A 144,179-nucleotide genomic window follows, 5' to 3' on the forward strand; every position below is an offset into this window, starting at 1 on the left:
AAATACTGTTTAAATGAACTATTTTCATACTGTAAGGACATTCATTCTTAACCCCTTTACGCATTATGTTATTCACTGGGTTTTAGCTCACTGCTCATATATATATGTAGGTGTTCAGGCATCAAACCGCGGCTAGGAGCGTCAGGGTTACTCCAGTTTTGTCAAACCAGCCTATGTGCCTCACGGCGAGGTTCCGAGCCTATCATGTTAAGACTTAGGGGTGTTTTACAATTCCCCCTTCTGTACTGTCTTACTGTTTTGTATAGACCGAATGCTTACTGTATTGTGATGTAAAGGGTTAAGTCCTGTAATAACCCTCACCACTGCTTACCGATAAACACTGATTACCGTTAAACTGAACTGATTATGACTGATATAACTGAACTGATAATAATCTGCTTAACGTACTGAACTGACTGACTGAAAATCGGAACTGAATTGACTGAGTATGTATGTTAATTTTCATTCTATCTGTGGATTGATTATTTGATCTGTTTGTGTTTTATGTTTAAACCGTTAATGGAAGGCCTTATCAGCGGCCGAATCCGGAAGTGATTGAGGTTTTATGACCCTCATAATTAATGTGATTTTATGGTATAATTATCTTAAAACTGATTAGGTATGATTAAATTAGATTAAAATGAGTTAATTATATGAATTGGACTTATTTACAACCTTGCCCTTGAGTGGGCCACTACCTATACACCTTTGAGTTCATTAAATCAAATGTTTTCCTCAGCCTTCTTCCTTGCATTGCCGACCTTAGAGAGAGAGAGGAACTAGAGGAGTGAATTTCATCTCATTTGCTTGTAAATTGCTTGGTAATTGAAGGAATTGGAGTATAGGTTGCAAATTAAGCTTTCTCACCTTGTAATTGAAGCTCTAGGTAAGGATTTCAACCCCTCTTTGTTGTGTTTAAGCTTATTCATGCAAGATTCTTGAGCCTCTAGTGAATTAAGTCTAGAATTGGTTCATTGTTGTTGATATAGAGCATAACTCATGCATGCATGTTAGTGTTGTTGGAGTTTAAGTTGAGTTCATGGCAAACTATTGCATGCATGTTCACAATTATGTTCAAGTCCATGATTTCATCATGTTTTGGAAACACTTGGCTCCTTAGAGCATCAATTTGGAACTTCAAAATGATTTGAATTCATGCATGTGTGCATGTTCATATTGTTCTTGAAAAATGGTTTGAAATTGGGTTTCAATTAAACACCCTTGGGCTTTGATTTCTCAAATTGAGTTTTGAACTATGACATTCTATATGTTTACAACTGTTTTCTGAAAATTCAGCCCAAGAGGATTGGTTTTGATACATTTAAACTTGGTTTTTGGCTTGGAGGTGCAATCTGGAATTCCCAGATTTTGCACTTCCGCTCGAGCGGGGGAAAGTGGCGCTCGAGCGTGGAATCCGAGCATCCAGTCTCTCTGCACTGTTTTACAGTACGCTCGAGCGGAGGATTGGGCGCTCGAGCGGAGGATTGTGTCTCAAGCTCGAGCGGGCGTCGAGCGAAGATTTCACTCATCCAGTACTTTTACAGTACGCTCGAGCGGGAAAGTTGACGCTCGAGCGTGTACCTTTGTTGCATGACCGCTCGAGCGGGGAAACCTGCGCTCGAGCGGGACTCTGTTTTTCTGCTAAATTCTGAAACTACTTTTTGAGTACATCTTTGCATCCTCATCCCATTCTAGGCATTCCTAGGCCTAGTTTAAGACATCTTCTTGAGAATATAGATGTAGAACACACCGAGGCAAATTAGGGATTAAGTTGTTATCTTTCCCAACTGTGTAGCTTAGTATGTGTTCAACCTGTGAACTGTGTAGGGCTGGCGACTGGGGAGACACGCTCTAGCATACTGTAGCCCAAACTCTGTGAGTAACAATTTTGTAAAGATATGTTCAAATGATTATCTTCTGAATACTGAACTGAACTGTTTACTGAACTGATATTGTTTACTGAATGAATGTATGTCCTATCTTCTGAACTGTATTGTGGCATCCTTAGCACTTACTGTTTACTGTTACTGTTACAGAGATCTCTGTCGGTTCCCTCGTGGGACCACTACTGTTTACTGATTGATGGTCATCATTACTGTTCGGTCTTTAAGACCTACTGTTTACTGCTATGCTAATGGATGTTCCACATATAACTGAATAACTGTTCTGACTGAAAGACTGAAGTATTGTTTAATGAACTGATTTCAATACTGTAAGGACATTTCATTCTTAACCCCTTTACGCATTATGTTATTCACTGGGCTTTAGCTCACTGTTTATATACATATGTAGGTGCTCAGCCACCAGATCGGAGCTAGGAGCGTGGGTTAGACTCCAGTTTTGTCAAGCCAGCCTTTGTGCCTCACTGAGAGGTTCCGAGTTGCCATGCTATGGCTTTGGGGTGTCTTGTTTTTCCCCCGTCTGTCTCCATATTGTTTGGATTACTGTATAGACTGTTAACTGCTAACCGTACTGTTATCAAGGGATTAGGTCCCTGTACTGTGTGACTGTAAATTTTGTATAGACTGTACTGTTTGTATATGTGAATGCATGAAAAATCTTTTTGGCATACAGACTGACACAGCTCAATGGACATTATTCATTTACTGTATTGGCTTCCGCCAGGCCCTGTACTCTGTTTTACTGTACTACCGTTCTGCAGGCCTTCGGTAATCTCGGATTACTGGCCGGTTATGGTGCTAAACCCATAGGGCCGGGTTTGGGTCGTGACAAGTCCCTAGTCTGAATGATTGTGCATTTTGTGCATACTGTTCTGTAATGATTATGTTTATATGTATGAAAGTCCTTTTTGCATATAGACTGTCACAACTCATTGGACATTGTTTATTTACTGTTTTGGCTTCCGTCAGGCCCTGTACTCTGTTTTACTGTTCTACTGTTCTGCAGGCCTTCGGTAATCTCGGATTACTGGCTGGTTACGGTGCTAAACCCATAGGGTCGGGTTTGGGTCGTGACATGATCATATTATACCCACACAAAAAAAAAAATTTAATTGACAAAATCTCTCTTTTCCTGTTCTTTTTTTTTTTTTTTGTGGGCTTATTAAACAGTGAAAATGGCAGATTATCAATCATACTTTCCACTGTATAGGAAACACACATCATTGTTCAAGTTTTGAAATTGCGAAGAATTTGGGGGAAACAACTAGAAAATGGTTTGCAAACATGAAAAATCTTGATATAAATACTTAACTGAGCAGTGTAAATCAGTGCAAATCTTGACAAAAAAATCACTGAAACAAACATATTACCTTAAGTTTGATGAAGTGTAGATAAGGGCTCTGGTTCACTGTCACCGGAGCTCTAATTCACGACTAAAATCTTCAGAGTAAGGATGATGTGTTGAGGGAGAAAGAGACAAACAGAGGGAGAGAGGAAGAGACCGAGAAGGAGCTGTCGATGTTCGTTGCTGTCGATGTCACGGGATGGAGTCGTCAGTTCACCAAAACTCGAGAGGGAGGGAAAAAGTACATAAGAAGATATGAGAGGGAAACTCTGTTTGCTGTGGTGAATGGAATTCAAATTATTATTATTTTTTTTTGTTAGCTAATTCGAGTCGTAAATTTTGTTACAGGTGATGTGGCCAAATCCTCTCCGTTGACTGGAGGAAGGGCTGGAGAGGGACTCTGGATGATGGTCATGGATGTCGTCAGATCAGACTCGAAGTAGTAAACTTTGACATTGACATTTGCGCGCGTGATTTGTGAAGCCCACTTTCACCCTTGCCTACAACAGCTAGCGACACAATTAGGGTTCATTTGGGATGTGGGTTGAGTTTTTTGCTTTTTCACTTTTTGGCTATTTTAGCTTGGGGCTAAAAAGTCTCGTTTGCGATAGACTCTTTGACTTTTTTGACTTTTGTGAGAGAAAAAAATGAAATGATTATGATTTGGATATGACATTTTATCTCATTAACTTTTTAACTTATTTTATCTTTTTGTAATTAAAATAATCAAAATATTAAACTTTTTAACATGCCAAACAAAGGCTTATTTAGGGTTGGTTTAGCATGTTCTAAAAAAGTGTACTTTTTGACTTATTGGCTTATATGGGTTGGGTTTGATGTGATGTGTTAGAAAGGTAATATGTTTTAAATAAGATGATGTGACTTAAATAGGATAGTGACTTTTTGACTTTTTATATTAAGTTTGGCATGATTGAAAAAAGACAAAAAGTCAAAAAAGTCACTATCCTATTTAAGTCACATCATCTTATTTAAGTCATATCACCTCTCTAACACATCACTTCAAACCCAAGCCAAACCCAACTCATATTTCATAAAAAGTCAAAAAATACACTTATTTAGTCTTCCAAAACTAGGCCTTAGTGTACCCTAAACCAAGTCTAACTCTCATAGCGTACAAAAATCGCGAGTAGAGTAGGAAGCGCGTGGTGAGTCCAATCCTCATAATTGTAATTTAAGATGTCGTCATTCTACCTCCATTATTGTCCTTGTCCATAAAACCCAAAAAAAAAAATTACTGACTTCATTATTTTAAGCCCACGGTCTCACTCACCTCTCAATCCCCACATATTAGGAGTGATTTATAAATTTATCATATCCTTGAGATATTTTAAAGTAAATACAAGGATGAATTACACTTTATTATTATAATAATAATAATTATTATTATTATTATTTTGTTTGACTAGTTTTTAACTTTGATCTCACAATATTTTTATTTTTTTATTTTTCACTTTAATTCTTCATCTTTTAAGGATTTTTTTTTGTTTGAAAACTAATTTGACTAGGCCTAGTTTGGGAAGACTAAATAAGTGCACTTTTTGACTTTTTATGAAATATGGGTTGGGTTTGGGTTGGGTTTGAAGTGATGTGTTAGAGAGGTGATGTGACTTTAATAAGATGATGTGACTTAAATAGGATAGTGACTTTTTGACTTTTTGTCTTTTTTCAATCATGCCAAACTTGGCTTAAAATTATATAGAAAATAACAGACTGATAGGCACGTGACATAATTTTTTGAATAAATTATAAATATATCTCTTGAGATTTATTTAAATTATAAATTACTCTTGTGATTCTAAAAATTACATTATGCCCCTTAAGGTTTTCAATTTTATAACAAATAGGTCATTTAATTAATAAATTATCAAGTTAATTAATATTTTTTTAATAATATTAAAAGTTTATTTCAATTAATAATTCAGATAATTTTATTATTGTATAGGTGAACAGTTAGAAATTTCACATTTTCAATTAATTCTGTTAAATAAAAAATTTTGACAGGAAGGTATTTGTAATTTTCCAAACCACATGAGACAATTCGTATTTTAAGCAAATCTCAGGGGTGTATTTGTAATTTATCCTAATTTTTTTTATTATATAACTCACATCTCTAGCACAAACTAAAATTTTAACATAATAATATATTTTTATATTATGTGACAGTTAATGCGGTATTTTCTGTCTAATTTTAAATATAAATTAGTTTTAAGAGTAAATTGAAAAAAATTTAAAACGTGAAGGGCCAAAATGGAAAAACAATTCAAGGGCCCGAGTGAAAAAAAAAAGTTCAAACATAAAGGGGCAATGTGTAATTTATCCAAAATATAACTCAATAATTAATCTTTTTTACAATATATTTTAATACAAATTAATTAAAAAGAAATCAAATTCTTAAGCAAAATCGAAAACGTTCTAATTATTTATTATTTGACTAATTTATTAGTATCAGTATCATGTCATTATTCTACAAACACGAACACATTTAAATTTTTTAAAAATTATCTCATTGTCAAAACAAGAGAAAAAACATGTTTAAAAAAAAGAGTTATGTTAGAAATCCTAAAAATTCTATCAAATGTTTCATATGGGTATGGAGTTCACACAATGTGGGTCCTATGTGAGTCTTACATCCATGTGAAATATTTGATAAAATTTTTAATAGAATTTTTAAAATTTCTAACATTTTTATAAAAAAAATTACTCAGTACTTGTGAGTAAGTAAGTCCAATAAAAAAAACTTACTAGTAATCACTACAAAAAAACATAGCAAAAAACACGGATTTTTAGCGACGCCGCGCCCCCCGTCGCAAAAAACGGTTTTTTGCGACGGTAACTGCACCTGTCGCAAATAATACCCCTTTAGTGACGGTACTGACCCGTCGGTAATGAAACCAAGCGGAGGGGTCGGAAATGCGGAAGTATTAGCGACGGTAAATAAAACCGTCGCAAAAAATCTTTTTTTGGAGACGGCATATATCATTTGCGACGGAAATTTGCCGTCGCAAAAAATGATTAATTCAAACGGTGCCGTTTTGCCTTCTATTTGCGACGGTCTACATCATACCGTCGCAAAAAGTCCAAAAAAAAAAACCCCCTTCTTTTTCCTCTTGGCTACCGCTCGATCCTCCTCCCAAATCCCTAACTTCACCCCCAAATTCCCCAAACGGCCTACGAGGAAGACATCGGTGGTGCGGCGGCGACGGCTCCGGCGACAAGAGTGGTGCTCCGGCGACGACTCTCTCTCCCTCTGCGTATGCTCTCTCTCTCTCTCTCTCTCTCTCTCTCTCGGTCTGTGTATATATATATAAATCTGTGTATATATATATATATGCAATGTATATAAATCTATATATATATATATATAAATCTGAAATCTGTCTATATATATATATATAAATCTGTTTATCCGAAATCTATATATATAAATCTGTCTATATATATATATATATATAAATCTGTCTATATATATATATATATATAAATCTGTTTATTAATAACATACTTTAATTAAGAACATACTTTAATTAATAAATCTGTCTATATATATGTATATAAATCTGAAATCTGTCTATATATAACAGATTTGTCTCATGGTTATTAATAAATCTGTCTATATATATATATATATATATATATATAAATCTGTCTATATATATATATAAATCTGTTTATTAATAACATACTTTAATTAAGAACATACTTTAATTAATAAATCTGTCTATATATATGTATATAAATCTGAAATCTGTCTATATATAACAGATTTGTCTCATGGTTATTAATAAATCTGTCTATATATATGTATATATATATATAAATCTGTTTATTTTTTAATTATTATCAACATTTATCAATTATTATCAATTAGTGTTTTTAATTTTTTTAATTATTTTTATGGTTGTTTTCATTTATATCTCTTCAACCATTATCATTTTTTTTTTCTATTTCATCCATAAATTATCAATTTTACCATTCAATCCTTCAAGTTTTTTATTTTTTTATTTTTTCCAAATCATATGCTCTAATTAGAAATAGTTTGTCAAAATCAGTAACAGTAGCAACCTAACATAATGTGAAAAATTTTAATCTTATAATTTAGACAACCACATCATCCGGCCAAACAACTATTTTCTTATTCATATTATATTAGAGCATCTCTATCAAAATAGTTATTTTTATTTTTTTAATTAAAACAGTGATTAAATCACTAAATTTCAACTCCATTGAACTAATAACTATCAAGTTAGCTATTTTAGTTTTCGTAGTTTTGGCTCAGTAAATGCAGTTAGTAGTTTCAGCTAGTCAAACATTAAAAATATATTATTTTTGGTATTTTTTAGTTACTTGTGTTGAGTTTACGAACTTAAGAACGAAATAAATTAAACTAATACTTTAATTGTTTAAATCGTCTCAAATTATATTGGTGTGTAAGAAGATTCAATTACAAATAACCATGAGACAAACTCAATTATAAAGTTAATTTGAGACGATTAAAAAACCATGAGACAAACTCAATTACAAATAACCATGAGACAAACTCAATTATAAACTCAATTATAAAGTTAATTTAAGAAGGTTTAATTAATTTAAACCTTAAATAGGAATTTTAGACATTTCGTTAATTTGCCAAATAGGATGTCGAGTGAATATTTATGTGTAGGTATTATATTTAGAGTTACTTTGGTGAGATATTCTTGTGGATGTGTACAGATGATGGATAAGAGTTGGATTGATTTGCCAAATAGGATGTCGAGTGAATACATTAATGGGATTGATGAATTCCTTGTGTTTGCCTACACCAATAGGATTGAAGGTTCGATGATCAGTTGTCCGTGTAGGAAGTGTGAGAATCGATACTATTTTGTACGAGATGGTGTACGGGAGCATCTGATTTTGAATGGTTTTTTTAAAAAATACAAACATTGGATTAATCATGGGGAATTTTACATATCTCTGCATAGTAATCGAGAGAATAAAACATTAGCTAATTTAGACATTGGAGATGATATGATTGGAATGATACAAGGGGCTATGGGAAATCCACATGCCGGTACAAGTGTTGAGGGTGATGAACCACAGGGGCCTGATCCCCGTGCATCTGAACCCCAGCTCGGTCCAAATGCAGAGACTGCAAAGTATTTCAAACTTCTTCAAGATGCACAAAGTGAATTGTATCCGGGTTGTCAGAAGTTCACATCTTTGTCATTCATTGTTCGACTTCTACATTTGAAGGTGCTTAATCAGTGGACGGACAAGTCTGTTGACATGTTGCTTGAGTTATTGAATGAGGCGTTTCCGTTGGGTGTGAAACTCCCGGACTCATATTATAAAGCTCAAAAGGTCACAACAGATTTGGGCTTCACGTATGAGACGTGGGATGCATGTCCCAACAGTTGCATGTTGTTTCGAAACGAGGACGCCAATCTTGATAAATGTGTCATATGCAACAGTTCTAGATGGAAATCAAATGGTGATGGTGGTTCAAATGGTCCTAACACAGGTGGCAAACAAGTAGCTGCAAAACAGATGAGGTATTTTCCTTTAAAGTCAAGGTTGCAGAGGTTGTTTATGTCATCCAAGACGGCCAAGTTAATGAGATGGCATGCAGAGGAACGAACTGATGATGGTGTCTTCAGGCATCCTGCGGACTCCCTTGCATGGAAAGATTTTGACCGTCGGAATATTGACTTTAGTAATGATTGCCGAAGTGTAAGGCTTGGCTTAGCATCTGATGGTTTTAACCCATTCAGGACGATGAACATAGTTCATAGCACTTGGCCTGTTGTGCTCATTCCATACAACTTGCCGCCATGGATGTGCATGAAGCAACCATTTCTAATTTTATCGGTGCTTATTGACGGCCCGAAAGGACCTGGTGACAAGATTGATGTTTATATGCAACCGTTGATTGAGGAGTTGAAAGAACTATGGAATGAGGGTGTGTCAACATTTGATGCATCAACAAATCAAATGTTTCAAATGCATGCAGCTTTACTGTGGACAATTAGTGATTTTCCTGCATACGCAAACTTGTCAGGATGGAGCACTAAAGGAGAATATGCATGTCCTTGTTGCAATAAGGAAACTACATCGTGTTGGTTGAAGCATAGTAGGAAACAATCATACTTGGGTCATCGCAGATTTTTACCTACTGGCCATAAATTCCGGAAGGATAAAGTATCATTTGATAGTAGTCGGGAAGTCAGACTCAAATCAAAATTGTTGTCTGGAACTGAGATGTTGCTACAATTAGAATCTGAGGGTATTTTAACCCAATACAATAGGGATGACCTTAAGGAGAGGCATAGGAGACAGGTAGAGAAGGAGAAAGCTGGACATCGCACCCATAGTTGGAAGAAAAAGAGTATCTTTTATGAATTGCCATATTGGGAGCACAATCTAATAAGACACAACCTCGATGTGATGCATATAGAGAAGAATGTTTGTGACAATGTGTTGTGGACAATATTAGGGGTTGCAGGAAAATCGAAGGATGGTGTTAATGCTCGGCGTGATTTACAAGATATGAATATTAGAAAACCCCTACATTTGCAGTTAAGAGGGTCGAATAAAGCCTATTTACCACCAGCACAATTCACGATGACCAAGGATGAGAAAGATTTGTTCTTGAAAGTGTTGAAGGAAGTAAGAGTTCCCGACGGGTATTCATCCAATATATCACGTCGTGTGCGCTTACATGATAGAAGCATTGGGGGTCTTAAGAGCCACGATAGTCATATTCTGATGCAACAACTTATTCCATTGGCTATTCGCAGATCGTTACCGAAGAATGTAATTGAACCCTTGATTGAATTGAGCAATTTCTTTAGACAATTGTGTTCGAAAGTGAATCGTGCGACGGGTTTGCAATATATTAAAGATCGTATCGCTGTAACACTTTGTCATCTAGAGAAAATATTTCCTCCGAGTTTTTTTGATATAATGGAGCACTTGCCTATACATCTAGCTGATGAAGCGTTATTGGGTGGAGCGATTCAGTTTCGATGGATGTATCCAATTGAGAGGTATCTTCTTACTTTGAAGCAATACGTGCGTAATAGAGCTCGTCCTGAAGGATCAATTGCTAAAGGATATCTTATGGAAGAATGCATGAATTTTTGTGCACAATATCTCAGTGATGTGGAAACCAAATCTAGTCGACCCGTGAGGAACTATAGTGGTGCTGATAATTTGGGTCATGCTACTGGTGAAAACACAAGCTTTTATCTTGATAATACTTCTTGGGTACAAGCTCATCGGTACATCTTATGCAATACAAGCGCGGTTCAACCATTCATAAAGTAGGTTAAGTCACTCACTCAATATTTTATTATGTTTATTGAATTTTCAACTAAAATTTTTGTATGGCTAAAATTTCAATCTACACAGCAAACACCTTGAAGTACTTAAGCTCAAAATGCCTCGTGTCGACGATCATCAACTTCGACATGAACATTTTGAAACTTTTCACATTTGGTTCAAGGAACATGTATGTATTTAACTCTATAGATTCTAGTTACTTAAGTCGATGTACATTTTAAATTTTACATTTCGTGTTAAATAGGTCCAAACTTTGCGAAGGACTACTGATGTCATACTTTCTGAAGAGCTTATTCTATTGGCAAATGGTCCTCATAACCTGGCAAGGAGGTTCAACGGGTATATACTGAATGGGTTTCGGTATCGAGTAAAGGCCATGGATGATCGTCGAGCCACACAAAATTGTGGTGTAGCTTTGAAGGCAGATACCATAAGTTATGCTAGTCGAAAAGACAAGAATCCTCGTCTGGGGTCTGTGTACTATTATGGACAATTGACAGATATTGTTGAGATTCGATATTCCAATGAGAAGAAACATGTGTTGTTTAAGTGTGATTGGATTGACAACATTCACGGAAAGAAAGAAGATGTCTTCAATTTCACGTTGGTGAACTTCAATCATTTGTTGTACCGAGATGATCGAATTACCAATGAACCTTTCATCTTGGCGTCCCAAGCAGAGCAAGTTTGGTATGTTGCAGACCCGTTACAACCAGACTGGCAAGTTTGGTATGTTGCAGACCCGTTTCACCCGGGCATTTAGGGAATCTGCAGAAGACGAGAATCCATATACACCACCACCAGAAGATCAGGTATAAAATTTATCTTTGCATTCTAAGCTAAAATACATCTTTGTGTTTAAGAAACTTGAATTCGAGGCGTTAACGCCCCAAAATCAGCAAACGGCGTCGGTTTATGACAAAACTTGGCACACACGACCGCCTAGGCACGAGAGACTTGTGGGAGAAGACGGGGCTCGAATCGGGTTCCCGGTTTGGGAGTTAGAGTCGGATTTCACTTTAGGCAAACAACTTCCTTAAGAAACTTGAATTTGAGGAGTTAACGCCCCAAAATCACCAAACGGCGTCGGTTTAGCACGAAACTTGGCACACACGACCGCCTAGGCACGAGAGACTTGTGGGAGAAGACGGGGCTCGAATCGGGTTCCCGGTTTGGGAGTTAGAGTCGGATTTCACTTTAGGCAAACAACTTCCTTAAGAAACTTGAATTAGAGGAGTTAGCGCCCCAAAATCACCAAACGGCGTCGGTTTAGCACGAAACTTGGCACACACGACTGCCTAGGCACGAAAGACTTGTGGGAGAAGACGGGGCTCGAATCGGGTTCCCGGTTTGGGAGTTAGAGTTGGATTTCACTTTAGGCAAACAACTTCCTTAAGAAACTTGAATTGGAGGAGTTAGCGCCCCAAAATCACCAAACGGCGTCGGTTTAGCACGAAACTTGGCACACACGACCGCCTAGGCACGAGAGACTTGTGGGAGAAGACGGGGCTCGAATCGGGTTCCCGGTTTGGGAGTTAGAGTCGGATTTCACTTTAGACAAACAACTTCCTTAAGAAACTTGAATTTGAGGAGTTAACGCCCCAAAATCACCAAACGGCGTCGGTTTAGCACGAAACTTGGCACACACGACCGCCTAGGCACGAGAGACTTGTGGGAGAAGACGGGGCTCGAATCGGGTTCCCGGTTTGGGAGTTAGAGTCGGATTTCACTTTAGGCAAACAACTTCCTTAAGAAACTTGAATTTGAGGAGTTAACGCCCCAAAATCACCAAACGGCGTCGGTTTAGCACGAAACTTGGTACACACGACCGCCTAGGCACGAGAGACTTGTGGGAGAAGACGGGGCTCGAATCGGGTTCCCGGTTTGGGAGTTAGAGTCAGATTTCACTTTAGGCAAACTACTTCTTTAAGAAACTTGAATTCGAGGCGTTAACGCCCCAAAATCACCAAACGGCGTCGGTTTAGCACGAAACTTGGCACACACGACCGCCTAGGCACGAGAGACTTGTGGGAGAATACGGGGCTTGAATCGGGTTCCCGGTTTGGGAGTTAGAGTCGGATTTCACTTTAGGCAAACAACTTCCTTAAGAAACTTGAATTTGAGGAGTTAACGCCCCAAAATCACCAAACGGCGTCGGTTTAGCACGAAACTTGGCACACACGACCGCCTAGGCACGAGAGACTTGTGGGAGAAGACGGGGCTCGAATCGGGTTCCCGGTTTGGGAGTTAGAGTCGGATTTCACTTTAGGCAAACTACTTCTTTAAGAAACTTGAATTCGAGGCGTTAACGCCCCAAAATCACCAAACGGCGTCGATTTAGCACGAAACTTGGCACACACGACCGCCTAGGCACGAGAGACTTGTGGGAGAAGACGGGGCTCGAATCGGGTTCCCGGTTTGGGAGTTAGAGTCGGATTTCACTTTAGGCAAACAACTTCCTTAAGAAACTTGAATTGGAGGAGTTAACGCCCCAAAATCACCAAACGACGTCGGTTTAGCACGAAACTTGGCACACACGACCGCCTAGGCACGAGAGACTTGTGGGAGAAGACGGGGCTCGAATCGGGTTCCCGGTTTGGGAGTTAGAGTCGGATTTCACTTTAGGCAAACTACTTCCTTAAGAAACTTGAATTCGAGGCGTTAACGCCCCAAAATCACCAAACGGCGTCGGTTTAGCACGAAACTTGGCACACACGACCGCCTAGGCACGAGAGACTTGTGGGAGAAGACGGGGCTCGAATCGGGTTCCCGGTTTGGGAGTTAGAGTCGGATTTCACTTTAGGCAAACAACTTCCTTAAGAAACTTGAATTTGAGGAGTTAACGCCCCAAAATCACCAAACGGCGTCGGTTTAGCACGAAACTTGGCACACACGACCGCCTAGGCACGAGAGACTTGTGGGAGAAGACGGGGCTCGAATCGGGTTCCCGGTTTGGGAGTTAGAGTCGGATTTCACTTTAGGCAAACTACTTCTTTAAGAAACTTGAATTCGAGGCGTTAACGCCCCAAAATCACCAAACGGCGTCGGTTTAGCACGAAACTTGGCACACACGACCGCCTAGGCACGAGAGACTTGTGGGAGAAGACGGGGCTCGAATCGGGTTCCCGGTTTGGGAGTTAGAGTCGGATTTCACTTTAGGCAAACAACTTCCTTAAGAAACTTGAATTTGAGGAGTTAACGCCCCAAAATCACCAAACGGCGTCGGTTTAGCACGAAACTTGGCATACACGACCGCCTAGGCACGAGAGACTTGTGGGAGAAGACGGGGCTCGAATCGGGTTCCCGGTTTGGGAGTTAGAGTCGGATTTCACTTTAGGCAAACAACTTCCTTAAGAAACTTGAATTCGAGGCGTTAACGCCCCAAAATCACCAAACGGCGTCGGTTTAGCACGAAACTTGGCACACACGTCCGCCTAAGCACGAGAGACTTGTGGGAGAAGACGGGGCTCGAATCGGGTTCCCGGTTTTGGAGTTAGAGCCGGATTTCGGTCCAGTCAAAATTATTTACTAAACTATCTTTCTAATTATATAGTAGTCAATTTTTTTTATATTTTTCTATAATTAAAATATTAACACATTATATGGTTTTTAATTATTTTTATCTTGTTTTTTTCAGATATTTCCTGAGTAGTAGTTGGCTTTTTCTGGAATGCGGGCGTATCAAGATTATGACTAATTTTTGTTTTTGTAACCCACGAACGAATGAAGACGAAAACTTTTGATTTTGATTTTGATTTTGATTTATGTTATTTAAATTTGGGAGCAACATTATGTATGTATTATGCGACGTTATGTAGTGGCATAATTTTTATTGTTCTGAATTTTTATTTATGTATTGCTATGAATTGAACAATATTATTAATTTTCATTATTTGTCAATTTTAGTTTATGTACGTATTTATATTATTCTGTAATTTTTCAATTTTTTATACTTATTTTTTTATCTAATACAGGTTATTTTAATTTTTTTAATAATTTATCGGCAGGGTTTTTTTTTTTTTTTTTTATTTTTTGAGACGGGAGAAGAACCCGTCGCAAAAACCATTAATAGGCTTTTGCGACGGTACCAACACAGTCGCAAAAGATGGCTTATTGAATGTACAGGACACCTTTAGCGACGGTAAACCGTGCCGTCGCCAATACTTATAGATGCCAGAGCCTTTAACGACGGTAATGTTCCCGTCTCAAAAACTCACTTTTAGCGACGGAAATTACGTGCCGTCGCGAAAAGTGATTTTCCCACCATTATTTGCGACGGGAAAAATGCCGTCGCAAAAAACTTGGCTTACCGTCGCAGAAACTAATGGCGACTGTACTTACCGTCGCGAAAGGTCTTTTGCAACCCCGTCTGTCGCGACCCCCCCTTACCGTCGCAAAAAGCCACATGACCGTCGCAAAAGACATTAGCGACGACTTTCGGGGCATTTGCGACGGCCGTGTACCGTCGCAAAAAACAAATTTTTTTGTAGTGAATTATCCTCATTATTAGGGGGTGGAATATAATGAAATGGTCCACATACTCTGTTTGGATAGTGTGATTTGGTAAAAAATAATTAAAATAAAAATTATGTTAAGTTTGTAAATTATGTGAGAAAAGGTTAGAAATAAATTTTAGTTGAGAGGGTTATACAATCCAATCTATAATTAATGGGGTAAAATGTAATTTGTCCATAAATTGGAAAGTTTCTATTTGCATATCAACATTCCTTCATCACACACCATTGCTTAATTTATACTATACTAGAGGCAATTTTGATTATTTTTAATTTTTTCCTGATAAAGCCCTAAATCCTCACAATATCATCATCCTCTACATTCTTTCATTAACTTTAATCCTAAAGCCATTACTTACTATCACCATATTTACCGTTAGTGTTGCATTCTCTAATCTCCTCTCTATCACCATTTTACAACCCTTTTCCAAACTCCTTCCCTCATTGTATCCCAACATCGACTATCTTCCTAACTTTGTCGCTTTATTATCCCTAACTCCATTCCATTTTCTATTGCCCCTTCAAACCCTAACCCCATATATTACCCCCACCATTGTGACATAGCCACTTTGGACCACTACCCCAATCCTCTTGCTGCTGCAATACTATTCAGCCTTCTTTCATTACTAAGATATTTCACCCAATCTTTTCCCATTTAGATCAAGGATTCACAAAACGAAAAAAAAAAAATGAAAAAATTAAAGAAAAAAAAGGAGAAGAATGACGAGGAGGGAAATAGTAGTGATTGGGATAACCATGGTTTTAGGATTTGTAGTCATAAATGATGGTGATTGTGTATTCAAAAACAAAATCATAAATAAAAATAATTTAAAAACTTATGGGTATTTGAGGTTGTTTGGAGTGTCCTAAATAAGTGTATTTTTTGTTTTTTTAGACTAAAAAATTGAGAAAGAAAATATAGATGTTTGGGTTAACTTTTTGACTTTTTATGAAAAAAATGTGTAATAAAAAATTGTAAAAATTAGTTTGTAGGAGAAAATTAAGATTGGGAGATGTGCAGCCGTAATTGTTGACTTTTGTTGAATAGTGTTAATTTTTTAACTTTTTGACTTTTCTTGGACATGCCAAACTTGGCTTTGGTCTCGTTTGGAGATTTAAGTTTTTAGTCAAAAAAATTAAAAAATCACTGCAACTTTTTATATTATTCTTTCTATTTATATATGTATATATATTTTATAAAAAAGTTAAAAACTAAGGCACTATTTAGTACTCTTACAAAAATATATTTTTTTATTTTTTTTAAGTCACATAATCTCTCTATTTTTTACATATCTTTGTGTAAAAAACTAAAAAATATACTTTAAATTATTCCAAATACCTTTTAACTAAAATAATCAATTGATAAACAAAACGGAGGTCCCAATCCAACAATAAAATTTAAAAAATATTATAAATTTCAAATAATTTATTAAATTTTTTATCAGATCTCTACAAAAAAAATTTAATAAATTATTTAATATTCCTGACCTAACTAATAAAATTTTGCTTCAATTCCACTTCTTTCCCTTCACTCCCTAACCTAACTAATAAAATTTTGCTTCAATTCCACGTCTTTCCCTTCACTCTCACGTTTATCATATTTTTTCATTTAATAGTCAAACAGAGCACCCAAACCAATCTTACGATTCCGTGTCACCACCTACTGCTACCTTACCTCACCTGCTGTCTTTTTACTGGCGGTGGTCCTCCCTCCGCCTCCCTTTCCTTCTCTCTCTCTCTCTCTCTCTCTCTCGCTCTCCAACCACCGCTTCAACCACTCTCAGCCCCTAGGGTTTTCATCAATGGATACTCTTTCTCTTCCATCACCACCACCACCACCACAACCTAGCGTCTCGGACATGGAAAACCTTTTCTCTAACCCTCCACTCAACGACGATCCCTCGTCTTCTTCCCTATGGGACTGGTCCGACTTCCTCGATTTCAACCTCGAAGACCAATTGAACATTTCTTTCGACTCCTCCGAAAACACTCCGGTACTACCTCCTCCTGATTCCGATTCTGTTGACCGGATTCGAAAGCGGGATCCCAGGCTGATTTGCTCCAATTTTTTGGCGAGGATTCCTTGCGCCTGCCCGGAGCTCGACGAGAAGGAGGAGGAGGAGGAGGGCGTCCCGGTCAAGAAGAGGCCGAGGGCGGCGGCGGGGGCGGCGGCGAGGTGTCAGGTTCCGGGGTGCGAGGCGGATATCAGTGAGCTTAAAGGGTATCATCGGAGACACCGTGTTTGTCTTCGATGTGCGAATGCTAGTACTGTTGTTCTTGATGGGCTGAGTAAGAGATATTGTCAACAGTGTGGAAAGTAAGCTTCAATTTTTCATGTCTGTCATTTTTGGGATATAAAATTGAATTTGTACAACTTTTTAAATAAAATTGAATTTGTACAACTTTGTAAATGAAATTAGATAATACTAGATTTATAGCTGTTAATGGTTACTACGTCAAATTCACATGTAGACTAGGTATACATATATTTTTGATAATTCGGTAAGTTTGCATATCTCGACTAATCCAGGTCGTGAAGTTAACGGTCGGGAAAATCTCCAATGCCCCTTAGAGTGACTCGATCTTGAGACCTTGGATCTTATACCGCTTAGCCAAACATGTAGACTAGTATATTTTTTCATCCATTTGTAGTTGCGTACATCGACATATGTTAATATGGATCAGGTTGCGATGGATTTCTCTGAAATGGTAATTCAATGGTCTAGGTTTTAAGTTGAAACAAAACTATGTCAAAGTAAGATGCTTGGTTTGAAAAAATAATACATGGTGTTTTAAAGTCATTTTACTTCAATTTGTAACTCGAGTAGTTGGATTATGCATTTTGCTTTTATATATTTTGCTGATATGTCTTGCAGTAGTAAAAAAACACAAGAAGATTGTTGTTCGAAAACTATTGTAGAGGATCCTTATCAGTTATCCCTTCATATGCGTCTACATGGAAATAATCTATGGAATTCAATTATAACAGGCATGACACTCTTGTGACATGGTGATGATTATAATTTGTGAATCAGCCTTACATTGCCTGTAAAATTTTACTTTTCCATTATTTGGTGGAATGAAAATACAGTGGAAATGTTATGTGGGGTGATTCTTAAAGGGCAATAAGAGCGCATAGCTTGATTAAACCCAAAACACACACATAAACCTCTTGAAGTGGCTCTTATCTAACGTTGTATTGCACTGGGTGTTTTGTTTATTCATTTATTGTGCTCTTGGAACCTTAGAAATTCAATGAATCAGCAACCCCAATTTGCCTGTTGGTGCCTGTTGTCAATGCATTATTTTGGGATTTCCATTGATACACTTTATAAACATTTGCACTCGGGTCACAAACCTGTAGAGATTGAAGCACATAGAAAAATGGAGAATTTTTTTTTGCTGCTTTGATTAAGTTATGTTCGGAGTTGTGATGAGTTGGCAATGCATTTATTTTAGCGGTGAATGTATCATTCATGTCAATTAGTTATTTGTTTTTATGCAAGTTTTTGCTGGTTTGGTAATTTGTTGGCAGGTTTCACATCTTATCAGATTTTGATGAAGGTAAACGTAGTTGTCGGAGGAAATTAGAGCGTCACAATAATAGGCGTCGAAGAAAACCCAGCGAGTCCAAAGTTGCAGTTGAAAAGGATCCTCAAGAGCTTGTTTTAGCTGACGATGTAGCTCGTGATGATGAAAATGAAAAAGGTATTGCCAAAATTATTTGATACTTCAATTCTGATTTCACTTAACGAAGCCCCCTCACTTAGATATGTGGAACTGTTGAAGAGGATGTCATATTATTAGCTTTGCTTAAGTAACAATTCTGTACGAGTACCTTCAATACATTGTATGACTGGTATTGGATCAATTATTGGAACAATTTGCCATTCATGATAATTTAGATTCACCTTGTTATCCCCATTGAAATTCGCTTCCGTATACAATGAGATGTTGAACTAAATGAGTTTCTATGTGGCACAGATAGTACGTGCTTGAGCAGCCAATTAACAGAAAGGGAACCATTATTGGAGTCTGAAGAAGGACAAATTTCTACACTCTGCTCAAATCCTAGTTCCCAAAATATTCAGAGTGATAGTGTTGCATCTTTTGTGGTGTCTCGTGAGCCCCAAATCGATGGAGAAAAAGATGAGTCCAAACATGCTCATTCTTCATTCTATTGTGACAATAAGAGTGCTTACTCTTCACTGGTATGTCTGTGATGGATTCTTTGTCTGTGAGTTCACCTCTATTTCCATGTTTCTATGAGAAAATTACTTAAAATTAATGTTAATTGATTTTTCCCCCCTGTAGTGTCCCACTGGTCGGATCTCTTTCAAGCTTTATGATTGGAATCCTGCAGAGTTCCCCAGACGACTTCGGCACCAAGTATTTACAGGACTATTATTACAGTTTAGTATTTGAAGGAGAATAAACTTTTACTTCCAGGAGGGATACTGGGAGTTGATTAACGGGAGTTTAAATTTTTTTACAGATATTTCAATGGTTGTCCAGCATGCCCGTTGAGTTGGAGGGTTATATCCGTCCTGGTTGTACAATCTTGACTGCGTTCATTGCAATGCCAAATTCTATGTGGTTTAAGGTAATGTCTATTTTAATGCCCTGTAAGTTATTCTTACTTACATATATAAAGAGGCTGTAAGCTTATTCTCAGTGGCATTTGTTGACTAGCATAATTTGAAACTGCGCTTTGTAGACATTCGGTGAATGCCTAGTTGATGCATAAATTATAATTTTGTGTTCGAATTTGTGCCCATAATATTGCTTGGGTAGGCCTTCTTTGATTACGTTTGGACGTGACAGGGAAGCCAGAAGGTCCAGGGACATAGCCAACCGTATTTGCTTGTAGTATTTAGCATTATTATGGTTTTTAACCTGTGGTTTCTGAGTATGTTTCTTAGCAGGGTTTTCATGATTTAACTTCATTACTACATTCTGTTGAGCAGTTACTCCAAGAACCTGTTGTATATATACATGACTTTGTCGCTGCACCTGGAAAGATGTTATCTGGAAGAGGCACTTTCCTTGTTTATCTAGACAATGTAATTTTTCGTGTTATGAAAGGTAGGTTGATACCTGAATGTTTGACTCCATATGTATCACCATGTTGTTGCAAGTCTTGAAATATTGTTTGGCTTTTCTTGTCTTTCTGAACATGAGCTTCTCCTTGTTTATATTGTGTTATCTTTTGATATGTTGTACACTTTCCACTTGCGCCGACAACTTTTGGCTACTAAGGGTCCATTTGGTAATATTTTTGTTTTAATGAAGAAGAATTGAGGAGAAAAAGAAAGGGAGATCAACCAACCAATTGATTTAGACCAACATATTAGTTGGTTTTGTTGGATGATTTGAGAATATCTAATATATGTTGTTGAAAGAGTAATTTTTACTCGCTGCATGCTCCTCTTCTAATTTGAAGCACAAACTGGGAGGAATATTCTTGGATCAAAATAATCTGATGGAAAGTCAACTTTTTCTTGCAGACTAGATGCTCTTCCTCAGTTGTTGACATGTTGACAATAACTTTTTGTTCTTAGTTGTGGAATTTGCGTATTTTACTAGAAATGTTCTTGCATTATCGGAGCTTGTTCAAACTTTCTAACATGTACTTAGCATTCTAATGGATACAGATGGAACTTCTGTGATACAAATCAAGGCGGAGGAGCAGGCCCCAAAACTTCACTATGTTCATCCAACATGTTTTGAGGCTGGGAAGCCTATGGAGTTTGTGGCTTGTGGTAGTAATCTACTTCAACCCAAATTTCGGTATGTTAGTGTTGTGTTAATTAAATCCTTTTACTGAATATGACCTTCCGTATAGGTTGCATATATTACTGAATTTATTTTAATGTTCTTAATAATAAATCTTTCTCAACTACTATATAGCTATAAATAATGATTAATTTATGCTCTTTTAGTTTCAATTATCATTTTCCTTAGTTCTGTCAAATAAATATAGTTCAGTGCATAGTGATGTCAATAATTGCACCCCCCCCCCCCCCCCCCCTCAAAAAAAAAAAAAAGAGCCGGACAAAATAAATAAATGAACAATGAAAAGAATGTGGCATGCGGCCATGAGTTTAAGCTAGTTTATTTGATAAATAATTTATTTTATAAACGGATTTCATTTTTTAACAAGAAAGGAGTACAACTACAAACTGTAACCCAGGGCACCTAGAAACCCTTGAGAACACCAACTTAATATATTAGGAAGCTCTAAATACAAAACTTCTTCAACCTACAAAGAAGTGGAACTAAAAGAAAGGAGGAAATGGGCTGCTTTAGGAGATCTAAAATAAAATACATTTTTGAGATCCTTCTTTTTCTACTTTCTGTATGGACCAAATTAGTAAAGAAATTTCCTGAATCTTTGTTGTTCACAATCTTCTTGAAGTGACGTCAAACATTTTAAAAATGGTGGACATAGAGAAGTGAAATTGCACCAGTTAAATACATAGTTCTAGATGGGATCATATCCGTTACAGTAGGGGAGCCTACAGTCGTTGTACATTGGTATTGATGAGGCATGGACTAGAAAATGTGTAATTTTTTGTTGTTGTTGTAGAGCATGATATAGAAAGACCCGACTGCAGGAAATTTCATTGGAGGAAAATGATCCAAAGTTGAAGTATATCAAATAGCTACAAAAGCAGAAAAGAGGGCACCTGGTATTGAACCCAAATTGATGGAATATGAACTTTCTTGAGTGGAGTTGAGTCTTCTTAAGGTTGTGTTTAGTCATGTTTTATCAGATTATGTGGTGGATGTCTATGAACACCATGTTAATATATTGAGTGCAGAGGTTGACGAAAATGAGGGTGTTGATATGGGCAAATGGCTGGACAATGAAGAATAAGACATAGCTACGCCTAAGGTGGCAGAGTAGCACTGTCTGATATCCGGATCGGGGAAACCTGAAGATGTAGTTTATCTTTTGCAGCTGACCAATAATTTTGGAACTGAGGTTTGTACAAATGTTGACAGTGGCGTAGCCAGGAATTTCCTTTAGCGGGGTCATTTATCGAAGCATCATCAATGTCATATATATGTGTGTGTGTGTATATCCTACAGACTTCCAGTTCAAAATACAATGGACAAACACAAATTTATCATATGTAGTTCATAGATGGAATTCAAAATCATCAATATAGTTGACTAGTAAAATTAGAATTTGATGCAAGAGAGGTTAACAAAATGCTTGTTCAAAATCATCAGGAAGCCCCAAAATCTCAAAACTTAATAAGCCCCAAAAAAACCCTAGGCATAGTTGCTATATAATCCCAAATATTGACAAACCCATCAAACACAATTGAATCACACAGGGAAAAAATAAAAATAAAAATAAAAAATAAAATAAAATAAGAGTGAAGGTTTTAGAGTAAAAGAAAGCCAACCTTGGTGCCACAATCAAAGACCAAAGGGCCTAAACTAGATCAAAAGTCTCGGCAATCACAACTACCGCAGTGAATGAACGAAGACCCGAACAAGTGAACAAGTTTCTGCAACTGGAATGGAACATTGGAGAGAAAAAGAATGAAGGAAGAAGCAACATGAGAGTAAGAGACAACCAAAGCAATAGTCGAGGGAGAGAACCAAAAGTCGATGTCCAGTCTCCACGAGGAATAAACAAACGTTTGGTTTGTTTCTAGAAGCCTAAATTTCTGAATAAAGTTTGATTTTGTTTTTACCTACTGGGGTCAATTTGTAAAAGTTTAAAAATTAATTTATTTTATTTAGGCCCACTAGGTTCAATTTGTAAATACTCATAATTTTTTACATATACTTATCAAAAATTTGAAGTTCAGTGGTGTCAATTGACACCACTGTTCAATGCATAGCTCCACCCCTACATATTGAAGTTGCTACCAGGACAAGGTAAGGCTAGAAAATGTGTGAGTAGAGGCTAACATGGTACCTTTGGCAAAAATTTCTAGTGGCAGATGGAATATATAACTAATTGACTGATTCAATCAACCAGTTACTCGTGATGAGTCCTGAATCGAATTGTCTTGCATCTTTATTGTTAAATAAATAGGAGAGTGTGGCTCTTTGAGAATAATAATAGGGTAACATTAGAAAAGCGCAGTTTGTACTTTAAGGGGATTGAAGATATATGGCACAGATTATTGAATTTGTCTGTTGTTTTTTTAACTTCACTTTGCTGTAACTATTCTAGGTTCTCCAATGCCTTTCTTTTTAATTTTCTTTCTTGAGTACTTTGAAGTTTTGCATTCAGGCTATCTTATGCATACATTCTTTTTGGTTCATTCAGGCTATCTTATGCATATATTGTCATTCTTCCGACTGATAGTTGCATGTCTTTACTAGAATGTCATTTTGCGTTCAGATTATGCTGTGTATATTTTTCTTGGACCATTCGATGTATCTCTTTACTGGATCTTGATGACAGGTTTCTTGTATCTTTTGCTGGGAAGTACCTGGCATATGATTATTCTGTTCCACCTTCGTATGATGACTCTCAAGGGGTCACTGCTAATTTTAATCATCAGTTATTGAAGATATGTATCCGTCATACTGAACCGGATCTTTTTGGCCCTGCATTTATTGAGGTATTATTTTTTACGACTTCTTGTTTTCGTTATATTTTCTTTTATTTTTTCTTCCTTTTCTCATCTAAAATTAAATATATCATAATCCATACAAGATGCTTCCAGAATGGGTACATTTTATCTTGCCTCTTATTTAGTTTTAGTGTGTTAATGAACATTGTCAAGATTTTGATTTGTTTGACTTTACTTGCACTGGATTACTGCCCACCTATCTATCTGACACTTGCAACCAATTGTCAGACAAATCAACTTATATCTATGTTCATTCCGAGTGTTCATAGATATGTCTGTTCTCTTGGGCATGCTTGTGTTGAAAGAAACTGTGTGGATTCTATCTGCTATGTGTTTCTAAGAAATGATATGATGGCACTAAGTTTGTTTGTACTTTTTGTGATGATATTCTATATTTATATTCTGATGTATAACTTAGTTTTTCTGTCTAGTACTAAAGTTGTTTAGCCACTTACTATTGGTCATATCTGTTCATGTTTCCAATATACTGGTTAAGTCTGTTTGGCATCTGGATTTGCAGTTAAATTTGTTTGACTGTTTGTTTCATATTCGGTCACTGTTGATAAACAAGATTTACTTGTGGGATCTCAAGATTTTTAGACTAGATGTAGACAAGGGAATCAGTAATTCATATGCACTATCATCATTCACGTTCATCCCAACCCAAACTGAAGTGTTGGTTATGATTACATTTCGTTGCATGGAAAAAATTGTCATCAACTTTCAACTCTGAAATTCTCTGTTTTTCCTCTAAAATTTCTTTTGTAGGTTGAGAATGAGTCTGGCTTATCCAACTTCATTCCCATTTTAATTGGGAATAAAGAAATTTGTTCTGAAATGAAGATTATGGAGCAGAGATTTGAAGCATCTCTCTCTCTCTCTTTGAAAGAATCAAAGTTCATGGCTGCTAGTTCTGTGCATGATTCATGTGAAGTTTCTATTCTGAGACAAACAGCATTTTCTCAATTTATTTTGGATACTGCTTGGTTACTCAGGAATCCTGCACTGGAAGATATGAAGTACAGATTGTCTTCGTCTCAGATAGGAAGCTTCAATCGTTTATTGACCTTTCTAATACAGAATAAGTCCATCAGCATATTGGAGAGAGTTCTACATTATATGGAGACTATGATGGATGATAAGAAGTTACACTGTATGACTAATGGCATTGCTGATGCTGAAATGAAATTACTTCAGAGTAATGTTGATCATGCTAGAGGAATCGTTTCTGCGAGACTTCAGGAAAATGTGGATTCAGTACGGCATTCTAGAAATCTTGTTCCAAAAGGGAATTGCTTATATCAAAGTTCGCAAATTGACATGCGCTCTGTTGTTTCATTTATTGATCAGGTGAGAACATCAATTGTTGTGTGGGTGGATCCTTATTTGACTTAGAGTCTGTTGTTTATAACATTTGCTTAAAACCGATATTTTCTCTTCATGTATGTGCATATTTGTTTATCTGCTGCATGTGTAATTATTATATGCACCATACAATTAGGGTTTTTCTTGTCACGGTGAAAGTTTGAATATAAGAGGCTTCATAATCATATCATATATCCATGTAAAGTGTTAATGGCAGTTCATGTATATATCACTCTTGTTAATGTCGGACCATTGCTTAATTTTATTTATGTTTTTGGTGTGGGTTCTAACTAAGGTTGGGGATTTAAGATGCATTGGGCTTGAATGTCCAGTTTGTTTTTCTTTCAGCGTGTGCATTGAAAAACATAACCAAGGAAATTTCTGATTGTTACTTATATTTATTAAATTTCATTTGAACTTGAACTAGTATCTGCCTCTCATTTAGTGTATTGCCTTGGCCAAACCCAACCCCCCCCCCCCCCCCGCGCGGAAAAAAAAAAAGGAAAAGGGGAAGGTTGTGTTTCAATGACTTGTTTAGATTGCCAAAAAAGAAAAGAAAAGAAGACTTGTTTGAGTATTATTTTCAAACTCATTTATGTGGTTTTGCTTTTAATTTGTGAATAGAGACATTTTATATAATCATCTATTATTTTTGTCTTCTGTTAAACAACGCTGCCTTTTGAAGTTGCAGAATATGGAGGTGACAGAGAAAGGCAGTTTGGATGCTGTAGAGGGTTCAAATTCTCTAGACCACGGTGGTACTGTTCCACTCTTGAATAGAGACGTTGAAATGAGCATGAAGGAAAGGCCCAGGAAGTCCTGCAGTCTTCTATTTAGTAGCAGAATTTTGACCTCTCGGCCTCTTATCTTTGTGATCGTTGCTGCTGCTGTTTGTTGTGGTATATGTGTGGTCCTCCTCCACCCACAAAAGGTTGGCAAAATTGCAACAACTATCCGCAGGTGTCTGTTTGTCAACACTGCCTAGTTGTTAACAAAATTTATGATCCAAAAAGGGCTTATTTTCTTCATATGTACATGGGCACCATTGAGTATACACAATGTTAGTCGGTGAATCTCTGCCACATGAATATGTTTATTAAGCTTTTGATCTTCCCAACTGAATGCTGGTTGTCATTGCCACACTGGTCGAAGTTTTGCGTTGTTTTTTGCTTTCTCAAATGTGACAAGACTTTGACACTTGTGTTACTGCTGAGTCACCGACCATAAAGGGATGGTCCCTCTATCTAATGAGATGAAAAGTTGGAGGCGGCATGTCTTCCACCCCATGTAAGTTGTATGTTTACTTTTTTCTTCCTTTTTTTCTTATTCTTTATCTTTCCGGTGTAACTTGTGATTCCAACATTCTTGTAGCATTCCCTTTAATAATTACTGTCTCATCTATTTCCTGTGTACATGAAGTTTAATTAAGCTTTTAAATAAAAAAAACTAGAGCTGTGTTTTAATCACAACAGCACTTGTATGTTCACTGTTAATACCTTATGGTCCGTAGCAGACGAGATGACCTGAACTTTCAGGTGGCTCCATATCAACAGAATCAGGACACTGTTTGACATGGGTGTGAGCCGTTTTTGCATTTGCTTCGCATGGTTAGCACAGGATGATTGAGACATTCTAGTTCGACTCCTCTTTGTTGTCCAGTCTTGATTGATACACGTTTTTGGCAGGTATTAGGAGTTTATTCTAAGTCCAATAATGTGGAACCTTGAGAGGTTACATTAGGTTCTCTTAATGTTTTAATTCACATAATACTAGTCTTTTTTTTTTATCAGAATTTTGTTAGTCATAGATGGAAAAATGATTTTTCTATTTCACACTAAAATGTATATTTTACCTTTTATCTTCGTGTTTTCGTATCATTTGAATTAGTTTTGATCCCTTAACCTTACTAAAAGGAAGGTTAGTGTAACTATGATAAAATTCCGATACTTTTGTTTTTTGTCCAATATTTTTTTTTCCCTTTCCTCGTATCAATTCTTACTCAAATTCTTAATTCAAATAGAACCTTAAGATTTCATAATTCATAGCCTTATTGTGTTCTAAAAAATGTTGTGTCATCAAATCTCGTGGGGATGTTGATATCTTATTGGAATGTGATTCTATTCTAAGTTGCTTAAAGCGGCGTATCCTATTATTCCCTCTTATTGCTTTTAGATCTATATTGTGCTATTGTTAGGCAGTGATTTGAACGACTTTTTTAGTAGGCCTAATGGGCATCGTGAATATTTTTTGAAGTTATTGGCAATAATTTTCAACCAATTCTAGATGGTTAATGGTCCCAAAAGGGCAAGAAGCATTTTCTTTTCTATAGTGATTTTAGGTCATGTTTGATTCATAATATTAATAGTGAGGTATTAATAATCCTATCAAATTAATGTAGTATTAACTATCCCACCCCTACCCCATTACTAATAATCCTACAAATTTGTTGGATTAATTATCCATTGGATTAATAGTCCTAAACCAAAATGTCAAAACAAACATAGGATGATTGGGTCCACGGATTAATAATCCTAATCCCATGCTTTAATCATTCCAATCAAACATGCCCTAAGGTCATCAAAAAGTTAGGTTGGTTTGCTCCCAAGTTTTCAATAACAATTAGGATAAATTTCACTTTATCCCCATATGATTTGATCTATGTACAGATAATCTTCTTTTCATTTGAAAATAATTACATAATTCGTAATAGTTTGTAGATTAAAATGCACACTAACTTCTGTTAACATAATTTGTGAATTTACCTTCATACTCTCTTCCTCTTTCTTTTCTTCTTCTCTCGTTCATCCTCCCATGGCTGCACCCCCTGGCAACATACACACACCCCACCATCACCACACAGCTCCCCACCTCCACCCCCAGCAATCACCACTGCAGCCTTCTCATCCTTCATTGCTGACCCTATCCCAACGATCACCACTTCGCACAGAGGTGGTTTAGTTCACTCTGAGTTTTTATTTTATTTTATTTTATAGCATCTTAATTTTTTTCTTTCTTTTGAGGATTCACAGGAGTAACCAAAAAAAGAAGATTTTAAAAAAATAAAATAAAATATGAACTGAATTTGTTTTGTTTGGTAATTCAATTGTGTTAATGAATTAAAATTTGGTGCTCAATTGGAATCTGTTAATTGGTCTTCTTGGGTTTTGAATTCTTGACAGTGCTCATTAGTTGTTTAAAAGTTTTGTTTTGATTGTGTGTACTAGTTTCGCTTTACTTACGTCCGAGGCATGGTGGTGGGTATTGGTGAGTCCAAGTATGCCCATAGTCTATTCATTGTGTTGATGTGTCCAAGTTTACTCGTAGTCATGTGCATAGAGATGTAGCCATGAAAGGTTGTACCGGTCACAGGAAGATATTGGCGGGCCTCTCTCGATTTTGTGCCCAGCTGGTACAGTGGGGTGGAATTAAGGAATAGAAAGAAAAAATAGTAGAGGGAGGAGGAAGAAGAATGGCATGTTTTTATAAATTTAACAATGTGCAAGGGGTATTTTGGTCTTGAAAATAGCTTTCTCTCTTCATAGGTTGGAGTTTCTATTTGCACATACCATTTCCCCTCTTCCCACACACTTAATGATATTTGTTTTATTATACTTTTGTCCTAAAATAAAATTACCAAAATATCCCTTTCTTGTTCAACCAAAACCCTAACCCTAATCACTCCCTCCGTCGCCTCCCCCACCCCCTCTGTTGCTTCTCCCACCAGCCTACCTCTTCTCGAATCGAAGCCCCTCCCCACCCCCATCGCTCATAGCTCACACTCTCCAGTCCCTCTTTTCTCCCATCGCTCGTCGTCCACTTTTTGCTCTCTTCGAACCAAAAACATTGATTCAGAAGTACAGTGTCGAACCAATGTGTTTTGTTCGGATGTTGATGGTCAAGTCGATGTGTGATTTTCGACCCTAATTTAACGAACGGTGGGTGTGTCGCGATGGTGGGTCGCCGTTGCGATGGTGGTAGTAGCAGGGACGAGGGGTGGTCAGCAGAGGGGTTGGATGGGTGTGTGGGCCGCGATGGTGGGTGGAGGGATGACTGGAAGCGGTGACTGCGGCCATGGTGTCACTGATGGTGGCTGGTTTAGGGTTAGGGTTTGGAGAATGAAAAAAGTAAGGGAAGGTGGGCGGATTGAGTGTGTTGAAAAGTTGTGTGTATGGTTTAGATATGGGGGTATAATTGGAATAATAGTGTGTAATGAGTAAAATTTTTATTTTTATTTTTATTTTTATTTTTGAACTAAGAAGGATGTGTATGGAGAGGAAGTGGTGTGTGCAAGTAGAAGCTCCCTTCATAGGCGTGTGAACTTCACAGTCAACTTTGGATGAAAAAGTGGATGGTGCACTTTGGTCTACAAATCATATGAGGATTATGTGGTTATTTCTAATGATGTGTTTGGTTGGGGGATTTAAGGAGAGATTTGGAAAGGAAAATGGAAAAGGTTGGTGAAATGTGAATAAAACATACTTATATTTCACCTAATTTCACACACCTTTTCCTCTTCCCTTTCCAAATCCCTCCCTAAATTCCCTAATGAAACATAGAATAAATGATAATAGTTTATCTGCACATGGGTCAAACCATAAGAGGTAAAGTGAAGTTCGCCCAAAGAATCAAAATCACATTTTTTTTTTATATTTTTTTTTTTTACAATTCGGAGAATTAAGGAAAAACTGCATATGGTAGTAGTAAAACTCGAATTTAGGAATCAGTAGTTTATAGAGTCTTTACATTAAGTGGAAGTCAACATAAACTCACAAGAAAAGCTTCATGGCAACAATCTCCTTACTCACTTTGCATGTATGTAAATTGCCCTAATTAACCTTGAGACCACTCATTCCATCAGAGGAATTGACCCTCCGGTAGCCAAAATTACTTGCTCCAGCTACAAATAGAAAAAAGGGAAACTTTTAATTTTGAAAATTTAATAACAAATGTTGAAAAGAATACAGGACAATCTAGTACACGAGACTTATGCTACTGTAGGATTTGAAAATGGTCAAATATATGTAACCTTAACTAAGAAAAATTATTACGTTAGGTAAGTTTGGGACACAAGACTTGATTTGATTTTGTTTGGTACAAAAATCAATTATCAATATTTCAGAATAATTTCAATATTACTACAATAAAACTGTTGTAACATTCAAATTTATAAAACTCTTAACCAATAAGAAATGAAGATAAAAATGAAAAATAATAATAACATACAATGCTTTCTTAGATTCATTTGTGAAACAAATAAGAAGTGAAACTATATTCTTGTTCTAGTTAATGTTTTGTCGAGTTTGTTAGAAGAAGAATGGAAAAAATTTCAATAGGCTATATATATAATTTTAGAGGGAAAAAATAAAATAAATTTTTTTTTTTAAAATCTTAGGATAAAAAGTAAATATTTAAAAGTTGAGGGGTATGTGCATCTCCTGGTTACATAGTGGCTTCGCCACTGATCTTAACCCCACACGCGAAGAGGTTGTTTCAGTAAATGTAGAAGAGACAGTTCCAAAACATGTTTCAAGACAAAGGCTTTAATGTACTTACCCTGAATAAAGTTTCAAGCTTGTTTTTCACAAGCAAATACTCTTGTTTCACATGTTGTAGACATCTCCAACACCTAGTAAAAAAATTGAAAGTTTCCAAGCCTTAGTTCCTTTTTAAGTACTTCTCTAATTCCAATTTGTTAAATTGATTTAAACATGATAAATTTTGAAAAACAAGAACCCAAACAAAATCTTCAATATCGAGTTGAGTAAAAGAAAAAGAGAAGAATGATAACAATACTTACGCTTCGATGTTTTGTTCCTCACAAAAATTGCGAAAGGAAATGCAGGCATTTTTTACCCTCTGTGCACCTATGCTGTTGCACAAATCATATTATTCTCGTAAGAAAACATAATGAAGTAAAAGAACATCAACAAAACACAAATCTTTTTCCTCATTTTTTCACTGCAGTGCTGCTTAATGCAGCTTATTAGGGTTGGTTGTGTTTTTTTCAAAGAATTTTTTTTGGGTGCTCTGAGTGTTTTAGAAAGTTAACGTCACTATTAACAATGTTAGAGAATTTAGCAAGAGAAATGACATACAAACTGTACAAATTTTTTATACGAAATGATTCATTTCTAATCAAAACAGCTATCATTATCTTCAGAGTTATTATGCTAGGAACCCAAATAAATTACCAAATTTTTTTACCTGTCCCAAGAGATTTAGTAAAAAATTTAATAATTTATTTGGAGTCCATAGTATTTTCCTTATCCTCATAAATTGAAAACTGCCATTGATACAACATTCCAGAGGTATATTCTGTACAAACTATTTGCTTTAAAATTTTTTTTTTCTTTTAATAATGTTAGAGAAGAATGATATGTTTTGAGCTTATCTAAACAAATTGCAAATGCCTAAAAGAAGTTCTTGATTGAACTCATGTACTCAATAGTGTTGTGTGTATATGTATGTATGTATGTATGTATGTACCTGGAACTGCTGCCCTTGAACTGGTGAACATGGGTATCAACCTTTTTGAAGTCTACACACTTCTGTTCTCTGTGCAAAATAGGTAGAGAGAGGGTAATCCCAAGAACTTTGGAACAAGTCTTAGAGGAGAGAGGAGCGATATTTTGTGTAACGGATATAACATGGTGTATCCGACTCTCTCACAAAGAGATGGAATCCATGTTCGTTGATATATTTAAAGAGCATAGATCATCTGTCTCATATCCATCATATATTATCATGTTATCGAAATCACTGACTAAAATAGTATAAAACAGACAATGATGTAGAGAAAAGTATGAGACAGATAATGATATAAGGAGTCATGTAGAGACATTTTTATGTGACAATTTAAAACTTTTGAATTTTAAATTTTCATAATGTGTTGCAACATCATGTATTGAAATGAAGATTTTCATTTCAATGTCGTAAAGGAGAGGATCATAATCGGTGATTCTCAGGTCCCATTTCTTTGTGAGTCAGGTGTACCACTTTGATATACTTGTTGCACAAAACTTTAGAGGGGGGGTGTTTAGGGTCCTCACAGAGCTCTGGTGAGATCATTGAGAAACCTTTCAGAATCTTCAAAGAAGAGAGAGACAACTTCAACCACAAAATCAGGGTTACTCTCATCTTGCAGTTGTTGGAGCTGTGTGAACTGACTATCCAGGAACCCCTTCAAAAAACAGAACAAAAACAAAAACAACAACAAAAAGCAAAAAACCAAACATGAAACAAAAACAACCCAAAACAACAAAAACAAAACAAAACCCATATGCTATATATTCATTGATTTGCATGCTCTCTTTTTTCATTACCTCACCAAACAATGATGCTGTGTACTCAACAAACTGTCTCTGCAACTCACCCACCTCCATGCTTTGCTCTCTCTTTCTCTCTCTCTCTCTCTCTTGTGGAGTAATTGCACAGAATCAAAGGGTTACATATCAGTGATTGGAAGGGGATTGGGTGAATTTTAATGTGGAGAGTGAGAATAATAAAAGTCCAAAATTTTGCTGGCTTTTGGGTATTGTGTTTCACAAAAGTGAAAAGTGGAGTCTTTACTGTTACCCTTTTTAATGGTTTTATTATTTTTATTTATTTATTTATTTTCCTTCTCTGGATTTGTGCTATGTTTTGTCACAAAATCATAGCCTCCCTATGCCCATTCGCACTTTCACTTGAATCACTTTTGAGTCTAAATGGCAAGATACAAAAGGATATTTTGTGCGACTAATAAGGAGAATGAGTGATGGCACTAATTAGTGCTATTGTTAATGATGTGGTAGTGGGTTTCAGTATAAATGATTTGATATTTTGGTTTTAGTATTGTATTTTTTTTCTTTTTTTATTGAGTGGCATGTCCTTAGTGGTCTTTTTAGAGTTCCAAAATTAGTAGTCTCTATCATTATTGGACTAATAATTATTCAATAGTTTTGAAGTGTTATGTAATATTGTTTAAATGATATTCTAAGTTAATTATATAGTGAAACATTTTTAGGTGATATATGCGGACTTTACATTTGTTTGATAATTAGAAGGTAAAGCATGATTTTATCTCGTGTGTTGTAATTTTTTATTAGCTAAAAATATTTCTGTAAATAGTATTATATGGTTACTTCGAGAATATATAATAATTTGTACAAAAATATACTAATGTAGTGTATTGGATTCTCTCGTAGAGAAATGAGACTCGTAGATATGCCACACATAAATGATTCACTCTGAATCATTTATGAGAACTTCCTAAAAATGCTAGAATTCCAAACGGGTATATGTTGTATGTTGTGTAACGGGTACACGAGCCTAGTGTATTGAACCTCCTCATAGAGACATGAGATAGAACCCCCCCCCCAAAAAAAAAAAAAGGAAAAAGACAAAACACAAGAAAAAAAAAGGTGAATTAATACTGTTTTAGAGCTCTTCTTTTAGATTTTTAAAACATTTTTCTATATTTTTATGAGAGAGCTCAATAGACCATGATAGTGTATCATTTATATATTAAACATTTTAATCCTAAATTATTTAATCCCTCCATTTCAATGCATTTTCAGCCTCTATTTCAATGCATTTTTAGCTATAGAATCATATGATACTTTTGAGAGACAAGATTTCTTGCTTGAAAATATGTTAAGACAATGAACAAAGAAATTTGGAGACAAAAGATTATGTATTTAAAAAAGAAAGAAGTTATTTGATGATTTTAAGACATTGTAGATTAATGTGGAGCAATTGTCCAACAACCTTCAATAATTTTCTCCCAAAAGAACCCCCTGGTTCACCTTTCCACATCTCTCTCTCCACCAAATATATTTTTTTTTTCTCTCCCAAAATATTTTTTATTTTTTATTTTTTTGGGTAAGTAGTCCCAAAATAATTTATTCTACAAGCCCCTGGTTTACCTTCTACATCTTTTTCTCTCTTCACCTACCATTTTTTTTTCTCTCTCTCTCCCAAATTATTTTATTCTACATTATCTTTTACATGGTGACGATTGATTTCTTATTCCTTGCCCCCAAAATACCTCAAAATTTTGGTTTTGATGGCTGAAATTCGACAAACTGTTGACTAACTTGACTTGGAGGTGACTTTCGGCTCATGATTGTATTTTTTTCCCCATGATTGTAGGGGAAATTGGGTTTTGTTTGGTTGCCTTAAGTTCATTCCCAAAAAAAATGTAAGGTGAGAGGGAGATTTGCGCCGGACAAGTATGGCCGAGCTATGGTAACGCGGGTTATAGCGGGTGGCCGAGTCACATCGTTTGCTCGGTTGGAGTGGCTCCACGGGCCGTCGCACCTGTCACGACTCAAACCCACTTCTATGGGTTTAGCACCATAATCGGCCAGTAATCCGTGATTACCAAAGGCCTACTTAATAGTAATAACAATAATACAGAGTACAGGGACTGACAGAAGCCAAAACAGTAATTAAAAGATATCCAATGAGCTGTGACAGTCTGTATGCAAAAAACTTTTCAAACATATACACATTCAAACCATAACAGTATGTACATACATCATATACAGGTATTCAATTAGGGACCAAATCCCTACCAAACAGTACAGCAATAGTCTATACAGTCTATACAAAACAGAAATAGAAAGGGAGAAATCTAAAACACCCCAAAAAGGCCTAGTTTGAAAGACTTGGAACCTCTCAGTGAGGCACGTTGGTTGGCTTGACAAAACAAGAGCTAATCCGACGCTCCTAACTTCGGTTCGGTGCCTGAACACCTACATATATATATAAACAGTAAGCTAAAGCCCAGTGAATAACATATGCGTAAAGATGTTAAGAATGAATGTCCTTTCAGTATTGAAAACAGTCATTTATCAGTATATCAGTCATTCAATTTGTGGCTCATAATTCATGCCATAACAGTCATTCAGAAACTATAATAGTCATATGTGGTACATCCAATAGCAAAACAGTACAGTAGGTCTTAACAGACCGAGCAGTCAATGATGGCCATCATATCAGTAAACAGTAGTGGTTCTAAACATGGGAACCGACAGAGATCTCTGTAACAGTAACAGTAACAGTTCAGTAACAATAAATTGCTATGGATGCCACAAATACAGTTCACAAATAGGACAAACATTCATTTAGTAAACAGTGTCATTTCATAAAGCAGCACAATCATTTGTTCAGAAAATAATCTCAATTGAACATATCTTTACAACGTTGTTACTCACAGAGCACTGGGCTATAAGCAGCTAGAGCGTCCTCGGATGCCAACCCTACAGTTACAGAATGAACACACACTAAGCTACACAGTTGGAAAAATAATAACTTAATCCCTAATTTGCCTCGATGTGGTTCTACATCAATATCCTCATTAAGATGTCTTAAACTAGGCCTAAGAATGCCTAGGATGGAATGAGGATGCAAAGATGCACTTTTAAACACTTTTCAAAATTTTTAGAAAACAGGGATCTCGTTCGAGCGTGGCTTTCTACGCTTGAGCGGACATGCAGACAAAGGAGCTCCACTCGAGCGTAACTTTCGTCGCTTGAGCAGACTGTAAGCTACAGTAAAAATACTGGATGCACAAAAATCACGCTCGACGGGCGCTCGATCCACGCTCGAGCGTGAGACACAAGTCCTCTCTCAAGCGGATTGTAAACACATGCAAAGTACTGGATAGATGCATTTCACGCTCGAGCGTCACTTTCTACGCTCGAGCGGACTACATGTATTCAGAGTTTACGCTCGAGCGTGGAGTTCCTCGTTCGACCGTGGGTCCAAAATCTAGAATTTCCAGATTTGAATCTCAAGCTCAAAACTCAACTTTAAAGCATCAAATTCGATCATCTTGGGCTAATTTTCTGAAAAACACTTGCAAACTCATAATATGACATGTTTCAAAGATCAATTTGAGAAATCAAAGCCCAAAGGTAGTTCAATTAAACACAATTTTCAAATAAACTTCAAGAACATGAAGAACAATGCAAATTCAACACATGCATGGGTTCCTTGAAACTCCAATGTTCTAAAACAAGATCAAATGCAAGATTTAACTTCAAAACATGGTGAGTTCATGGACTATAACAAAAATGTGGACATGCATGCAAGAATTTCTATGAAAACAACCTCAAACTTCATGATATGCACATGCATGCAAGAATTCCTACTCAATTCAACATATTAAGCCAATTCTTGGCTTTAAAACTCTAATCTTCCAAGAACCATGCAAGAACTAACTTGATTTCACAATTAAAAGGATGAAATCCTTACCTAGGTTCCTAAATTTCAAGTCTAGAGGCTCAATCATGCAATTAACCTTCAATATCTTCAAGTCTCTACGCTAAATGCCTAGATGAACTCAATTTCTCCTATCTCTCTCTCTCTAGTCGGTTGTGCTCAAGAAATGGGCTGATGAAATGATATAAAATCAAGTCTCAAAGTGTTGTAGAGATAGGCCACTAAGTGGCAAAAGGGTAAATAAGTCTAACTTATGTGATTTAACACTATTTAATCCAATTTAATCATACCAAATCACATTTCAATTAAATATACCATAAAATCACATAAATTCTAACTAGCACAAAACACTAGTCAATTTCAGATTCGGCCGCCGATAAGGCCTTCAATTTGCAATTTAAACATAATACATGAACATATAATTTAGCAATCAAACAGATAGACATGCATTTAAACTAACACACTCAATCAATTAGCTCAGAATTTCAATCAATCAGTCAGTTAACATGCTTAATCGTAGATTAGCACTAATCAGTGGTGAGGGTTGTCACAGCGCCGGGCCGAGCTAGATTAGTCGATCGGAGCATGGGGTCATGCGTGTTCCCGACCGAGCTGTGATTCGGCTAGGCGTTCGGCTAGGCATTCGTGTTCCTGATCGGAACCGCGCCAAGCATAGCCCGGAATGAATTTAGACCGGGGCGAAGGCCGGTGCGCCTCACGGCCAGTCAATCTCGAAGAACCGACTTCTTACAACTCGGCCGTATTGATCGTAGTTGTGTTTCTCCAAAGGATAGGTCGGTCATGATATCCTGGTTGAGTGTGCCACCTGGACCAATGATGTGGTGGAGGGGAAACCCGCTCCAAGCACGCGTCAATACTGCTTGGCAATTCTGCATATATCGTTTGGAAGTTTTGGTCTTTACACGCGTATGGTGGTAAGAAGCGAGCACTGCCACCTGTCTAGGGAAGGACAACAGAGGTAGTGCGCGCATAATCCTTGAGGCTACATGGCCAGCCTAGAAAAATGAAGGAACGGGAAAGTTGGAGGTATGCCATCTGAATGACTCTCTCTCTAAAACAGTATTCTTCTTCCTCAAGTGATTTGACTTGATCGTCGGAGGGTTTATCCGGCGACACACCGTCGGGCAGCTCACCATTTCTCTGTTTCCAGGTCAGACGTCGTTACGTGAAGCTTGAGTTCTAGGAGTACGGAAAGCAAAGGATATTTCACCCCCGTATAATTGGCGCCATCTGTGGGAAGAGTTTGATACACAAACCTTGCTCTTTAAGCTTTTTCGACGGTTTCCATGGCTAACAACGACGAAACTCCACTGTCCGTCGTCGATGCTGTCCCACCAGAATCTGTTCGTCAGAGAGAAAGCCCCCCAAACATTCCAGCCATGGCGGGCCTAGAGACCTCTTCGAGATGTGCGCGAGACAAATGCGCAAGGAGTACTGATCGCTCGAAGAGTCCAGAGGGCCGTCGTCGGCGGGAGGATTTGCATGCACAGCACCTGGAGCACAAACTCAAAGATCAGGACGCCCTCATTCGCAAGATGGTGGCTGAAATGGAGGTGCTGAAGCGCCAGATCAAGGGAAAGGGTGTTGCTGGAGAGGACAACCTTAGTGAGCGCACCCCGTCTCCTCGTTTTAGCAGTCGCCGCCAAGAAAGGACGCATTCTCTCTCTATCACCAAGAGCTATAGGGTTGGGGACTCCAACCCACAAGAGGGCAAATCTCTTACTCGCGACAGCACCTACCGTCCCTCGCGCCCATCGTCGACGTCGCGATACTCTTTTTCCGCCCGTTCCAGAGACCTGAGGAATATGTTGGAGGAGAGGGCACGCCGTAAAGAGACTCAGAGATTATCGGCGTTGCAGAGGCTAAGTTCCCAAATCCGGTGTAGTGAGGAAGTGGCAATGCCAGCGCCCAGAATGGTGGCCCCAACGCTTGTAGACAAAGAGCTGGTGAGACTTACAGCTACGCCGCTGTCTCCAGAAATCGAGAGTACACCACTCCTTATCGGATTCCACCAGTCTAAGTTCACCTTGTACGATGGCAAGACGGATCCGTACATGCACGTGAGTCATTACCGGCAAGTAATGGCTGGACATCGGCTCAATGACGCCTTGATGTGCCTCATATTCCCGGCAAGCTTGGGAGAATTGGGCTTGAAATGGTTCGAAAGGCTCCCGAAGGGGAGTATCGAGGGGTGGCAGCAATTAGCGGAGGCCTTCGTCACCAGATTCAAAACCAACACTCGAACACCAAAGGAGGTCGACCATCTCCTGGGCGTCAAGATAGAGTCTGGAGGTTCATTGAAGGCGTATAATGCGAAGTACTGGAAAACTTACAATGAGATCCTCGACTGCCCCACCAATCTGGCGATTACTCAATACAAGCGAGGTTTCCTAGTCGGTCATAGGCTGCGAGATTCGCTTACAATGCACCAGCCCACAACTATGGAATCCTTGATGTAACGGATCAATGAACACATCTGTGTGGAGGATGATGCCGCCTCCGCGATCGAGAAGGCTAATCTGGTCGCGGCGGATAGAAGAGTGGCGGGGAAGGTTCACTCGGTCGGGCAGGAGGACAACCGCCCAAACGACCGGTCAAAAGATCAACATCGTAACTCAAACCGCGATGATAGAAACAAAGGCCGCAGAAACGACCGAGCTAATGCTCCCCGTGATGAAGAGGAAGACACCAAGAGGAAATTGAAAGCGTGAACTGGTATCACCACGGTCTTTAAGATCCCTATTTACCGCATCCTGAGTGAAATTCGAGATGAGCCCTTCGTCCGCTGGCCGGCAAAGTTGGGGAATGCACAGCGAGGCTTCAACTCAAGGTATCGCTGCACCTTTCATGAGGAATGGGGGCACCGAATGGAGGATTGCTTGCCGCTCAAACAACATTTGGAGGAGCTGGTGGCGGCGGGACATTTGGACCAGTACATAGATGGGGGTATGAAAGTCGCCCCGCCGGGGCAAACCGAGCCAAACGGCCTGGCCACCCTAGAGGTAGCGCCCCAAGGCGTAATCAATGTCATCCATAGCATCATTGAACCGGCAAGGGTCTGCGAGCTAAGAGGGATGATTAAGAAAGCCGAGCATATGAGGGAAACGCTTTTCGTTCAGCCCGCTGTGAAGAAAGGAAAGTCCGAAGAGAAAGATATCCTCACATTTTCCAGTAAAGACTTGGAGAGAATTCAGATGCCCCACAATGACGCCCTAGTAGTGACTCTTCGCGTCAAGGACTTTGACATCAAAAGGATCTTGATTGACCAGGGGAGTTCAGTCAAAATCATGTATTACGATGCGTTCAAGCAAATGAAGTTGGACGACAAGGACTTGGCCCCTGCGATGTCTCCTTTCGTTGGCTTTAAATCTCAGCCAGAGTGGCCGGTGGGAAAGATCATTTTGCCAGTCAAGGCGGGTTCGGTCATAAAGCAAGTAGAATTCTGGGTGCTCAAGGTCCCATCCACCTACAACTTAATCTTGGACAGGGGCTGGTTGCACGCCATGCAAGCCGTAGCATCAACCTACCATCAGGTTCTGCGCTTCCCGGTGCCAACCGGGTAAATAGAAGAGGTTCGGGGAGACCAGGTGATGGCGAAACAGTGTTTTGTTGCGGTGAACGGCAGCCGAGCCGCCAAAGGGCTTGTTCAAATGATAGAGGGACCGGAGGGAAATGAGGTCTTGGAAGACGTAGGGAGAAAGGCCGAAGAGAAATCAGTTGAAGATTTGGTGGAGGTGCGCATAGATGAGATGACCCTAACAAGTTCTTTCTTTTGGGCTCATCCTTGTCTAGCGCCGAGTGACATGAGTACGTTGACTTTCTGATTTCCAATATGGAAGCCTTTGCGTGGACGCCTTACGATATGCCTGGCGTCGACCCTAGCTTCATTTTCTATCAGTTGAATGTCTTCCCTAATACATGGCCGATCATCCAGAGGACACGTCGCTCGGCCTTGCACCACACCGAGGTGGTGGCAGAAGAAGTCAAGAACTTATTGGAAGCAGGGGCAATAGAAGAAGTGCAATAACCCCAATGGATATCCAACACGGTGGTGGTTCCAAAAAAGAATAGCAAGTGACGGGTGTGTGTCGATTATAAAACAGTCAACCGTGCGTGCCCAAAGGATAGCTTCCCTCTCCCACGGATCGACCAGCTGGTGGACTTGACCGCTGGCCATCAGAGGTTCAGCTTCCTGGATGCATACCGCAACTACCACCAGATAGCCATGTATGAACCAGACCGAGAGATCACTTCATTCACCACACCGAGGGGCCTGTATTGTTACAAAGTCATGCCGTTCGGACTAAAAAACGTCGGGGTAACTTTTCAAAGGATGGTAACCAAGATGTTCGCTCCCCTTCTGGGACGCACTATGGAGGCTTACATAGATGATATAGTGGTAAAGAGCAAGGAAAAGTCTCAACACCTCGCCGACCTAGCAGAGATGTTCGCTATACTAAAACATCACAAGCTTCGTTTGAATGCCTCCAAGTGCACCTTCGGAGTCGGCATTGGAAAGTTTTTGGGTTTTCTGGTCACGAACCGAGGGATTGAAGCCAACCCATCCTAAATCAAGGCAATACATGAGCTGGAGTGACCAAACTCCACGAAGGACGTGCAACATCTCGCTGGGATGGCAGTCATGTTGAATAGATTTATAAGCTGGTCCTCAGATCATTGCAAGCCCTTCTTCAAAACTTTGAAGGCCAAGTTCTTTTGGGACGACGAATGTGACCGTGCGCTGGCTGATCTAAAATTATACCTGTCCTCAGCCTCTATCCTGGTTACACCACAGCCGGGCGAAGAACTGTATCTCTACTTAGCGGTCTCTCAACATGCGGTGAGCGCGATTTTGGTCCATGTTGAAGGCACCCAGCACCTTCCCATCTTTTACGTAAGCAAGACCTTGCTCCCTGCTGAATCGAGATATCTGCCGCTAGAGAAATTAGCCCTGGCCCTGATGATGGCTTCTAGAAAACTAGCACACTATTTTCATGCCCACACGATAGTGGTGTTGACTGAGTTTCCACTCAAGGTGCTTTTTGAAAAGGCAGACTTTACAGGGAGAATTTTGAAATGGACCGTAGAATTGGGGTAGTACGACATCAAGTTCCAACCGCGTACCGCGATCAAGGCTCAGGCTCTTACAGACTTTATAGCGAAGTTTGCCCCTGGAATGCATCCGGTTTGCCCGGTTGATTTGGCTAGTGCAGATTTGGCACGGCCCATGGTACAGGCAATAGAGACAAGTGTTGGGTCACAAATGGAAGAAGGATAAATGGCAGCCGAATTAGAAAAGTCGGATAACTCATCGAAAGACAAGCCTAACCGAGGCATGGAGAAAGACTAGAATGAACCAACCGGAACCCTGGAGTTGAGGAGCTCCCAAAACCCATCCGATTGCTGGAAGTTGTTCATTGGCGAGATGTGGAAGCTCTTCGTTGATAAGGCCTCCAACAGACATGGCGCCGGGCTGGGTATTGTGCTAACTTCCCCGGACGGGCTTATTAACGAGCAGACAATTACGCTCGGCTTCTCGGCGTCCAACAACGAGGCGGAATACGAGGCCCTCCTTGCCGGACTGAGGAGTGCATTAAGAATGAAAGCATCGGCTCTTATGGTATTCAGTGACTCCAAGCTGGTGGTCAATCAGGTCTTTGGAGAGTATGAAGCCAGGGATGAAATAATGGCCAAGTATCAGGCGCTGGTGCGCGCAGAAATAAAGAAGTTTGCCGCAATAAGAGTAGAACAAATCAACCGTGAAGAAAATAACACAACTGACGAGTTGGCCGGTCTTGCATCCACGCAAACAGCTTTCCCCAATCCTTTGATGATAGAACTCCTACCTCGGCCAAGCATATAGGAACCAGAAGTGTCCGAGGTACTCTGCACCGACCTGGGACCATCCTGGATGGACCCCATCATCGCCTTCCTAAAAGATAGAATTTTTCCAGAAGAGAAGAACCGCCAACAAAATCCGGGCCAAATCAGAGCGGTTTTGGCTCTCTTCATCCGGAGCCTTGTACAAGAAGTCTTTTACCGAGCCGTATCTGAAGTGCGTCCACCTCGACAAGGTTGAAGCTTTCTTCTACGAGATTCATGAAGGCATCTGTGGGAGTCATACTGGGGGCAGGTCTCTGGTTTACCGAGCGATTTTCCAAGGTTACTGGTGGCCATGCATGCAGGCGGACAAACAGAAATACGTTCGTAGGTGTGAAAAATGCCAAAAATTTGCTCACCAGATCCACCAACCGGCCAGAGAACTGCTCCCCCTTACAAGTCCTTGGCCATTCGCACTTTGGGGTTTGGATATTGTAGGACCACTCCCAGCAGCCCCGGGCAACCGCAAGTTCTTCATTGCTGCCACCGACTACTTCACCAAGTGGGTTGAGGCCGAGCCATTGGCGACCATAAAGGAAAAAGACGTGAAGAAGTTCATTTGGCAAAATGTTGTCACTTGCTTTAGTATACTAAGGGCCCTCATCTCAGATAATGGCACCCAATTTGATGGTAAACTTTTTCGCGGATTTTGCGAGGAGTTAAAGATTGAGTTCTACAACTCCACATTGGCCTACCTTCAGTCAAATGGTCAAGCAGAAGACTCAAACAAGACCATCCTGGATAGGCTGAAGAAACGGCTAGAAAAAGCCAAAGGGAAGTGGGCTGAAGAACTCCCCAACGTGCTCTGGGCATACCGTACCACGCCCAGACGCTCTACCGGGAAAATATCGTTCGCCTTAGCCTATGGCATGGAGACCGTCATCCCACTGGAAATTGGTATGCCTACCATCCGGTCTGAAAGTTTTGAGCCAGACTTGAACAATGAAGCAGTGGCATTGGAACTTGACCTAGCCGAAGAAAGAAGGGAACAAGCTTTGATCCATATAGCAGCCTATCAGCAAGAGCTCTCCAGGAAATACAACAAGGCCGTGCATCCGAGGCTGTTCAAGGTTGGGGACTGGATCTTAAGAAAGGTGATGTGCAACACGGTAGTCCCTGGCAAAGGGAAACTTAGTGCGAATTAGGAGGGGCCATATAAGGTGACTGGCCTGGCAGGCAAAGGGGCATACCATTTGGAAGACTTAGATGGAAAAGCTATCCCCAGACCATGGAATGCAGCTAATTTTAGGATTTTTTACTTTTGAAATGTAATCGTTTTTGTTACTTAGCCTTTTGAATCTTTAGCCTTTTGGCATTTGATGTAAATCGTTGGTATATAATGAGAGATAGCCCCACTTTTTTTTATATTATGAGTTTCTGCATAATGACATCATAGAGATATTGGGCCACTGAAGACACTAGGGGCAAGAAGACCAACTTACACTAAGCCAACTTACACTGAGCCAAACTGACTTTTTCTCCTCGGTGTAGAGACAGGCCATACAAACAGTTGGTATTCTGTCCAAATTGCATGAAGGCCGAGCTGATTTTTGCTCGTCTACAATGAAATGTTGGCGCTTGTCCAACTTCCTTAAGGGCCGAGCTGACTTTGCTTGCCCGTGTAAAAAGTTGGGGCTTTGACCAACCTATAAGGGCCGAGCTGATTTTGCTTGCCCAAACGAAATGTTGGCCCTTGTCCAACTTCCTTAAGGGCCGAGCTGACTTTGCTCGCCTATGTAAAAAGTTGGTGCTTTGACCAACCTATAAGGGCCGAGCTGATTTTGCTCGCCCAAACGAAATGTTGGCGCTTTGTCCAACTTCCTTAAGGGCCGAGCTAACTTTGCTCGCCGTGTAAAAAGTTGGCATTCTGACCAACTTGTAAGGACCGAGCTGATTTTGCTCGCCCAAATAAAATGTTGGCACTTTGTCCATTTTCTTTCAGGGCCAAGCTAACTTTGCTCGTCCGTGTAAAAAGTTGGCATTCTAACCAACTTGTAATGGCCGAGCTGATTTTGCTCACCCAAATGAAATGAGCTAACTTTGCTCGTCGCGTGAAATGTTGGCGTTTTGCCAAACTTCCAACTGGCCGAGCTGATTTTGCTCGCCCAACGAATAGGTCAGTGTTTTGCCCAATTCATGTAAGGGCCAAGCTGATTTTGCTTGCCCGCAAACTTTGTAGCCGAGCTAAAAGTTGGCGTCTACATTTGAAATCGAAGAAAATTTGCACATTACGGGCGAAAAGTAGAATTTTCATTGATAAAGCAAGTTAGGTTACAAAAGTGGGGCCAAGCCCTACATATAGGCCGGGATGTAGGCAGCAGGCGGGTTTTGGAACATCTCGGCGTCTTGACCAAGGCTAACTTTTTCCACAGCAGCTTTTCAACCGCACTGGAAAAAGATGTCCTTGGTCGCTTGAACTTGCAGCTCATAAGTCCTTGCACCCTCTGCATACCCGCGGTCTTCAGCATCGTCTACCGTCTTGTCCCTCTCGGCTTTGTAGGCATCCCGAAGCTTTTGCAGCTCGGCGAGGTAGCGAGCCTTTGTCAGCTGAACGACCCTCTGTTTGTCTTCTTAAGCCCGGGCCAATTTCTGATTAGTGTATCGCACTCGGCCTCTGCCGCCTCCTGCGCGGCCTTCAGCTTAGTCAACTCAGCCATCTTGGCCTTGTTGTCAGAAATTGCATCCCGCAGACTTTGCTGCACGGCGATCATTCGCTCGTAGGCCAAGTAATTCTTTTGCGCGGCCTAAAAGCACGTGAAGATTGTCAGAATGGAAAAACTGAGCAAAAACTTGATGAACAAAGGAGACTGTCAACTTACCAGCACTATTAATTTCGCCGCCGAGCGGAGCACCTTCAGGTCGGACAGCTCGTCATGCTTCTTCATGTCGGCGGGAAGGAGTAGCCCCTTGGTCATGTTGAAACCGAGAGAGTAGTCTTTGTCCGCGTAAACTGAATATGCAGTGGAGACAGCCCGACCTTTGTATGATAACTCGGGCGACCAGATCGGGGGGGCACTTGACCTTTTGGATGGCCCGGTGATCAGTTGCTCGGTCTGGTCCCCCAAATCGGTGGAAGCGTGCTCGATTGAATCCTCATCCGCTAGGTGCTGTTCAGTCTTATCCTTTCTCGACCTCTTCTTCGACCGGCCAACAGCTTGTTCACTGGCCAGAGCCAATACAGCACCCTCCCCTTGTGCGGCTGGCGTGGAAGAAGTCCCCTCGGCTGCCTCCAGTGGCTAAGAGTTGCTCGCCTCGCCGGTGATCATCGATTTGATTGCTCGGATCTTGGCCATCTCTTGCTTGGCCGTCAATGGGACCAGTTTGATCAGTGGAAGGTTTGGATCTGGTTCTGGGGAAGGCGCACTCAAAAAGTCGGTTACCCTGCTCTTGCGCGGTGCTGTGTAGTGGTAGGTCGGTTCAAAGTCGAGCAGTTTTGGTGACTCTCGCTCCTCGGCCGGATGGCGCAACACGACCTTTATAGCTTCCTGGTTAGCGCGGGAGTAATCCTCTGCCAAGAGCTTATAATCTGCAAAAAGAAGACAACTGTTAGATCGGTAAAAGAAGACCAATGCAGAAAGAAAATAACACGGTTCACCGAGCCACTCACTGGCACTTCTAAAATATTTCCTAATGTACCAGCCCGGTATGGGCGCCTCGGTGTCCTCATAACGACCGAACACCCATAGGAAATCGTCGTCGTTGATTTCTTTGTCCGGATTACCTTCAATGAGCTTTGCTCGGCCTTTCCTGACTTTCAGATACCAGGAAAGCCCACCTTTATTTTTGCTAAGGGTATATTGGTGAAATATCTCGGCGAGGCCGAGATTCAGGCCAAGCAATCTATTTAGCTCGGCCACATCGTTTATTATTTTGTATGTATTGTTGGAAACCTGGGTCGGGCAAAGCCTGGTCTGCCTCAAAAACTCGCAGATCAGGGGCTGGACCGGGAAGCGTAGTCCTCCTTCCATTATGGACACGACCGTGAAGGGACACTTGTCTAGCTCGCCCCATGGGGTGTCTCCTTTGTTGGCGAGCTCCATATGGACATCGTTTGGAATGTTGTACTCTCTACGGAACTCAGTAAGGGCCCCGGGAGAACTCACCATGAACCGGTATTTCCCCATCTATCCCGATTTTATTTATTGAGGTGACTTAGGTCGTATCTCGGTGAAAAATTTTGTGTGTTTGCTCGGACTTTGAGCCTCACCGGAAGTAATGCAGAACAGGCCTGGTCGGTCCTAGTTTGTTCTGCATTGTTAAGAAATCAGTCCAAGGGTTAGCGCGGCATAAATTGCACGGCTTCTATGTGGAGTTCCTAGCTCGGTAAAAGGTTTCTGGAGCGTTTGACTGGCCCGACCCCTATCTCGGCTCGACTATCTGGCCGGTTTCGCCTTCCTAGTTCGGTTCTGATTCCCTATGTCCAGCACGGTTGCAGCCTCAACGAGAAGCCACAAACTAGTTTTTGCTCGGCTGAAGTTCTATCTATGGATCTAAATTATTTTTTTAGCTCGGTCTTACCCAGATTTCAGGCTGTTCATCCCGAATACGGAGTTAGTGCTTTAAAACTTGGGGAAGCAAGGGGCACAGGAGCCCCATCTGCTTCTTCGATTCCAGTTTTTCCTAGGGTGTACCAATATTGCCCCTAAGAGGGGGCACTGATAGGATTCTAACAGTGCCAGACAAAAACATGAAAAACAAGAACGAAGAACACGAAGAACAATGAGAGCAAAACGCAAAGAGGGACAGGGAAACTTACGAATGATAGATGCCTGGGCAAGATCAGCACACCTTGAGCTCGCCTACTGTTTCTGAAAGATCGAAGGTAGTCGAAAATAGCCTGAGGAATGGCGATGGCGGGTTTGAGAGCTAGGGTTTTGGGCTCGAAAACGAAGATGAACAGTGAGGGCACGAATGACCCCTCGTGTGTGTATAAACAGGGTGGGAAACCCAAACGGCAGCAGCCGTTTGAATTTTGCGCATGAGGGAGACAGCTGTGGGGCTGCACGGAGCCAATGGAGCGAAGCCACGTGGCAGCGAAGAGATGGTTCTGTTAGTACGGTTGTACGACCGGTGACAAGACTACTGGCGCAATTCAGAAGACCGACCAAATAGGATAGCTCGGTCATGGCGGTAATCCCAATTACGCTTAGCTCGGATGGGATTAAGGGGCAATTGAGAGGGAGATTTGCGCCGGACAAGTACGGCCGAGCTACGGTAACATGGGTTATAGCAGGTGGCCGAGTCACATCCTTTGCTCGGTTAGAGCGGCTCCACGGGCTATCGCACCTGGCCGAGCTAGATCAGTCGACCGAAGCATGGGGTCATGCGTGTTCCCGACCGAGCTGTGATTCAACTAGGCGTTCGGCTAGGCATTCGTGTTCCTGATCGGAACAACGCCAAGCATAGCCCAGAATGAATTTAGACCGGGGCGAAGGCCGATGCGCCTCACGGCCAGTCAATCCGGAAGAACCGACTTCTTATAGCTCGGCCGTATTGATCGTAGTTATGTTTCTTCAAGGGATAGGTTGGTCATGATATCTCGATTGAGTGTGTCACCTGGACCAATGATGTGGTGGAGGGGAAACCCGCTCCAAACACGCGTCAATACCGCTTGGCAGTTCTGCATATATTGTTTGGAGGTTTTGGCCTTTACAAGCATATGGTGGTGAGAGGCGAGCACTGCCACTTGTCTAGGGAAGGACAACAGAGGTAGTGCGCGCATAATCCCTGAGGCTGCATGGCCAGCCTAGAAAAAGGAAGGAAGGGGAACGTTGGAGGTATGCCATCTGAACGACTCTCTCTCTCTAAAACAATATTCTTCTTCCTCAAGTGATCTAACTTGATCGGCGGAGGGTCTATCCGGTAACACACCGCCGGGCAGCTCACTGTTTCTCTGTTTCCAGGTCAGACGTCGTTACGTGAAGCTTGAGTTCTAGGAGTACGGAAAGCAAATGATATTTTACCCCGTACATAAGGTTTGTTTGATTACAAAGAAATAGATAATAAAAAGTGAAATAACCACTTCTATGAACATACATAAATTTTCTTTTGTTTTTTTTTTTTTTTGTTTTGTTTTTTTTTTTTTTTTTGAGAGAAACTAAAAATTAGTTACCATCATATAATAGGAGTTGTATAAAAAATATTTTTAACATGAATAGATCCAAAAATGTTTTTTTTCCCCATTTTCCTTCACTTTCCACCACTCTTATCCTAACCAAACTTTATTCTTTTTATTTTTTATTTTTTGTAAAAACTTTTTTTGGAGAGACCTATTCTTGTGACCTAAACACAACTACAAGACTGATAAAACTTGCTATTGTGCCATCAAAAATGTTATGGAGCATAAAAATTTACCTCCAAAGTGAAAGTGTGAGTGTGTGGTATAAATTTAAAATTCATAATGAATTTTAATTTTCTTAAAATAATTTTATGAATTTATGGTATTTCTGATCGCACCATATCACCATCCCTGTTTATTGGGATTACACTAATATGTGGGGAAAATATGGATTTTATAGGTAAACTTGAAATCATCATATTCTACAAATTCATAACTGCCTTTTCATTGAACTTACCACTTCATGGCTATGTGTGGATCAAGCTTATATTTTATTCAATTGTTTCTTTTTTTTTTTTTTCCTCAAAAAAATCATTGATCCAAACACAGCTTATGTATCATAGTATTTTTCTTTTATCAAGGCAAGCTTGTTGTCATGTTTGTTTAATTTTTGGTTAGCTGGCTTTCAATGACGAAGAAGGAACTATTCAGAATGAGATATTATTATACCCTTCTAATCTTTTTTTTTTAATTATTATTTATTTTTATAGTACCGTATTTGGTTTGGACTTTTTTCTTTGAGAATCATATCATTGAGTTATGCTCTTTATATTATTATTATCATTTTGGCTATCCAATGAGTTGCAAGGCTCGAGTTTCCTCTGTTTTTTTAATGGTAGCCATTACAAGATTGTATTCCTCATGATAAATTAAAAAATAAAAAATAAAAAATAAAAGGTTTGAATATTCTTGGTTGTTAAAAGTTGTTTGGCTTTGAATTTTCAGCTGGCTACACCTTTTTGTGACTTAATAAAGTTTGAAAGTTCACATTGAGGCATAGAATTATATTTACCTTCAAATCTTGTCCTGCTTACTATCCTCAGCCTGAGGGAGTTAAATTCACAAACAAGTAACAAATCCCACCTTAAGTTGTTGATTTTGTTGAATTAATTCATCCTAAAGATTTAAGAAAAAAAGAAAAAGAAAAGGCATAGTATTGCATAAACACAAGAAACAGAATGGCACTAGTTCATAACACAAAATGCCCTCTATTTGAATTTTTTTTAAAAAAAAATAAATAAATAAATAAAAATATTATTAGAGTAAGCTGCTGTGTTGGTGATTGAGTGACAACAGGATTAACTAGCATTCGAAAACATTGGAGATGCCGCGGGCTTGTAGCCCAGTGGCACCACAACACTCTCATATGAGGTTGAGAGTTTAAACCTCATCAGATGGGGGTGAATGAGAATCATTACTAACGTCATGTTTGATTCACAATACTAATAGTGAGGTATTAATAATCCTATCAAATTAGTGTGGTATTAACTATCCTACCCCTACCCCATTACTAATAATCCTACAAATTTGTTGGATTAATTATCCATTGGATTAATAGTCCTAAACCAAAATGTCAAAACAAACATAGGATGATTGGCCCCACGGATTAATAATCCTAATCCCATGTTTTAATCCTTCCAATCAAACATGCCCAAATGTATGTACCGCGTGCTTCCTGTTGTGGGTTCACCCCCTCAATGGCTCCCCTTCCCTATATCCTTAAAGATTAGGCTAGATATAAACTATATTTCAAAAAATAAAAAAAAAAAAAAAAAACTTAGGAGATGGGCCATATAAACCCTAGTCAGCCAATAGTAAAAATTCAGCAACTCCGAGCAACAAAGAGCAAAACCATATCATATCCAAATTTCATTTTCACAAATCTCTGCACCATCTCAACAACAGTAGAACAGTTCAAAACCAAAAACCATAATTAACAGGAACAAACATGCTTGCTATAAAACAAAAAATGGCTTAGAATAGGTTACATTACAAAACGACTAAAAATGACTGTTCGCAGATTTAAAAAAAGAAAAGAAAAAGAGAGTGAGCGTGGAACGATACAACAGACAATAGAAAACTGTAAATCGAAAGCATGAATTAACACCCATCAGCATATCTTACAGCTCCTCCTGCAGTATCCTGGAAGTTCTGCAGTTCCCACCATGTACTCGGGATTATTGGTGCATTCCCCCAAGGCAGCCCATCTCGCACAACTCTCATTATCGTCTGTGCAATTCCCACCAGCTCCGACAATCTTGTCAAAAGAATCTACATGGATCCACTTTGTTGCCGACCACTTCTCACCTTCTAGTACCGGGCATCCTCCATGGAGACTGCTCGGATCTGGAATGGCGCCAGGGTGGAGACTGAAGAAAAGAAGAGCATCCCCTTTTCGTGGTTTTACTGGGTATTTCCAGGGCGGGGGAGCAAGGGAAAAAAAAAGTTGTCAATTTCTTGTTTTTAGTTTACAAAAACAGGAAACAAATTTATTTATTCTGGCAAAAAATAAAAAACTTGTTTGGTGAATGCAAATGTTCTGAAAACAAATGAAAATAAAAAAAAGAATAAACATGGTTGGTGAGTTGCCAGATGGCTAGCGGTGGAGGGTGGATAGATGTGGTGCCGGCAGTTGGGTTGGTTGAAAGTGGCTGCTGGATTTGATGGCTGGAGTAATCACTGGAGGTCACAGGGTGGCCGGAGCTCCTTTGAGCTCGCTGGTGGCTGACAATGGTTGGTGGTGGCGGGTGGGTGGGGAAGGAAGGAAAGATTGAAAACTTGTTTTGAAAACAAGTAACAGCACATTTTTCCGTCAAAAAAAAAAAAAATTGAAAAGTTTGAAATCAATTCCAGTTTTTTGAAAATAAAACAATATACCAAACCAGTTTCGTTTCCAATTTCCCAATAACATTAAAGCGAAAATATTACCAAAGGAGGCCTAAGTGGTTGAAATTGCAGCAGCAGAATTCGTAAAAGCAACTATGATGTTGAAGTGACTCACCTGCAATGCCTTTCTTTGCACACTCGGATAAATCATCATCTAATGTAGATGATTTTCTTTGACGAGAAGATTCCTGTTGAGAATTTTTAATTTATCATTGAAGTCACATTTAACAAAAATCACAAAGCAATAGGAGATAGCTGGATTTTGGTAATAGTTCTTTGCATGTCTTACATTAAGAACTAGAAAAATGAATTTAATAACATAAATATAGATCAATCAGAAATTGACAAGCAATGACACCAATAGGTTCGGAATACGACAATTATGCTCCCAAACCTTGACAGTTCAAATGTTCTCTCTTCTTGGTCATCAACAATGTTAGCACACTTCTTTTTATGCTTCCACAAAGAGCATCTAAGGTGGTGATGCACAAAGTACACAAAGATTGGAAGAAGGCGTTAAGTCTAAACCTAAACTTTTAAGTCAAAAAGGAGATTTTCAACCTAAAAGCCACAACAGCAAAACCTGAGGAGAAAACAACACAAGAAGAACCTAGCAGATGTAAATTAAGTAAAGCGACTGAAACAAGCTATGTAATACAATGCTTCGTACATAAATAAACTTTGATTTCACTCTTAACCGGGGAAAAAAGAATAAGCAAACAGAGTTTCAGGATACATGGATTACCGGACATTAAGAAGATGAGTTGGTTAGAGTTTCAATATATGGAATAATGCCAATGCTGTTCTACTGAACTTGAAAAGAATTCTGAACTAACCTCTGCTGATGGGAATACTGTTTCACCACCTTTTGCCACGTCACTGAGGTACATCAGTACAGTTGCCATGCGATGTCCACCCCGGGCAATATTATCCTTGTCAGCAAAATAATCGTAGTGTGGGTCATATTTTTGGCCATGCTCATATCTTAAAACTTGCATGTCTTCACCATTTTCTGATACAATAAACACAAATCAAACTTTGTGTGCACTCCTCACATTTTACAAATTATAAAGTTGGACATTTTTTTTTTAACCCTATCAACATTCAATTGGGACCTTAGATAAAAAGGCTGCACTATATATTAGATAAACATGTAGCACTGGAATCGTTAGATGTAAAAGGATTTCAAGGAAATGATTGCAAGAGATAAGGATCAAAGGTAGCCCTAGAAACTTGTTACACAACACATTGGAACTTCTTGTGACTATTACTCAAATAAATTAAATGAACTAATGAAAAATAACTTCTTACATAATTTCAGAGTTTGTTTTCCATCTCCCCGCTCGTGTATATTCTGATATTTACCATTTCTGATAGTAGAAGCTGACTTGGTCTCACAGATAAGAAGGCAAGGATTCTAACAGAATTCAATTTCAATCATTTTAGAGTTCTCATGCTGCATTAAAAAGGGTTTTGGTTGAACCGTTTCATCATGAGAGCCCAGGGTGACAATTAATCTGTGGATTTTTAATTGAATTGCTCTATGAAGGCCACATCTCTTTAATTTACTAGTCCAATGCTAATACTTGCTTCTTGGTTCTGAACTTCAGTTTCATTTAATTCTATGTTTTTTAGTAACGATAAAGAAGAGGGAACAAAGGAAAAAAGAAAGAGGATGTTGTGCAGAAGAAATAGCATTACACTACTGATTAAATAAGTAACACGTAATTTTCTATAAAGAATGGAATTTCAGTGGCCTTTAATACAAGAATAAATGAATACTTTTTGTAAAATTACTCAGCTTTCTTTGGTGAATAAGCCTTGCTTACCTACTACACAACAAAAAAAAGAAAGTATGTATTGAACAACAATTATTGCACATACGGTAAGTCCACAAATTAAGCATTGGTTTGTGACAGATTGGTTGAATCTTGCAAAATTATCCGCTAGTGATGGATTACAAAGAAAATTCTAATTGAACAAGTATTTCTCAGCACATGGTTTACCTTTCGGTAGGAAGGTCCACATCTCGATCTTGTCCTCTATACCAGCAACAATAGGATCCTGAATTCAAATAATGAACACAAACGGTGATTTTTGATCCCTTTAAAAAAATGCACACAAATGACTTGCAAAAGTATTTTTTACATATTCTCTAAGTAATTTTACTATATTTGTTCATAGATTTCAAGATTAAATAGTATTCATACAGCTGCAATAATTGTTTATTTCAACTTGTTTCCTGCAAATTCTTTTAGCTACTTCAATATATATATATATATATTTTTACTTTCTATTGATCAACCTAGACTTGTTAATGGTTTTTTTTTTTTTCAAATTTCTCGTTCATAATTACTGAGCACATCATGTTAGTTATCAGGCAAACTATTTCTTTTACATAATATTCAAAGTTAGCTTATTTGCAAAAATGAAAGCATAACATACAGAAATTAGGTACAAGGCTCACAGAAATAAAAATTCATGATGCAGTTTTTCAACATCAATTACCCATAAAAAGTGTTGTTAGGTGTGACTTTATATATAAGTGATACATATGTAGTTTTTATGTCAATAAATTTGACAAGAAAAAAGTTTGCTTCATTCACCTTCAGCTGCTCCACATTGCATCAGATATTATTCCACTTGAGCAGGGGTGGTTGGGTTGAAATCGAGAGAAAGGGCATGATTCTCTTGGACTTTAGTGAGGATCTCTACTTGTGTGAATACATTTGACAAGAAAAAGTTCATGTTCACCTTCAGTTGCTTCCCTTTACATCAAATCCCATCTTTGGCAGTAGAGAAGTGATCTTACCAAAGTTAATGGTGCCAGAAGGGAAACAGGAAGGACCAAAGAATATAGGTTGGGATAGTGAGAAAGGACATGATTGTCTTGGGCTTACTTGAGGATATTGCATTACATAAACAACTAGAGAAGATAAATCCAAATAACCTACCTCGAGTAATTGGGATTAATGAAATATTTCCCTAAAAAGATAGGTTTTTGTAGATCTCTCTCTCTCTCTCACTGTTAGTTATCCTAGAATGTGTAAGATGAGACATTCAAAGTTGCGACTTCATATATTAAAAACGCTATGTAATTTTTGTGTTATAAATTTGATAAGAAAAAGTTCACTTCATTCAGCTTCAGTTGTTCCCCCTTCGCTTTGAACCCCGGCTAAGAGGAATGGTCTTGTCCAAGTTGAAGGTGCCAAAACGGCAACAGGAAGGGAAAAGAACAAGGGTTAAGTTCTTGAGAAAGGACATGATTGTAGACTATATAACCAACTGAAAAAGAAAAATCTGACTAACCTAACTCATGCAATTAGGATTAATGCTTGTTTCATTCAACTTGTACTTCAAGTTTAGTGTCATTTGGGAGACTAATCAAAAGATTAGGATTTTACATCTCTCTCTCTCTCTCTCTCTCTTTCACACACGCACGCGCGCACATTCCTCTTTCAAGATGTGCACATTACGTTTCTAATGAGAACTTTTTCAATACAAGGAACCCAATGCTTGTAAAGAGCAGTAAAAATATTCACACATCAAGGCTTCTCAGCTTAAATTGCATGATCACATCAACTAATTCTCCATATTTAAAAGTTTTTACCCTAGGAGAGGCAAAGATTGTCAAGCAAAAACTTTGAACAAGCTCAAAAAAACGCCACAATAGGGATTATGCATATGATTTAATGACCAATAAAATATACGTGTGATTGTGTATATAACAATAGCAACAAAAAATTAGATCAAATTGCACAAAAAAATACCTTTCCCTTACTGATGAACATTCCGGAGCTAGTTCGAACCTCACTAAGCTTGCTCTTTCCAGATTCATTATCAGCAACAGCAGATCTTTTCAGCTCCGATTTCGCCTAATTACATTCCCAAACGTCCAAACACAATTCAAATTGCAGTCACGAATATCACACTGATCAACTCAAATATTCCTAAATGTTTCCAAATCAACACAAATCGAGAATTTCTTTTAGTAACACTCACAAGAGATATCAAATGATTGCACTCTTCGTCCGTGAGAAAACCCTCGTATACAAAAGCTCTGCAAATCATCAATTAAGCTCAGTTGGTGGAATTATACATATATATATAAACAGATTCAAATTGGAGTTTTGGTTTTGACTTTCCTATATTTTCTCAGCAACCAAACAGCGGGGATCAGAAAGAATGAGTACCTGGGTTTGGATGAAACTTGCTTGACTTTAGAGGGATTGATGATCGAGGAGCTTGAAGATTCATAGATGATCGACGAGATCGAGACTAAGAGGATGACCGAAAGAGGCGAAAATCGAATCATGAGTACAGAGACGAGTCGTTTGGAGCAGAAGAAAATACTATGACAATATGAAAACAGTTTTCTTGTGTCTCTTTTTTTTTTTTTCTCGGGAAAATTTTGCGAATGAGGTTGAATCGGATACTCGTCTTCCAAACTGTCACTGCGATGGATGAAAGAGTCTCAGTTTGACGCCGACGCTTACGTAAAAGTTAACTAATGAGGAAAAAAAAAAAAAAAAAAAGAAGTTAGAGAGATGTCACTTAAAAAAAAAAAAAAAAATTAGAAAGTTAGTTTTTAATTATAGTGACAAAATAGGCTTAAATAATCATACAAAGGCAAAATTGTTTAATTTAGTTAATAAGATAAAATGTTATATTTAAATCATAATTATCTTATTTTTTTGAGTAAATTATTGATAAATTATATTTAGAAGTGTTTTAACCCAAGAAATTTATAAAAGAATTTTTTAACCCATTTAACCCCATGTATGTATAGTTTTATTTCATAAAGTCATTTTTCTTAATTTATACTATTTTCTTGGACACTTATACCCTTCTATTTAATTTTGATACCCTTATAAATATTTTTTAAACGGTTAGCAATTTTATGATGTGAACATTTATATTTTAAAATTCACATTGGTAGGAATGTAAAATTGGTCCTTGGGCGGCCCGAAACCCGCTTGCGAGCCGAGGTAGGCCCGGCCTGTTGACAATGTAAATATTCACATTGACATGTTAATATTCACATTAATAGGAGTGTAAAATTGATCCGCGTCCCGTGGCGGCACGAAACCCGCCCGCGGCCTATGGGCGGCCCGGGGCGGGCCTGGTCCGGCCCGTTGACAATGTGAATATTCACATTGACATGTTAACATTTATATTGATAGGAGTGTAAAATTAGCCCGCGCCTCATGGCTGCCCGAAACCCGCCCACGGCCCATGGGCAGCCCGGGGCGGGCTGGCCCGACCTGTTGACAATGTGAATATTCACATTGATATGTTAACATTCACATTGATAAGAATATAAAATTGGCCAACGGCCCAGGGCTGGCCCGACCTGGCCCGTTGACAATGTGAATATTCACATTAACATGTTAACATTCACATTGATAAAAGTGTAAATTGGCCCGCAGCCCGTGGGCGACCCGAAGCCCGACCGCAGCCTGAGGCGGGCTTGGCCCGACCCGTGATAATGTGAATATTCACATTGGCATGTTAACATTAACATTGATAAAAGTGTAAAATTTGCCCGCTGCTCGAAACTTCCCCGCGGCCCGAGGTAGGCCTGGCTCGGCCCGTTGACAATGTGAATATTCACATTGACATGTTAAAATATACATTGATAGGAATGTAGAATTAGCCCGCGACCCGTGGGCTGCTCGGAGTCCGCTCACAGCCCGGGGCAAGCTCGTTTCGGTCCGGGCCCGAGCATGTCCGAGACTCTAGGTTAGGGCCTAGGTCATCACTTTGAAGCCCGGCTCGACCCGGCCCATCGGCTCACTTAAGGCCCATTCAAGGCTCGATCCGAGGTCTAGCTCGCCCGAGGCGCAATGTATTTTTTTGTGAAAAATTATAAAATTTTGGTAGAAAAAATTAAAAAGAATTAAAAAAAAATGGCCAGGCCCGCCTATGCCCGACCTAAGCTTGAGGCTAGGCCCAGGCCTACCCCTGCCCGAGATTCGATCCATCGGCCCGTCCAAAGCCCGAATACCCTTGTGTCAGGGCTAGAGCCTGGGCCTAATTTTTTGGCCCATGAACCGGCCCGACTAGGCTCGGGAAAGGCTTGTTTGGGCCCAAGTTCGAGCCTAGTCTGAGACCCTAGGCTAGGGCTTGGGCCATTACTTTGAAACCCGGCCTAGCCCGGCCCATCGGCTCGGTTAAGGCCCATACAAGGCTCGGTTCAAGGCCAGGCCTGCGCTGAGGCCTAGTGTCTTTTTTTGTGAAAAATAATAAAATTTAGGTAGAAAAAATTAAAAAGAATTAAAAAAAAAAGGCCAGGCCCGCCCCGAGCCGCCCACGGGGTGTGGCGCGGGTTTCGGGCAGTCACGAGGCATGGGCTAATTTTACACTCCTATCAATGTGAATGTTAACATGTCAATGTGAATATTCACATTGTCAAAGGGCCGGGCCGGGCCCGCCCTAGGCTGCTGGCCAATTTTATACTTTTATCAATGTGAATGTTAACATGTCAATGTGAATATTCACATTGTCAACAGGCCGGGCCGGGCCTGCCCCAGGCCGCCTACGGGCCGTGGGCAAGTTTCGGGCAACCACGAGGCGCGAGCTAATTTTACACTCCTATCAATGTGAATGTTAACATGTCAATGTGAATATTCACATTGTCAAAGGACTGGGCCGGGCACGCTCCGGGCCGTGGGCAGGCTTTTGGCTGCCCATAGGCCGCGGGCCAATTTTATACTCTTATCAATGTGAATGTTAACATGTCAATGTGAATATTCACATTGTCAACGGGCCGGATCGGGCCGCCCATGGGCCGCGGGCAGGTTTCGCGCCGCCACGGGACGCGGGCCAATTTTACACTCCTATTAATGTAAATATTAACATGTCAATGTGAATATTTACATTGTCAATGGCTCGGGCCCGCCTCGGCCCAACTCGAATTTTTCCGGGCACCCATGAGGATCGACATGGACCGGGCCCCTACACATTGACGATATGAACATTCACATTGACGGTGTAAACATTCACATTAGGGGTATTTTGGTAATTATGTCACCCATAGGACTTATTGAAACATAAGAAAATATTGTGAACTAAATGGAACATAAGTAGATGAAAATGGTATTTTGGTCTTCTTATCCCAAATAGGACCTAATGAAATAGTCAAAAAGAGTATGGGTTGGATGGAATAAAGCTCTTAAAAAGTGAATTTATCAAAAAAGCTTCCTATTTTTTTTTTTCCTTACAATTGTCATATCTAAACTAAAAAATTTCAGAAGTTCTTCCTAAACGGAGCTAATTTAGCTAGGTTAATTAGTCAAAAAATAAGACTAGGGGTTGTTTGAAGTGTCCTAAATAAGTGTACTTTTTGTCTTTTTGGACTAAAAAATTGAGAAAAAAAATATGGATGTTTGGGTTAACTTTTTGACTTTTTATGAAAAAAATATGTATTAAAAAATTGTATAAATTAGTGTATAAGGAAAAATTATGATTGGAAGTTGTGCAGCCGTAATTTTTGACTTGTGGTGAATAGTAATAACTTTTTAACTTTTTGAGTGACTTTTTAATTTTTTGACTTTTTTTTTAACTTGCCAAACTTGGCATAAATTAGCTTTTCCTAAACTTTTATTTTTTAAAAAATCACACCTTACCTATCACGGGTCTTTTTTCGATAATTTGAACTGTTTATTTTATAAGATGTTTAATGTATATCATCTATGTAAAAAATTATATTTGATCCGATATTGTAACATTTTCATTTTATTATGTTTTCCTTTAAAAAAAATAGATGGTCTATTTTCAAAAATATATTTATCCCTTATTTTTCAGAGACAAATGTAATAAAATAAAAATGTTACGATTATCAAATCGAACTAATCTTTTTTTATGAATGATATAAATTAAGACTATACAAAATGAACCAATTTAAATCATTAAAATAAGATACGTAATTAAACTCACAGATTTTTTAAATTTTTTCATTTTAAGATGTGAACATGGAAAAAAAATCAACCCCTTCAAAAATTATTTTAAAATGATTTTCATTTGTATGTTTGGTTTAATTTCAACCACCGTTTAATTCATATTTTGAATTCAACCCAATCTTGAGATTAATATATCATATGAGGATAATATTTGAGTAGACTATCTCAATTTTTATAGCCAAAAAAAAAAAAAAATTGTTTAAAAAAATCGAGTCATTTAAAAAATTAAGTTTATGAAAAGAAAAAAAAAAGGAAGTAATTTTATTATTTATGTTCCTAATACATATCCTTCTGTACAACCAAACTTTCTTTCATAAGTCGAACACATACAAATTTATTTGTAATTATTAAGTTACCATTGAGATTTAAATACAAAATTTATCCTTTTTTTTTGTTTATATCATGTTGAATTACTAATTATAATTTTATTCTAACCATTTAAACGGTTAGAAAGTTGAGTAACTTTATTACTTATATATTATTATTGAGTAACTTAATATATATTGTTAAATCTATTTTATAATAACTTAATTTTTGAGATAATTAGTGACTTAACGTGATATCAGAATTTAAGTTGAGATTCAAATATCTCTCTGTTGAAATTTAATATTTGATTCCCAATTGATTTCTTTTTCTCCGTCTCTTCAAAACTCATACATAAGAGATTCATAATCGAAAGTCTATAAAATTATTAGAAAGTAAAACTAAAAGTATTTTTCTCCTAATTTTTCAATATTCAATTTTTTTCAACTTATATAAATTGTTTTTACCCCACGAGTTACAAACAAAAACTACACAAAATAAACCGATATATATTCCCAAAATAAAATAAAAATATATAAACAATCCCAATAAACTGCACCAAGTTCGGATTCAACTTTCCACTTAGTCAGCTACACTCTTTTTGGTTTCACTGCCCATTTGCACACCATATCGTCCCTTCACGATCGTCAAGGATGTCACAGAGACACCACCCAACAACACCCCATATTTGAACAAGCTTTTTATGGAAGAATGCAAGCTCCAATTGGCCATGTAATCACTCATTTTTGACATCAAACTTTGGTTTTTGACAAAAGTCTTCATAGCTCAAGAGCAATCTGCAATGGCTGATTTTCATTGAAGCACATGGTCAAATTGTAATCTTCCGCATCGAAGTGCCCCGAATATGTCCTCTTGAGGACAGGCCTTCTTTGCAACTTCTTTGCCCTTTCCAAACCGCCTATTTCATCACCTTTTAGCATCCGAATAACCTGTAATACATGCACAAATCAACTCAACCGAAACTTATGCCAATAGAATTCATTCAGAAAGGCAATATAAGTTTTGGTGTATATATATAAATACATGTTTGTACCGCTCTCTGTGTGATTACTGAATTCATTAAAATCGCCTTGTTTGGGATTAGCTAAAAAAGCTAAAAATGTATTTGGAAAAGTCAACTTTTCCAGTAACAAAACAGTAACATTTCCAACAATTCCCAAACACATGAAAAAAGCAACTGAAAAATCCACGAAAAAAAACTCCCCAGAAATGAAAGTAAAGTTGCGTATATCTTGCCTCGTCTCCCTTTAGCTGGAGCCTCGTGGCTGACCCCTTCAACTAAACATAAACTGATTACGTTTCATCTAAACATCGAATATTCTAGTTCAGCAAGGAGCTTGAACTACAAAGAACTGGGCAAATTAGCTAACCAAAAGTTCAAAAAAATGCTTTTGAAGGTTGAATATTTCCCTTTTTCTAATAGCTTTTCACGTCCGGGGAAGATAATGCCCATTTCCTAACTACTTGTTCATAACTTATTGTTGGTCCAAACAATCTAATGAAGTCCACTAGAATATAAGGCTCTGTTTGGTTCTTGAAAACCATGTCAGGGAAGAAAAGAAAATTGAAAAATATGGTTAAAATGGTATCTATCTTTGGGGGATCTTTCTGTTATTTGTAATTGTCAAATGATATTCCAGTTCAGTGTGTGCAACAAAAAATCTTAGTTAGCATTCATGAAATCAAACACTCGCCTTGCTCATTTGAGGCCGTTCACTTGAAGATTCATGTAAACACAAAGCAGCAGTCAAGACCATAAAATTCAACTGCTCAGAATTGTAGACACCGTCAAGTGATGGATCAACAAGTTCGCTGATACTATTCTTAGCAATCAAAGGTTTAGCCTGCAACAAATAATTGAAATAGCTTGAGTGTCTTTGATTGAAGTCTCTGCCAATTAAATTTAATAATCTCCAACAACATAGAAAGAAACGAACATACCCACATCACAACACTTTTCTGTGACTTATCCAAAGCTAGGCGTCCAGTGATTAGCTCTAACAATAGTACCCCATAGGCATAGACATCAGTTTTCTCATCTACTATTCCGTGCATGAAAAACTCGGGAGGAAGGTAGCTGTTGTGATTTGGAAAAGAAAAAAAAAATTGGGTAAAAAAAAAAGCTACTTAAAAATATGAGGAATCAAAATAGGTTTTGCAATTACAAACCCGAATGTGCCCTCAAATTGTGATACTGTGAGATGAGTCCACTGCTCTGGGAGCCACTTTGCAAGCCCAAAATCAGAAACCTAGATTGAACTAAAAGTTAAAACTTAACCCAAAAAAAAAAAAAAAAAACTAATAAACAAAAGTACAGATCCCATTTCTGTTCTTGACACATCTTCATATTAAGTTTTAGTGAATAAAGATATAAATACATATATAATGAGACAGAAGTACAATTTGTTCCACAAACAGCAGTCCCACCGACACGTTTAGGTTGTGTCTGGATTGGAAAGAAAAAAGAAAGGTGTGAGAAAAATAAATAAAATAAAAGCTAATTTTTTTTCTCCATTTTCCTTTCCGAATCCCTATCCAAATTTATGAACCAAACACAGCCTTAGTGTCAAAAAGACTTCAGTACTTGTTTTCTGTTATTTGAAGTTCACTTTTCTATCCTTGCAGCAAGTACAGCAGCAATATAATTTAAGAAAAACAATTTGTTAAAAGCATATTTTGATCAGGTAGATACTTAAAAAGCTATAATATCTGAAGGAGTGTATCAGGTGAGCATCCTTGGGTTCAAAGAGATACCTGAGGCTCAAAATCCTCTCGAAGCAGAACGTTAGCAGCCTTGATGTCTCTATGGATAATTCTTCGCTGACACCCCTCATGAAGGTATGAAAGGCCCTCGGCTGTGCCTAGTGCAATCTTATACCTGATGCCCCATTCTAGTTTCTCCTTGGCACCTGAAAACACAGTTAAAAACAAAAAACAAAAATCCATAAATTTTCTTCTTTAGAAGTTTAGAAGATTTTAAAATTTAGAAGAATCAAAATGGTGTAGAAAACCTGTAAGCAATGATGCTAAGCTCCCGTGGGGAGACAAATGAAGAACGAGGTGCATTCCTCCTTCAACCCCATACCCAATAACATTAGCAATATTGGGATGGTTGACGTGGACTAAAATCCCAAGCTCGGATAAGAAGTCCGCAGTCATCTCTTCTGGGGATCCCCTGGTCAGTCTTTTTATTGCAACAAGTTGCCCATCTTCCAAATGTCCCTTGTAAACTTCAGAATAACCTCCCTCCCCAATCACATTCTCTTCAGAAAGAAGAAAAATAATTGGCAGAAAATGTTTATTAGCCTAGTATAGAACATAACAACTTTTAGAGACGCCATTAGTAAAGAAGTCATAATGAAGATCACTATGAAACATGGACACGTTGGAGGAAATGTCACATTTTTTTTTTCCAGCAGGACATTTTGGGGACACTCTGTGTCCTATATATTTTTTTTCCCCCACCAGAGTAACATACCCAAGGCTAATAAGTTTGATGAGAATAAATCTAAACCACGCATTGATGTTTTTGGGTAAAATTCTAGATATGTAGTATTACTGAAGTTAAGAAGAAGCGGAAATTTTTTCAAACTATAAAAATTAAAAATTATGAAGAAAATACACACCACGGCTGAAATTTTCGGTTGCAGTTTCAAGCTCTGGAAGTGAGAAATTCTTCCAGGTTGACTTGAAGCAATACAATTCAGGATCTAAAGTTGGTTCCTCCAGCACAGGCAAGCTCTGTCTTGCGTTTCTGCTTTTTTTAGTGGCAAGCATTCTGATGTTATGTATGCTAGGATGGAAGGTATGCAAGCCCACTGCTGGTCCTTTTTTCAATTTACGGAAGAACCCGCGCCATTGACCGGATTTTTGATTTTGTTGAGCGTCTGAATCTGAGGTGCTGGCCTTAGAAGAAGCTGTTTGGGATTCCCGGTCATCCTCAGAAACTCTTCTTAGGGAGGAGGACTCGTCTTCTTTCTCTTCCTCCATATCTAAAGATTTCAAGTCTAAAAAGATAGAGAGATTAGAATCTAAGTTAGCTGCAGGGGCAAAATGCTTTGTTTTATTGCTGAGAAGAGAAAACACATTTATTCTTCTATTATATAAAGCAGTAAAGCACACAATTCACTATGGTGAAGCTTTGTGCCTAGCAGTTAATGTACGGACCAAAAACTAAAATCAATAAATCAAAATGGGCTGCCCGCTACCCATGATCTGCCTGTATTGTCAATTTGACAATTTCAATTGCACACGGTAGTGTGCTTAATCTTCTAGTTATTTCATATGAAAATATGTTGGAAGCATATGTAGAAATTGAAAACTAGAAATCTTCCTACGAATTTTTGAAATAAAGAAGAGAGAATTTAAGAGACAAAACTATGAGCTATATTGAAGAGAAAATTAAGATTTTACCTTCCTCAGCAAGAGATAGAGAAGGAGCAGAATTTAGCCTTCTGTGTCCAATAGTGAGAAACTCCCCTTCTGAATTTTCATCAGCGTTGTCATGGGCATTGTTGCTGCCAACGCAAGACCAAACTTTAATAAAGAGTATCTGTTTTAATGTGGAAGTGCCTAAAACTAGAAAGAACTCAAAAAAAAAAAAAAAAAAAAAAACTCACAGAACAACTTAAACATATAATCTGAGAGAAATATGATGACCATTGAAAGACAAAAACCAAGAAAATCTAATTATTACTGCATATGCATGAACAAATAAAACCTGACAATGAGAACGGAGAAATCAAGAAATCCCAACTTAAAAAAAAAAAACTCACCGAACAACTTAAACATATAATCTGAGAGAAATATGAAGACCATTGAAAGACAAAAACCAAGAAAATCTAATTATTACTGCATATGCATGAACAAATAAAACCTGATAATGAGAAATGAGAAATCAAGAAATCCCAAAATCGGAAAGCGAATTCTGCATAGTTTGAACTGTGTGAATGCCAGCTTTGATATACATTGTTGGTCTGTTTCTTAATAACTTAGAGGTCCTAGACTCAATTGTATCACATGTTTTCTTTGTCATTGTGTATTTTATTCTACCTATCTTCGTGCACATAATTCTCTCAGTCTATTTGTCGTTAGACGTGCAAAATTAGGTCGCAAATGAAGGAGGAGTTAGCTTGATATATCAGCTTAAGTTTTTTGGGCAAATGGTGATCCAATTTAATCCTTTACGCTGTGTGTGATTCATGGATTTGGAGAGAGATTTGAAAAAAGAAAGGGAAAAATCCATGAACCAAACATAGCATTAAAGTTTTTAGTATGCCCCCTAAATGTTTATACCTCCTCTTTTCATTTCGACAAAATTCATGCAATTTGTCACTTTAAATGTTTAATTTTGCTAAAAAAACTTTTTGCAAATTTTTTATTATGCATCTCTTTTCTTATTTCCTCCATCTCTTTCGTCCTCATTTTTATGTAGGCATGTGATGTCTTTAAATGATGATAATCATCATGTTCAAAAACTAAAATATAAAATCTAATTATTAATTATTAATAGAAAACAACAAAATAATTAACAAGATAATGATTGGTGAAAATTGTAATATATATATATATATATATATATTATTGAATCACATTGATCTTTAGAGGCTTTTTGGGGAGTGGCTAATATATCAAAAAGCCAAAATACCACTACCAAAAAGCCAATTATTCTTTCTCTTTTTCTGCATGTCTTTTTTATAAAAAATCAAAAATTCATCTTACCACCAAATGAAAATTGGGTTCAATGGAATTGCGAGATTTTGCTAAGTTTCAACACAATGTTGCCCTTCCTAAGCCAAAATCCTAGATCCGCCATGGCCAACTTGTAACATTTTTCATACTTTTCCATTTCTTTTTCCCGTGTTTTCATAGCAACCAAACAATGCATTAAATTAAACAAAATTAAAAATGGCACAATAATCTAACCTACATCACAAGCATAACAAGCAATACAAATCAAAATTTTCCCCATATATATCAAACAATGTACATATGTATGTATTGAAATAATCTCTAATCAAAATATCCAATGGATACTGAGTATAAACACACAAAAAAAGATAAACCCAGAAATTGGTAGAGCTAGAAAAGCAAAATCATAGCATATATTATATATGTATTATGAATCAAATTGAAAGGTTGTTGAACAGCAATTCTAAGGCATACCCAACGGATGAAATGAAATGTGAGAAGGGTTGGACGAAAGAGTAGAAGTACCATGGATAAGTTGAAGGTTCTGAGCCATTTTCCATGAATTCGAATTCGAATTCTCAGGCAGCTGAACAGGGGTGGTGAAGAAATGCAGAGAGAGAGAGAGATTGAGTTTGAATAATAGAGCGGTTGATAATGGTTTGCATGTTTTTTTGAAGAAACAAGTGTTCATGTTTGGTCATTACCCGAAATTCTATGCTCAAAATTCGGATTCTCATTTCTGGGAAGTGTTGGGTGGCGTTGTGGTACTCGTGTTGCTGTCATCTCTTAATTTTTTTTCTTTTTTCTTTTTTTATATGTATTATGGTATCGTGTAATATCTAATTTTTGTAATGTGTTGCTTTAAAAATTTAAGATTTATTGGTAATAAATTTACGAGTAATGCTAGAGATCCCAAATATTCTACCAAAAGTTTTACCAAATGTCTCACATGGATGTGGGACCCACACAATGTGGGTCCCATGTGGGTCCCACACCCATGTGAGACATTTGATAAAACTTTTGGTAGAATTTTTGGGGCCTCTAGCATTTTTGTAAATTTACTATTGCAAATGTATGTAGTAGGGGTGTGCACAGTGCTGTTTAGACTATTTGAAAGTAAAATTGTAAATCAAATGCCCAATTAGCAAATTTGAGGTTTGGGTTGTTTGAAGCGGATTGACGAATTGAAAAATATTATTAACTAATTATCAAGCATATGTATAATATATAATACTAATTTATATAATATTTTTCATATATATAACACAAACTAATTTTATGGAATTTTTTTTTAAGGTCCCTAATAATAATAATTAAAGGATATAGGACACCAAAAAAAAGGATGATGCATCAGGTCCCTCAACTAGAATGTGCGTATTTTTAATTCTTTCTTGGACCAAAATACCCTTCACAAATCAACTAAGAACACTCCACTGGATTCCGACGACTCAGTTCCATTCCAAACATCCAACCATCCTCACGAGTAAGAAAATAGGATAATTAGGGTTTCACAATCATCTTCACTATTGACATTACGGTTTCATTATCTTCTGTCCAAATCTTTTTCATTCCTTCCTCACAAACTTCTCTGATCCGTTTTCATTGTTCATTGTCATCTCAGTTCATCTTCATCTTAGGGCATATTAGTTCGTAATTAGGGTTTCATCATCACTCTGGTAAGTTTTCTACAATCCAACGAGTTTTTATCTGGAAACATAGTTAATTGCATATTATATTAGCCTTCCATTAATTAGGGTTTCAATTTCGTAATAAAAAACTACATGAATTTGAAAAATGTTATTTCTCTAAGTTTTGAACTTATTCTTGAAGATGTTTGTGTGGTTTTGTCTGTAAATTTCTCTGATATTTGATTGATCTATGTTTTTTCTTTGAATTTTCTCTGACATGTTTATTCCCCTATTTGTTTCTGTTTATTCCCCCATTTTCTCTAGCATGGTTAATTTCTTTGTATTTCTCTGTGTAATTTTCAAATACAATTCATTCAAATTTCTCTACTCTATAAACTTCTTTAACTTGCCATGTTTAATTTTATTTGACATGTGTAATTTTCTCTATCATTTTCATTTTCTGTGCTTGCTAGATTTATATTTCTTTCTTGAATTTTCTCTGGCTATATTTTACATCTATATGTAATATTACTCTCTTGTTTGTGTCTATGTTTCTTTGACATTTATAATTTTCTTTGGCCACATCACTTTTCTCCCTTGTGTGTGTCTGTCATGCTTAATTTTCTTTGGTTGTCTGTAAATTTCTCTGGCATTTTCATATTATGGAATGGAAATTTTCTCTGGCTTGTCATGTTTAATTTTCTCTAGCATGTATAATTTTCTCTAGTATGTTTATTTTGTTCAATTCTTGGTTTCTTTGTTCTGTAAGTTTATGTGGCGTGTTTACAGTGCTTTGTTTATTTTATCTTGCTAATTGTGGAATGGAAATTTTCTCTGACTTGTCATGTTTATTAATACTCTGACACTTAATTTTTAGTGTCCAATTTTCTTTGACATTTATAATTTTCTCTGGTCACCTTAATTTCCTTCCTTAAGTGTAATTTTCTCTGACATGTTCAATTTTCTCTAACATGCTCAATTTTCTCTGGGATTTAATGTTGACATTTTTATGTTTTCATTATCTAGAAATGACGAAACGTAAAAGTAGCAAAACACCAGAAACATCAAGAAAGAAACAGAACTGTCTCAGTCTTCTTATGATCTTATATCAAAAAGTAACAAAACACCACAAATTCCTCACTAAAAAACAGAAGTAAACTCCAAAGAAAGAGAGCTCATTACAGCATTCAATACCGATCTAACCTTTTATTTGTTGTCTCATTTTTTCAAACACTTAAATTCAATTTAAAGTAACTTGAAGAGCTTCAAAAGACTCCATTATGGTATTGTGATGCCCCAAAAATCGGGAATATTAGAGGATATATTAACAAATAAATATAAGGTTTATCTAAGATTACGAGTTAGAGAATATCACCAATGAGTCCTTTGGTCAATAACCAAGTAAGATCCCAAGAAAGATTGGAGGAGTCAAACTAACCTCCCTTCAAGGTCCAATCTCCTTAGATAGCAAAGCTACCTTTTTGACAGATATTACCGAAGTATTAACACAAGGTCTACACGAGTTGACGGCAAATAAGGAATATGTAATATAAAATATATGTATAAATATATAATAATTACAAAATCAAGTCTTAAATACAACATGGGATCTATCACTTACAATCTCACAACACATTTACAAACTAGTTTCTAATCCTCCTAGGGTAGCCGTACATCCTCAAATGCTTTAGCTTTGCCTTCGACTGGTCCAATAGTCTTCAATACCTGGCATGAAACGCCATGAGCTTTGAATGCCTAGTAAACGCACACACACACCCCGTCCCTTTTTCCCAATCCAATACACCATCATATTTATAGCAAGCAAGTAGTGAAGCATGATATTCAAGTCAATAATAGCAATTTCAATAATAGAGGAAATGAACATGTCATTCAAATAGATAACAAAGGTTATAATATTAGTGGTTAGTATTCTAGAAATCTCCCAAAGAGATTTCATCCTCCTAACCACAAGAATTAGACACCGAAGTATTCAAAACTCCCCATTTTGCTACTTTGTTGCAGAACTTACCTCGGATGCCTACCAACGGTTATATACCGCGTAGCGCCAACCGCAGGGCCTCTAAAGGAACCGTGAAAAGAAAAAGGTTTTATCACCCTGAATCCAACCTTATCCTTCCAAAAAAAGTTTTATCTTCCTGAATGCCCTATGTGGGGCCAACCTTATCTCACTAATCAAACCATCGCAAAGAGTCCAAACACATCTGTTCCATTATAGGATTTACGCGATAACCACTTGCGCAAGATTTAACCTTCAATTAGGGATCACATCCCATCAATCCATACATAACACATTATCATATCTTCATTATTCAAGTGATCGAAACCTAATATCACCCTAATTAAGGTTTCTGTTGAGTTAGATATCTTAAATTAAAGTTAGAATAACTTAACAAGATAGTAATATCCACATAAGTATGAGCATCATCAATTGAAGAAGATAAGGAACATAACCATAACACATTCAATATCATACCAAGACATGATCATGTACTAATAAGCATATTTATGAACACAAGAACATAAAACATCCATGCAAAACAAAATTTCCAGATTAGTACTAATTAAAGATTAAAATCAAAAGGGCTATTTCAGATTTTTCCCGAACTCGGCCTTCCTATGGTTCGTAGAGAATTTAATCTAGTTTTCAGAACATGTTTTGGAAATGGAATAGCTTTTCTAGATTTTTAGTTATTTAAGAAACACTCTAGCGCTATCCAGATTCGTCAACCGTTACAAAAATCGGATTTTTTTTCAAACCGCTCACTCTTTTTCAATGAAACCAATTTTACTTGAAATATAAATCTTTAAGGAAGATTTTGACGTAAAATTAAGGTCCAAAAGATGTTTCTACATTTTCCTAGAATTTTTGAAAATTGGCTATAAAATAGATTTTTCATGCACAATACTCAAAATAAGAAGATTTGTGAGTAAAGAGGCCAACTAAGGGAAAATTTCCACTTCTTTTGTGATGAAAATATACTAAATAATGTATCAATAACTCAGATTTTTAGAGTGATGGTATGCTTTTAAAAAAATGTGAGACATGAAAAGAAAATGTAGTTTTGCATCTATTAAGAGGAAATATGAGCAGAAGAATGATTGTAGCCCAATTCATCCACTTTGAACACATGAACACCATTACAACACATCTGAAAAATATTATATAAAACCTCTAATAAGATGTATTTGAAAAAGGAAAATAAAAGAGAGAGTTGTGTTGTGGTTTACTTGAGGCTTGATTGAATTGCTAGCAAACTTTCTTTCTCTCCTATCCTCCACCAAGCTCACCCTCTTCTCTTCACTCCCTCTCAACTGAATGAAGTGTTTATGTGTGTGTTCTTGTATGTAAAATGCTAAGGGAGGGGTTGTTTTTATAGGAAAATTGGTGCAAAAGGTCCAAAATGCCCATTGGTTGGAAGGGAATGGAATTGAGATGTATTTAGTTGGAATGTAATGGAATAAGGGATCATTAGGGAGCCTAAGCATGTATTAAGGCATGATATAGTTAGGGTTAGGCTTAAGTAGGACCAATATAGTTACAAGTACAAGACAACTGTCCTTGATTTGGGGGTAGCAATGATACTTTTTCCATGATTTAAGAAATTTGTCTCTAGAGTATCTATGATTGTAGCCTAGAGAGGCTGGCCATGTGCAAGATTTGGGGAGATTTTTGTTGATTATATATATATATAAAGATATTTGTGTACAAAATTATTTATTTAAGAAAGGTACAAGTATATATTGATGTACATATTTATATCATTTCCATGTGGAGGGCAATTTTGTCATTTCACTTTGGATGGATAGATAGATAAATGGATGAGGATAATATGGTTTTTATTGTGGCATTCTTAGTAGGTGTTTGGCATGCACTAAAAAAATATACATTTTTTGCATACATATATTTATTTAGGTCACATCAATAAACAACTGCCAATATCTCCTCTCTATTTTTTTACCCACTTTCTCTACCTTTCTACACATTTTTTTTATTTATTTATAAAAAGTCAAAAAGTACATTTATTTAGAACATTCTAAACAATCCTTTATTATCTTTATGGACAAAAAAATTAGGGTTTTGGACAATTATCTCAAAAATTTCAAAGTTAAAACGTTGTTATGATTTTTGATTTTTATATATTTAAGATATTTATAATCAAATAATTATACATTGAAAAAATTTTCTCCTAATAGTATATTAAAATACCTAATTAATTATATTTTTTATTAATTAAATATACTTAATTATTGAGACAAACAAATTCTAGTTTTTTTAAAAAATATAAATATTTTTAGAAAAAATTACTAATAAATCCCATATGAGAGAATGTTAATCCATGTAATTCTGTGTTTTTTCCTTATGAACCATTCGATCCTTTTCAGTTGGTAAGCTATATTTTATTTTGTTTTGTTTGGTGATATTGGAGTTTACATCTTTACTCTTTTTGTGTGATTCATTTTAATTTTGTTGATGTGTGGTGTGTAAGGTTGCAAACGAGCCGAGCCTAGCTTTATTGAGCTCGAGCTTGGTTTGTTTGCTTATTGAGCTCGAGTTTGGCTTGATAAGTAATTGGGCTATAACTCGGTTCGGCTTGCCTCGGCTCGATAATTTTTTTTTAATATTATTTAAATAAAAAATATTATTTATATATATTTATATATTATTTAATATATTAATTATATAATTTAAATAAAAATAAACGAGCCGAGCCGAGTGTAAGAACCTGAATTTTTAGACAACTAATTAGTTTATTAATAATAATATTAAGTCAATCAATAGTGATTATTAAACTATTAAATTATAATGTTATAATATTAATAGCACCATAATTAATACCAATATTAAATTCTTTTAAATAAAATTATTTGTCTTGCTGTGATTAAATTTCTGTATCAAAATACAGTTGTGGAAACTAAATAAGTTAAATAAATAGTAACTGAATTAATCAGAGGATAGTAGGGAGCAAAATATCTAGTGACTAGGTTATATATGTTTATTCAATTGATTTTTTTTTTTGGTAAAAAAAATAAAAATAAAAATAAATCAAATCAAATCAAAATTTATTTTGGAAAGAGAAGTTCAGCCCAAGCATGCCAGGCAAGCCTTTACTTGCTGACACTCTATGCCTACATGCATAGATGGAAAATTTCAAGACCTTGCCAAGGCAGCCATGATATGCAGCAGCTGTAAGCTATCCTATTAGGTGGTATTTCCTAAGCCAAAAAGAGAAATAAAGTAAAACTAAAATGATAATAATAATAATAATAATAATAATAATAATTGAGAGGGTAATTTGTAAACAAATTAGGCCGAGCTAGGAAAAGTCTTCTTTGGAAGTTGGGCCGCGCAATGGGCCGAGATAAGGGCTGGTGTAGCTCGGTCTTATGCCAAGAAGACATCTCATATTCGGATTTGGACCGAACTATGGGCCGAGGTGTTTGGGCTTTGCAAGTTGGACCTCGTCCTTGTTAGTTCGGTCGGAGACTGCTGCAGTTAGCTCGGTCTAAACAGACAAAACCGAGGTACAAGTGAACAAGGGCCGAGCTAGGTGTTGCATATGAAGGCACCGGATTGAGTATGACAAAGGGCTAGTATTAGCTCGGTTATACTGTTATTCAACTGTGGTAGTCATCTCACTTGGCTTGCAGTGATGAAACTCCTAGGAAGACTCTGCTAAGGAGAGTAGAGGCCTACTAAGATTGTGCAAACCATCTCACTTGGTTGGTAGTGAGTAGGGTGTGTGATTCTTAGCAGGACTCTTATAAGGAGAGTTGGAATGCTACTAGGATTGGGCCAGGCAAAGTCTATAAAAGCTCATAGCAGGACCTATGGACATGTATCACAATCCCAATTCTTACTCTAGAATACATAGAACTTTTGTGTCTATTGTCTATTTGCTAACTTAGGCATCGGAGGGGTTTCCGGTACACACCCGCCGGCTAGTTCACGATTGTGTTTTCAGGAAGTAAAGCGGCGATGTTTGGAGGAGCGCAAACTTGATCAACAGGATCATACGAGAAGAATTATTTCGTGCTCGTACAGCTGGCGTCGTCTGTGGGAATTTTCACAAAGAGCAAAACCTCTTGATCAAGTTTTCTTCTCTAGTTGAAAGCAATGGCACACAATGAAGACTTGCCGCAATCTGCTATTGATGGGTAAACACCGGAAGGGGGTGGAGGCACAAAAGTTGAAACGCCCTCAAAATAATACATATAAACCAATCCTTCAAGACATCCACAGTCATAAAAGAATAAAACATTATTCCATTCATCAGAGTATTTAGTTCAAAAGTATTACATGTTGACAACAAAAGTAAATACCCTACGGGCTTACAACTTCCCAAGTCAACACTTGGGTCCAACGAAAGAGAGTTCTAGCTCTAAGCATATTAAGCCCTTGGCTTGAATTACATATAATACACAAAATAATCACAAAAGTAAGCCTTCAGCTTCTACAACCTCCCAAGCTACATCCTTGGAGGCGGCATATCACCTGTACCTGAAAATGATGTCCCATATAAGGTGAGCCAACGCCCAGTAGAGATATGCTAAACATAATATGAGCAATAACTAAAACATTAGCATTTGATAAATGTTTAACTCATATAAACAAACATACATCCCTTTCATAACCAATCCATAATCATAGATACATATACATATACATATATATATATGATTTCCATTCCTTTCCATTCCACAATCCAAACCAAATCATAATCATGATTCTCTGTTCATCCAGACAGTATATAATGAGACTACAACTCATATCAACAATACTTCAATTTCAAATGAGATTACAACTCATATCATTAACACTTCGATACGTCCATTTATCTACGTTATGCAAACGCAATAAGGATTTCGAGACTTTCACCCTGGACACTCCGACCAATTTAGTTATCACTGGAGTTCATCCCCTATCTCCTCCCATACATCCGGTTTGGGAGTATATCCCCTATCTCCTTCCAAACAACATACATATACAATGTATTAAACACTTATCATATAAAATGATCAAGCAAAGCACATATTCAATGTGTTATTCCATTCGTCATATTTAATGACATATTCAATTGATTAGTTTTAATTTGCCTAATTATCATGCAGTAACTACAACAATCAAGACTGTCCTCCACCGATAGCCCAAAGCAATTATTTCTAAACAGATAACAAATGCGTCAACAGATAAATTATCAACATATTCAAAGGTGAGTGATTAATCAATCCAACTCCACCATTCATCCTCATAATATCCCAATTTCGTTATTTCCAAACCAATTTCACCTTCCCATAATTAATTTCATTAATTACACAAATGACTTACTTATACCCAACTAAGGTATTTTTTCCTTTTTTCTCAATATTGACCCAAAGGTCTAAATATCATCAACAAACATCAATAAATTCATTTTAAGACCCAAATACACATGTATAGTTCAAAGGAACAAAAACCCCTCTTTTATAATTTCAAGTTTTAAAACCCTAACTCCCAAAATTTTCCAACTTCAACATCAAACCAAAAAGACTATATGTTTATGTCAATGACCATAAATATGAGTAGTTATCCCTACCTCAAGTTTAGAAGGGAAACAAAGAAGAAAAATCCAAAAGTTGACGGAGGAGAAACCAAGCTTTGCTCCGATCAAAAAAAAGCCCTTGACAAGCTCTACACTTTATCTTAAAGGAGCAAGGTGAGTAAAGGTCTTCAAACAAGTGGATCTAAGGATCTTTGAGTGAAAAGTATCTTAAGAGAGAGAGAGAAGGTGTTTCACGGTTTAGAAAGAGGAAAGGGAAGAAAAAGTGAGAGAAAAAGTCAAGTGAGGGCCTTTACATAGTACTAGGTCAAAAATAGATATAAGCTCCAAAGTCAACTCAAAATATCTAGTCAAAATATCCCCAAAAAGTAGGCCCAAACTGGTAGAAAAATCTGGGAAAAAGTCACAGGTGTCGACCCCTGAAACAGTGGTATCGACACCAAAGAGAAAAAAAAATCTGAGAAAGCTTTGACTGCACTGCAGGTGTTGACACCACCCTAGACTGGTGTCTACCCTATCTTCCGACAACCAACACACAGACAGAAGAGGGTCGACCCTCTCCCAGTCTGGTATCTACCCTATGTTCCAGCAACACTTCCAGAACTTCATCAACAAGTAAGGGTCGACCTTAGGAAGGCTGGTGTCGACCCTAGAATGAAATTTCTAAGTCTCCAAGGAACTTTTGACAAGAATAAGTGCGAACAACCAAACCCAACAAGTTTAAATCAATTTATACTCCTCAAAAACTAAAGTACAACAACACCAAAGGTTCCCAAAATAGAATAAAGGGTTTAAATACATTTACCAAAGGCTTTAAAAGGCACAAGTGCTACAGTTTACCTTCTATCCCACCCATGGCTGAATTAGATCCCCAGCGAAGGAATCCGTGGAGAGAAGCGAGAGAAAGGCAGGGCTCAAGTCCACACCACTTTCAAAGCCCTGATAGACAGAGGCGGAAGATGGATCCTCAGGTTCTCGAAGATCGCGTAAGGGAGCAAGACAAAGTAATAAGAAGAATGGCGGTTGACATAGAATCTATGAAGAGCCGGATAAAAGGCAAAGGGGTGGCAATAAAAGAGGGGCGCAAAGGCAACACACACTCTTGCCACTCAGAAGATCGTGATAGACAAGTCACACTATCACAAACTGAAAGTAGAAGCCTCAGGTCGGGCGATACACAATCAAAGACTTCCAGGACACGCTACTCCAGGCCTGAGAGAATGAGAACTGAAAGGGCTCGAAGGAGAGAAGACACTCAGGCTCGCGACCGCCGCAGAGTCTCTACACTACAACGATTGGCTCCTAGAACACATGGGAGTGTCGAGGTTGGAATTCCAGAGTCATGCCTTGCCTATGAACTAGTAGACAAAGCGTTAGCAAGGTTGCAAAGCTCACCGTTCATTTCGACAACAGAGAATGCACCATTATCCTCAGGCTTCCACCAATCCAAATTCACTACTTATGAGGGGAAGTCGGACCCCTACATACACTTGAGCCACTTTTACCAGGTTATGGCCGTGTATCGGCGAAATGAGGCTCTAATGTATATTCTGTTTCCTTCCAGCCTTGGTGACCTGGGTTTAACATGGTTTGAAAGGTGGCTAGAAGGTAGCATAGCTTCGTAGGCGCAACTAGCGGAGGCATTTCTGACCAGATTCAGAACGAACACCAAGACACCAGTGGAGATTGACTAGCGTCTCTCTATAGACATGGGCGAGAAAGAAACATTGAGGTCTTACAATAACCGGTATTGGGAGACTTTTAATCAGATTGGAGATTGCCCTACAAACTTAGCTATTGCACAGTACAAACGAGGTTTGCCGGCTGGCAATAAGTTGAGGGATTCAATGACAATGACGTCGCCCCTTACTATGGAAGCCCTAATGGAGAGAGTGCACCAACACATCCGGGGAGAGGAAGATGGGGCGCGCACCAAGGCAGAGTCCGGCGCAACAGTGATACCAGACAAAAAGCCTTTGGCGAGAGTTAACATGGTTGACAAGTAGGACCGACCGCGCAAAAATCTTTGCCCAATTAGGGGACAAAGTGGGCTGGCAAGATTGACTAACTCTATCTAACAAGTCTTTGCCTGACTGGGGGGCAATAAAAAAGGTTGGCAGGTTTGACCAACACTTTTTTACACCCTTTAGCCGAGATCAGGATCTAGACTAAAGGCGGTTGGCAGGTTTGACCAATACTTTTTTACACCCTTTAGCCGAGATCAGGATCTAGGCTAAAGGCGGTTGGCAGGTTTAACCAACACATTTTTTCTTCAGCCGAGATAAGGATCTAGGCTCAAGAAGGTTGGCAAGTTTGACCAACCCTTTTCATTCTTCAGTTGAGATAAGGATCACGGCTCAAGAAGGTTAGCAGGTTTGACCAACAAGATTTTTTGGCACTCTTTGACCGGGATGATAGTTACCTCGGCCAAAGTTGACAAGTTTGACCAACAAATTTTTGAACGATTTGACTAGGATGATAGTTAGCTCGGCCAATGAAGATTGGCAGGATAAAGTAAAAGCTGGTGAGCCCAACCAGACATGCAGTTAAAATAAAGCATTACAATGAAAGAAAAATAAGGGACTGAGCTCGTACTTTAGCTCGGTCAGATTAGGCATTTCTTAGCTCGGCTGAGGCCAAGGTACGTATCTCGGCCAAGCTAGTGAGTTCGACTGGACATGCAGTCAGAATGATGCAAAACATTGAAAAAGAAGCACAGTAACCGTACCAAGAGATCAAAATTTTTCATTAATTGGAAGATGATTACAAAAAGGTGGGACATATAGCCCAGTTACACAGAAAGAATGCCTTCTCGTACGATTCCAACCACGAAGGGTATAAAAGTTGAAGGCAAAAAGGCAGGGCTGTTCAAATTTTTGGAGGTACATAACGGTTGTAACAGGGGAACGAGGATAATAGGGGCACGTCATGTATCCTAGGAATGACGTCATACCAGATTAGTGGAAGGACATGTTGAGCAACTAACAAGGCTTGTTGGAGCCGAACGAGCTGTTAAACCGAACAACTTGTTTAGCTCGGCGGAGTGGGGTGTTCTTAGCTCGGCTAGAGGAAAAATAATCTCAATCATGCTACTCAAATGGAATTAAGGGGCAATTGAGAGGGTAATTTGTAAACAAATTGGGCCGAGCTAGGAAAAGTCTTCTTTAGAAGTTGGGCCACGCAATGGGCCGAGATAAGGGCTGGTGTAGCTCGGTCTTATGCCAACAAGACATCTCATATTTCAGATTTGGGTCGAACCATGGGCTGAGGTGTTTGGGCTTCGCAAGTTGGACCTCGTCCTTGTTAGTTCGGTCAGAAACTGCTGCAGTTAGCTCGGTCTAAACGGACAAAATCGAGGTACAAGTGAACAAGGGCCGAGCTAGGTGTTACATATGAAGGCACCGGATTGAGTATGACAAAGGGCTAGAATTAGCTCTATTATACTGTTATTCAACCGTGGTAGTCATCTCATTTGGCTTGCAGTGATGAAACTCCTAGGAGGACTCTGCTAAAGAGAGTAGAGTCCTACTAGGATTGTGCAAAACCATCTCACTTGGTAGGTAGTGAGTAGGAGTGTGACTCTTAGGAGGACTCTGCTAAGGAGAGTAGAGTCCTACTAGGATTGTGCAAAATCATCTCACTTGGTTGGTAGTGAGTAGGAGTGTGACTCCTAGGAGGACTCTGCTAAGAAGAGTAGAGTCCTACTAGGATTGTGCAAACCATCTCACTTGGTTGGTAGTGAGTAGGGTGTGTGATTCCTAGGAGGACTCTTATAAGGAGAGTTGAAATCCTACTAGGATTGGGCCAGGCCAAGTCTATAAAAGCTCATAGCAGGACCTATGGACAGGTATCACAATCCCAATTCTTACTCTAGAATACACAGAGCTTTTGTGTCTATTGTCTATTTGCTGACTTAGGCATCGGAGGGATTTCCGGCACACATCCACCGGCTAGCTCACGTTTGTGTTTTCAGGAAGTATAGTGACGGCGTTTGGAGGAGCGCAAACTTGATCAATAGGATTATACGAGAATAATTATTTCGTGCTCGTACAATAATAATAATAAATTAGGCCTCAAACTCCTACAATTAGGAGCATTCTTCAGCAGTCCCTTTGCATACACATACATAACTAAGCAAACATGAGCGAGAGAGGAAGAGAAAGCAAGAGAGGAAGGAGAGAAGAGAGGAGTAGAAGGGCTCAATACTTGAGAATTTTTTTTTACTTCATTGAGGTAAAAATACTCAACCCCTATCCTCCCTTAGATGTTTTCTTAAACTAAATCTATACATGAAGAATATGCAAGGGTGTGTATTGATAATACACTAATGCTCAATGCATGTTACATTTGGATAGAATTATAATCTTATGATTATGTGATTTCTGTCCTTCTTACAAGTATGGATTATGTGGTTTAGCTAATGATTTTGCTCTTTATGTGATCAAATATTCTCCATTGTTGAATCAATCTTGCATGTTTATGAATTTGTGTTTAATCTTCATAAATATTATTTTTTGTTATCATTAATGAAAGTAAATATGAAGGATTAGAGTTTCACATGGGAAAAATAGTAAGAAACATTTTTTTTGTCTTGCATGTGATTCATGGTGGATACAAAGTGTGTTTTTTTTCCGCAAACTAATGAACTTCCGGCAAAAATAGGTTTTAATCTGTTTTGAATAAACTCAAACAACTCATGAGAACCCTTTAAAAAATTCTGAAATTACTGGAGTTCGTTTACCATGTTCTCATGGTGCTAGAATATCGAAAGAAAAATTATTTGACAACGTTTCGTGGTCAAAACATGTTTTTAACCTCATTGCTGTCTGGAGGCAGCAGCAATGCTGACTTTACCAGGTCACCGTTTATTCTATAGAATGATTTTTCAAGTGATTTAAATTGTAAAAGTTAGATTTTTAAGTTACCTTTCAAATTCCACTAGTTTCATAATTTTTTATGAAGTATTGAGAGAGAAACATCAATTTTTCCAAAATGTGATAGAATCTGTCTAGTTTTCTTATAAAAATTATTTGACCACCTTACACTGGTTTTCAGTCTTCAAATCCTTCTGGAAATATGTTCTAAACTCAAAATTTTAGTAAACTGTTCTGACCATGCCTCTTTTCAACACCGTTTGAGGCCCCTTTTTATTTTTCGAACACAGAACACCTGTGCTGGAGGTTAATATAATCCACTGTCCCAAAAAACCAGTTTTCTTCCAAAAATTATTTCTCTATTTTAAAATCGTTTTTAGCCCTGGTATTCCTCTCGAAATATTTTTCTAACTCAATGAACTAGCACCAGCTAAAATATTATAATGGTTGAACTTCGTTCGGTATGGGTTTCATATTTTTGTTTTCTGACCATACAATGCTGAAAGAAGAAATGTGCTAATTCTTAAGAAATTTTGTGATGATTCCTAAGACATTCTATCACATTTATTTTTGTTGCCATATATGATTGTGTTGTGTTATATAAACATTATATCACTGTGGTTATCAAGCTAAAACTCGCACATGCATAAAAAAAATGTGAATTCGACGAAATAAAGAAACATGAAATTGAACCGATGATACATTAAAAATTTAAAAGTGATGGGGTGAGCCCGGTTTAGAATCTTGCGCAAGTGAGTTGCGAACTCTAACATGGCACAAGAAGGTATTCCGGCTCCTATCGGTGTAGGCGATATAAGGTTGGTGGTGCGGGTGTCACAACATAGACCGTTCCCTTGGGGCAGACCGTGATGTCACGACTCGAGTATGTAACCCTGGTGCGTGGGCATCATTGGTAGTTACAGCAAGTAACATTTGAATATTTGACCAAGGGGGAGTCAGAATTGCCCGTGGCCATTGCTTAGCGGTTGAGTGGAAATAGTGCTCCGCGGGGAGTTACTTAAATTTATCTGATAAACTAAATCTATGGAAAATTAAAAAGAAAAGCGTGCATTTTCCTTATGATGAGTCACTATTTCTGTTTTCTGTTTTATTTATTTATTTATCTATTGTTATTATTTTAACTGTTGGCATTCATGCTATGCTTATTAGATGCTACATGTTATTCTATTACTACGCATTATTCATTAATTGTGAGTACTATTATCGGGGTGGGTATTTTCAGGTTGTAGTATATTACTGAGCTCGTCGCTCATTGGCATTCTCGTTGCTCTGGCGTTTTATGCCAGGTACCGAAGGAAACGAAGGAAACACCGAGGCCTTGCAAGGCGACATTCAGCCTTGGTCAGCTTGAAGAATGCCCAAAATTCTATGAACCATTTCCCGAGTTTTTTTTTTTTATTCTAAGAATAAGTTTTAAGTTATTTGGAGTTGTAATTTAAGAACTTTTAGTTTCTGCGTTGTTAATTAATGGATGATGGTAAATTCGGTGGCAATATTGATGAGGATTCTTAATTAAGAAAATTGATTTTAAGTTTTACACTTTATTATGATGTCCTCAAATTTTGAGGCGTCACACCGAGTCTGTTCGTGAACAGCTCAGTTTATTTGTAGCCCTAGTGGCATGTGGGTTGCGAGATGGTAAAGTATGTAATATTTCCATTTAGTTTTTTGTGATTTGTGCAAAGTGATTTACGGTGAAAGGGTTTCAATTGATGATGTGGTTTTCGTATAATGTGGGAAACGTCATTTCTTTGAGAAATAGTGTTTCGTTTCTATTTTTTTTTTCCAGTGCAGGTGATGAGTTTGCATTGTGCTGCTCTATTCGATTTGTGATGAGGTGAGTGTGGTGTTTATTTTCATTTTTTTGTGAGGTCTTTTGTGTTGGGTTGTTTGTTTGATGATTCTGGAGTGTGTTTGGGACATAAATTTGTGAGTGTATGCACTATTTGTGACTAAATGTATACAGGTATGCATATAGAATCGTGTAATGGGTGTGGTTAATTTAAATTCTTATTTCCCATTTGAAGTTTTCGTGTGTTATATTATTGGAGTTTTACGTTTTGAGAAAGTACATTAAGAAAAATTTTAGTATTTTTGTGTGTGTTATATTAGACTGTTACGTTTGGGATTACATTTATTGGAGTGTTACGTTTAAGAAAAAGTACACCAAAGAATTTTTTAGTGTGTTACATTATAGTGTTAAATTTGGAAAAAATACACTAAAGAGTTTTTTAGAGTGTTACATTATTACATTTGAGAAAAATGTACACTGAGAAATTTTCTGTGTGTTACATTGGAGTGTTACGTTATTGGAGTGTTGCATTGGAATGTTATGTTGTTATTCGTAATGTGAGATTTGTTCCAAAATGAGAAAAAAATTCAAAACCTCTATAGTGCGAATTGTCCAAATGTGTAATTTTACATTTGGAAAAATCCACTTTTATCCCTCAAAAATCAAACTCAAACATATAAATAACTATCTTTTTGTGTAATTTCTACTTTAATGGGAACTTTGGGTTCATAAGAAAAAAATAAAGAACTAAAACAGTTTATAAGATCACATTTTAAAATTTATTGGTGCTTCACCCATATTTTTATAATGTAAAATTTCACTGAATGAGCTAATGTCTAGTGAAATTTCAAGTTTAACATCTGTCTAACATACATATTGTACGAGCACGAAATAATCTTCTTGAATAATCCTGTTGATCAAGTTTGCACCCCCTCCAAACGTTGTCGCTTTACTACATAAAAACACAAACGTGAACTAGCCGATGGGGGTGTGCCGAAAACCTCTTCGATGCCTAAGTCAGCAAAATAGACAATAGACACAAAAACTCTGTGTATTTGAGAGTAAGAAATGTGATACCTGTACATACGCCCTGTCATAAGCTTTTATAGATTCCACTTGGCACAATCCTAGTAAGACTCCAACTCTTCTTATAAGAGTCCTTCTAGGAATCACACTTCCACGAATAATACCTATCCTGATAACACTTTACTCACTACCAACCAAGTGAGATAGTTGGCACATTCCAGTAGGACTCTAACTCTCCTTAGCAGAGTCCTTCTAAGAGTCTCATGCCCAAGGATAATGCTTATCCTTAGAACACCCTCATCACTGCAAGCCAAGTGAGATGACCACACACTTATGCTCGGATATACATTCCTGACCGAGCTACCTTATCTCGGTCCCCTATCGTTCGGGCCGTGTGACCGGAAGCCGATCTACCGAATGGCACCCTGCCGAGCTACACATAGCTCAGCCCTCTCTATTGACAACATCTCAGTCCCATAAAGGGCTACCTTTAGATAGTTAGGTCTAGGCCCTAAGAACCCATCTCTGACCGGCCTAGTGTCTTCTTAGCCCAAGACCGAGCTATAATAGCTTTTATCTCAACCTATTATGCGGCTCAACTTCCAAAGAAAACTTTTTTTAACTCGGCCCAATTTATTCACAAATTACCCTCTCACATATGAAATAGTTTTTAAAAATTAAATCCACCGATATAAAAAATAAAAATTGAATCAGTGAGATTTCACTATCTAAACATAAAAATATTTCTGCTGACTTTCGACATCACGCTCGTCACTAACACTAACTAGCACGGCGATCACAATACTTATAATTTTTCAAATCAAATTTGTGTATTATTTTAAATATAAACAAATAAATAAACAAAACCCAAAATTTGAAGGGAAAAGGATGTGTAGCAATTTTTTTTTTTTTATAGATAAATGTGTAGCAAGTTAAGAGAAGTAGGTATGTCCTGTACTATAAATGAGTCTTTGTTTGGGATGTAGGTTAGTTTTTTAGCTATTTTAGATTAGAATTGGGATGAGTTTTTTTGTTTTTTTTTGACTTTTATGAGAGAAAAAATGAAATGATTATAATTTGAATATGATATTTTATCTTATTAACTTTTTAGTTAATTTTATCTTTTTATAACTAAAATAACTTAAAAAAATCTTATGACAAACGAAGCATACAAGTCATGGCCTGACTTGCACCACCACAACACCATCCACTCTTACCTCCATATTTTATTTATATTTTTTACTCCCACTAAAATGCAATTCCATTTTTATATAGAGAGCAATGATATATACACAAACCATTTTAAAATGCATACTTTATTTTTCCATCTTTCAACCTCTCACAAAGGAGTATGAAAAAAACTAAAAGAGAGGTGTAATTGCTTATTCATTCTACTTTATTGTAAAGCCATATAATATTAATTGAGAGGGAAAAAAAAAATTCTTCCCGTTGATGTGCCAAGAAAGCTAACATTAAACTTAAATCGTACTCCTTCTCAAAATAAATAAATAAATAAAAATACTAAAATTGGTCAAGAAACAGGCTACCGATGGTCTCTGTTCTTTGCTTGACCTGCCCTTCCCAACCACATGATAGTTATGGTCAAAAGAAAGCTATGGTGGTAAGAGTTTTTTTTTTTTTTAATATATATTGAAATGTGGGTTGGCTTTGAATTATTAAATTGAAGAGGTAAGTATGCCATGGCTTGCAAGTTGCAACTGAAACTCATCTTTACCCTCTGATGATGACTCATTTATACCCATAAAATATGAATAATTATTACAAAAAAATAAAAATAAAATAAATACACTTCGTTAGCTACACACTATAATTTTCAAGAATCTTTGGAAAAAAAAAAAAAAAAAAAACTTTAGCTTTATCTTTTTATTGTACAGTTTGTTGTTCCTTTTGAGGATGTTTCCACTAACCCTACCCAATGCAAAATTTTTATAAAGGTTGACAGGAGACAAGAGAGCATTATTGCTTCCTTGCAATACACTTCTTACAAAGAGATTCGTTTTTATAAATTTTTTTCATTCTTTGCTTAAATTTCCTCTCTTTTTTCAGTGGAGAATTATTGAGGAATTTGATGGGCCCAAAAATTGTGGTCCACCCAAGCTTTCTTATGGATGAATAATTGTAAATAAACTAAGGAAAATATATTTTCACATTCTTTTCTTTTCCAACAATTAAAATGTTAGATTTGTTATTATTCTTAAAGATATTAAATTTTAATTACACTTATTTATGATTGTTCAGTTTTTATGACCTACTGTACTATTGTGTTATTAGATGTACCCCGTATGACTGTTATAATTTCAATACGAAGTATAAAATTTTGATTCAAAAACTAATTTACTGTTGGAATTGACTGTTTTTATTATTGTACGGACATCATTCATAACCCCTTTACATAGTTGTTATTCACTGAGTTTTACCTCACCATTTCATATATATTTATATGTAGGTGACCAAGTTCAAGTTCGAACCTAGTGGCGTCGACCTAGCCTCTGTTTTGTCAAGCCTACTTTCGTGCCTTACCACGAGGTTCCTATCAGTCAAGCTTCAAGGCTTTATGGGTGGTTTAGAATTCACCCTTTTGTATTGTGACCAAGTGTTGTAAGTGATTTTGACTGTTGTTAAGATTGATTTTGTTAATGGGATTTAATCCCTAAGGTTTGTTTATGTTTTGTACAGACTTATGTGCATATGTGTATATATCAAAGTTGTTTTGTTTATTTAAATCTTCACAGTTTATTGGACGTTATATTATAATATTTATTGGCTTCTGCTAGCCCCTATTACTAGTTTACTGTTAAGCAGGCCTTGGGTAATCTCGGATTACTAGCCGGTCACCTTCCTAATCCCTTGGGGCGGGGTTTGGGTCGTGATAGTACTCGGCATGTATTCGGCGTACCTGGTACACGTACCGTCATACCGATATTCGTACCGCTATACTGGTACACGTACCTACATTTGATAAGTACCCAATACTCATACGACACTATTTTTAGAGTACCCATGCTTCATAGCTCATTTTCAGTCACCATTTACATTCTATTGCCACCACTACCTCTTGTAGTCACCTTAGCCCTTCCTCACCCCTCACCAACTCCCTTAGCCACCCATTTTGTTTGTCTCTCTCTCTCTCTGTCTCTCTCTTTCTCTCTCTTCATCTTTCTTTGTACTGGTGGTGTTAGGTGTAACTAGAGTAAAAGTAGGGTTAAAGTCTGAAAGGAAGGGAAATAAAGAGGTAGAGGCATCGAGAAAGGAAAGGGCAAGGGCTAGGGTGTTGGACAGAGATGGCATCGATGGCGGAGGTGATAGATGGTAGTTAGATATATAGCTGAGTGGATATAATAATGTTGAAATTAATTGGAGTGTCAAAAGAAAAAATATAGGTAACGTTTGGTAAAATTTTCTAAATATGATTTAAGAATAGAGTTGTATTTTGAGTTTGTGAGTTTTGGAATTATGATTTGAGTGTGAAAAATTTGTTTGGTTATGGGTTTTGAAAAGAGTTTTAAATTGAGTTTTGGAGGGAGTTTTGAGTTTTTGAAATTAGAAAAATTATTTGATTCAAAAATTTACAACTCATAACCAAACACACAATCCAAAATTCTATTCAAAGCTCATATAAAAATTAAAAAAAATACGAAAATATTTTTTTATTTACAATATAAAAATAACAGGTGCCCAAGAAAAAAAAAAAAAAAAAAACCTTGTTTTGGTCAACCGACCGGATGTCTAGGAGGACGACCAAGTTAGCCAAATTTTCCCGCGTGGAAAGAAGTTTTCAAAAGTAAGTGTAAAATTTTAATTTGAAAGTTCAAAATAAACACCACACTCAAATGAGTGGATGGAAATGTGTTTGAAACACACAACCAAACATAGCCTCTAAATTTTAAATTTAAGAATTAAATGTTCAAAGATATAGGGTATCTAAATATTTTTGGGGTTCAAAGAAGGTCAAGTATATTATTAATAAGGTAGCTAGGGGTGTAAATTTGGCATGCTGTCCTTGGGCAGCCCGAACTCGCCTGCGGCCCGGTTAGGCCCCGACCTGAACCTGGTCCGGGACCCTAGGCCTAGGCCTGGGCCTTCAGTTTGAAACTTGGTCCGGCCCATGGCCTAGCCTATCGGCCCGCTCAAAGTTTCGCTCTAGGCCTGGTGTCATTTTTAGTGGAAAAGAATAAAAATTTGATTAAAAAAAAGAAAAAAAATTTAAAAGAAAAAATGTTCAGGCCCAGGCCCATCGGCCTTGCCCGCCGGTTTGCCTGAGGCTCGAATACCCCTTGGGCTTAGGCCTGAGCCTGGGCCTGGGCCTAATTTTTTGACCTGTAGGCCGACCCAACTTGACTTGAATTTTGGAAAGAGCCTGGGGCAGCTCGACATAGGTTGCTCGAGCCTCGGCCCGAGTGGACCAGGCCAAGCCAAATTTACACCCCTAAAGGCAGTATGTTATTTCCAGTCCACTGGACTGTGCAATTTGGGCTTATGGGGTTCATTATGGGTTCCGTTTCGATAATTTGAATCGTTTATTTTTAGATTACAATGTGTAAATTATTCATAAAAAAATCAAGTTGATCCGATAACTATAGTTATGTTGGTTTATATCATTATTTGTAAAAAAATGAATGACGAATATTATTTAAAAATTAGGCCATTCATTTTTTGAGAGACATATGTAATAAACTGATGTGGCTACGATTATTGGATCGGCCCTTTTTTTTTTTCTTCGATATACCTAACATAAATACACTTAAAAAGTATAATATTTATGATTTTTTTTTTTTTAAAAAAAGTCACTAGATAGTAAAAATAAAAAATATATATATATATAAAAATTCAATACATTTTTCATATTCTTGTGTATTTATTGATTTTTTAAAATATTTTACTTTTACATCTAAATAATGTGCATCTAAAAAATTTTAAAAAATATTTAAAATTTTAAAAATATTCACTAAAAACAAAAAAAAAATACGAAAAATAAAAGACTTAATTTTCAGAAAATTGAAACCAAACACAGTGATTTTTTTTTTCTCTTACTAGATTAATGGTAAAATTTATAAATTTTAATTATTAAATTCATAATTTTTTTTATAAATATATAATTATTTTTTGAAGACTATACATGATTTGTAATTTTTCCAATTATATTCATGTGATATGCCGGGAGGATAAGACTTGTTTTCCTTGACCAAATCAATGGAATATGACATAGACAGAGAGAAAACTTGCATGATATATGTGACACGAAGAAATTACATTGTAATAAAAATTGAATAAAGATTAAGAGTTCTAATTTTAAAATTTTAAAGAAAGTTTTAATGATGTGGCAAAGAGTGAAACCTACATGTGATGTGATGTGTATGCCTATGCTTTTGTTTTTATTTTTTTTTTCTCTTGTCACACCACTAAAGTTTTCTTTAGAACTCTAAAATTAGAACTCTCTATCATTACTGTATAAAATTAGTTGAATGAATACCCTTTCATCAATAGAAATAATTAAAAAAAAAATCTATGATGTTATATCTTCAATTATTTATCACTTTTATATGCTAAGAGTTACCTTTAATTGTTGGCTTAGATAATTAGAATTAGAAAAATAAGTAGGTTTGATTATAGTTATTAATTAAATAAAGAGAAATGCTATGTATTCTAAATATTCTACTAAATATTTTATCAAACCTGTCACATGAGGTGAGACTCGTACAAATCCACATGTGTATAGGTCCTGTGTGAGTGATTTTCTGATCACACTGCCCGACTCAGTATTCAGCTAGAGAACACTTGGCAGAATAGATGACACCTGGCTAACCTGTAACAGAAAGAGAAGATTCTGACGGTGGTTCGTCCACCCGGGGGCACTCCGACGATCAAGTCGGTATATCTCTTAAAGATGATCAATAGTGCTCAACTCACTAGACAGAATATAAATTGCGTACCTTAGACCCACGGAGGTGTCTCTCTTTTATAGTTACCTCAATCCTAATTTCAATAGAAGCCTGACTTCTATGGATTCCTGTTCAGTACTTACTTTGGACTCTTTCAGAGATAAAGATAAACTCCCTAAGAGTTTTATCCTTATCTTGGCTAAGTCTCCTCTTTATTCTAGGACTCTTGTCCCTTATCCGTTTTTCTCGGACTCCGATATCTTCGGAGATAACCTTGGCTTAACCGAGATCACTTCGACGTCATGACCCTAACACGTGGCACCTCGGCTGACACGTCGGCGTCACCTTGCCACGTGTCGGTACTAAAAAATATATCCCCACAACTGCCCCCTAGGTTTTATTATCTCGGCATTCTGAGGTGATGGAACCTATATCATTCCTTTCTTTCAGTACGTTAGTTCACAGTATTTCAGCCGAGATTATTATGTTGGCCGACATGTCTTCGTTAAAGAACAAGAATTCGAAATGAGCGCCTTCATGCATATGAGCTGTCAAACATCACTTTTCAACCGTTTTATTCACGCATTTCATTCTTATTGGATCGTACTTATGACGTGCCAGAAAACCGTCCTGTCTGCGTGCGCCGTTTGACGCACTCGTTGCTCCAGGTGCATTTAATTTCCTTTTGCCGCTGTTTCAATTTTTTTGACAAAAACTTGTTTTTCCTTTTTCATCTTCTTCACTTTTACATCAATTCCTCTGCTTTTTCTCTCTCTAGCCTTCGAATACACCATTGTTCCAGACCTCAAGTCTCTGCAACTGCCTTCATTCTTCCTTCTGGTGAAGCTTTCTGCCGTTCTGCTACTTTTGTAACCATTGACTGACTTCAGCGATTTTTACACTGGCCTCTTTTTTTCGGTGAGTTTACTGTTCCTTTCGTTTTCAATTTCTTGATGCTTTCCATTACTTGTCACCACTACTGCATTTGTTTAGACTTTTTAATTTGTGAATCATATACTTGAATGTGTTTTTCCCACGATTTTATCCTTGCCCATATCTTGAAAACACGCACTGTTTCACAACTTCCCTGTATTTTTGCCACTGTTCATGGCCTTATACTTCTTGTATTCTTTATGTTCTTTATAAACCATCTCTGTTCTTGATTCTGAAACTCGTTCTTGTTTTTGTTTTCCAGATTCGTTCCTTCAATCTTCATCTTCATAGCTTTAGGTTTGGGATTTGTCTGTAGAACCCATAATTTCGGGCAAAACTGAAACATCCCTTACAAATTTCTGCACCAGCTCAAACCTAGGTTTGCCGAGGTCCCAATAACCCTATTTGGAACATCTTCTTACTGAAATCCAATACCTTTAGTTATCCCGATATCATGGGTATGTGGAAACATCGGGTAGACACCCCTTCTAAGCTAGAATTTTTTAAGTAAGAGTTTGAAATCCCAGCCGATGTCAATCTGAGGTTGGCTGGGGATGATGACTCCATCATGCCTACAGACAACTCTATGCCCTTCCTTGTGGTTGCCTTTATTGAGTGTGGACTTCGGTTTCCACTTGACCCTTTTTTTCGTCAAATCCTTCACTTCTATAAATTGAACCCAATGCAACTAGCCATCAATTCTTACCGAGTTATTACTGGTACCATAGCTTTAGTCAAACAAGAGAATGCCAGGATTACGCTTGTCGATTTCCAGTACTGTTATACCATGTGTCGCCTTAGAAAAGACACGGACTATGTCTATTACCTTAAGCCGAGATCCACTGAATATAAAATCATAGCCGACCTCCCAGACTCCAACAAGGGAGCTGGAGACGATTACTTCATTGTCTCAGGCAATTGGGAGTTTCAGCCAAACGACGACCTCCATCTTTATCCCATAAGCCGAACTGTTTTGGGAGAAGGAGCTGGTAAGGGCCACCCTTCATAAGTTTTCTTATCTTCTTGCATAAAGTTTTCAATATTCTGTTCTAATGTCTATGCTGTTCTATCTTTGCAGTTCTTCCTCAGCCTCCAAAGAACTTTCGCCAATCCTTCTTCCCCAGTAAGGATTTGAAGAAGCTACTGAACCTACCAGTTTACAAACGGAAGGCGCCTTTGCTTCTCAATTTTATCCCAACCTATAAGTCAGCCTTGCCCGACGTGCCTAAGAGGAAGAAGAAAAGCCTCTCTCCACCTTCTGCCACAACTCCACAGACTGCGTTCACATCTTGGACAGATCAAGGGTCAACTTCCGATCCAGTTGATCAGCCATCAACCTCGGCTCCATACTTGATTCCAATATCACAACGTCGCCACCGACGCCGAACAGTTTCTACTGCCGAGATGGGTTGCCTGAAACCAATTGCAAAAGATCTCTTGGCCAGTATCCCTTCTGATGTTGATGCACAACCAACACAAACCCTGCCTCCACCGAAGCTGAAAAGAATAAAAAAGGCTCAAGCTAAAGTTACTCAAATTGAGTCTGAGGATGCTCTGCCAATCTCTAAGTTGGCCGAGAGTGACAAATCTTAACCTTCTGCTGGGAAGAGGCGCTCTGAAGCCCAATCATTCGAATCGCCTAAATCAAAAAAGCCGAGGTCATCTTCTGCAACGACCTCGGGGTCTAAGAAGCTTGCTGCCTCCTGGGCCCCCGAAATTACTTTGGAGGATAAGCTAGTCATGGCAAATGATAGTGCCGAGGATATTAATGTTGGCATTGCGCTCAGTACCGCTCTGTTGCTACCAGGCGATCTGGAGCGAAACGCCGAGTTGAGCGAATACGAAAACTATGCGTTGATGCTTCAACGCTCTGTTCAAGTAAGTGTCTTTCATCTGGCACTTTTTTTCTTTCTTTTTTATAATTAGAAATTTTTGCAATAACTTTTACCTTGTGTTTTCTTCAGGCCATCCAGCATGCCCACTCTTTTTCTGTTCAATCTTTCGAAAATCGGCAGAAGCTGGTCGATATGAAGAGGGAGTTCTCTTCTCTTCAAAAAACTAACAAGAATTTGTAGTCAAAGATGAAAAAGTTGGAGGACCAAGCCGAGGCTGCAATCAAAGCCCAAACTGAAGCCGAAGAGAAGGCTAAATCTTCCGAAGCCATCAGAAAGGTTGCTGAGTCCCAAAGAAAAGAGGCTGATGAGAAGATGGCCCAAGTCGGAAAAGAGCTCCAAGAAGCCTTGGCCACCAAAGAGGCTGAAATCAAAGACGCCGATGAAAAGGCATACGCCCAGGGCATGGCCGATGTCACTGAGGCTTATGAAAAATAGGTGAAGGAGGCATGCAACAAGGGTTTCACCCCTGGTTGGATGTCCCTTCTGAAAAAGCTCAACGTTCCTGAGGACTTGCCCTTGAGAAAAGCTGACGCCATTCCTCTTCCATTCTCTCCATCTCCACCTCCAAGTTCAGCGAATCTGAGTCTGAGGATTGTGATGAGGATGAGGATGAGGCCTTGGTGAGAAAATCCAAGGATGCTGATGGGGCCAAGTCCCCTCTTCAGAAGGAGCAAGTCCTAGACTTGACTCAAGATAAGAAAGGTGATGAGGTTCCCAAAGACGCTGCTCATGAGAAGGTATCGGCCGACATCCCCTTCGCCGACAAGAGTATTGAAGAAACTTTGCAAGAAATTGATGCTGAACTAAGGGCGGAGAAGGCGGCCGAGGTTGCTTCTCAACAATCGTCCGAGGTCCCAACCCAGCTCACTGTCGACGCTGAGGAACCTTAGTTCTTTTCTTTTGTATTTTGTTTTTCTTTGTTTTTTTGGAACAATGTAAGCCCTCCATATGGCCGATGTGCCTCCTTTTTGTTGAATGCTAATACAACTCTCCTTTACTGATTGCTTGTACTTTTTTCCTTTCTTGACTGCTCTGGCGTGATTCTATACTTAGTATATTCTGCATGTCTTTCACATACTCTTCCTTCTTTGTACAATCTTCTCGAGGTGACACATCTCGGATAGACAAACTTCTTGGTTTTAATCTTAACTTGTAAACTTTTAACAAGTTTTTAACATCATACTAGTTTAACTCAACTTATAAATTGTTCACAAATTTCAACAAGTGTTAAACAATGACTTCGGCTTAACTTCAACTTGTAAATTGTCCACAAATTTCAACAAGTGTTAAACAATGATTTCAGTTTAACTTAACTTGTAAATTGTCCACAAATTTCAACAAGTGTTAAACAATGACTTCGGCTTAACTTCAACTTGTAAATTGTCTACAAATTTCAACAAGTGTTAAAGCAATGATTTCGGTTTAACTTAACTTGTAAATTGTTCACAAATTTCAACAAGTGTTAAACAATGATTTTCTTCTTTCTGCCCCTTAATGTGAACCTGAGTCCCACTTGGGTTCTCATTATGCATGTATTCTAGAGACAATGCCAAGTATCTTGAAAAGAGAACTGAATCTTTATTTATTTACTTCAGCAAATGGAAAAGGAACAAAGAAATTCTAATGATGGAAAAATTTCAAATTACAAGTGTTCCAAGGTCTTGGCAACTCTTTGCCCTCATCATCTTCAAGTAGATATGCCCCATTACCCAGTACCAAGATGATTTTGTAGGGTCATTCCCAATTTGGGCCAAGCTTGCCCTCTCTGGGATCCTTCTTATTGTCGACGACTTTCCTCAGGACTAGGTCGCCGACTTGAAACTCTTTTGGATTGACCTTCTTGTTATAAGTTTTTGCAAGTTGCTACTGGTATGCTGCAAGCTGGATTGCAGCTTTCTCTCTTCTTTCTTCTAAAAGATCCAGATCTCGAGCTAAGAGTACATCATTAGTCCCGTTTTTTACTTCCTGGGTTCTGATTCCTGGGATGCCGATCTCTAGCGGAATGACTGCTTCTGTGCCATAAGCCATGGCGAAGGGGGATTCTCCTGTTGATCTTCTCGGCGTAGTCCGATATGCCCAGAGTACATTAGGCAATTCGTCTACCCACTTGCCTTTTACTGCCTGCAGCCTCTTCTTTATTCCATCCAAAATTACTTTGTTGGATGCTTCTGCTTGTCCATTGCTTTGTGGAAAGCTTGGGACTGAAAAGTAGTTCTTGATCTTGAACTTTGCACAGAAGTTCTTGATTAGCTTGCTGTCAAATTGAGTTCCATTGTCTGCAATAATTGCTCTCGAAATTCCAAATCTGGTGATGATGTTTCTCCATATGAAGTTCTTGACATCCATATCTCGGATCTTGGCAAGAGGTTCTGCTTCTATCCATTTTGTGAAGTAATCTGTTGCTACCAGCAAGTACTTTCTTTGTCCAGTTGCTTGGGGTAGTTGCCCAACGAGATCCATGCGCCATTGGACAAATGGCCAAGGACTGGATACAGGGTTCAGATCAGTAACTGGCTGGTGTATCAAAGGTGCAAACCTTTGGCATTGTTCACACTTCTTTACGTAAGCTTCTGCATCTTTTTGCATGTAAGGCCACCAATACCCTTGGGTAATGGCCCTGTGAGCTAGTGATCTGCCCCCAGCATGGCTTCCACAAATTCCTTCATAAATTTCATATAAAAAATCTTCAACCTGCAAAGGGTGTACGCACCTTAAAAGGGGTCCAGTGAAGGACCTTCTGTAGAGATGTTCTTCTGCTGTCAGACTGAATCTTGACGATTTCAATATGATCTTGTGTGCCTCCTTGCGGTCAGCTGGTAGCTTTCCTTCCTTTAGGAACGCAACAATGGCGTCCATCTAGCTTGGTCCCATGTCTATGCACATTGCTTCATGCTCCGTGGTTACTGGTTCAATGCTTGGGTCTGACAGGTAATCAATCATTATTGTCTTTGCTTTTCCAGGTTGTACTGCGCTAGCTAGGTTGGCCAATGCATCAGCGTGGCTGTTATCATCTCGGCTTACCTGAAGTAGTCGACAGTTCTGAAACAAGACTGACAGTCTGATGACTTCCTTTACGTAGGCCGACATTCGTTCATCTCGGGCTGCAAACTCGCCTGTTGTCTGGTTAACTATTATTTGTGAATCACAAAAAACTATTACCTCATCTGCTTGCACTGTTGCTGCCAACTTCAGTCTTGCAATGAGTGCTTCATACTCTGCTTCATTGTTTGAGGCCTTGAACCCCAAACGAATTGACTGTTCTAGTACCTGCCCATCTGGGGATATTAACACTACTCCTGCCCCCGTTCTTTGTCGATTTGAACTCCCATCAACAAACAGTCGAAAGGAGTCGCTGATGTAAATGTTGCAGGGTCTGAGTTTGTCCTCTTTCCTTTGTTCTTTTGCCTTTGGCTGTGCTTCTCCTTGCTTGGTTGGACATCGCTCATCCTGGCTCAACGGAGCCCGATGTTCGATGGATTCTGGTGTGAACTCGGCCACGAAGTTGGCCAGAACCTGGCCTTTGATTGCTGTCTTTGGCCTGTACTCCAAGTCATACTGGCCTAGGGTGACTGCCCATATGGCTATTCTTCCCGTCAGGTCTCCTTGTTGCAGTAAGGACTTCAAGGCGTGTTCTGTTAGCACCACAGTTTTATGGGCCTAGAAGTAATAGTTCAACTTCTTTGAAGCCATTACTAAAGCTAGTGCCAATTTCTCTAAGGGTAGATACCTCGTTTCTGCATTGGCTAGGGTTTTGCTTACATAGTAAACAGTCCTTTGCTCCCCTTTTTCTTCTCAGATTAGTACTGCACTTATTACATGTTCTGAAACGGCTAAGTACAAAAACAGTTCCTCCCCAGGTTTTGGATTTAAAAGAACTGGAGCTGTGGTCAAGTACTTCTTCAGGTCGGCCAAAGCGGCTTCGCATTCTTCTGTCCACAAGAAGTCCGTGGCTTTCTTCACCAAGTTGAAGAAAGGTCTGCACTAATCTGAGCTTCTGCTGATGAATCTGTTTAGGGCTACAGCCCTTTCAGTTAGCATCTGCACCTGTTTTGCCGACGTCGGGCTCTTCAACTCTAGGATGGCCTTGATTTGATCTAGGCTGGCCTCGATGCCCTTTCTAGTCACCAGATCCAACTCCAAATGCACACTTCGATGCATTGAGTCAGAGCCAATATGTTTTAAGGATTTCAAAGACTGTTTTTAGATCAACAAGATGACCCTCAGGCTCCTTGGTCTTAACGACCATGTCGTCGATGTAGACTTCTACTGTTCGGCCAATTAGGTGTTTGAACATTTTGGTTACCAGCCTTTGGTAAGTTGCTCCTGCGTTTTTCAACCCGAAAGGCATTACTCTGTAACAGTACAAGCCTTTTGGGGTGATGAATGCAGTCTTTTCTTCGTCTGGGGGGTACATGACTATCTAGTGGTACCCCCTGTAGGTGTCTAGGAAGCTCATTCTTCCATGCCCTGAAGTGGCATCTACTAGCTGGTCAATCTTGGGTAGAGGAAAGCTGTCTTTGGGACAGGCTTTGTTGAGGCTGGTGAAGTTTACGCAGACCCTCCATTTATTGTTTTTCTTTTTTACCACCACTGTATTGGATAGCCATGTCGGGTAGTGTACTTCTCTAATGGCCCTGGCCTCCAGAAGTCTGTCGACTTCTTCCTCTACTACTTCGACGTGCATCAACGTCGGTCTTCTGGCTCGCTGAATTATAGGTTTGGCCGACCTGTCAACATTCAGTCTGTGGCATGTGACCTCGGGGTCAATTCCAGGCATTTTGTAAGGTGTCCAAGCAAACACCTCAATATTTGCTCTCAAAAAAGTTTCCAACTCTTTTTCCTCTTTTTCGGCTAAGCCCGAGCCGAGAAGAAAGAAGTGTTCTTCATCCCCATCCTGGACGAGGATTTTTTTCAGTGCCTCATCGCTCTTCTCGGTTGGCTCCTTGCCGACGTCTTCTAGGACTTCCACGTCCTCATCTTCAATTTCTGCCTTTTTTGGCTCTCATATGCTGCAGGTAGATTTCATTGCTGCCATGGAGCAATTCTTCGCCTGCAGCTAGTTGCCTCTGACTTCCTCTATCTCATGCTCTGTTGGGAATCATAATAGTTGATGCAATGTTGAGGGAACTGCCCCCATTGCATGCAACCATGGTCTTTCCAAGATGATGTTGTAAGGAGAGGGTGTGTCGATGATGGTGAATTATGTCTTGATCTTCCTGGTGCCTGCCTGTACCTCCAAGCTTACTGTTCCCAGTGGCCATGTCGGAGTTCCATTGAACCCAACCATTGGGCCACTGGATTGTTCCATATCATCTGGGTGAAGGCCGAGCTCTTTGTAACATCGGACGTACATGATGTCACAAGAGCTGCCTTGGTCAATCAAGATGCATTTCACTTGGCACTCCCCAACCTAGAGGGATACTACCAAGGCATCATTGTGCCGATGCTGGACCATCTCTAGGTCGGCTTTAGTAAAGGTTATCATTGGTCCCTGGCATTCTTCTGCCCGATGTCTTTTCTCCCCGACTTGGTAGACATGTTGTAAGTGTTTTACCTTCTGGGTCTCTCCTCGGATTTCATTTTCGATGACCTTTGAGTGGATTACGTTGATTACCCGAGGTCCTCCTGCCTGCGGCTGCTGTGCTGGGGGAAGTGGGGCTGCTGGTGCCTGAGGTAGCCTTGCCCGTTCTTCTCTTGTCCTGGTCTCATCGACAAGGTCTCTCAGATGTCCTTGTCTCACTAGGTCTTCCAAATATGTTTTCAGGGCTCTACAACCCTGAGTTGTATGCCTATTTTCATTGTGGTAGGCGCAATGTTGTAGATACCCCATTTTTGACCGTTCTCAAGACTTGGACGTCACCGCTTGAACACTCGGTGATCATCCATGTTCGTGTTTGTTTTGAGTTCCCGGAGGTCTTGGCTATGCGCCTTGCCTTAGGATCTCTCGACTTGCTTGTTCTATGCTTGGTTTTACACCAAGGACTTGTTTGTTTTTGCACCTGAGGGTAGAGAGTAGCTTGCTAGCTACCCCTGATACCCACCAGCCATGGCTTGACGCCACCGGTCGTGTTTTGAGGCTACCGGCCATTGGTGAAATAGTCCATTGGCCAGTCGGCATTTTGTGTGGCCGGCCGACCACCTGTTTGGCCGATGGCCTCCTTTTCTGGCCAGTACCACCTTTTTGCCTTTTTCAGGCGTGGTGCATGCCAGCTGTGCCACTGGAATGCACAAACCCTGCCCCCGTGCACATCTGTGACTGTTTAGCCCCTTTTGTACCCTTTTGGTCTAGCTTCTTGAGGAAGCTTGGACCTTTGTCTTAGCTTCCTCAAGAAGCTTGGACCCTGCCTCAGTTTCCTCAAGAAGCCTTGGCCCCTTTGCCTTGGCTTCTTGAAGAAGCCTTGATTCTTTTAATTAGCTTCTCTTGGAAGCTTAGCATCTTGGATGGTCTATATAAGGAGACAAACCCTCTCTTTTGTTTTGGTTCAGCAAAATCAGACCTAGAACATATATATTATGATACATACATCTTCTCTCTCTATATCTCCCTCTCTCTCTTCATTTGTGTGTGTTTGAGGGCCTAAAAGGGTGATTGTTCTTACTTTTGCACTAAGACACACACCATTACACCATACTTCGAATTTGGGAGGTGTTGAGGGTTTATTCTTGAGGTTTTGAGCTAGTTTTGATCAGAAGAAGGTGGCTGGACTTGCTGTTCTTGAGGTGTTCTTTAAGGGTAACATTTTTGCTTTAGATTCCCCAATCTTGCACTAGCTTTTGACCTGCTTTGCATACTAATTTGAGCTTCATGTATAACTAAAAAAAGTCTTGTATTTGCATGCTTGAGATACTTCATTAAGGTCATTTTGTTGTTTGGGGTCGATCTCCCCCTCTTAGGGCTTGTTTGGCCCCCATTTTGTGCCATTTTGGTGAGCTCCGGGACCACCTTGTTTTGACCTCCTCACCACTGAAATCTTGAGGGATTTCAGTGGTAAGGATGGTGGTTTAAAGTCCTAAGAAGGAGAGGGCCACCCCCTATCCTTGTTGTCCTTGAAAAGGGCCATTTTAGCCTCATGTGTGAGCACCATTTTTGAACTCATGTTGGCCATGTTTCAGTAGGTATCTGGTAGTATTTTGCCATGCTTTACCTCTGTTTTTACTTGGTTTAGACACACCATGCTTGCCTTGCATACATGTCTTGTAATGCCATATTTTTACCTTAACATGCTTTAGGTTTTAACCCTTGTTCTAGCATGATTTCGGCCTAGCTTTGTGAAGCTTTTATGCTTGTTTTAGTATGCTAAGGGACTGTTTTTGGTCATTTGGGTCATCCATGCTTCGCTTTGTATAGCTACCATGTAATCCCTCTTGTAGGTCTTAAGTATCGGACCCTCTAACATGCTATTCTTGCATCATTTCAGTGGCTTAGAACCACTTATAGCATCATTTTAGTCCTCATGGCATGCTTGTATGCTTGCATTTGATGTCCTTTTAATGCTTTATAAGGTTGTCATCTTATGCTCCATGTTTGGCCTCTTTTGTATGCTTGCATGTTTAAACCATTTAGACGCCATCTAGGTGTGTCTTTGGTCTTGTTTAGACCTGCATTGGAGCTGTTTGGAGTCCCCTTGGCCCTTTGAGACTTGGTTAGCATGGCCATGGTTTGAGCCCTTTAGTTGGCCTCAAGCTTTGGGCTTGTTAGCATGCTTTGATTGCTTGGTTTAGGTTGGTTTGGCACCATCCTCATGTGATTTTCAGAGCTTATATTGCTTGCCATATGCCCATGTTTAGCCTCTTTTAAGTGTGCTTAGAAGTTGCTCTTTGATGCCTAAGTGATGAACCATGTTTGCATGCATGCTTGTATGTGCATTTGGCCCCCATTTCCTTAGCATTGGCCACTGTTTTGGGCCTAGTATAGAGCTACCCAAATTAGTCTAAGTCCACTCTTCACATGTTGTTACATGTCTTACACTTTGCATGCTTTGATTGCATTATGTCTTGCACGTCCATTAGCCTTGCATGTTGTTGCATACTTGCCATCATGCTCATGTTGCATACTAGCTCACATGCCTAGGTTGCATTGCATTGGCATGCATTCTTTGCCTCTTGAATTGAGTATGATAGAGGTTGAGCTCATTGTTTGTTTATGTGCATCTCATTCTACATTGAAAATGCACAACTTGGTTTCTTGGGCCATCACGCATTGAAATGCGCGATTGGTGGTCCAAGAATCAAGGAACATACCCCTTTGAGTCACAAACATGATAAGGGATGTGTTGGTGCACACATTTGCTTGAAATACATTGCCATGCCTTGTTTTGCCCTCTGCTACTGTCAAAACAGGTTCTGTAGGAAGACTTGGCCGGTCGACTACATGGAGTGCCGACCGACCAATTATTGATGGCCGAGAGCTCAACAAATGGTCGATGACCATCCGGACATGGTCGGTGGGGTTTCCACTTGGTCGGTGGTGATCCACACTGTCCATGGAGCATACCTTGGGAGTTGTGCAATTTTTGGAGGAGCAGAGCAAGGGAAACAGAGGCAAACTTGTGCATGGTGGTGGGTTTCCGAGCAGAACCGAGCGCGCATACATTGGGCCCTCTTCCCGAGGCTACTTTTACTGCTTAATTAGCTTAATTAATTGGCTTAACTAGTTAATTGTCGGTAATATTTAATTAGCTTGATAGTTAGTTAAATTGTATTATTCTCTTGGTCCCTCTGAGCAAGGGCGAATTTGTAATAAGTGTGGGTGCGTGTGTGCATGTCTTCTAACCCCCACTTCTTTCTCCCTTTTACTTACCTACTTTCAATTGTTAGTATTAGGGCATATTTAAATTAGCATACCTTGTGCTATGCATGCGTGCATCCATACATTTGTCTTGCATGCACCGGGCTCGGCGCATCATACTAACTGCATTGTATTTCAATTCCAAGTTGAATACGTGTTAATTGTAGCATCTCACATGTCATTCTTGAATAGCCGAGCCTATTTCTAGTTTCATTTTGCATGTGTTGCATTAGCCATTTTAGCATTAACTAGGGTCGTGCATGATTACTAATTAGTTTCTTGTTTTGGCTCGGAGTACTCGATAAGCTTTTATGCTTTAGTATCTCGCATGAGTGTGAATGTTAACATGATAGCATGCTTACCATGTGGCTATATGCTTATGTGATGTAACTGCATGAATGCCTGTGGGTGAAAGTTGGATTACTTAAATTGGAACAATGCATTGAATGCAAGTTTTAAGCCCACTTGAGGGTGGCAAAATTCATGTCTTAAGCTTACTTGCGGATAGCACCATCAAACCATTTTCAAATAAACAAACATGACATGTTTTGTTCCAATTTAGGCGACTTAGTTTATACTTGTATGTTGTGCACATCACATAGTAAATCTAGGCTAATAACCAGAATAAGAACGCATAATGTTTTCAAAACTCGATATCATGGTTAGTAGAGGCCGATCTTTGATTGGGCGAGCGGGGGTGCTCACGAAGTGACCTTCCCCAATCGTACCCAAGTTCCCGAGCTGAGGCAACTTTGGTGATGACGGACACGTGGCCTTAGGCAAACGAGTCAGGGTTTCCTAAATTTTTCCGAAATAAAATATTTATGTGGCGACTTTGTATCTGGCAAAGCAGTCCATGTTTGGCACTTCTTTACAAAAAAATATGTTTTCAAAAATGATTTGCCGGATTTGGACTCTTTGGTTCAAGATTTAGAACCGCGACAATTTGAGAGTCCGAACTGTAGTGAGCCCAAAACGAACAGAACGGGACCCATCCTCCCGCGGCGTTCGGGGACGTCTACAGTTTCTGGCGACTTTGCTGGGGAGTATAGAGAACTTGACTGAACTCATGATATCTTGTTTTGACTACACTTATGTGTTTCTTTGCATTGCATGTGCATTGGTGCGCCTAGGACACCGTGTTGGCCATCTGCTATTCCTGAACGGTTTGCCGGAGGCTTGCCTTGTCAAGGCATGACCATAAGGTTGACCGGTTACGGGCTCTGCCAGCATGGGAGCACAAACCCCGGTTGTTACCGGGGCACCCTTTTTGACCATTCGACCTAGTGCATATTCGGAATCTATAGTGACCATTCCAAACTAGGACAGGTTGCTTACCCGATTGTAGGTTGTTCGAAACCGCTGTGTACGTAGTGAAACCCTAGCTCTTGATAAAATAGGACAAGGAAACCCTACCCGAACATAGGGGTGTTTTGGCTCTCACTTACATGCTATGTGTTTTTAGAGTGTATCTCTACAGGGAATACATGTATCAGTTTGTAAGTTTGGGCATCAGGCCTACGGGCACTGAGGGTATCAGTTTACAGGCAAAATTTTGGGACAGAATTCAGTAGAGGGCACAGTCATCCTAGTCTGCTCATATCTGTTTTGGTGAAATCAGGCTGAGGTGCTGTCTGTTTTCTCTTTTGCTAGGCAGTCCTGGAACCATAGCTTCAGAAGGCTCCGATATCCCCCGAGGTTCATCGGACTTGTGCTGATAGACTTTGTCAGGTCAAAGATTCAGTTCAAGGGCAATCAGTGTTCCTTTGCCAGAGGCAGGGTAAAAGGGCCAGTCAAGCACAGATCACCAGTTCAGCGGTTACCAGATCAGTGGCCCTTATCCACCCCACCAGTGAACAGTCAGGCTGAGGCCTCAGTTTTTATCACAGAGATAGATATACCAATCAGTCAGCCGGAACAGCAGAACATGGCAGGAATGGAGGAAATGATGCGTCAACTCCAAGAGAGCATGAAAACCATGCAGCAGGATGCTGCTCGTCAAGCAGAATTTGCCAAACAACAGGCTGAGATCATGGCTCAACAGGCAGACTTAATTGCCCGGCTGCAGCAGCAAACAGGACCATCTGCTTCACATCAGGCTCCTCTCCCACCCAGAGTTCCAACACTCGGGGAGACAGCTAATGTCCAGGAAAATACGGACATTCCGACAAGGGCACCTCCGCCCCCGATCTTACCCCAGCTATCTAAAACACCGATCAACCAGCCAGATTCACCCTTTGAGTTCGAGTTAGACCCTACAGCGCTGAAAGTGAGCAAGCTGGAAAATATGTTCAAGAAATCTCAAGGAGTAAAGTCCATTCCAGACATTGAGGACGGATACACCGACTCAGTCGTGACGCTGCCAGATCGGTTTAAGATGCCACAAATTGATTGTTTTGACGGATCTGGGGATCCCATGGTGCATCTACGGCTGTTCTCAGATATACTAAGGCCGATGGGCCTCACCAGGTTACAGAAGCTTTCTTTGTTTAGCCGGACCCTGTCAGGTATAGCGGCCATCTGGTACGCAAAATTGGAAGACTCCGTCAAAAGGAACTGGGAGGAGATGGCCGAGGCCTTCGTTACACAGTACTCTTATAACGCACAAATCGAGATTACAACCTGTGATCTCGAGACGACTAGGTAGGATTCAAAGGAGGGTTTCTCCGATTTTGTAACCCGGTGGAGGGCCAAGGCCTCAATGATGACAATTAGGCCAACTGACAAAGATCAAATTCGGATGGTTGTGCGCAACCTCCAACCCAAGCTCATGCAGAAGATGATCGTTCTCCCCTTCCCTACCTTTTCAGATTTGCATGAGATGGGAGTACAGATTGAGGATGCCTTGAAGTAGGGTTTGATTGATAATGATAGGGAGCAGCCCAAGAGGGCATTCAACCGCAGTTCGAATGCGACCACCAGTGGTGATGCAGCTACAAGATCTTCCGAAGTGGGCATGGTCGCTACCACCACATCAAGAACAGCCACCCCCTTTGTTGGTGCATCCAATCCAAACCCCCGAACTTCGGACTATCTACCCCGAGGCAAGAGGGTTTTCACCCCACTCTCTATGCCTTTGTCTAAAGCTCTGGGGGTCATACTCAGGAAAGGACATTTGAAACCGTTAGAATAACGGCCTCTACCCAATCCTCTCCCTCCAAAGCATGACCCGACTAAGTACTGTGCTTTTCATCAACAGGCCCGTTATGACACCGACAGTTGCGTCTGTCTCTGCCACGAGATACAAAATTTGATTGACAACAGGGTCATTCCCGCACCAGGTCCTGCAAAGTCTATCGACACTTGATCAGTGAACTTGTGGGGGATAATGTGATGTGATCGAGGGATGAACCACCTGCGGGCGGCGCTTAATTTACTCCAGATGTGGCGTATGGCACGCACTATTTTGAGCATTTTGCGAATGCTAGTTTTGTGCTTTCTGACTTGGGTATTGGGTCAGTCTTGTCGTTTTGTATTAAGTTAGTCTTTTCATATTGAGTCAGTTGGGTCCGTCTTGTTGTATCGAGTCAGTCCTGTTTTGTTAAGGTCGGGTGATTCCGGAGGTGTTACCTCGGACATCACTTGCTTATTTTGTGTTTGTCATTTCATTTTCTTTTGAGTCTGTTTCTGCCTTGGAGCCAGTTGTGTCAACAGATTTTGAATGAAACAGCAGTAATTTTCACACTCTTGTGTTTGCTTTTGCCTTGTGCCAGTTATGCCAGAAGTTCTGAATAAGATGGCAGTATTTGACCAGAACTGTGTCTTTTCTGTGCCTTGAAGTCATTGCATTTGACCTAAGTTTTTCAAAACTTTTTGAATAACGTATTGAAAACGAAGAGGAAGGAATTCCTCGGGATTTGCAAAATTTGACCAATCGAGAGAAAGAAAGGCATGCTAAGCCCTTAATGATCAAGATCATGCTTGTTAATGTGAGTACTGAGAAGGATCCTGACTTGATCCAGATTGGTTCTACATTGTCTTCAGCGCGAGTGATTTGTTGCTTTCTTAAAGGATTTCAAAAACTGTTTTGCGCGATCTTGCGAAGATCTGTGTGGAATCACTCTTGAGATTGTGCAGCCTAGGATCGCTCTCAGCCTCAAGACTCGACCCCTCATTGTCAAACCTTGGACTTAAATTCAAAATGTTCAATGGTCAACTACAACGTGAGGCCTGTGTGGCCAGATTCAAAGCAGCCTTCGAACAAGAGGCAAGAAAGTCAGATCAAGAAGATCAGATGTCATCAAAAGAAGCTTGTAAGGCTAGATCAGAAGCACCCCTGGAACTAGTGGCAAAGAATTTCAAATGTGCTCGAAGAGCCTGTAGACGTCCCCGAACGCCCCGAGAGGACGAGTCCCCCCCCCGGTTCTGTTCGTTTTGGGTTCACTACAGTTCAGGACTCTCAAATTGTCACGGTTCTTAATCTGAACCAAAGAGTCTAAATATGGCAAATCGTTTTGAGAAACATATTTTTGAAAAGAAGTGTCAAACATGGACTGCTTTGCCAGATACAGAGTCGCCACCTAAATATTTTATTTTTGGGAAATTTAGGAAATCCTGACTATGTGCCAAAGGCCACGTGTCTGTCATCACCAAAGTTGCCTCGGCTCGGGAGCTTGGGTACGATTGGGGAAGGTCAGCTATGAGCACCCCCTCTCGCCCGATCCGAAGATCGACCTCTACTAACCATGATATCCATTTTTGAAAACGTTATGCGTTCTTATTCCATTTATTAGCCTAGAATTACTATGTTATGCACGCAGTAAACAAGTATAGACCAAATCGCCTAAATTGGAACAAAACATTGCATGTTCGTTTTGAAGGTGGTTTGCTACTCGCAAGTAGGCTAAAATGCAAGTTTTGCCACCCTCGAGTGGGTTTTTAGAAAAGATGGTTTTGCCATTATCTAGTGGGCTTAAAACTCACAGTTTTAACGCATTATTTCAATTTAGGTAATTCAACCTCCATCCACAGGCATTCAAGCAGTTATATCACATAAGCAGCTAACCTCATGGTAATCATGTTGTTATGGCAACACTCACACGCATGCGGTATGCTAAAGCATAAATGCTTACCGAGTACTCCAAGCCAAAACAGGAACTAGTTAGTAATCATATGCATAATCCTAGTTTAAGATGGCTAATGCAACACATGCGAAATGCAACTAGAAATGGGCTCGGCTAATCTAAACATGGCATGCGAAATGCTACAACTAACACGTATTCAATTTGGAATTGAAACATAATGCAGTTAGTATGATGTGCCGAGCCTGGTGCATGCAAGACAAATGTATGAATGCACGCATGCATAGCATAAGGTATGCTAATTTAAATATGCCCTAGTCTACCATCATAAGCGGGTAAATAAAAGGAAAGAAAGACGTAGGATTGGAAGATATACACATACTTACGCACACTTATTACACAATTGCCCTCCCTCGGAGGGTCCAAATAAATATTACAATCCGAATAAATAATACTAAATTAATTATTACAGAATTTCTAATTAATTAACAAATTAAACGCAGAATTAAAGTGGCCACAGCCCCGCCTCGAAATACGTGAATGATGCATGCTTGACTCGTCTTGTCCGAAAATCCCTACCATGCCACTGTTGCCTCTGTTTACACTGTCTTGCCCCTCTGAGGACTGCCAAAGTCCAAGGGCATGCTCTCTGGATGTTGGGGATTACCACCGACCAAGTCGAAATACCACCGACCTAATAGGATGATCACCGACCGCCTTTTAACCTGTCGGCCACAGATTACTGGCCGGTCGGCACTATGTTTAGCCGACCGGCCAAAGCTTCCTACAGAACCTGCAATTGACAGCAGCAGAGGGCAAGCAGTGTATGGCATGGAATTTTCAGGCAAATGTATGCATGGCCACACCCCCTATCATGCAATGGACTCAAGGGAGCATGGCCCTTGACCCCCGGGCCACCAATTGCGTATTTCGATGCATGATGGCCGAAGAGTCAAGTATGCATTTCAATGTCAAATGCAATACACACAAAACATACAAGGGACCCAACCTCAATCATGGTTGATCAAGAGGCGAGGCAATGCACAACGATGCACATGCGACCTAATCATGCAAGCAAACATACAAACATGCAATGCAACTATATGGCACACACAATGCTAACAACATAACATGCACAACGCATTGAAACATGGCATACACAATGTAGGATGGACTTACACTAACATGAATGGACCTCAGCCACAGTCACATCAGTAGTCATTAAGTGAAAATGAGACTCTCGAAATGCATGCACGCATACACGCAAACCGAGGACCGAACCTAAGACATAACATGTAACTCTAACAAGACATGGCAAGGATGCAAGATGGCATGCAAACTCACAAATTCCAGCACTGAAATATGATGCTAAACAGCCCCAAAATATGGAAAATGGCACCCGATGCATGAGATGAAACCCGAAATTCGAAATTAGGCACATGGAATGACTTATAGCTATACAAAGCATGCATTATTTGATCATGAAGCATGAAGACAGAGCCAAGGCAGCCCCAAAACATGAACATTTTCAGTTCAAAACATGGCCAAAAGATGCTAGCGTGGTGGACAAAATAGCATGCAATCTTGACTAGCAATCATGGTTTACATGGCAAGTATATGAAGCAAATGTAATCTCACCAAACCAGAAAAAATCAGTGAATAAATCATGTGAAAATAGATCCAAATAACCACTGATATGCAACCATGGTATGCAAAAATGATGAGTTACTTTGGAGGGCCATGCAAGGAGTTATTAAGCACATGCAAGGTAGACATTTAGCATGGCATAAACAATTATGAAAATCAAATATGGTAGTCCTAAAACTCACCAAATTGACCCTGGAAAGTGACTTCGAAGCATGCAATGTAGGGTCTCTTTGGAAGGCCAAAAAGGCCACCAAACAAGAGAAGGAGAGAGGGGGTCACCCCCCTCTAATCTTGGCTCTCAAAATAGTGGCCAAACAAAGCATGCAATTGGGGCTTAGGTGTAAGGCTCAAAACAAGGGACAATCAAGCATACAAGGAAGCATGTGGCCTCAAATAAAATAATGCCCTTAATAAAACATGAATATGATGTCAAAACAAGCCTTTTTCCAGTTTATAACAAGCCTAAAAAATGAACATAAATAGGGCTAATCTATCATGCAAAAATGGCCCTAAAAGAGAGAATAGAGACAAGGGATAGAAGCTGGCCCCAAACAGTGAAGATCCCTTCAACAAAGTTGAAGAGGGGCTCAAAGTGAAGCACTTTACAGGTTACATCAAGTCTTGAAAATGAACAAAAGTGAGGCTAAATCAGCATGCAAGAAAAAGGCCTAAAAGAGGGATAAAGAGGCAAGTGGTAGAAGCTGACCTCAAATAGAGGAGAGCCCTTCAACAAAGTTGAAGAGGGGCTCAAAAAAAGACATTTCATAGTTTATGACCAAGTCCAAAACAGCTCACAAATAAGCCTAAAATATCATGCAAAAATAGGCCTAAAAGAGAGTTTAAACACAAAAGGGGAGGAGGAGACCTCAAACAGCAAGAGGTCCTTGATCAAACATGAAAAGGAGCTCAAAATATGACTATTTACAGTTCAGGTCGGAGCCCAAAAATGTAAGCAACAAAAGCTAAGATTGCATGCAAAATAGAGCAAAAAGATAGAGAAATGAGGCTCACCCTTGTAGTTCAAACTTCCAGCAGCTTTTGGTCCGAGAAATGGTGTTCCTAAGCTCTGAAAAATAGCCTCAAGTTGCTGGAATGGAGTATGGAGGTTGTAGGCTATGAGTGGTAGTGTAAAGGGGGTAAGAAACTTAGGGTTTGAAGGGTTTGGAAGAGAGAGATAGGGAGAGAGCTGAGAATTTTAGAGAGAGAGGAAATTTTTTTCTTCCAAGTTGTATCTCTCTTCCTCTCCTCTTGTAAGAGAGCATGATTGATATAGAAATATATCAATCTGCAGTTCCTCAGAACTCCCACGTCCAGGCATGGGCTGGGATATGGCCTGGAATGACAGCTGCCAGCTGTCTACAGAGATATCTGTTGAAAACCACACTTGGCCGGCCGGCTATCAAAGTGGTCGACCGACAGTCAAATTGGCCGGCCGGCCATCACATTTGGCCGATTGAAAATCAAGGTGGCCGGTGGGCAGGAGACTTGGTCGACAGGCGCCCTTTCCTCAGGAACACATCCATAAACTCTTGGTGCAACCAAGCACAAAACAGAGAAGTTAAGAGATTCTAAGGCAAGGCACGCAGCCAAGACTTTTCGAAACTCAAAACAAACACAAGCATGGATAATCATTGCGTGTTCAAACGATGACGTCCAAGCCTTAAGGACGGTCAAAAATTGGGTGTCTACAGAGCCGAAGATGGATCATTCCACAAATCAAAGAAGGTCGGCAAGAATGCGAAATCCCAGAAGGGAGGAAAGAAGACAGTTTCTACTGAAGAACAACTGAGTTCCTATCCGCAACACTAGGGGCAAAATCAGCCCCCCGTTGGATGGACTTCTACATCATCAGCGAACAGCAGCCATTCTCCTAGATTCAGATGACTTTAGGATCCTAAAACCATTTGACATGGACAAAGCTATACTTTTACCCTTAAGAGGCTCGCCAGGCCGAAAATCCAAAAGGGCGACCCAGGCAAAAGTTAGAGCAAGAAAAAAAAAAGAAAAAAAAAGAGAAAAAGGGAAAAAATGCAAAGAATGAAGAAAAGATGAAAAAATAAAAGGAAAAAAGAAAAGAAAAGATGAAAAAAAAATGAAAAGAATTGAAAAGAAAAGAAAAACAGAGCTCGCAAGGTTGAAAATCCGGAAGGGCGACCTTGGCAAAAGTTAGAGCGCAAAAGGAGAGGTTAAATACCCGAGTGTACCTTACCGGAATTACGTAAGGCTTGATTCCCATGTTTGGGATACGTAGGCAATTTTATCCTGAAGTCCAGCCACAAACACTTCCAAATCAATTGTGTCAATGTAATGGTTTTAATCATCTTTGCCTTCTCTGTATCCGAGAGTTTGGTTGTGACCTTCACTGTGAAGACTGATTACAACGCGCTGTGGTACTATCCAGACAAGGGACAACTTTCCGTTGCCAATGTGCTGCGGCGCTATTCAAACAAGGGGCAACTTTCCGTTGCCTTGCAGCTCTCCTCAAACAAAGGGAAATTTTTCTTGGGATCTGAGGTTGTGCATCTCAAGAGTAAGTTTCGTGCTCGTTGAGCAGTGGCTATTTGCAAAAATAATTTTTGAGATTTTTTACTGAGGTTGACTGATCTCTCAAAAATTATTCTATCTTTTCCAAAACTGGACCTTTTCTTGGACCCAAAAGGAAAAATTTTCAGTACTCATAATCTAACTTGCATGATTTTAAATCAGAAAATCAAACAAGCATGTTAATCTAACTCTCATATTGGTCAAAATTGTTTTAGTAGAAAACCAAAAACAAAAAAATGGTCGAAATGATGAACTAGGGGCACAGTTGAGTCAGGTGTTTTGTCTTTTCCCCTTTGTCAACATATTTGCCAGAAAGGGCACCACACTTACCGGAAAAGGCGCCGTATTCGCCAAAAAATGGCACCACTGAAGTTGACCGCAAAAGGGTTGAAAGCTTTCATATCCTCCGAGCAGCGAGGTATCAAGCCAAGTGCGAAGCACGAACGGGATTGGAGCAAGGTATTCCACTCCCTCATCCAGACAGATCTGATCACGTCCAAACTCCCCCGCAGAGCATCATCAACCGATCTCAATTGCAGATCTGCTGCGTTTCTGGTCGCATTGCAACCCCTCTGTGGGAGAAACTCACTGTTGTGAACAAGAATGAGAATCTGGTAGAATGCCAGAGGCAAGAGCCCACAATTTCTAGCTTATCCATCAACCACCCATGGGAGGGATAAAAATGAGAGATTGAAGAATAGGGAGATGTGCGCTGAGCGAAAAAGGGAGAAAAAAGGTTTTTTCAGAAAAACAGAGCCTGAGGACCGAGTGATGTGAGAATCACAAATGAGAAAGGGTGGGAAACAATACCCGAAGAAATAGGCTCCCTGTGCACGTCTGTATGTCGTGTCTTTTGTTTTGTTTGTCTCAAATCTTGTTTTGAGTCGTTCCGAGCGTGTCTCGTTGTGTTTAGGTTATTTTACCTCTGTTTTTCATTTTTGAGTCGTTTTGACTATGGTCAATTGTAGGCTCAACACCCGGTCAAGAACTCATTCTCAATTTCAAAAAAATTGTTTTGTTCTTAGAGTGCAGTTGCATTCTCCACATTTGTGCAAAATAAGATTCTTTCTGTCATAAACCGCAGGGTTCAACCCAGGTCATGTGAGAACAGTAGAACAAGGACCTATCTGAAGCTATATAGGTTCCAGACTGCAAAGCAGAAAAAAAGAAGGGGAAAATTTGGAACATCTTAGTGTGTTTCAACTTCGGCAAATTCCGAGACTGCATTCCAGGTGCACCTTCTCAGGCCTCACCATTTCTCTGGAGTATGAGCGTATCTCGACCCCAAGTGTAAGCCTGCTTCAAGTCAAAATGGAAATCCAAGCAACACTCGAGGGTTTCACATGCAGATGTTTTCTCTCGCCAATATAGACAGGGTGTCCCCTTTTGAGCTGAGCGGGTTGCCGAGTCTTCCAAGAGGTAAATCAGAGGCACCAGAGTACATATTTGATGCTCCTCTATTGCATAGAATGTGAACTTTCATATACACTTCTGTTGCATGCGTGCCGCGCATCATTATGATTTATGCATAGAATATGCTTGCTTTCGATTCCGCATAGAATATGTTTCCTTTCGATTCCGCATAGAATATGCTTTGCTTTCAATGTTGCATAGAATATGCTTGTCTCATGCACAGAATATGTCTTCAATATTGCATAGAATATGCTTTCCATGTTGCATAGAAAATGCCCCCATACTTGCATAGAAAATGCATCTTATCGTACTTCTTTTGTGCACCTCACTCGCACTGTCTTGTGTACCTGTATTGCATTGTTTTGCACATCTCTAACATGCGCTGTCACGCACTTTCCACTTGCATTGTTACGCACATTTCACTTGCATTGTTATGCACGTCCTTTTCTGCCTTTCTGAAACACCGGGATACGTCCATATGTTTCTCTACCTCTCTGAAACACCGGGATACGTCCCTATGCTTCTCCCCTTTGGTTAAGAGCATTTGGAATACGTTCCAATGCTTATATCTTTTCGAAACACCGGGATACGTCCCTACGTTTCTCTTCTTTCCGAAACACCGGGATACGTCCCTATGTTTCTCCTACCTTCCAACACCGGGATACGTCCCTATGTTTCTCCTTCCTTCCGAAACATTGGGATACGTCCCTAAACATCGGGATACGTCCCTAAACACCGGGATACGTCTCTATGTTTCTCCCTCTCTGGTTAAGAGCATTTGGAACACGTTCCAATGCTTGAACCATTCCGAAACACCGGGATACGTCCCTATGTTTCTTCCTCTTTGGTTAAGAGCATTTGGAACACGTTCCAATGCTTGAATCACTCCGAAACACCGGGATATGTCTCTATGTTTCTCCTTGCCCCCTTTCCTCACACGATTTTAGCTTGTTTAGACTTCACCTTAGGTTGCATTGTCAAGCACACATCACACACGTTGTCATGCACTTTTCACTTGCATTGTTTTGTATTTTAAATCATATGGTCTGGCGAGACCTTAAACCTGCTCGGTCTGGTGAGACCTTAAGCACGCTCGGTCTAGGAGACCTTAAATCCTCTAAAGATGCAAGACCTTTTGTTTTTGCATGCATACACACGTCGTAACAAGCACAACTTGCATTGATGTGCACTGCTCACATGCATTATCATGCATCTCAAGTGACACGCGTTGTCGCGCATTCGAGTCCACATGCATTACCATGCATTTCAAGTGACGCGTGTCGTCGCATATTCGAGTTCACATGCATTTCAAAAGCCGTGCGTTGTCGTGCATTCCAAGATCATTTGCATTGTCATGCATCTCAAAAGCTGCGCATTGTCGCGCGTTTCAAAATCATGCATTATCATGCATTTGCATTTCAAAAAAAAGAAAACAACAAAACAACATGCATCATTTGCATTTCAAAAACAAAAACAAAAACACAAAAAAAAACATGCATTATCATGCATTTTCCCTTCATCATGCATTGTCATGCATTCAAAAAAACAAAACAAAAACAAACATGCATATGTCGTGCATCATTGTAAATAGTGCATATGCCATGCATTTCATTATATATAATGCATATGTCATGCATTTCACTGTAAATAATGCTTATGTCATGCATTTTACTGTAAATATTCCATCCATTGCATATTTGTTAATATTGCATTGTAGCTTGCATGCATTCACTGCATCACCCCCATCTATGGCTTACGCCTTTCCATGTTGAGCTTGGTCTGGTATGTGCCCACACTTTTCACGTCGAAGCATTGTTCTGCATGTGTACGCGCCTATTCCACTGCTAGTATTGTGGTTTGAGGGTTGCGGCACCTTTTCTGTGTTAGACGTGGCTTGTTTGTGTCCATGCTTTTCCTAAGCAAGATACGGTTTGGGCCGCAGGCCTTTTCTATTGTAAATATTCCATTCCATTGCATATTTGTATATGTTGCATTGTAGCTTGCATGCATTTGCCGCATCACATCCAGCTATGGCTTGCGCCTTTCCATGTTGAGCTTGGTCTGGTATGTGCTCATACTTTTCACGTCGAAGCACGGATCTGAGACTTTTGTGTACGCGCCTATTCCACTGCTGGTATTGTGGTTTGAGGGTTACGGCACCGTTTCTGTGTTAGACGCGGTTTGCATGTGTACATGCCTTTCCTAGGTGAGATATGTTTTGGTCGCGCGCCATATCCACTATATATACTGCATTGTAATGTAGTTCGATTGCATCTAGCATTAGGATCATAATCTTTTCGGAACAGAGCATACCTCACTTATGTCATTCCACCTAATTACTTGTTCCTGTGTCCGTCTACATCACTCATAGTTCTGCATGTGTACGCGCCTATTCCACTGCTGGTGTTGTGGTTTGAGGGTTGCGGCACCTTTTCTATGGTAGACGGACTTTGCATCTCCATCAATCTATTTGACATTTGTGTGGTTTTGAACCGCTCATGATTGGATCATGATTCAATTGCATTGCATATCGTTTGCATTGTTTATACATAGTTTTGTATGTTTTGCATATTATTTGCATTATTTTTACATTTGTTTTATAATTTTGCATATCATTTACATTACATTAGATTCAATTGCATATCATCGCACTGTTTGTGCACCCCTTGGTCTAAGGAGACCTTAAATCCTACATTCGCGTTGTCGCGCAGCTTTCGATTGCATTGTTATGCATGTTGCTAACGATATTGCACCTGTTGAGTTTTCTTTCTCTTTTAGGCATGATATTGTATGTACGGTTCATTTGAAGCTGGTGCAACCAGACGAGCCGCACAGGTATTGTATCCTCCGAGTGAGACGTATCGAGAATTGCATAATTCTCTTGCACCCTCTCTGCATTGTAGTATAGTTTGGTTTGTGCTAACTTAAAACTATTGCATTGTATATGTTTCGTTACAGCTTTCTTTGTATGATCATAAGTTATGCTCGGCTTCTTGCATTTTCAGTTGCATTTCGCCCCTACCTTCGAGCGCATATCTTTATTGTCTTGCATGTTTGCCTAAGTCTTCGGCCTTGTCGAAAATGGGTTGTCTCTGGGTTTTGACACCCACTCTCGTCATTCTTATGACTTTCGAGTTCTGTCAAAGAGGGACAACTGTAGACACCCCATTTTTGACCGTTCTCAAGACTTGGACGTCACCGCTTGAACACTCGGTGATCTTCTATGTTCGTGTTTGTTTTGAGTTCCCAGAGGTCTTGGCTATGCGCCTTGCCTCAGGATCTCTCGACTTGCTTGTTTTGTGCTTGGTTTTACACCAAGGACTTGTTTGTTTTTGCACCTGAGGGTAGAGAGTAGCTTGCTAGCTACCCCTGATACCCACCGGCCATGGCTTGAGGCCACCGGCCGTGTTTTGAGGCTACCGGCCATTAGTGAAATAGTCCATTGGCCGGTCAGCATTTTGTGTGGCCAGCCAACCACCTGTTTGGCCGATGGTCTCCTTTTCTAGCTGGTACCACCTTTTTGCCTTTTTCAGGCATGGTGCATGCCAGCTGTGCCAGCTGGAATGCACAAACCATGCCCCCGTGCACATCTGTGGCTGTTTAGCCCCTTTTGCACCCTTTTAGTCTAGCTTCTTGAGGAAGCTTGGACCTTTGTCTTAGCTTCCTCAAGAAGCTTGGACCCCGCCTCAGCTTCCTCAGGAAGCCTTGGCCCCTTTGCCTTGGCTTCTTGAAGAAGCCTTGATCCTTTTAATTAGCTTCTCTTGGAAGCTTAGCATCTTGGATGGTCTATATAAGGAGACAAACCCTCTCTTTTGTTTTGGTTCAACAAAATCAGACCTAAAACATATATATTCTGATACATACATCTTCTCTCTCTATATCTCCCTCTCTCTTTTTATTTGTGTGTGTTTGAGGGCCTAAAAGGGTGATTTGTTCTTACTTTTGCACTAAGACACACACCATTACACCATATTTTGACTTTGGGAGGTGTTGAGGGTTTATTCTTGAGGTTTTGAGCTGGTTTTGATCAGAAGAAGGTGGCTGGACTTGCTGTTCTTGAGGTGTTGTTCAAGGGTAACACTTTTGCTTTAGATTTCCCAATCTTGCACTAGCTTTTGACCTACTTTGCATACTGATTTGAGCTTCGTGTATAACTAAAAAAAGTCTTGTATTTGCATGCTTGAGATACTTCATTAAGGTCATTTTGTTTTTTGGGGTCGATCTCCCCCTCTTAGGGCTTGTTTGGCCCCCATTTTGTGCCATTTTGGTGAGCTCCGGGACCACCTTATTTGGACCTCCTCACCACTGAAATCTTGAGGGATTTTAGTGGTGAGGATGGTGGTTTAAGGTCCTAAGAAGGAGAGGGCCACCCCCTCTCCTTGTTGTCCTTGAAAAGGGCCATTTTAGCCTCATGTGTAAGCACCATTTTTGAACTCATGTTGGCCATGTTTCAGTAGGTATCTGGTAGTATTTTGCCATGCTTTACCTCTGATTTTACTTGGTTTAGACACACCATGCTTGCCTTGCATACATGTCTTGTAATGCCATATTTTTACCTTAACATGCTTTAGGTTTTAACCCTTGTTCTAGCATGATTTCGGCCTAGCTTTGTGAAGCTTTTATACTTGTTTTAGTATGCTAAGGGACTGTTTTTGGTCATTTGGGTCATCCATGCTTCGCTTTGTATAGCTACCATATAATCCCTTTTGTAGGTCTTACGTATCGGACCCTCTAACATGCTATTCTTGCATCATTTCAGTGGCTTAGAACCACTTATAGCATCATTTTAGTCCTCATGGCATGCTTGTATGCTTGCATTTGATGTCCCTTTAATGCTTTATAAGGTTGTCATCTTATGTTCCATGTTTGGCCTCTTTTGTATGCTTGCATGTTTAAACCATTTAGACGCTATCTAGGTGTGTCTTTGGTCTTGTTTAGATCTGCATTGGGGCTATTTGAAGTCCCCTTGGCCCTTTGAGGCTTGGTTAGCATGGCCATGGTTTGAGCCCTTTAGTTGGCCTCAAGCTTTGGGCTTGTTAGCATGCTTTGATTGCTTGGTTTAGGTTGGTTTGGCCCCATCCTCATGTGATTTTCAGAGCTTATATTGCTTGCCATATGCCCATGTTTAGCCTCTTTTAAGTGTGCTTAGAAGTTGCTCTTTGATGCCTAAGTGATGGACCATATTTGCATGCATGCTTGTATGTGCATTTGGCCCCTATTTCCTTAGCATTGGCCACTGTTTTGGGCCTAGTATAGAGTTGCCCAAATTAGTCTAAGTCCACTCTTCACATGTTGTTACATGTCTTACACTTTGCATGCTTTGATTGCATCATGTCTTGCACGTCCATTAGCCTTGCATGTTGTTGCATACTTGCCATCATGCTCATGTTGCATACTAGCTCACATGCCTAGGTTGCATTGCATTGGCATGCATGCTTTGCCTCTTGAATTGAGTATGATAGAGGTTGAGCTCATTGTTTGTTTATGTGCACTTCATTCTACATTGAAAATGCACAACTTGATTTCTTGGGCCATCACGTATTGAAATGCGCGATTGGTGGTCCAAGAATCAAGGAACATACCCCTTTGAGTCACAAACATGATAAGGGATGTGTTGGTGCACACATTTGCTTAAAATACATTGCCATGCCTTGTTTTGCCTTCTGCTGCTGTCAAAACAGGTTCTGCAGGAAAACTTGGCCAGTCGACTACATGGAGTGCCAACCGACCAATTATTGATGGCCGAGAGCTCAACAAATGGTCGATGACCATCCGGACATGGTCGGTGGGGTTTCCACTTGGTCGGTGGTGATCCACAGTGTCCATGGAGCATACCTTAGGAGTTGTGCAATTTTCAGAGGAGCAGAGCAGGGGAAACAGAGGCAAACTTGTGTATGGTGGTGGGTTTCCAAGCGGAACCGAGCGCGCATACATTGGGCCCTCTTCCCGAGGCTACTTTTACTGCTTAATTAGCTTAGTTAATTGGCTTAACTAGTTAATTGTCGGTAATATTTAATTAGCTTGATAGTTAGTTAAATTGTATTATTCTTTTGGTCCCTCTGAGCAAGGGCGAATTTGTAATAAGTGTGGGTGCGTGTGTGCATGTCTTCCAACCCCCACTTCTTTCTCCCTTTTACTTACCTGCTTTCAATAGTTAGTATTATGGCATATTTAAATTAGCATACCTTATGCTATGCATGCGTGCATCCATACATTTGTCGTGCATGCACCAGGCTCGGCGCATCATACTAACTGCATTATATTTCAATTCCAAGTTAAATGCGTGTTAATTGTTGCATCTCACATGTCATTCTTGAATAGCCGAGCCTATTTCTAGTTGCATTTTGCATGTGTTGCATTAGCCATTTTAGCATTAACTAGGGTCGTGCATGATTACTAATTAGTTTCTTGTTTTGGCTCGGAGTACTCGGTAAGCTTTTATGCTTTAGCATCTCGCATGAGTATGAATGTTAACATGATAGCATGCTTACCATATGGCTATATGCTTATGTGATATAACTGCATGAATGCTTGTGGGTGAAGGTTGGGTTACTTAAATTGGAACAATGCATTGAATACAAGTTTTAAGCCCACTTGAGGGTGGCAAAATTCATGTCTTAAGCCTACTTGCGGGTAGCACCATCAAACCATTTTCAAATAAATAAACATGACATGTTTCGTTCCAATTTAGGTGACTTAGTCTATACTTGTATGCTGTGCGCATCACATAGTAAATCTTGGCTAATAACTGGAATAAGAACGCATAATGTTTTCAAAACTCGATATCATGGTTAGTAGGGGCCGATCTTTGATCGGGCGAGCGGGGGTGCTCACGAAGTGACCTTCCCCAATCGTACCCAAGTTCTCGAGCTGAGGCAACTTTGGTGATGACGGACACGTGGCCTTAGGCAAATGAGTCAGGGTTTTCTAAATTTTTCCAAAATAAAATAATTAGGTGGCGACTCTGTATCTGGAAAAACAGTCCATGTTTGGTACTTCTTTACAAAAAAATATGTTTTCAAAAACGATTTTCCGGATTTGGACTCTTTGGTTCAAGATTTAGAACCGTGACAATTTGAGAGTCCGAACTGTAGTGAGCCCAAAACGAACAGAACGGGACCCATCCTCCCAGGGCGTTCGAGGACGTCTACAAATGTCTGCCAATGTTTCTTCCCATGAACTCTCCTGGAGTCCTCTCTGGCGTTCTGAAATAGGGCTGGTTTCGAATTTGATCCAGGACTTTGGGAATTGGGATTTGGAACACAATTGTTACTGCTTGTGTGGCCCTCAGTTCTGCCTCTTGCCTGCTCGTTCCATTGTTACCTCGGCCTCGCTTCGGCGAGCCGTTTCTTTTCTCTTGTTTTATCTCCCTGGTTCCCGACATGTCTTCTTCGGCTCTGGCGTACTTCTCGATTCTCGCCATGCGCTCCTCCATACTTTTTGGCAATGTCTTTGCCAAAGACTTTCGTAGTGAACAGTTGTCTTTCAAGCTGTTCTTGAAAGATACGACTGCCACTTCTTGAAAGTCGTTCTTTTTGCATAGGCCCTAAGGCCTTCTTCATTGCTGATCTTTGGATCCATTAATGCGTCCACCCTTAATGGCTGCAGCTTGTTTGTCACAAACCTGGCCACAAACATCTCGGCCAGGCCTTCCCAAGTCTTCACGCTTCCCTTCGGTAGTTTGTGGAACCAATCTGATGCAATCTCCCCGAAGGATGAGGGGAACACTTTGCAGAGCAACGGCTCGTTCTCACTATACAATGCCATTGAATTCAAATATAGTCCAACGTGAAATTTGGGGTCTGACTTACCATTGTATATTTGAAACCTCGGCATACTGAATCGCTTTGGTGCCTCAAATCTGTCTAATTCCACTGAGAATGGTGTCCTCGGCTTATCTGGAGAGGTTACCTCGGCTTCGGCATTCTGTTGCTTCCTCTTGAGGTAATCTCTTAAGTCTTCTTTGCTCCGTCCAGGAGCTCAGCTATCTTTCGACTTCAGTCTTTTCTGTATACTACTCTCGGTCTCGTGGTGAGCCCTTTTCGATCCTTCTCCATGAGTTGTGTCGAAGCACAGTGCTTGCCCCTAAACATGCCGATGTCCTTTGGGGTCTACCTCCTTTGTGCGATGCGTCCTCTGTGATCCTTCTCTTCTTGATTCTCTTCATCCGTCCTCCCTAGAAGGTCGGTAAGAGTATCTCTCGTTTCTGTTGTGCTGAGAGGCTACGGTGATTGTTTTCTGTCCTCCCTTCTGGGTATTGGCCGCTGGAATCGGCGTGTCCTGCAGCGGGAATGGTAGCTGCATGATGTTATTTTGCATCATGAAATTGACGACCGACTGCAGGTTTGCCATCTCTTTTACCTCTTCGTCCCTCCGTAGGCACCTATCCTTCCAAATTTGGAGGTCGTCCTCGTTGTAATACCTGTTTTGATCAGGTTTCTTTGGCTCGTTGCCAGTCTGGCCGACATCTTTTACTCCATCAGTTTGTTCATGAGTTTCTGCGTTCGACCTTTCTCCTTCGCCGTCAAGGTCAATAGGCCTCCCACTCCCAGTAGGAGTGTCGTCCCCAATCTTTTCCTTCTGTCCGTTACTGGCCATATATTCTACTTTCATTCCCACAGATGGCGCCAAATTGTGTGAGTGATTTTCTGATCACACTACCCGACTCAGTATTCAGCTGGAGAACACTTGGCAGAATAGATGACACCTGGCTAACCTGTAACAGAAAGAGAAGATTCCGGCGGTGGTTCGTCCGCCCAGGGGCACTCCGACGATCAAGTCAGTATATCTCTTAAAGATGATCAATAGTGCTCAACTCACTAGACAGAATATAAATTGCGTACCTTAGACCCACGGTGGTGTCTCTCTTTTATAGTTACCTCAATCCTAATTTCAATAGAAGCCTGACTTCTATGGATTCCTGTTCAGTACTTACTTTGGACTCTTTCAGAGATAAAGATAAACTCCCTAAGAGCTTTATCCTTATTTTGGCTAAGTCTCGTCTTTATTCTAGGACTCTTGTCCCTTATCCGCTTTTCTCGGACTCCGATATCTTCGGAGATAACCTCGGCTTAACCGAGATCACCTCGGCGTCACGACCCTGACACGTGGCACCTCGGCTGACACGTTGGAGTCACCTTGCCACGTGTCGGTACTAAAAAATATATCCCCACAGGTCCTATAAAAGGTTTGGTAAAATATTTTATAGAATATTAGAGATCCCTAACATAACTCTTAAATAAATGGAAAGCAAATAGCCATCGTGTTATCATCTACTTGAACGCCAAATAGAAGAAGATACATATAAATAGATAATAACAAACATAGGTAAAGTAAAATAATGTTTCCATTAAAAAAACTACTGAGAACACATATGTTATGTTTGTGTAATATTAAAAAATAAAAAATTTGAGTTTTGTTCATATAAATAGATCTTTCTTAACCAAAAAAATAAAAATAAAAAAAAACAATAAGCAAAAAACAAAATAATATTATTTTTCCATAGTTAATACCACGGGAAGTTATTATTAATTTGGTAAATAAAACGTAGATAAAAGTGTAGTAGTCATAAAAATTTGACCTTTGTGCTTAAATATTTGATTGTTAAAGAAATTTGTAAATAAAAAAGAAAAAGTAAATAAAACATAAATTTAATTTTTTAATATTTATTTTGCATTCACAAATTTATTTATAAATACTATATTCAAATACAATAATTCTGATCAATTTGTGCACATCTCAATAAATTCCAAAATCTTAAACTTGGCACTTTAAAATTTATTCCTAAATTTTTACTGATTAGCCAAGGGTTTTGAAATTAATATTAACATCTTAATAATGGCACAAAGCCAACTAAACTGAGGTCTGGTTTTGGAATAAATTATTTTAATTGGCTTTTTATTTTTTATTTCTTTTATAAAAAATCGTATTAAAAAGTAAAAAGAGTAATGTGACAATTTCAAATTATTTTAGGTATGACTTATAAGCTATCTTCTTTAGTTATTATAAAAAGGTGTACAAAAAAAGTAAAGAGATAATGTGATCCAAATAAGCCTGTGGGAAAGTGGTTTTAGGAAATATTCTTCTGATCCTGTGGGACGCTCGTGATCCACCGATAGGCACCTGAAAGGAAGTAAACACTCCGGTCGGAGGTGTCGGAATTAGCACTCCGATGGACAAGTCAGTCTCTCGTTCTAGATTGCTTGTATTCTAAGTTAAATACCACAATTATCACATACCTCTTTCTGGCTGATGTCTCTTCTATTTATATCTTTTCTTCTTTGGGCCTCGGGATTAGTTCCAAATCCAACCTCCTATTCGGCATATTTTGTAATAAACCGATCTTCACTTGGCCCCTTGCTCAATCGACTATCTAGCCGAATAAGGTTGGGTCCGAGTCTCCGTGGCAATGGCCGAATGTTTCGAATCTTGATTCTTCAATGTTCGATTCTCCGGAATCTCTACGACTTCCAATATTCGGCTCCCACAATTGCCCCCCAAACACTCCACTAGCGGTAGTTGGCTGGAGTGCTTGGCTTTGAACTCGAAGAGTCAGAGTTAAAATTCGGCGGCTGATCACATTCCAACGCGAATGTCTGCCCACACGCTTCTCGGTTATCATTTCAACTTCCCGCCTCTTCGTACACTTTCATTTATTGTGATTCAAAATTTCGACGTCTTTTCAAATAGATACACGCTTTTAGACGCCCATCGCTGGATCGCCTTCCGAATCACCTCTGCGACCTCCTACTCTTCTCTACCTCCTTCGCCACTTGTAAGTTCTCTTCTTCTTTGCTTTGTTTTTTGGCTTAGCATAATCATATTGGTTGGGGAGAATGGCGAAACATTTAAAAATCTCCTCTCACCGGATCGAATTTCTGGCTTCCGACGCCATTTTTCCATCCCTGATGACGTCCGTCTGTCTTTTGTAGCAGACAACACCCTTGATATGGAGAGGGTTGATGAAAACACCATCGTCTTCCCTCTTCTATCAATCGCAGAGGACGGGGTCCGTTTCCCCCTTCATTCACTCCTTAGGGTTGTGCTTTGCCATTGGGAGTTAATCCCTTCGCAGCCCAACGTTAATATCTTTAGGATTGTGATGGGGATTGTCGCACTAAACCACCGCCTTAGGCATAACCTTGGCATCCCCGCTATTCGGCATTGCTAGGCCTTGGCCAAGTCTTCTGGTTGGCATGGTCGTTATTTCCTTAGAGCCAAAGACATCGACCATCAACTAGTGACTATGCTTTCCAGCTCTAGGAAGCGAGTCGATGATGTTATGGTCGTCGTCCAAGGAAACTGGGAATTTGGTGAAGGTGAGGATCGCCTTGATTGTATTCCTAGACGGAGGGGCGAACCAGGTGGCCGAGTATCATCTTTTATTCATTTGTTAAATTTATAAAGCTTCATTTATGGGACCTTATGGTTTTGCTTTTGCAGGGAACGATTTGAAGAAAATCTTGACCTCAACTGACGACGCCGTCCTTTCAGAAATCAAGACTGCGCTCAAATACTTCGGTCGACGGAGTCTTCAGAAGCAGGGAAGGGCGGTCCATGTTCTGCTCGGCTACGATCCGACTTATACGACCTTTTCGGCGGCGGAAAATATCCCAATTTCGATCGGTGAGGAGTTTCTTGTCGCCCGTATCTTGACTGACTTCAAAAATTTGAGGCATGTCGGCTGCGAAGAATCAGATTTAGAGCGACCGGAAGTAGCTGAGGCCACCGAATCAGACGAAGTCGAAACAGAGGTTGACGAGGCTTTGAAATTAGCATTTGAGGAAGCCGGCCTCAATTCGGTTGATAATTCGTCCACTTCGGGTCGAGAGGACCATCCACTTGACGATATTTTTCAGGGTCTGGAGAATCTTCCCGGCGCGTACCCAGAAGATATGGCTGGGTTAAGCCTCACTAAGCTTGCCAAGAAAGCGAACGCGGAAAGGCTAGCTTCGCGGTGAAGGGCGGAGGAGATTCGGGCTGCCGAATCTCAGCCTCAATCTCAGTCCTCCCTGCTCGTTATTGAGGAAGTGACGGCAAAAGGAGGAAGCATCGAAACGGAACCCTTGGTGCAGGCCAGTGTAGAAGTTGAGCAAAGGGTGGAGAAGCGCCCTGCCGATGTCGAGGCTGGCTCAGAAGAAGATCGCGCCGACAAACGACCTCGTTTGGAGGAATCGGATGTGATTGTACCTTTTGTTATTCAGCCGAAGATGAAAAATACGCCGATCTTCTCCGGTGCTTCGATAATCAAAGATCCAGCGGTTGCACTTAGTTTGGTGACGTCCGTTTCACTGTCTGCTGATAAGGCGACTTTTCAGGCAGAGCCGGATCTGGTTACAATCGCGTTGGCTGCGCAATCGGCTCTTTTGGTACATATCTTGACTCTGTCTTTTCTCCTTACACAATATTTTGGTTTTAATTTCCTGTTTTGCAGACCGTCGGAAGGATAGCCGACATGGGTCGTCGCTATCATGATGCCGTGGAGTAGATTGGCCATTTACAAGCAGAGGTTGAGGGCCAAAGAAGTGGGGCGTAGATCGAGGGCGCTCGTGCCGAGGTCGAGTTGGAGGGAGCCCGTAATGCTGAAGATTTGAGATCGGTCGCCGAGGAGAGGGCGAATGCGAGCGACGCCGCGCTTAAATTGGCCCAGGAGGCGAATTCTAAATTGAAGGCTGTGTTGGAAGAGATGAAGACGGTGAAGGAAACAGCTGACCTGAAGGCTTCCAGTGCATTTGATGCCGAGAAAATATCTGCTTGTGATGAATACGTAGACGAAGTCCCCAAGTTTGAGAATCGGGGCTTTAAACACGGCTGGCTCAAAGCCCTTGCTGCCGCTAATGTGTCTTTGGCTGCGCCAATTCCATATGAACAAGTGGATATTGAGCTGCTGGAGACTGATTCCGATGGTTGATTTCAAAGGCGCTTGTTTTTTGTTTTAGGATTTGCGTGTATTTTTTAGCTTTTTACAGTTTTTTGCTTAGTAATTTTCATATGTAAATGGTTACAATTTGTGCCCAATTTACTTAATGAAAATTCATTTTGTACCTCGCTGTTACTGATGGATGGAATTGCTTTGGGTCAAATGTTGTATAATTGCCGACTAAATGATTAGGACGTTTTAAAAGCCAAAAATTGGTGAATGAACTGGCTGCGTCACATATCGATCAGCATGAGGTCAGGGTACGCGACCAGCTAGATTAATAAATCTGCCCTTGCCCCAGCCAGTGCATGAACTTCAAAGGCATTGATCAAAAATTACCGTTTAGATAGTTAGGCCGTTTTAAAAGCCAAAAATTGGTTAATGAACTGACTGTGGCACATATCGATCGTCATGAGGCCAGGGTACGCGGCCGGCTAGATTAATAAATCTGCCCTTACCCCAGCCAGTGGATGAACTTTGAAGGCATTGATCAAAAATTGCCGTTTATATAGTTAGGCCGTTTTAAAAGCCAAAATTTGGTGAATGAACTGGCTACGGCACATATTGATCGGCATGAGGCCAGGGTACGCGGCCGGCTAGATTAATAAATCTGCCCTTGCCCCAGTCAGTGCATGAACTTCAAAGGCATTGATCAAAAATTGCCGTCTAATTGCGTTAATGAAATTGCCTCGGGAGCACTGCAAGTATTAGAAATAAATGGGGGGTGGCTATTTGCACCAGTAACTTCGCTTACTGTGTTTTCAAGGCAACTTATCGCGAATGGCAAATAGAGTTTTCTTCAACAGCAAAGGTGAAGGTCGAACTTTGGCTGAGCTTGATACTGCGATGAATCACGGCATAGAAGCCACCCATGCGGGAAGTGGGGCGTCCAAAGAACGAGAAAAACATCAGCCTCCAAGTCTTCGAAGCAGATCACCCCGAAAGGAGAAATAGCAACGGGGAAGCTCTCCAGGACCGCGACTGTTAAGTTTCGCAGTTTTCGTGGGGAACAGACCAATAACGGAGGCGGACTCCATTATCAGGGACCCAGTGGTGGCGGTCGAATTTGCTCGACAGATTTTTCCACCGGAGGTACAGCAGTCGATAGTTGGATCACGGCACTTCAGGCCGCAGAGGCTCTTCAAGCGAAGGGTGTCGATTTGGCGTTGCCGCGGTACCGACGCAATCATTTTCCCCTTTCCGCCTTTGAGGTCGAAAAGAGCGATGATGAGGGAGAGGCTGCATAAAAATATTCATTGTAATGTTCAGGCGCGGATTGCGTCAAAAATTATGTAATTACTTGTCAGATGAATAAGATGCTATGTTGTTAATATTCCTGTTACCTTATAATTACTTGTCAAATTGCGTAATTATGTAATTCTTTGGCGTATATATGTTTGCATGTTTTGTGCTTTGTTGGACAGAGATTGTTCGAATAAACGGTTTTAGTCGACTCGTCCTAATGGAGCACGTGACTAAATATTTATTCAGTATGCTCGTTACATTGCCCAAAAACGGTGTTGATAAGACTCCGAATCTGGCATTTTCTTTAGGCATTTATTCGGCTCCAGGCTCAGTCTTGGACGACGTCATGCGCTGAAGGGGCTCCGAATCTGGAGACTTTGAGTGGCCGATCGTGATATCCACGAAGGGCGCTCCGAATCCGGAGACTGTGATTGGCCGATCGTGATATCCACGAAGGGCACTCCGAATCCGGAGGCTTTTTCGGTCCAACGGCGTCATGCGTCGAAGGTGCTCCGAATCCGGAGACTTTGAGTGGCCGCTCGTGATATCCATGAAGGGTGCTCCGAATCCAGAGACTTTGATTGGCCGATCGTGATATCCACGAAGGGTGCTCCGAATCCGGAGGATTTTCTGGCCCAACAGTGTCATGCGCCGAAGGGGCTTCGAATCCAGAGACTTTGATTGGCCGATCGTGATATCCATGAAGGGCGCTCCGAATCCGGAGGCTTTTCCGGCCCAACGGCGTCATGCATTGAAGGGGCTCCGAATTCGGAGACTTTAATTGGCCGATCGTGATATCCACGACGGGCGCTCCGAATCCGGAGGCTTTTCTGGCCCAACGGCGTCATGCGCCGAAGGGGCTCTGAATTCGGAGACTTTAATTGCCCGATTGTGATATCCACGAAGGGCGCTCCGAATCCGGAGGCTTTTCCGGAACACTTTTAGAACAATTTTCGACTAGAATCCTCGTATTACAAAAGTGGAATTTGTACATGGCAAATCGTTTAACACTAAAATCATTCCCCACAAGTCGAGTTTAATGATAAAACTTTCGCAAGTGGGTCGAGTTCCAAGGCCTTGGAAGACTCCTTCCTGTCATATCTTTCAGCCGATATGCCCTTGTTCCTGCGATGGAATCTATTTGATAGGGGCCGTCCCAATTTGGACAAAGTTTTTCATCAGCCGACTTCCTGTCGGCTGGAAGCACCTTCGTCAGGACCAATTCTCCTGGTGTGTAGCGGCGCAGCTGAACACGTTGATTGTATGATTTTGCTAACTATTGTTGGTACCGTGCCATGGACGCAAAGGCGCGGTCTTTTCGTTCCTCGATTAGAATCAGATCCAAAGCTAGCATCATGTCGTTTCGGCCTGTATCAAAAACTTGCGACTTGAGGGTCGGGAGGCCGATCTCCAGGGGTAAGATCGTCTGGTTGCCAAAGTATAGGACAAACGGAGTTTCTCCAGTTGATCTCCTCAGCGTTGTTCGATGAGCCCACAATACACTCGGCAATTATTCGACCCATTTGCCTTTGGCTTTCTCCAACCTTTTCTTGATGCCGTCCAGGATGGATTTGTTCGAAGCTTCGGCCTGACCATTGCTTTGGGGATAAACCGGTGTAGAAAAATACAGTCGAATACCATATTTGTCGCATAGTTCTCGGTAAACACTATAATCAAATTGAGTGCCGTTGTCTGAAATAAGGGCTCTTGGAATGCCGAATCGTGTTATGATGTTCCTCCACACAAAGCGTTTAACATCAACGTCTTGAATGTGTGTTAATGCCTCCGCTTCGACCCATTTTGTGAAGTAATCTGTTGCGACGATCAAGTATCGCTTATTCCCTGGGGCCCTCGGCAATGGTCCTACGATATCAAGCCCCCACTGGGCGAATGGCCAGGGACTGGTAATAGAGTTCAGCTCTTCTGCGGGCAAATGGGTTAGTGGGGAGAACTTCTGGTACTGTTCACACTTTTTCGCATAACACTCGGCGTTCGCTCTCATTGTCGGCCAATAATACCCCTGCGTTATAGCTCGATGGGCCAAAGAACGCCCGCTAGAATGGGCACCACAACTGCCCTCATGTATCTCAGTCAGAAGCTCCTCAACTTTGTCTGGGTGTACGCATTCCAAATATGGACTAGAGAGGGATTTTTTATAGAGCCCTCATTGCAGATCTAAGTAGTATCTCATGGCTTTGTTTCGCAACTTGTGTGCTTCTTTCTTCTCCTCTAGGAGTTGGTTAGAAGACAGGAAAGCAGCAATGAGATCCATCCAGCTTTGGGCAGATTCTATAATGTTAATCTGGACTTCCTCCGAAGGGTCAATGCTTGGCTCCGGGATGAAACCTACTTCGATAGTCCGTTTAATCTCTGAGTTGATGGCGGAGGCTAGGCAAGCCAAGGCGTCTGCATAGGTGTTCTGATCACGTGTTATCTGGTTCAACTCATGATAGTCGAATTTTGCCAACAAGGAATTGGCCGTTTTCATGTAGGCCGCCATGCGGTCGTTCCTTGCCGCGTACTCCCTCTTTAGCTGGTTGATCACCAGTTTTGAATCACAAAACACAAGCAAACATCGAGCGCCAAGAACGTGCGCATTCCGTAAACCGGCTAGGAGGGCTTCGTATTCGGCTTCGTTATTTGATGCTTCGAAGCCAAGCTTGACGGCCTGTTTAATTATTACGCCGTCAGGAGATATGATGACAACTCCGGCCCCACTGCCCCGCTGATTGGACGACCTATCGCAATACAACTGCCAAATATCGCCAACATAAATCCTCTAGTTCGGCTTCGGTCGAATTTTGTCAAGCTTGAAGTTAGTCAGGACACCAGTGAATTCGGTGACAAAGTCGGCAAGCACCTGCCCTTTGATTGAGGTTCTAGGTAGAAATTGAATATCGTATTGGCTGAGTTCCAAAGCCTACTTTGAAACACGTTCGGAAGCTTCTGCACTGTATAGTACAGACCGGAGGGGATAGTCTGTTAGCACCCCAATGCTATGACCCTAGAAGTAATGCATCAGTTTTCTCGCCGCCATGACTAGGGCTAGGATGAGCTTTTCCAGCGAAAGGTAGCGTGTTTCGGCATCAACCATTGCCTTGCTCACATAATACACCGGTCGTTACTCTCCTAGCTTTTCCTTTATCAGCACGACGCTGACGGCCCAGTCGGAAACTGCCAGATACATAATGAGCGGGTCACCAAGAGAGGGCGTTGCCAAGAGTGGTACTGAGCGGAGGTATGTCTTAAGGCCGTTGAAAGCGGCTTCGCATTCGGAGGACCATTCAAAAGCCTTGCCCTGTCGTAGTGTATGAAAGAATTGTCGACAGCGATCTGTGGAAAGGCTGATGAACCTGTTGAGCGCGGCGGCCATCCCCATTAACTTTTGCACCTCTTTTACTGATCGGGGGGAGCTGAGCTCCAGGATTGCTGTGATCTGCCTTGGGTTATCTTCGATTCCTCGGTGATTGACGAAATATCCCAAGAATTTGGCAGAGTCGATTCCAAAGGCACATTTGGAAGCATTCAGCTTCATTCCATATTTGCGTAGGATGCCGAATGTTTCTTCAAGATCGGCTATATGATTCTGCTTTACCTTTGACTTGACCACCATATCGTCAATGTACACTTTCATTGTGCGACCAAGTTACTTTTTGAACATGGTGGTGACTAGTCTCTGGTAGGTTGCTCCAGCGTTCTTCAGCCCAAAAGGCATAACCTTATAGCAGTAGGTTCCTCTTGGGGTGAGGAATGCAGTTTTCTCCTGGTCCTCCGGATGCATGGTAATTTGATGGTAGCCTCTGTAAGCATCGAGGAAACTCATGCGCTGATGGCGTGCTGTAGCATTTACCAGTTGGTCTATCCTTGGGAGGGGAAAACAGTCTTTGGAGCAGGCTTTGTTTAGGTCCGTGAAATCAACACAGACTCGCCATGTACTGTTCTTCTTCTTCACAACTACAGTATTAGAGAGCCATGTGGGGTAGGTAACTTCCCTGATTGCCCCTCCATCAAGCAGCCGGTTAACCTCTTCAATCACGGCGGTAGTGTGCTCTGCGGCAGATCGCCGGCTTTTCTGAACGATCGGCTTGCACTTAGGGTCAACATTCAAACGATGCTTGGAAACAGTTGGGTCAACGCCCAATATTTCATATGGAGTCCATGCAAATACATCAAGATTATCGAGCAGGAAGGATACTAGCTGCTGTCTGTCGACTTGATTTAGGGAGGCGCCGACCATGAAGAATCTCTTTAGATTGCCATCAGTCTCAATTCGGTCTAAGTCTTCCGTGGTTTTCTCATTTGGGAGCCGCCCGACATCGTCGAGGCTTACACGATCCGGCACCTCGATGGAATAAACTTGCAAATCCTTTGGCGTCTTTCCGGAGAGGAGATATCATACTTGTGCCGATTGTTGGGAACCATGGATCTGCTCGATGTCGTATTCTGTCGAGAAGCGCAGAAGTTGATGATAGGTGCTCGGGACAGCCCGCATAGTATGCAACCAAGTTCGCCCCATGATGAGATTGTACGACGAAGGTAGCCTGATGACCAAGAATTCTACATCCACTGTTCGGGAGCCTGCTCAGACGGGTAGTATGATTTTCCCCAACGGACATTCTGGATTTGCGTTGAAGCTGAATAATGGATAAGGAGCCGGAGACAAGTCTGATTCGTTTAAGCCAAGTTTGATGAAGGTCTTGTAATACATAACCTCATAAGTACTTCCCTGGTCTATGAGAACGCGCTCGATAATAAATCGGTTGACATGTAGTTCAATGACAAGTGGATCAATGTGGGGGACTGTTATGCCGATAAGATCAGAATCGTCGAAGGTGATAATCGGAGCTTCATACGGCCGTTTCGTCGGCGTGAGTTGCTTCTGGGATGCAGGGTGTGCTTAAATTGTATGCACGGATGAAGGCGTTGGCAAGCTGTACATCATATGGATGACTGCAAGCGGAGGTGATTCCCGCCGAAGTACAATTGGTCTGGTTGCGCACGTTTGGGCATGGTACTGGGGTTGAACATCTCGGACCAACTCCTGAAGGTCTTTCATGGCACAGCTACTGTTACGATCGTGATCTTCACGATATTCACACCACCTATCCCTTCTTGTCGAGTCAGGAGGTGCCACCGCTTCTGATGGCCTGGTGTAGAACAAGGGGGCCCACTTTATATGCGGACTTTCTCTGGAGGAACTGGAAACTTCAGATCGTCCATTCTTCTTAGGATCCGGGGATAATAAGTCGGAGCTGCGATCGGAGTCTTGAAGCCGGGCTCAAGGTCGTCGATCACCTGCTTTCAGAGGTCGCTCGGGATTTTAGGGCACGACTTGTTTGGATTTTGCTACCTCTAAAGCCAAATCCTGACGGAGGCGCTCGTTCTCATCGATCAAGTTTTCCAACCTCTGCTCATTTTGCTTTGCCTGCTCTATGATCGCTTGTATTGCCTCATGTTCTGGAGTCGAAGGTGAGGCGAAGTTCAAAACGCATCTTGCTGGGAGAAGCTCCGGTCCGTGCGTGTTTGTTAGAGTGAAAACGTCTACCTGCGTGTTTTCATCAGTGACTATTAGAGGATCCTCCATGGATGTGCTTGAGTATTCCCACAGACGGCGCCAGTTATGGGGAAGTGGTTTTTGAAAATACTCTTCTGATCTTGGAGGACGCTCGTGATCCACCGATAGACACCTGAAAGGAAGTAAACACTCCGGTTGGGGGTGCCGGAATTAGCACTCCGACGGACAAGTCAGTCTCTCGTTCTAGATTACTTATATTCTAAGTTAAATACCACAATTATCACATACCTCTTTCTGGCTGATGTCTCTTCTATTTATATATTTTCTTCTTTGGATCTCGGGATTAGTTCCAAATCCAACCTCCTATTCGGCATATTTTGTAATCAACCGATCTTCACTCGGCCCTTTGCTCAATCGACTATCTAGCCGAATAAGGTTGGGTCTGAGTCTCCGTGGTAATGGCCGAATGTTTCGAATCTTGATTCTTCAATGTTCGATTCTCTGGAATCTCTACAACTTCCAATATTCGGCCCCCACAAAGCCAATAGTCAATAAGCATTATGGTGTTACTAACATAAAATACAAAGTCCTCAAACTCAGCCTAAAATTGCAATTAATCAAGAACCTCAATAAATATTCAAAAAGTTACAAAAAAAAAATTCAACAAATAAATATGACTCATTTCACTAATTTTTTAATATCAACTACACAATTAGTGTTCGATTAATGATATAAATAACTAACTAAATAAAATCTTTAATTTCAAAATAAAATAGGGTGATGCACCAATAAATCTCAAATCATTAACTTTTGATCCATTTAGTCTTGACTTTTGTCTTATGAACCAATAAGTCTCATTCTAGTGTTAATGACAAATTGGTCCATTTTATAGAGCGTGTTGCACCAGCTACTAAGGGTAAATGTGAGTTTTGGTGATGTGTAATTTACGTCTTTGCCCAAAAGCTTACTGTAGAGATTTTTGGTTTACCTCCTAACTGATCGGAACGGAAGAGACGGATATGGAAATTTCTGAGTTTCCAATGTTAGTGGAAGGATGATATGTTGATGCTTGATTCTGTATCTTTGGTTTTCTATGTTGTGTAATGCTTGATTTGTGAACCTAATATGGTATGTTTCTATTTGATTACAGTTTCGTAATGTTAGAAATTCTCGTGTAATGTTGTCGGACGTTAATGGTAGGGGTGGGTGTTAAGATTTCTATAAAGGTTATGGTTGTGTAATGCCTATTTTCTTTGTGATTCCTGTTGTTGGCAATTGGTGGGTTGGAATACGTTTGCGGTTTTGGACCATATGAAGTTGTTATGGTGTGTTTGGTATAACTGTAATGTTAGCGGTAGTTGTGGTGTTGATTCTGGTATTGTGTCATGGCAGGGTGTCATTTCCCCTATTTTTTTAGTTGTATATTAGTTGGTGGTGATGTGGATTGTGAATGGGTTATTCGATAGTTGGGTTGTGATGCTAGTAACATACATGTTAACAAATTCAACTGCCATGGTTAAATTTTATACGTTGGGGTCTATCGTGTTGTGTTGTAATGTGGTTGGGGCAAATTTGTGGTGATGTTGTTGAGGTTGGTGTTCATATGTAGTCATCTCGATGCGTGATTTTGTAAGTTTATATGTTAGTGTGTGATTAATTGAATGGCATAAGTGCGACATCAACTAGAAGAATTGTACCTGTTGAAACAAATGCCATTTGGAATAAGCCATTTGAAGGAAGAACTTATCATTGAAATGAGGCTTTGAAGTTTGAAAATTTTGCTATGAGTTTGTTGGCTTGATGTTGGGAAAGTAATTGACATACATATATTTACATATATTTGTATGCGATGTAGGTAATTGGTGAAACACATGCACATTTTCCAAACTGAAGATCCTCATTTCAATGTTAAACGATTAATGCGAATCGCTTATTTCAAAATGGGTATGTTTGAATGAGTTAACAATTTTGTGGTTGATGTTGTAGGAATGTTGTTCGATTAATTGTACGCTAACAACTAAAATGGAAAAAATCACACTTTGATATGTATATATACTCGTAGATACGCCTTGAAACTCATGTACAAGTAAGTAATTAACATTGAAACGAGAATTATGAGATGAACAAACGAAAGTCAGATCTAAGTGGTCGAAACACCTAAAGTGCTTATTCTATTGTTTCGAAACAACTTGTTGCTGTGGATGTTAGTAGATGCAATGGTAGTTCCGTTGGGTGTGTTGTTATGTGGCAATGGTAGTCCCTTTGTTACTGGGTATGGTTATGGTAATGGTGATGTGGAATATTAATAATCAATGTGTTGTGTGATATGTGATATGGATGATATTCATCCTAATGAAATGCAATAACAGTGTGATATGTTAAATCTGAAGGGTTGTTGTGGTCTTAACTAGTTGTGCGATGTTGTTGACGTCCCTCGTGGTTTGTATGTCTCTTAATGATACATTGTGTGGTGGGATGGAAGCTAGTAACTAATTGTTCGTCAAGTGTCGTAATGTTATGTATAGTGTTTCCCCCTACTTTGTTCATGCTTCGTTTGACATGTTTGTCGAGTGTCGTATGTCACTTAACCCATTTAGGAAAAAAAAAAATACACAAAGGGTATACATGTAAACTCAAATGAAACCAATATCAACTAAATAAATCTTACCCAAAAAAAAAGGACTTATTGGTTCGTGAGAAAACTATCAGGACTAAATTGTTTAACTTTCCCCCATATACGATCTATAGGTAAATTTTCCAATAAAGTATTCATAAAAATATTTTTTATATATAAATAAAATTTTTCCATGATTTTACAGTTCCAAACCTTACTCTTGAAAGGGTGTTCGATTAATGATATATATAAATAACTAACAAAATAAAATGTTTAATTTTAAAATAAAATATTCATAAAAATACTCCCTCCGTCCCAAAATAATGGTCCCTTTTGGGGAATCTAACTTTTTTTGGTAGTACAATTATTGCACTTTTAAAAAGTTGATTTTTCAAAATTACCCTTTTGATAATACATTTTTTGGGAATATCAATGTCATAATTGTACTTTTTATATTGTTTATCAATTTAAAAGAAGGGCAAAATAGAAAATTTATATTATTTTTGTACTTGATTTTTGAAGAGGGACTAATATTTTGGGACAATGAAAAATAGAATAAGGGATTAATATTTTGGGACAGAGAGAGTAATTTTTATTTATAAATAATTTTTTTTCATAATTTTACAGTTTCAAACCTTACTCTTCAAAAACAACGCTCCATCAACTTCTAAAAAATCAATTGTTTTTAGCTTATTTAAATTATTTATGCCTAATAAGTTATAAATAGAAGTTACACCAAACAGTGTAGCACAAACTCACAAACTCCCAAACTACCATAACTCCAAACCAAACACAAACCCTAGCCCTTAAACCTAATTCCATTCCCACCAACTCCAGTCGGCTCTTACCACCGCGACTCCTTTACTTTTTTTTTTTTTTTAAAGATCTGCAGTAGAGATCACAACGCGACTCTCCATTCGCTGAATCAGTTTGGGAAGAAGGAAAAGAAAAAGACTAGACCCACCACCACCACCGCTGCAAGGCCCCTTTTTCTCTCTCTCTTTGGCCACTACAACGTAGCCGCCATCGTCGATTGCTACTCTTCCCAACTCTGGTGATATTTCCCAACCTATCCTCTCCTAGTGCCATCACCGCGATCTTCCTCTCTCTCGTTTGTGCCATCGTCGCGACCCTAGATCTAGGGTTTGTGAGAACTAGATCAGGGTTTGTGAGAACTAGATCTGGGTTTGTGCAAGCATTCAGATCTGGGCTTTGAAAGCTAGATCTGAGTCTGGAAAGAAGAAGAATCTAGGTTTGAAAAGAAGAAGAATCTGGGTTTGCTGTGTCTTCTCATTTATTTTCGGTGGTGGAAGAGAGCAGTGGTAAGGTGAAGGAAGTGGTGGTCGGTAGTAGAGGATGACAGTGGTGATGACAGGGTGGAGGCTGGTGATGGCAGGGTGGAGGGTGGCCGAATTTGTTGAAGAAAAAGAAGAGAAATAGAGAGAGATGAGGTTGTCGGGCGGAGTGGAGTGGAGTGGAGTGGAGTGGAGTGGAGGTGGAGGTGGAAGTAGAAGTGGAGGTGGAGGGTTAGGGTTCGAGTTGGAAGGATAGAGATGACTATAAATGGAAATTGGTGTTGGGGAAAAATTGTAATAAAAAAAAAAAAATACAAGAGGTCTGCAGCAAAAAGGTAGGTGCTAATATTAGTACTCTTTGGAGAATTTAACTTTTTTTTTTTGGTAGTATATTACTGTTCAAAAATATTAATTTTTAAAAACTACCTTTTGATAATGCAATTATTATACTTCAAATAATGTTAATGAATTTTAAAAAAAAAGGTAAAATAAAAAATTTAAGTTATTTTAGTCTTTATTTTTAAAAAAGACTAATATTTTGAGATAATAAAAAATAAAATAAAGAATTAATATTTTAGAACAGAATGAATAAGCCATAAACTACTTGTATAATTCCACCAATGATACAAATTGTCTCTAGTCCATTTTGTGGATTAAACAGTATTATTTAGGCCCTAGGAGCTCACTATGGGTCCAATTTTGATGATCTGAATCGTTCAATGGATAAGGCTCGTCGAGTATTTCACATTTGTAAAAAATTATATTGATTATATATCGATTATCACTTGATCAAAACATATTTTTGTCTATAATTTATTTTTAAAATCATATTTATTATTATCGATAGAAATATAATCTAATTAAATAATTATACATATCTGATCAATATAATTTTTTATAAAAATAAAATATTTAATAAATTTTATATATTAAACAATTCAAATTATTAAAATTCATCAATTAACAATGGGGCAATTAATTTTAGATCACCTTATTTTTATAAATAAAAAAAATTAAGAAATCAAAAATTAATTTTCGACTAACGTTTCAAAACTCCCAATATGCTCACGAGATCAACCTGATCTTTCCATCAACAATAATAATGATAGGGATCACTTAAAAATCTTATCATTAATAATTTTAATGAGTTAAAAAATATAAAAATATATATATGTATATATAAGAAATAATCATTACATAAAAAAAAACCACCTCATTAGTATCGGTACCGATTCGTAGCTCGAATCTGTGGCTCGACTCTGTGGCTCGAAGAAAGGTGGAGAAGAGAAGGAGAAGAGAGGGAGGAGGAGGAGGAGGAGGAGGGAGGAGGGAGGAGGAGGACTGGAGGGGGCATATTCAGAGGGGGAAGAGGAGGCGGAGGCGGGGCGGAGGAGGAAGGAGGAGGAAGAGGAGGAGGAAGGAGGAAGGAGGAGGAGGAGGCTGCTGCGACGATCGGAGCTGGGCGACGGGCTGGGAGATCGGCGGCGACGGGCTGGGCGACGGCTGGGCGATCGGCGGCGACGGGCTGGGCGACGGGCGACGGGCGACGGCGACCTCCTTCTCTTCCCTCTCCGTCTCTGTGTTCGAATGGAGGGGAAAGAAATAAAGAAGAAGAAGAAAAAGAAAAAAAAAAAAAAAAAAAAAGACAGCCCAAAACGACGTCGTTTTGGGCTGTCGAGCCAAACTCGAGCCTGAAAAATCGAGCTACGAGGCATTTCCCTCATTAGTATTTCACTAGTGATCATTTTTAATGCTTCTAAACATTAATCCTTCCATCAATCACCCAAATGTGGACCCCTCATAAATAATTTCCATCGAAAAGAAGAAAACGACACATTACCGTAAAATCTAACGCCGTTCATAAAACAATCAAAAGAACAGCGACATGAAAAGCAAAACGACAAGGAACGAAGACGAAGACTAACGGTTTCCGTCAAATAAACTCCATTCCCGACCCAGTCCACAGGTCAGCCACTCACTCAAACCAGGCGGCTCTCTCTCTCTCTCTGTCTCCCCTCTCGCTTTCTCTCTCTAACTTCACGCGTAACGAAGAGCGAAGCTCGGTGCGAACCCACCCACAACCCAACCCCTCATTTTTCTCACCACTCTCACACTATATAACCCCTTCACTTCTCTCCCATTCTCTATCTATACATACATATGTAGCTTATATCTATTATATCTATAGATAGCATAGTATAGCAAAGAGCTTCTTTTTCTTTGTTTTTTTTTTTTTATAAAAAATTCTCCACAATAAATAAAAATAAAAACCCATCCCTCATCTTCTTCCTCCTCTTCTACAAAGAGGAGAAAGAGAAAAATTGCATCAAATCCAGCAACAATTCATCCCCATATCTGCGGATTTCTCTCTTCTCTCTGGGTTTCATTTCATGTTACAGATCGTTTTCAGATTTATATACGTAGATTTAGATTCAGAGGGAGTTTTTAAGTAATGGGTACGGAGGTTTTGCGTCCGCAGGATTGTTTGGTCGAACGGATCAGAATTGCTCAACCCGTGTTTCAGCACCATCGCCGGAAAAACAATGGAAACCCTAACCCTAGCCGGAAGCCGGCGGTTCGGCCGGAGCAGAAGAAGAACAAGCCGTTGGCGTCGAGTAGATCGGCGAGTTTGGATGATCTGAGAAAGAGTCACAACCACAACAACTACCATCACAATAATCTCGTGATGGGACAGGTGATGATTTTGAGGAGAGGCGAGTCTCTCGATTCAAAGATCAACGGTCTTCGTCAGCCGGCGAAGAAGGCTAGCGACGATCTGATCGTACCGAAGCAGATCCGAATCGGCGATCTCAAATCGGTCTCCGGCGATGTATACGCCGGATCGGCGATCTCGCTGTCTCCGTCGCCGAGATCTCTACCTCTGCCTTCGTTCTTCAGCAAAAAGCAAGTTTCGAAGATCGCCGCCGTCGACGACTGCGCCACCAGAGATCTCCGGCGGTTGCTCCGCCTTGATTGAAGCCTAAAACGATGTCGTTTTTATCCCAAAGTCCGTATATATACGTATTTATCTCTCTCTCTCTCTCTCTCGGGTATTTTGCTTTTCGTTCGTTTTTTAGAGGTTGGGTCTCTCCGTAATTTTTTGAAATGGAGAGGGTGAAGGTCTGAAAATGGAATGAAGAGATGGTATTTGTATAAATTATCTTCAAATATGGGGCTAATGATAATTATGGGATTATGATGGGGTTAATTTAGAATTTTGGAATTAAAGGAGGGTGTATGTTACATGCAGTGTGGAAATGGAGGGGTAATCAGGAATTTGAAGGATTGAGTGACTGGGGATGTGAAAAAAGAATGTTAATGTTAATGTTAATGTACTCTGTTGATGTTGGAGGTTGAAGTGGGTTTGTAAGTCTTCCTTTTGTATGATAAATGCCAGATTAAATATTTTTAGTGATAAATTTGAGCAGAATTTGGTTTTCATTTGATATTCTGTTTTAAAATTCTCTTGGTGCAGTTTTCTTTCTTGATTTTCCTTAAGCATGTCATGTTATGTCTGTCTTGCGTACAAAAAGAAGGTTGGGTTCTCAATGTCTCTTTTTAATATCCTGCTTGTGTCTTTGGAATTTTAGATTAGATGTTTGGATGTCGGAATTTGTAGAGAGAATAAAAGAAATGAAAAATAAAAAATAAAAAATAAAAAAAATTACTTGATCTAGTGTGTTTGGGCTGGTTTGGGGGTATCATGGTGCTTTGGAAAAGGGATTGGGGTGGTGGTGGGTGAGAGAGTGAATTGGGATTGGTGGTGGTGTTGTGGAGAAAGGGTGCTAGAGTGATGGGCAAAGAAAAAGGGGAGGTTGGGAGTGGTGGGGCTGGGTTCTGCGAGAGCGTATTGGGGGAAGAAAAAGGAAGATGGGAATTGGAGTGTTGTGGTGGTGGTGTCGTCGTCGTCGTCGGTGTTGAAAGAAAGGGGGAGTGGTGCGCAAAGGAGACGAGTGTCGTTGTGGTAGCGGGTGAGTGGTGAGAGAGAGAGAGAGAGAGAGCAGGGTGTGGAGGTGGTGATGAGAAGAAAGGGGATTTTTCCCTCCCAACCCTCACCGGCCATTCCCAGCCCTCTTCTTTCCGTTGGGAATTGGTAGTGAAATCGTGAGATGAGAGAGAGAAGGTTGGAAGAAGAAGAGTCGTGGCGGTGAAGGAGGAGTGTTGGTGGTTGGCTAGCGGTTGGGGAGGAAGGAGAGATGAGATGAGATGAGATGAGACCCAAGGTAGGGGTGTCCAAATTAAAAAAAAAAAAAACTTTTCACTATTTACTAATTGAAATTGATTTCGTACCATTTTGAAATTCCAAGTTTTATTTATATGTGATGTAATTTTTGCTACTTATGTTTTTTGAGACTCTTTCTTTGGGGGAAAAAAACAAAAAATCATAAAGAGGTATGTAGGAGGCGAAGGCAACAAGAGGATGGGCATGAAAAAATGGGTGATGCTAACGACCTCCCATTACATACTGTTAATGGTTTGGGAAAAAAAAAAAAAAAAAAAAAAATTATTTTTTAACCAATCAGCAAGGACCCAGCGCCCCCAGGGAGTCCAACGCATTTTCCTGAAAAAAAGTCTTTGGTCCACACGTAGTTTTGTTTTATTGCCAGAGAAATCATCTTTTGACCCACACATGATCTGGATGATTTGTCTTTGTGCGGACCACCAACCCATGAGGACTCATCTCACCATACATTTGCTTCGTTTTATACACGTCTGTCATCCGTGCTATATATCGTACTGTGTAAATAATTATAGATATTTATGTTTATTTTAAATTTTTTTAATATATAAATTATATTTTTTAAGATTTTTTATAAAATAATTTAACAATCTTATCACTAGTCATAGTGTATGTGAGAAGTTAAAAATGATAGTGCAGTAATTATACACGGATTGTATCTATAATTATTTGTATAAAGGGATCTTAAATGCTGATCAGGAAATTTTGATCAAATCAATAAATGCAGACACGTGGAAAGACATGTGGATTAAAAAAATTAATAAATGTTAATCAGGAGATTTTGATCAAATCAATAAATGCTGAGTTTTTTTTTTAAATAAAAAATTTAGAAAATTTAGATTGGGATATTAAACTCTCACAGGCCTTGGGGTTAAAAACCCATTTTGCTTAATATATAGTATAGATAGCCTATCACCCGTGCTATGCACGGGATAATTATAGATATTTATATTTATTTAATTTTTTTTAATATATAAATTATGTTTTTTAAGATTTTTTTTATAAAAATAATTTAACAATGTTATCGCTAATCATAGTGTACAGGAGAAATTAAAAAGGCTATTGCAGTAACTATGCATGAGCTGTATCTATAATTATTTGTATGAGATGATTTTAAATGTTAATCAAAGATTTTGACCAAATCAATAAATGTAGGCATGTGGATTGGAAATAGTTAATAAATGATGATCAGGGGGTTTTGACCCAATCAATAAATGCTGAGGTTTGTTTTTTTTAAATCAAAAATTTAGAAAATTAAGATTAAGAGATTGGAATTCCCACAAAACTTGAGGTTTAGAAACCCTCTTTTCCTTAATATATTTACAATCTATACTATATATTAAGCAAAAGAGATTTTTTAACTCCAAGCCTTGTGGGAGCTCCAATCTCCCAATCTAAATTTCTTGATTTTTTAATTTAAAAAAAAAAACCTTAGCATTTATTAATTTCTCCTAACCCCCAAATCTTACCATCATAATAACACTTTATGCATTAAGAACAAACATAAAAAAAAAAATTTCTTTGAAATCCAACACATATGAATTCCTTGAAAAGTTCCAACACATATGATTATTATTCATCATAATAACACTTTAATGCATTAAGAACAAGCATAAAAAAAATTTCTTTAAAAGTCCAACACATATAATTATTATCAAAATATTAAATTTAATATAATATAATAAAAAAGAAGACATTTAATTCCTTAAAAAGTCTAACACATATGATTATTATCAAAATATTAAACTTTAATATAATATAAAAAAGGAAAAAAAGAAGGCATTTAAAAAAAAAAAAAAGACATTTAAAAATTACAATTCACATATATAGATAATTGTAAATATAATCCGTGCATAGCACGAGTGATATGCTAGTTGACTATATATGTGAATTGCGATTTTTAAATGTTTTTTTTTTAAATGTCTTCTTTTTTTTCGTTTTTATATTATATTAAAGTTTAATATTTTGATAATAATCATATGTGTTGAACTTTTGAAGGAATTAAATGTCTTCTTTTTCTATTATATTATATTAAAATTTAATATTTTGATAATAATCATATGTGTTGGACTTTTCAAGAAATTTTTTTTATGCTTGTTTTTAATGCATTAATATTTTGATAATAATCATATGTGTTGGGACTTTTCAAAGAATTCATGTGTTGGATTTCAAAGATTTTTTTTTATGCTTGTTTTTAATGCATTAAAGATTTATTATGAGAGTAAGACTTGGGGATTGAGAGAAGTTAATAAATGCTAAGATTTTTCTTTTTTCTTTTTTAAATGAAAAAATCAAGAAATTTAGATTAGGAGATTGGAGCTCCCACAAGGCTTGGGGTTAAAAACCCCATTTTGCTTAATATATAGTACTAGCCTATCACCCGTGCTATGTACGGGATAATTATAGATATTTATATTTGTTTTAAATTTTTTTTAATATATAAATAATGTTCTTTAAGATTTTTTATAAAAATAATTTAATAATCTTATCGCTAACTATAGTGTGAGAAAAGTTGAAAAAGGTACTGCAGTAATTATACACAGATTGTATCTATAATTATTTGTATGAGGAGATTTTAAATGTTGATTAGGAGATTTTGACTATATCAATAAATGCAGGCATGTGGATTGAAAAAAGTTAATAAATGCAGATCAGGGGATTTTGACCAAATCAATAAATGTTGAGTTTTTTTTTTTAATAAAAAATTTAAGAAATTCAAATTGGGATATTGAAGCTCCCACAGGCCTTGGGGTTAAAAACCCCATTTTCCTTAAAAACCCCATTGAGTGTTTATGTTTATCTAATTTCAATCATATTAAAAAATTAAATTATAAACAAAAGGAAATAACTTCAATCATACAAATTACAATTTTTTTAATACTATCTAAGTACAATCATATTTTTCTCATAATAAAAAAATAATAATTGAAAAAAAGAACCATTAAAATAGTAAATCATATTATTTATAGTCATTCAACAAATTACAATCACATTTTTTTTTTTGTAAGTTAACTTCAATCATATTAAAAAATAAAATTATAAACAAAATGAGATAACTTCAATCATACAAATCACAATTTTTTAATGCTATCAAATCATCATCAATAATTAAAAAAATCAATCACAAATTAAATCAATTGATAATTAAAAAACACAATAATTTATTTTTCGAAAAATATAGTGAGTCAAAAAGATCAATTCTAATTTTTTTGGGGTCAAAATACAATCAAATCATCATTAATAATTGGTACATTATGTGACCCTAATGAGTACAATCCATTTTATTTTTCAAAAAACACAGTGAGTTAAAAATCATATCACAAATTAAGTGAATTGATAGTTAAAAAAACACAATAAATTTTTTTCAAAAAACACAATGAGTTAAAAAAATCAATTCCAATTTTTTTTTCCAAAATACAATCTAATCATTATCAATAATTGGTACTTTAAAAATCAAATCAGAAAAAAATCAAATCAAATCACATATATTTTTATGCTATCTAACTACAATCATATTTTTTTATAAATAATTGTAAAGAAAAACCATTAAAACAGTAAATAAAAGATTAAATCATATTAAAAAAAATCATTGAACAAACTACAATTACATCACATTTTTTCCATAATAAAATAAATAAATAAATAAATAAAAGAACCATTGACTAACTACAATCACATTAAAAAAAAAGAACCATTGAACTAACTACAATCACTTTTTTTTCTTTGTAAGTGTTTATGTTTATCTAATTTCAATTATATTAAAAATAAAATTGAAATAGTAAATAAAAAGATTAAATAACATTAAAAAAAAACCATTGAACTAAGTACAACAATCATATTAAAAAAAGAGTCATTAAACAAACTACAATCATATCACATTACAATCACATTTTTTTCTTTGTGAGTGTTTATATTTATTTAACTCCAATCATATTAAAAATAAAATTAAAATAGTAAATAAAAAGATTAAATAACATTAAAAAAAAATATTGAACTAACTACAACAATCATATTAAAAAAAAGGGTCATTGAACAAACTACAATTACATCACATTTTTTTCATAATAAAATAAATAAATGAAAAGAAAGAACTATTAAACTAACTACAATCACATTTAAAAAAAAAAAGAATCATTCAACTAATTATAATCACATTTTACTCTTTGTGAGGGTTTATATTTATCTAATTTCAATCATATTAAAAAATTAAATTATAATTTTTTATCCGCTAGAAAAATCACAAATATTTTTATGTGCTATCTAACTACAATATTAAAACAGTAAACAAAAGGAAAAGTTAAGAAGGAGAAAACAAAAAGAAGACTTACTGTTTGCATACGTGGTCACTGAAGTTGAAAGTGTAGAAGTGAGAAGTCAAGAAGGAGAAAATAAAAAGGAGAATCATTGTTTGCAATAGGTATGTGAAAAGTTAAAAAAAGTGTGTGTGTTGGAGAAATTAAAAAGATTTGGAAGAATTTAATAAGTGCTAAGTTTTTTTTTTTAAAAAAAAATAAAAAATTAAGAAATTAAGGTTCAGATATTGAAACTCCCACAAAACTTGTAGGTTAGAGATAGATATAAATAAATAGATAGATATAGATATAGATATTTATATTTGTTTTAAATTTTTTTTAATATACAAATTATTTATTTTGGAAAATGTACTGCAGTAATTATGAGAGAAGTTAAAAAGTCTTGTGGGTTGAGAGAAGTTATTAAATGCTGAGGTTAATTTTTTTTTAAAAAAAACAAAAAATTAAGAAATTAGGATTAACATATTGAAACTCCCACAAGTCTTGGGGATTAAAAATCTCTTTTTACTTAATAATATATATAGTATAGATTTCATTAAATAAAAAAATAAATAATAGAGGATACCGTCTGTTTTGGAAGCTTCATTGAGTGGACCTGAATTATTTTTTAGGTTCACCATCACCCTTTTCATTTATCACTCATTGCCACCCATTCCTATACTGGCGCTATCACCAACCACTATCCCACCACACCTCCCAACCTGTCTCCGTCCCACCTTGCCATTTCATAACACCTCACTTGCCATCTTCCTAAATCTCACGTCCCCATCGCTCATTATATCCTCTACATCACCACCCTGTCGCCCACTAGGGAACGATTGTGGTGGTGAGTGACTACCAAGATGGTGGTTGCAAGGGTGGGTTGCATGATGGGAGAGGGCTTTGGAGGTGGTGGTTGTGGAGTAAGGGAGGGCTGTGTAGGTATAGGGCTCTGGAGTGGAATAGGACTGCAAAGGTGGTCCTGATGGTGGGGAGAGCTGGGGGTAACAACTATTGACTTTGGTCTCTGTTTATTTCACTGGATATAAAATGAAAGATGTAATATGATATACGATTTAGTCAAGATTTATAATGAATAGGATATATGTATTAGATATTATATCTCTCAATTCATTTTTGTTGACTTGATGTATAACACTGTCTATGTTTGTTTTACAAAATTTATTGTGAGATATAAACAAGTAATTTTTAAGATTGCCCTCATAATATATTTTAATATCCATATTGCCCTTGTGCCCATCAAAAGGGACACTATTCAGTTTAAGAAAAATTAACACCACCTGCAAATCCAATGCAAATAAATAAATTAAAAATTCATATTATTTTTTTGTCATATACAAACAACCAAATTTCATTGTTTATGTTATATTTATAAATTAATATTTTTTATTTGTATATAGATGCATAATTGTTTTCTAGATCCAGAACATATAAAAATAAGAAACATTGAAGAAGAAGGGTTATTCAACTATAACAAAAATCAATCTTTAAACTACCTTTCCCAATATATAAAAATTTGATTATGTAAAAAAATCAAACTTTTCATTGAATATTTTTCTTTAATTTTGTGTGTGTGTGTGTGTGAAGAGTTTGATTCAATCAAATCGTTGAATTTTTACATACAAAACAAACAAATTTTTATTGTCTTGCGTAAATGAACACTATCAAACATAGGTCATAGATGTACAAGAATGATAATTTTTTTTTTTAAAAAAAAACAAATAAGTTAATATATGTAACCTCTCTCAGTCCTCTAATTTCAAACAAAAAGCTCAAATAAAAACTAAAAAGATATTATTTTATTATAATGATTGCTTGAATCAAAGCCTCCCCTAT

At 39.1% G+C, this 144,179-nt stretch overlaps 6 protein-coding genes across 10 annotated transcripts; 3 read left to right on the top strand and 3 right to left on the bottom strand.

The window, feature by feature from the left end:
* The first annotated feature begins 16,602 nt into the window (after positions 1–16,602).
* Positions 16,603–26,541, top strand: LOC114278264 (squamosa promoter-binding-like protein 7). Of its 4 annotated transcripts, none has more exons than XR_014334961.1 (10): positions 16,603–17,418; positions 18,637–18,809; positions 19,086–19,312; positions 19,416–19,490; positions 19,597–19,704; positions 20,069–20,186; positions 20,756–20,891; positions 23,536–23,695; positions 24,703–25,057; positions 25,758–26,541. XR_014334961.1 is itself a non-coding variant. In XM_028220283.2 (10 exons), the coding sequence occupies exons 1-10, from the start codon at positions 16,904–16,906 to the stop codon at positions 26,055–26,057; spliced, it is 2,394 nt and encodes a 797-aa protein (XP_028076084.2). In that variant the 5' UTR covers positions 16,603–16,903; the 3' UTR covers positions 26,058–26,541. The 4 variants fall into 4 exon arrangements, 2 of the variants coding, with proteins under 2 accessions (XP_028076084.2, XP_028076085.2); XR_014334960.1 differs by having other exon boundaries at positions 25,764–26,541; XM_028220283.2 differs by having other exon boundaries at positions 24,476–25,057.
* Positions 26,542–29,764: 3,223 nt separating this feature from the next.
* On the bottom strand, positions 29,765–32,780 carry LOC114278265 (histidine-containing phosphotransfer protein 1). 2 transcript variants are annotated; one of them, XM_028220288.2, is made up of 6 exons: positions 32,395–32,780; positions 32,122–32,252; positions 31,559–31,627; positions 30,870–30,941; positions 30,626–30,698; positions 29,765–29,969 (listed from the first exon to the last, which is right to left on the bottom strand). In XM_028220288.2, the coding sequence occupies exons 1-6, from the start codon at positions 32,452–32,454 to the stop codon at positions 29,919–29,921; spliced, it is 456 nt and encodes a 151-aa protein (XP_028076089.2). In that variant the 5' UTR covers positions 32,455–32,780; the 3' UTR covers positions 29,765–29,918. The 2 variants fall into 2 exon arrangements, with proteins under 2 accessions (XP_028076089.2, XP_028076088.2); XM_028220287.2 differs by lacking the exon at positions 32,395–32,780 and having other exon boundaries at positions 32,122–32,375.
* A 6,388-nt stretch (positions 32,781–39,168) lies between these two features.
* Positions 39,169–39,864, top strand: LOC114278232 (uncharacterized). The gene has a single exon (XM_028220245.2). It carries the CDS (start codon positions 39,169–39,171, stop codon positions 39,862–39,864), a length of 696 nt encoding a protein of 231 aa, XP_028076046.2.
* A 10,368-nt stretch (positions 39,865–50,232) lies between these two features.
* Positions 50,233–55,774, bottom strand: LOC114278266 (putative prolyl 4-hydroxylase 4). Its single transcript, XM_028220289.2, has 7 exons — positions 55,379–55,774; positions 55,188–55,245; positions 54,956–55,060; positions 53,192–53,249; positions 52,022–52,197; positions 51,301–51,373; positions 50,233–50,705 (listed from the first exon to the last, which is right to left on the bottom strand). Exons 1-7 carry the CDS (start codon positions 55,498–55,500, stop codon positions 50,410–50,412), a joined length of 888 nt encoding a protein of 295 aa, XP_028076090.1. The 5' UTR covers positions 55,501–55,774; the 3' UTR covers positions 50,233–50,409.
* A 4,085-nt stretch (positions 55,775–59,859) lies between these two features.
* On the bottom strand, positions 59,860–65,827 carry LOC114278240 (receptor-like cytosolic serine/threonine-protein kinase RBK2). The gene is made up of 9 exons (XM_028220250.2): positions 65,687–65,827; positions 63,884–63,987; positions 63,097–63,477; positions 62,482–62,733; positions 62,225–62,379; positions 61,640–61,719; positions 61,412–61,547; positions 61,165–61,314; positions 59,860–60,399 (listed from the first exon to the last, which is right to left on the bottom strand). The coding sequence occupies exons 1-9, from the start codon at positions 65,719–65,721 to the stop codon at positions 60,229–60,231; spliced, it is 1,464 nt and encodes a 487-aa protein (XP_028076051.2). The 5' UTR covers positions 65,722–65,827; the 3' UTR covers positions 59,860–60,228.
* A 70,415-nt stretch (positions 65,828–136,242) lies between these two features.
* On the top strand, positions 136,243–136,767 carry LOC114278233 (uncharacterized). Its single transcript, XM_028220246.2, has one exon. It carries the CDS (start codon positions 136,243–136,245, stop codon positions 136,765–136,767), a length of 525 nt encoding a protein of 174 aa, XP_028076047.2.
* The last annotated feature ends 7,412 nt before the right edge of the window (positions 136,768–144,179 follow it).

This window comes from Camellia sinensis, chromosome 7 (genome assembly GCF_055761805.1).
Source record: "Camellia sinensis isolate YWXY chromosome 7, ASM5576180v1, whole genome shotgun sequence".
NCBI lineage: Eukaryota > Viridiplantae > Streptophyta > Magnoliopsida > Ericales > Theaceae > Camellia > Camellia sinensis.

Excerpts from the sequence above, each read along its gene's own strand:
- LOC114278264 (XM_028220283.2), top strand. The coding sequence starts at position 16,904 with ATGGATACTCTTTCTCTTCCATCACCACCACCACCACCACAACCTAGC. Across the intron at positions 18,810-19,085 it reads TGATGATGAAAATGAAAAAG|ATAGTACGTGCTTGAGCAGC; the intron begins GTATTGCCAAAA and ends TATGTGGCACAG. Across the intron at positions 19,705-20,068 it reads CAAATTCTATGTGGTTTAAG|TTACTCCAAGAACCTGTTGT; the intron begins GTAATGTCTATT and ends TCTGTTGAGCAG.
- LOC114278265 (XM_028220287.2), bottom strand. The coding sequence starts at position 32,351 with ATGGGTTTTGTTTTGTTTTTGTTGTTTTGGGTTGTTTTTGTTTCATGT. Across the intron at positions 30,942-31,558 it reads TTCAAGGGCAGCAGTTCCAG|CATAGGTGCACAGAGGGTAA; the intron begins GTACATACATAC and ends TTTGTGCAACAG. Across the intron at positions 30,699-30,869 it reads GAGGAACAAAACATCGAAGC|GTGTTGGAGATGTCTACAAC; the intron begins GTAAGTATTGTT and ends TTTTTTTACTAG.
- LOC114278232 (XM_028220245.2), top strand. The coding sequence starts at position 39,169 with ATGGAGGATTGCTTGCCGCTCAAACAACATTTGGAGGAGCTGGTGGCG.
- LOC114278266 (XM_028220289.2), bottom strand. The coding sequence starts at position 55,500 with ATGATTCGATTTTCGCCTCTTTCGGTCATCCTCTTAGTCTCGATCTCG. Across the intron at positions 53,250-54,955 it reads TGTTCATCAGTAAGGGAAAG|GATCCTATTGTTGCTGGTAT; the intron begins GTATTTTTTTGT and ends ATTTGAATTCAG. Across the intron at positions 51,374-52,021 it reads CAGTATTCCCATCAGCAGAG|GAATCTTCTCGTCAAAGAAA; the intron begins GTTAGTTCAGAA and ends AATTCTCAACAG.
- LOC114278240 (XM_028220250.2), bottom strand. The coding sequence starts at position 65,721 with ATGGAAAATGGCTCAGAACCTTCAACTTATCCATG. Across the intron at positions 62,734-63,096 it reads AACCGAAAATTTCAGCCGTG|AGAATGTGATTGGGGAGGGA; the intron begins GTGTGTATTTTC and ends TTCTTTCTGAAG. Across the intron at positions 61,548-61,639 it reads CAATTTGAGGGCACATTCGG|CTACCTTCCTCCCGAGTTTT; the intron begins GTTTGTAATTGC and ends AAATCACAACAG.
- LOC114278233 (XM_028220246.2), top strand. The coding sequence starts at position 136,243 with ATGGGTACGGAGGTTTTGCGTCCGCAGGATTGTTTGGTCGAACGGATC.